Raw genomic sequence first — 144,179 nt, forward strand, 5'->3', positions numbered from 1 at the left:
TCTTTAAGCACAACATTTCACAGACCTTATCCCTAATATTTTATTTTATTCTGAAAATATACGCTCATACATAATAAGCAACAGTATTTTGAGTTTGTCCAAATTTTTGTAGACAATGACTGGATTCAACTCCCTGGGGAGATGTTAATATTAACATATTACAACAGAGATTAAGAACATTTTAGAGAATTTAGTATAGAACTCTAGGAATTGGCTGGTTTAACATTAACCATTCTTCCCATATTTGAACATCTATATTCCTTCAATTTTTACATCTGTTGATTTTTTTTATTTATTTTTTATTTTCTTTTATTTAGGAAACATACAGTACAGTTACAAAGTTTAATATTTTAAACAATTAGACTTAACTCTAATGGACCAGTGAAGTTTCCATATTATAAAGCAATTATATGTAAGGTTAATTATGAAAGTATAAAAAAGAGAAGGAAAAAAAACATAAATGAAAGTTGTTTAAAAATTCAAATTTAAGTAAAAAAATATATTTTTAAGTTTGTAGTTTGTAGTGAGTATTTACAAATGGAAATAATATTAAAAATGAAGAAAAATTGTAAGAGTAATTAAAAGTTAAGAATTGAAATAAAGAATGAAAAACATGCTCAGATGTAAAAATAAAATAAAATAGTAATAACATTTTTTAAATTGATGTTTGTGAAGTTAAAGAGCTGAAGCCTTTATTTATGCGGGTGAGATTCGTGTGATTGAATTATTTCACTTACGTACTAGGCAACGCCTGAAATATTTCATTTTCATTTTTTTTACTTCTTCATGGACCAGGTGGATTTATCGAAACAAACTTCACAAACATCAACATATGAAAGAATTGAAGGAATATAGATGTTTAAATATAGGCAGAATGGTGAATGTTACACAGTGCGTGAAGTGGCCACTTAAACCAGCCAATTACAGGTCATAAGCCCTGTAGATGCCTAGACATCTATATTACCTTTTCTAAAATGTTCTTCATCTCTGTTGTAATATTTTAATACATAATAAGTATTAAAAACAAAGATTTTCACTCATCAAAAGACCAATTAAGTTTTCATTAATTATCAAAGATGGAAACAGACAAAAAAAAACAAAACCGTAATGAGAAAATAATAATTTTACAATTAACAGATGCGTTTTTCATGGAGGTTATAATTGGTAACAAATTAAAATACCGAGTGCACACTCCGAGCCATCACATATATGAACGCATACATATACACACATGCATACGCACCCTTACATACAAAACATACACAAACGCATATCTACATCATATGCGATACATAGCATAAACCACTCGAAATGTGCATTCAGCAACTATCCCAAATAATCAACTCCATGAAGAAATTGTCTGTATAAATGCAACGCGCAGTTAAAAATATCTACATTAATACCGAGTCCATTACAATTTTTACAGGTACGTCTTATACCCCAAAAAATCTTATCTCGGTGTCTAACATGTTGAGACTTCAATCAGCATTATTTTATAACTATTTACCTAAAAATGTACGTACTAGGTAAATTTTATTGTTTCTTTGAGAAAATTGAAATAAATCGTTTAAGTACCTACCCACCATATTTTTTCCATCTGGAAACAATAACTGCAAAGGGGAAAAACATCAAACGGATGCACATTGTATTGTGAAAGTTTTGAAAACTTTTTTTAATTCTACAATATTTTCTTATAATTAATAATATCTCAGTCAATAATGGATCTTTGATGCAAATTTTATATTTGTAAGCGCGGAAATACAGAAATGAGAATTATTATTTATGAATTTCCTGTCAGTTAAACAGAATCCAGTGCCACCTAGATCAAAAACGTAGATTTAAAGTACGTGACACATAAAGTAGTGGTTTTATTTTCTAGCTACACAACAAATGGCTCTTCGCCAGTTTCACAGCTAAAAGTCGTGGAAACATTGTTTTTGGATAAAAACAACTGCGTTATGTACCATTTTATCATTTATGCAGTATGTTTCCAATTTGTTTTATTGTGTATTCGTTTTCTTGGTTTTTAATCGGGGTGTGCTATCCTATTCCAAGCAGGAAGTTGGAGCAGGCCTCCGCTATGATGATGACGGCCTCCGTCCAGGCTGCAGGCAGGTACTTGCCCGGTGGGGGCGGGGATCAGAAGCCCTCCTTGGCCTCCCGAAATGTTCTGAAACGCCCGCGGTCCTCGACGCACTCCACTTTCACGAGGTTGAAATAAATATTACCCATAACCTATAAAAACAATACGATTAATCAAAAACAGCTATATATAACATTATTATAACAGCATTAGCGCTTGATTGGTAAATATACGTAATTATACTTCCAAATATTTTTTATTAGGTATTTGGAATTGTTAATGATTTTTTGCAGTATCTAACTATCTCGTTGCAAATTTTACTAAAAATTGTAGTTATGAATCGTTCTATTTTTCTGGGCTCCGATTATAATAGGAATTCAACAAAGTTATCTGTAATTATTGTCTTTAAAGCAAAATCGAATTTTTGTACGAAAATGCGTACAAATGTTTGTATGTTATTTACATTATTTTTATCGGTACCTTGCAATGGAACATGTTTTAAAAAAAAGAACACGGAAATATATATTTCATAAAGAAAATTCTAACTAAGTTAACACTTTTCCCAGCTGTCCAATAAAGTGCATTTTATAGACATCTAGTGACTTTTATCAGTACTTTTTCGCTGCTGGTAAACTACGTGAAAACACGGGACCGGGACACAACGCGTGGTTATTATAATCACGTGTTTACACGGCTCCGGGATACAAAGCACAAAAAAAGGAGTGAGACCCTATATATGTGCGAACATTGCGAAGTGGCTCTTCATAAAGGCCAATGTTGGCCAAACTATCATACAAAAATAACTTACTGAGTTGATTCAAATAAATACGAGAAGTTTCAATTGATTTAATCCAGTATTTTTGTAATGACACTTTTAAGAAACCCTTCACAAAGCATGAGAATTCACAAAAATAGGCCGGGCACAGGGTAAATTCTATGTGTATTCGGCCGGTACTCAAAGTGTAAACTAACAGAAATCTTCAATTGTCTTTATGTAGGAAAATGTGTGTATAGTTGTATAAAAATTCAAATATCTAGAAGATGTTCAAAAAATAAAAATTACAATACTCACAAAGCGAAAATTCAAAATTACATTATAGACAATTGAAGCCAACTCTGTCCCTGTGTCCGTGAAGGCACTGGTGCATTTTTATTATTAGCTAAACTTACAACTAAATTTCGTTAAAACGAAGACACGTTTGACATGTCGTTCGATCGTATTTCAAGGGCGTCTGTTCTCCAATTTTCCATTAAAAATATATTCCATATTTAATTATTAGCATTAAGTATGGCGTATGACTACGGTACATTTTTTCAAACTCAAAAGTTGTCATTTCCATAAACCCTTTATTTTTCCATCGGAATGAATTAACTAAACATATATTTTATATCAATAATAACCTGTATTTCACCATCATCATATCCCTGTTTTCATAAGGCACTTCATCGGAACTAGATGCAGCGTATTTCGATCATCTGTTACATGAAGGTAAGGTAATAAATCTTACGCTTCGGTTACCATTCCAGGGACAATGAAATATTGCAGTGTTAAACCACCTTTAAAACAAATATTTCACATCAAACCTCCCAGGAATCGAATCCGGGACCTCAATACTGGTAAGTGAATGCACCAACAACTAAATACGAAGCCAGCCTTTCCCCACTCGATTTCCTTCTTCAGGATTTTACCTGAAAGAAGTAATCTAGTCCAAACCACTCATCCAGGATTTTGGTTCTATTCCACACTCACAAATGTTTATTCATACTTCATCTGCCTGAACACAGATGACATATTTTATTTACTCCTAAATAAATAGTAAATTAGCTGTTGTTTGATAATTCCCACAGAAATTTTGCATCCACGAGGTATAGGTACCTTGCCAACTTTCACCAAGCTCAACTTGTTAAATTTCATTCACACGCAAATAACGTCTATAGCAGTCGTGGGCAACCTTTTCCTAGTCGTGACCAGATTGTCAATTTTCCTCAGTATTGCGAGCCGGAATCTCAAAATAATCTACGCATACAAATAAAAAAAACAGCACAAATACAATCACGTGTATGAAAAAGAATCATAATCCTGAACGAGTGCTTTCGACCCGATGACTGCTCTCAAATAAAAATCCTGAATAACGAAATCGAGTGGAAATAAGTCCGCCTCGTAGTGTGTGGTTGCTGCGTTAGTCTACCATGCTTGAGGCCCCGAGTTCGATTCTTTGGAAGGTCGTCATGAAATATTGATTAAAAGACTTTACTGCAATATTTCATGTTCCCGGACTAGTGCCCGAAGCGTAAGGCTAATCACCTTACCTTCAGGTAACACATGATCGATGTAAGCTGCATCAATTGTACCAATGCAGTGCCTTACGCACCGTTGGGTGCGGACAGGGGGGTTATGAAGATGATGCATTTTGGATTAAAGTAATTTTCTTGATAAATAACATATCTACCGACGCTTTTCATCACAGAAGGCTGTTTCTTATCATAGAAGCCCAATCAAAATATGAAAGAGAAATACTTTAATTTTAATTTCGCTGAACGCGGAGTAATATTTTGCGCTATCTACTGGTTGAATTCGATCATATGACGTCTGAGGTGACGTAATGAAAACACTTATCGACAAGTCGGCAGAGAATACCGAGGTAAATAGAGTAGATACATTATTTCAATATTCTGACTGTGTGTATTTATTTATTTTCTCTTAATTTTCAATTTTCGAAAATCGAACTAGACGCTTTCAAGGTTATTTAGATGGACCTCAACAAAAAAAAACTAAACATAGGAACACGCCAATGGTAGATAGCTAAAAAGCAACAATTCAGGGGAAAATACGGGAGTACGTTTGTAATTATATGTAGAAAAGTCAGACCGCGCATTCTCTTAAAAGCTTAGTGTTGTTACTATTGAATACGATATCGTAATTATAATAAATAAAGAACAATTTACATATTCATTAATTGACGGTATCATAAACAAACTTGGAAATCTCCATTGAAGGAGTTTCTGAGATATTTGCGAAAAACTTTGTGAGATTTCTAATCATGCTTCACTAACTCAAAGAGAATGCCAAGTTTGCGGTGTCAAGTAGTATAATTGATACCTGTTTTGCAAGATTTAGAGACGGTTTAGAATTACGCTATTATTTAGGTAGATAGGTTTTCATGTATAGTTTATTTTGGCATCATTAACTAATTTTCCATTTTTGGTGAAGTTTTCCAAGTTCTAATACCCTCAATTAACGAACCATTCTCATGAAAATAGCTTCTTACTCTAGGACCTTACTAAAGTCCTTAAAATATAGCTTGATTAGAATGACAGTTGTCAGCAAAAGTAACGACATAACTTTGTAGTGACGTCTAAAGAATCATTTATATTGACACACGAAGAGTCTTTTATTTAAGAGTCTTTTATTTAAGAAGAGATTAATTTTTTAAATCCAATTCTTGACATATAAATGAACATTTAAAAAAAAAAAAAGAAATATTAGCGTTCTTATAATTTACCCAAATATTTCAATTTCGTTGGCCATTTTCAACGAGTTGTAAATAACTCACTATTAGAAAATGGAAATCTAGTTGGGCCAAAGTGGGGTTCGAACCTCGGACCTCTGATCCGCGAGTCCGCAACACTAGCCACGGGACCACAACCTGATTCTAAACTAACGTAATTATATAAAATCAGCTTTAAAACTAAAAAAACACTGAAATAAACCTAATTGTTCTTACAAGGTTTCGTCATTTTGTAAAAAATGTTAGAGATGTGACAAATTGATCAATGTAAATCGATCGAATAAAATTAATTTATTTGTTGTTATTTATGAAAAAATGTATTTAATGTCTTATTTTTTAGTAAATAGTTGTCTTAAACACGCTATAATAGGCTTGTTTTTGCGTTTTTATATCAATTTCCGGAAACAGAGTTTCATGTTTGCATGAAAAAATTGATAAAATCGATATGATCGGTATATGATCAGCGACCAGTAATTTCCCATCACTAGTGACATTAGTTTGGCTGCTGTCTTTTAATCAAGCTATATTTTAAGGACTATAAGTTAGATTTCAAGTAGGGTTTATAAAAAAAACAACTTGAATAAATCAACGTTCGGTGATTAGAGTTTATGGACGAATTTTGGTATGATCGGAACTCCGCGTTTTCGCGGACCAGGGGTTGCCCACGCGCGGTCAGCAACAAGTAGTTCGTCGGCTGAACAAAGGCATCAGATCTGGTTCATCACGACTCAAATTTAAGGTCAAGTCTGTATTTAGGCTTTATTGAATGACTTACAAGTTACTGGTGCCACACCGTTATAAACAATACAACTTGCTGGTTAACTTTGTGGTCAAACATTTAACTAAATGATAGTCAATATTTGTATATAACCACTTACCGACTTTTCTGTGTTTACCGGTTTCGAGACGTACCCGTCTCTTTGTCAGGACACCAATTAAATCAACATGCGACCGGTAGACATAGAAAAGTCGGTAAGTGGTTATATACGAATATTTAATAACATTTAGTACTACTACTTGTAATCAGTGAGTAACTGGGCCTCGATTATAATGGGAAGATAAAGACGTCATACCTTCACCTTGACGGTATAGTTGAAGATAATTTGCCTCTAGCGATTATAAAGATATACCACCGACCCCCCACTTTCAAGTTTTGGGTAGGTACATCGATATGAATCAAGGGGAAGCGTGCGTCATGGTTTACATATCTACGCTCTAAAATGACATAGCTTCAGTATGACGTCATAGTTGAAGATAAAAGTCTCCCGACCGACTACAAAGGTATTAAGCATTCTGCGATGCAACTACATCTCAAAAGCCTCCAGCCTATTCATAGTATTCACTTTCATAGTCCAAGTCTCACAGCCGTACAACAATACAGACCACACATAACATTTTACCAATCTTTGCCTTATTTTCAAGTTGAGATTAGCATCGCAGAAGAGGGATTTCATTTTATGAAAAGCAGCTCTTGCTATCTCAATTCTGCATTTAATTCCTATATCTGGGTCAAGCGTCTCTGTTAGAATGCTGCCGAAGTATTTAAATTTGTCCACCTTTTCAATGTCACTACCCTTTAATTTGAGAGAAAATGCGGAGTAATCAAGTCGACCAAATGTTATCCATTTTGTTTTGCAAACATTAATTGTTTAATCCAGTTGTTCGCCAAATGCATCCACTCTATTCAACAGCTCCTGAAGATCGGTAATGGCATCCGCCAGCAAAACAGTGTCGTTTACGTACCTAATATTGTTAATTACAACTCCTATAAAAAAATACAACCTCCTGTAGATTAAGCAAAAAAGATCAACATCCGAACGTTTTGCGAACGCGCTAGCTCTAATTTTAATCGACCAGGCCCTTTTCACACATGCCACGCAAATTCACCCAGCCCGGTAACTTTCCGCGTTCATTCTACAAACGCATACACAACGTGTCACCTTTTGTAGGGTGAAAACCCGGTAAAATTACCGGGCCGGGTGGATTTACGTGGCGTTTGTGAAAAGGGCCCATGGAGTAGGAACAGTACACGTTTACTATACAGACCTGCGAGGCCGAGGTGTTGGTGGCCTTGAGGCAGGCGAACAGCGCGTCGTCGCACAGGCAGTGCGACTTGCTGTACAGCGAGTTGTTGGTGAGGTTGTAGCGGCGCGAGAAGGCGCGCACCTTCACGGGGCACAGGTCGTGCTGGCGGCAGCAGCGGTCCATGCGGCGGTCGCTGCCCAGGTCGTGGTACGAGGCGGCGATGTCGCCCGTGCCGCACCACTTCGTCCCTGCGGTGAAGGAAACAGGAAAACACCATCAATTGCGAGTCGCATCGCGCATCATACATCCGCGACATGGTTGAAATTTTGACTAATTTAAAATTGTGTTTTATAATAAAACTTGCATCTGATCTTCTTGTTATAAAAAAAAAACATCATACGCTCCGGTTGGTGAACCGAAGCAGTCCCTTATGTACCACTTTGAAGTCTGGTGTCCTGGGCCCCGATTACAATGGGAAGTTAACAGAGTTATCTTCGACTGTCTATAAAGAAAAACCGATATTTGTGTACGAAAATGAGTATATTTGCATGAAAATTTAAAGTATCTTCGTCAGTAACCTATAATTGAACATGTTTAGAAGAAAAAATTGTATGCACATTCTGCTTTTCATGTAGAAAACTTAATTTTCCTTTGTAGATAAAATTGAAGATAAAGACGTCATACCTTCCCCTTGACGGTATTGTTGAAGATAAATTCTCTCTAGCGATTACGAAGATACACTACCGACCCCTCGCCATCGAGTTTTGGGTAGGTACATCGATACGAAACAAGGGGAAGCGTACGTCACGGTACACATACATATCTACGCACTAAAATGACATAGCTTCAGTATGACGTCATAGTTGAAGATGACATTCTCGCGACTGATTACGAAGATCTCTTCTTAATTCGTTGGTATTTTTGCTCCTTTCTTTGTGTAAAATTCATTTCTGTCTTCATATTTAAAAATGCGCTTCTGTTCTTTCCGCTTTTATACTTATATGTAAAGATGATAATTTTGATATTTTTCTTTTTCTTCTAAAAATCATTTTTATATTTTTTGCTACTTCTTTGCAAAATACTTGTCTGTCTGTCTTTATTTGTATTTATGTATGTAAAACATGTAAAAGCCTAAAAGGCGTTTAAATAAATAAATAAAAATAAAAAGATACTCTACCGATCCCCACACCATCAAGTTTTGATGTAAATACATTGGTTTATACCAACGGGTCTAGAACCCCTCGATACGTTTATCTACGCATTAAAAGTGACAAAAAATTTGTTTCACCTAGGAATTTTTCTTTTAATTACTATTATTTCAATTTTAAATCGTTCTATGGTTGGCATTTTTTCTTAAAAGCCTATTTAAAATAGGAAAGAGAAAGTCAATGTCGAAGTCGATTGAAATTCTAACATAATTGACAGTTTTGAAAATGAGCGGCTAGATGCAAAAAACAATGTCGCTAGATGTTGCCCTATTAATATATAAGAGACGTTAGAAAGTTGCCACTGTAAAAAAAATATGTTTTTTCCATCTGTTTTACTATCTTTCTGTGTAAGTATCGAGACGTTGAAGGAGCCGGCTTTGTAATCAATCAGAAGATAAATACAGTCGAGCTTTAAGCATATCGTCTTGGTAATTGTCAAAATTCTTATGAAAATTATATTTAAGCGAGCATTTTTTGTATCAATTGGGATTTATTGGAGTTTATAATTGCTTTGAAGTGGGCACTTTTTATCACATAAGCCCATATAAAATATAAATGAGAATTATTTTAAATGTTAATGAAGTAAGGAACGTGGACTTAACCATTAAGGTCATTCATTGGTTGATTTTGATCATATGATGTCGAGATGAGTGGGTAGAACATACCGAGGTAGATACAGATAGTACAGAAGTTTAGTATGCCGTCTCGATATGTACAGATGAAGATAGAGTTCATAAGCGAGGCACTGACGAAAAAACCGATAGACATAGAAAAGACGGTAGATAGTGAAATACAAATATTTAATAACATTTAGACATTTAATTAATTTGAAACTGCTTCGGTTTTAAATAAGTTTATATTAATGTCAAATTCGCGACTTATATATATTAATATATTCATAATGATTCAGTCCTGAAAAAAAAAATTAAATGGTCGGAATTATCATGGGGGATCGAAACCATTTAAATATGCAGGCACATATAAAAAAAGCTGTATAAAACATTTGTTCGTCCCCAGCTAGAGTACTGTACTCCTATTTGGTCACCTTACTATAATGTTAGTATTTATAGACTAGAAAAGATCCAACAAAAATTCTTTAAACATGTCGACTACTGGTTAAACCTTAACTTCTCTAACTATGCTAAAAGTATGCAGTACCTACCATAGAATAAACTCTCTTCAAATTCGAAGAATAATGTAAGACCATTTATTTTTATACATATTAATAAACAATCAAATTGATTCCCCTAATGTACTTAAAGGCTTCCATTCCGTGTCCCATCTAGACCAACAAGACAAAATATTTTGTTTTACACAGACAACGCGTCAACGAACTATTTAAAACAATCAACAATACCCAGAATATGCGACCAATATAACTATAGATTTACAGAGGCTGATATTTTTTATAAATGAATGTAAATTAAGGTCAAAAGTCACAGAAATATTGAAAGAAGCAGATATTTAATTAATTGTATTAAAAAACTAGGTCTAATTATTGGAATAATGAAAAGAACAAATGTCTCTGATAAAAGTACAAAATTAATGACATACAATGCTTTTATACTTCTACATTTTGTATATGGATTAATAATATGGTCGCAATGTAGTAAACAGAAGCAAGAATCAATACAAAGAACAATGAATAAAGCACAGTAACATTTAATTTTAATAAATACACTAGAACCAAAGATTGATATAGAATAACAAAAATGCTCAATCTAGAGGAATTGATCTACACAGAAAAAATAAAAATGATATTTTAGATGAAAAAGAATAAAATAAAGACAAATATTAAATTTAATTTTGACTACAACATGCATAAAATAAATACAAGTGCATCAAATAATTTAACTTGCGGACAACCTAGGACCAACAGAAAAAAAAACAGTTTTTTGTATACAGCAATAAATTTTTATAATGAAATTTCTAATGATACAAAACATATACGTACCTAAAAAACACCTAAATAAAACACTTTTTAACAGCCCGTGTGACGAGTGATATGTGGTGTTTTTTTATCGAATTTTTATTTAAACTATTGTGTTATTATATATAATATCCCTTCATTCCAGCACTTATGCTGATTGGGAATTTTTCGTACAAATAAAATATGTAATATAATGTAACATGTAAGGTTTAAAACCTTGTATTTTGTCATAAATAAATAAAAAGACACCTTTTTCATTTGTTATAATAAACACAATTTAAATTATTGTCTTAAGTTTAAATAATTTTTTGGTGTGCGCATGGGTGTTCTACACTAATATACAAAGAAATTGTGAATATATTTTGTACATACTGTTTGTTTCCCCAGAAAATAAAGATTTTTAATGAATGGTAAATTTGTATGTATTTTTTTCAGTTTTCTGAACTGACATTCGTATAGGACGCAGCGGCCGAATTGACAGCGCCACGAGCTCACAAATAAATATTATCTGTGGTTTTCTAAGCAAGATGTTTACAATCTAGGAGGCATAAAACAATGACAATAAACAGCTGAAACTAGTAAAACTAGCCTTATTTCGTAACCTATAGTGGCTCAAACCGGTCAACTGTGAGTTACCCGTTACTGTTACTGTGTTGCTAATGAATCCAATTTCACGTCAACCAATCGATACAATATGCCGCTTACTGTGCTTACCTGCAAATTATTACCTAACCTGGCAACACACCACACGCCACGTAATTGAAACCTGAATTCTACTTCAATAGAGGGCTTTGCTAGAGAAATAGTAAGCAGCGATCATTTTACAATTGTTTATATATTGCCTGAATCAAATCTTAAAAAAAACAAAAGCTAAATCATCAAGCGCAGAATTAAGTAAAAAATACATTTTGGCCAGCGCGAAAAATTCAACGCCCCCCCGCACTCTCTTACCGCGCTTCGCTCTATCTTAAAATATTTATCCATATACCTACTTCTTGTATTGTAATCTCCCAAGGAAGAAGTACATACACATATACGCATGAAATCTCCCCGGCGCGTCTGCGTCCACCCCACACCCGCGCAGACCCGTGACCTTATCCATCTTTCTTAAAATTCGAAATTTTGAACAGCACAAAGTCGTTAGTCATTTCCGTTATTAAATAATACAAAAAATTATTTCATGAAAAACAAATTAAACTGAAACAGTGTCATAACCAGTCATAAACAGTGTCATAACGGGAAAACTTCACCGTTTTAAAAAAACTGTGAAGGCTCACAACGGTGTAGGTACACCGTTTAAAAACAACTGCGTTTCAAAGAAACCCTGTTTGAATATAACAAGGGTGTTAACGTTTTTGACACATCCATCCAAACTCAATACAATATTATCGGAATTTACATGCAGTAATGAGTCATTCAATATCAACGCATTATTTCTTTAAAATGGTGATCCTGCCGTTCGTATAAAAAGAAAGCAAAGTTTACTGAGTGGCTTAATTTTAGTGAAAGCTCGCATTAACATTGTAAGTAAAAAAGCCCGTCCAAATTACATGTGCATTTTACATTGACAATTTCTTGTATATACCATATTGATAATTTTTCGTGGATAATTTATTATAAATGTTAAATTAATAATTAAGTACATTTAATACGCATATAATCCGAATGAAAACATAATTAAAGGTATAAATGAAACGACATTTTGTGAATTTAAAGGTCTCTATTTGCATTTAATAAAATTTTTAGGTTAAAAAAAATATTAATGTCATTCCATAAAATAAGGTTCCTATAAAAAAAATTAAATAATAAAAAAAAAAAGTTTTGGAAAATTAGTAACTTTTTGTTTCTTAATTATCAAAAATTCAGCAACGGAAAAAAACTTTATATTTTTTATTCATAACATAAAATTTAATGCGATAGGCGAAATGGGAAGAAAAATTGTTTTTTAATTGGTACTTAAATTGAAATTTGGGGAGGGGAGGTAACTGCACTAAACTGTTATTTTTTAAACGTCTAAACGAAACAGCTTAATTTGTGTAACGGTAACTGTTATTGGTATTTTTATTTAAAAAAACGAAATGCTCACCTCTAGTATAGATGACATAATATAAGCATCATAACTTTAATTGAAGCATTTCATGTAATTATAACCACATCTAATTTAATTTCTAACATGTTAGTATCTATCATGTTCGCCTCGTAATCAAATAATGATCAGCACGATTGCCTGACATTTAAGCAGGGTAGCCAAATAGCCAGTATTTTAGTAATATTTTTAATTGAATCGGCATTCACTTCGTAACACTTCGTTATAAATTATTATGAAAATAAAACTTTGTTATTAGTGTTACACAATTTTTATTATTTTACAAGAACACTACTACAGTTTCGGAAGAGAGCACTCCTCCCATCGAGGGGTGATATAAAACGGTTTTATATAGTATTTTAGTAAATTATAAGAACGCTAATATTCATTTTTTAAAGTTATGTTAACACCCAATATACCGATCAGCAATATTTATTCAAAATAAAAATAAATAAACGTTAAAAATACAGTTTTATCCAGTAGCGTAAGTTTTAACATGTCAACAGATATATGAAAACTTAATGTACGTGCATAAAAATATTTTTGATTTAGAAAAAACAGAGATTTCCATAGGTTCAACTATAGAAATTATGATATGCTAGTTGTGCCCACCGCTAGACTGCGAAAAAATCATAATTCTCTTGCCTAAAACTGGATTTGAATCTACAATAAGGTACCTCTAGAAATTCAGGCTTTTTCAACAAAAAAAAGATAAAATAAATAAAACAACTTTGTTTTTAACCACTAATTTTTATTTTTCACCGACCGGTTTCAAAGCAAACAAGCTTCTTTGTCAAGGTTTACGTAACTAATGAATTGATTCCTTTTTATTTTATTTCTATCATGTTCACTAAATACTACACGTGGACCCAATAAATCAAGTGTTTTTTTTTCTTACACGGGTGGTAATCTGATATCATTATTTTCGAAGTAATCCAAGAGCGGACTAAAAGAAATATTGTTTATTTGGTTATTAATTATTGTTTTCTTGTTATGAATCGCTTTTTTAATTTCTAAGATTTCTAAGTTGTCTAATTTTAATATTTTATTTTCAACATGAAGTACTTTTAAGCCAGTGTCTTTATTGAAGTTATGATTATTTTCTATCAGATGATTTGCGAATTAAAAAAAAAAATATTATTTAAGCATCTTAAGTGTTCTTTTACTCTAATATTAAAGTTTCTTTTAGTTTTTCCAATGTAGATTGAATCGCAATAATTACAATTTAATTGGTATATTCCAGATTTATTATATTTATGGACTTTGTCTTTGTGATTTTTGATAGATGGATGTTTTTTTATTTTATTATAATGCATAACCACAAAGTTAGTGCTTCAAATATAAACTTTATATAAAAAAAAAAGAATTTAGTCAAGCACAGCCTGTTTAGAAAGAGCTACTGTAGAGTCGATGAATATTTGCAGGACAAGACAGCTTGGCATTAGATTCGCGAGTTTTTATATTAATTTATTGATTTTAGTTTTTTTATTTAAATTCGTTTGATAGGTTTAATTTACTAATTATTGTTTTATATTTTATAGTTATAATTTATTTATTGACGATTATAAGAGATTTCACGAATCCTATATAAATAATAATAATAACATTAGTATATATTTACTAAACAAGGGTAAATTAAAAAGGATAAAACATAAATAAATTTCTCATCAAGTTAACTAGTCGACCTCGAGGTGTAATGGTCAGCGTGTTTGCCTAACATTCAAGAGGTCTCGGGCTCGATTCCCGACATGATTGATATGAAATATGTACTAAAAGAGTGTCTTCACCCTAAAATATTTCATAGTCCCTGGACTGGTATCTAAAGCGTAAGACTGATAATATTACCTTCATGTAACAAAAATTATCAATACTCGCTGAGATTGGTGTACTAATGCAGTGACTTATGCACCATTAGGTGCGGAATGGGAATAATAAATGAATGAATTACTATTGGAAAATAATCAGACGACGAAAAGTTTTCATTTGCATTTGTGACCAATGTCTCTCCAAATCAATATGACTGGCTCAGGGTGTTGGTTGAAATATTTAAAGAGGAATACCAATTTTGCGGCCTATTTCTTAGTTTGGACTGAACCAAACCAAGGGACGATAAATGTCTCTATAAAATATGTCTCTAAATATGTCTCTAATAAAAGTGTTGTTGCTTCATATTATTCGCCTGCTCCGGTCGAATCACGAAATATAATAATATATATCAGAGGATCGATGCATTCGAGATGTGGTGTTGGAGAAGGCTGCTGCGTGTGCCTTGGGCAGCCAGAAGAACGAATGCATCGATACTGGAAGAGCTCCATATTACAACTCGTCTATCAGTGGTGCGTTTGAGAAGGATACAGTCTTTCTTTGGACATATTGCTAGACGTGAGCCCGACAATGTAGAAAAGGCAATTATGTCTGGCCGAGTTGAAGGTGGAAGAAGCCGGGGTAGAATCCCATATAGGTGGCTACGGGGCTAAAATTTGATGAGTCAGTTCGTCGGGCTGAGGACGGACTGGAGTGGAACAGATTATTAAGAAGTGTTCATGGTAATCACGATCTTCAGCATTGAGGGACCGACTTGGGAGACGAAGAAGAATATCAGTGTTGCATACCCTTAGAACCCTGATATTGACATAGAATTGGAATCACATTAAAAACTTAATATGTCCAGCAAAGTTAATTGCACAATCAAATGTTAATAAAAAACTTTACCTTTATTTTTTACTTTCTGATAACGATCTAGGGTGCTATTCTGAACCACTCTCATGGCACGGAAAACAGTTTTTCTCGTGTATTTTGTATGTGTATACACGAGATAATACGGCCACGAAAGCGTTTGGAATATCAGCCCTGGGGTGCAATTGTGAATCTTCTCTATCTCCCAGAGAGTGGTTCATTTGAGGATATTTATTTTTTCCATGCAGCTAATTTTTGCTTAATATATGGCCACTCTGATGATTAAACGTCAAAAAATATGAGCACGGGAAATCAAACATGGTGATTTGCATTTAGAACATTATCCAAACATTACCCAAAACGCTTAATTTGGTTTTACTGACCGAACCAAACTCTCAAAAAGGGGGTAGAGAGTGGTTTATTTGACGTTTAATCATCAGTGTGGCCATATATGAACAAAAAATTAAAATCCCCAAATTGACCTCTCTTTAGCGAGTAGGGACAATTTAGAATAGCACTTCTGGATATTTGACAATACGGATGACTAGAGTTCGGATAAACGAAGTTCTACTAATAATAATATATTATCAAAAAGTATTGTTTAGTTACTTATAGAGTTTCGTATTAGTAATATTTCGTAAAGTTAATTTATTTATCATATTTTTGGCACGTAAATTGTCTAGGACAAACACAACAATTGACACTTGATCTTGCAAAATTTGTTGACCAAAAACTTTTTTTTTAAATTGCCATCAATTTGTGTTCATAATATCCTTACGTATAATAAGTTAATTTTAGTATTTCCTTAAATTAATTTTAATAATACCTTCATATACTTCATAACACTTTTATTAATAATACCTTGCACAAATTTCGAGCATATTTACAAGAATATAAAAAATTAAAACGTATTTGTTATATTATTCTTTTATATATTTCATTTGGTAAATTAATATTACTTACAATAATTATTGAAATAACTGTTTACTAATTTATACCTGTACATTATTACAATAAACGTAATATATTATTAATATTCAAAGCATTAACTTTGTGGTCCAACATTTTAATATTATGTTAAGAAAATTTGAAGAGACGGGTTACGTCTCGAAACCGGTAGACAGATAAGTCGGTGAGTGGTTTTATACAAATTTTATTAACATAATATTAAACGTAATATAATTTAAATCTTACATTATTTCAAGGTTTCTTGATCAATTTATGCTACGGCCTTTGCCGACTGAAAACTTCCAATAAATTAAATTTTCAGACAGTTTTGGTGTATTTTCAAAATGCATCAGGTTTCCAAGGTATGAACACCTGGGGTCGGTAACTTTGTCAGGGGCAAAGGATTAACGAGGAGATCAACACAGCAAAGTAAAGGTATGTATCACTACCTTAATACGTGTTGCAATATAAAAGAATCTGACTTACAACATATGAAAAAAATTAGGTATTGTATGAACGTGTTTAGGCAGATCGGTGAATGTTATTCGGTATTATTTAATGTGATCCCGTAAGCCTTATCCCCAGCCAATGACAACATATTCAAACTAAACAAATTACAACAGGGATGGAAAATACCTTAAATACGGGAATATGGAAGTCTAGGCGTTTACAGGGCTTATGACCTGTCATTGGCTGGTTTAAGTGGCCACTTTAAACACTGTGTAACATTCACCATTTTGCCTATGTTTGAACATCCATATTTCTTCAATTCTTCCATTTGTTGATTTTAGTGAAGTTAAAGAGCTGAAACCTTTATTGTTGTGAAGAGATTCATCTGACAGAATTATTTCACATACTAGGCAACGCCTGAAAACAATTTTTAAATTTTTAAACTTCTTGGACCAGTTGGTTTCATTACAATATTTGAGTTTGTCCAAATGTTCGTAGACAAAAGACTGGATTTCACCCCCTCGGGAGTCATTAAGATCAACAAATTACAACAGGGATGGAGAATACCTTAAATAAGGGCATATGGAAGTCTAGGCATTTACAGGGCTTATGACCTGTTATTGGCTGGTTTAAGTGGCCACTTTACACACTGTGTAACATTCACCATTTGCCTATGTTTTTTATTCATCAACGGTTCAAAGAACCTTTTACGAAAAATGTTTTACAGAAATAATCACAAATGTCAGCAATATATTTATTTATTTATGCATATTTTTCTCTTACAAACTATAATTAATTATAAAAATAATGTGACCTCACTGGGGTTACCCGTGCCGAGGACACTAAACAATACACTTTTTTTAAATGTTTTTACATTTGAGAATAAACAAAGAAGATTTACTTAATAAACAGAGATAATTAACAAAATATTCACAGTTTTAAAAACTAGGTTTATCTATATTGTTTATATTACAGAACGCACAATGAAAATAACAAAAACCTACCATAATCTATACACTTGTAAAGAAGTTGATTCAATTCAGTTGGGCGAATGAGACAATCCATTTTACTTCTACCTAGCTCCACTACCCATTTTTTTATAGCCTTTTAAAACATTTTCTCGTTACTAATTGTTTTAATAAATAGTGGAAGTAGGTTATAGATTTTAATTGAATAATACTCAAAATCCCTTTGTCCGAAAGTGGTATTAGTTTGTATTTGTTTAAGTTGTCTTTGTGCTGAGGATCTAGTGATTATATTATACAATGTAAAACCTAATACGAAATGTAACAGAATAATCAAAACTAAACGATTTATTGAAAATAAAATATTAAAAAACAACGACAAAAAAGTAATAAAGAAACATAACATCTCTTTAAATAAAATAAAAAAACAGTTAGTAAAATTCTATATTTGAAGCACTAACTTTGTGGTTATCTTTATGTATATAACTTTTCTGTGTCACTAAACTCCCCTAAACGACTTAGCCGGTTTACGTGTGGTTTTTTGCATAATAATGAGCTTTGCGCAGCGCATGTTTGTTGATCTTAAAATCTTCAATCTAATCTGTAAAAAAAACGTTGGAAACAAAAACGTTTTATTCATCGACCTTTTAGAGTTGCATTCGATGAGAATGCATCTACAAAAAAATTGGGAAAATGTTATTTTTTTGCATATAAATAAAGTTTGTATTTGAATGTTTACAATCAGCATTCGTTTTTTGTTGATCTCAGTCAGTTTATTTCCTTAAATTATTTTTAATGTTTAACCATTTATTTATTTTTACTGGATTTTTGGTAATACTAAAATAATATTAACTGACTTTAAATATATTTTTTGAAAATTGCAATCGTAAATAATGTGCACTCCTGTTGTTAGAAGAGCAGAGTTTGACATTTAAAAAAAATTTTCTGTATTTAAAATATAATTTTATGTTTTGGGATTCAACCATAAAATAGTACCTAGTGCCTATTTCAATTTATGTTGAAATTTTTATTGGTTTGGATATGTGTTTATTATTACAATTAATATTTTGATGTTATTCTTGTACTTATATTTTTCTTGTCTTTTGTTTGTATCTATATTGTTGATTCCTGTCTGTTTATGTTTTTCTTATGCTTATAAATGTAACTTGTTTTTGGCCGATGTTATCAAGTTTTGGTAGTAGGCCCTAATAAAGAAAAAAAAAAGGTACCTACTTAAATTCGATATTTAAATATTATTAATTCATCACACGAACAGAAGAATTATATATATGTATTTAGTTATTGATTAATTACATTATACATACATTTGTTAAGGACAGAGACACAGGCCGATGATATTGCACTTATTTTTTTTATTTTGCTTTGGGCAACAGCAAATCACACAATGACGAAACGAAAAGATTGAGATGTCTCTCTCAATATCAAATGTCACTTAGTATAAAATTCATCGAAAATTCGAATATCAAAAAAACGTTTGGTGAACCAGCTAATAGCAGGCAAGTCAACGTTTGGGTAAGACAACGTCTGTCAGGTCCTCTAGTTCATTACAAAATCACAAAGATAAAGTTCTAAAAGTCATGTGTTTTTTGTAATTAAAATAAAAATTCTGTCGACTCCTAATAAATAAAAAACATCGAATTTTACAATTATTTGTTTTATATTTTATTATTTTATTTATTTCGACGGCTTGCTCCTTCGACAAAGTATAAAATAATATTGAAAAACAATTATGATAAAACAAAACACCTGTACACAAGTATAGAAAATATAGACATTGGTAAAAAGCAATATAATGTAATTGCTCCAAAAATATTTAATGACTTATTGCCAAATATAAAAGACTCAAAATGTAAAACAAATTCTAAAATAAAAATAACTGCACAAATAAATAGTGTAGCAAGAGATTTTTTTGAAAAATATATGTAAATCAAAAAACGTAGTACTTTATATAATTGGTACACATATTATTTATATTTTTTTCATTGCTTTATATTTGTTTTTTATTACATATTATACTATATTATTTATGTTTAAGTAACATGTATTCTTGGCACATATATATACTTTATATGTGTATAATATTGATTTATAATTTCTTACATTTGATTAGCTAGGCATTTATAATTAAGTAGTTTTAGTTTTTTTCATGTTATTGTTTTATTAGTATAGGACTACTTATGCTCTAAAAGATATAAAATCTTCATCTTAGAACAGGCTGAGCCATGTTAGATGGAGAATATCAGAGTTAGTGCTTCAAATATAAACTTTATATATAGAGAACACTGCGTTTTCATTTTATATCAATAAGTTTTATATATATTCCTGTTATTAAATATGTATACTAATTTTATGCAATAAATTTGTAATATAAATAAAATAATAGATACACGGAATAAAATCAGCGGAAAATAAAGAAAAAATAAAGGAAAATTGAATAAGAAATTATAACATACTTATGCAGCAAATTAACGATAAATAAAGAGTTAAAAAGTATTGAAGTAACAGAGGCGATGTATTATAGTATAAACAGTAAAACAAGTAGGTATAACACTTAGTACATTTTTATAATTTAAAAAAGAAGTGATTAAAAAGTAATGATTTCAATTTGTATAAAGATAAATTAAATAAATCTAATTTTCCATGTTTTTTCGCTAACATGTGGAGCCGTGGAATGGGTGAGTATTTAGCATAGTTTGATATATGCTAATCAAAAGCAAAATAATTATTTTGTCTCGTCCCACGCTATCTCACATAAAAATTCACACAATTTAAAAGTTCGGGACTGTCAAGAACATTATTTAATAACTTAAAAAGCAGCGCTAAATCTGATACTTCCCATTCTTTTGATCTGTACTGTATATTTAAAACAATTATAATTATAATTTCAACGTAAACTTCGTTTGTGGGACAAATACCATATGCCATATACTCGTATCTAATCTAAGTTGGTAGTATAATGCTTCTTCCGAACCGGTTTGAAGATGCGAATCGCGAAATCTCGCCTTTGTGGCGTGAACCAGAAACCTATTGGTTTACAAACGCATTCTACCACTTGACAGTTGACTGTGTGCAAGTAGTGAGGAGGTACATCTGTAATCCGTACCTGTATATCTGTATTCAGTATTTTGTATGTGAATGCGATGCTTTAAATATCTTAAGATGCTTTGCATCACAAGAGACGCCGCATCCTCGGGGGACCACTGCACTGATTAAACCCGAGGATGTGAAAGCGCTCTCAATAATACGCCCGACGCCCGACGCTTTAAGGACTTGAAGGCAAAGAATGTGGAAGTTCAGTGTTTTTTTCGTATTTCGTTTGTTAATAGCATATTAAACTAAGCCAAAAACGTTTTTTGAACTTTTATATATCGTATTATCAGCACTATGATGTTTAAAGTTTTGTATTGAATGTGTGGTAAAACGGTGTATGATAAGTGCACAGATGTCGAGGTCCGTGAACTGTGTAAGGCTGAGACATGCATTATCAACAGAATCAAGAAAGGGGTGCTGCGTTGGTTTGGACATGTCGAGCGAATGGACAGAGAAAGAACGGCTAAAAGGATATACGATACGAATGTTGATGGATGCAGAAATCATGGCATGGCACGACCAAGTCTATCAAATACTTGACGCACAATTTTATACTCTAATTTTACCGCGCATAAGAAATCATTTTTCGTATCTAATTTCCCGTAGGGCTGAAATTCTTCATAAGCAATATGAGAACGCACGCAATTCACGTATTTTCTCCCACGACGATGGCACTATCATGCGTGGATATCACGCGCGGTCCGTCCATGGACTGGATGGAACCAATGCGCGTTTTTAAAAACCAGTACCTAATTTTTTATATATAATAAAATAAGCTATAAGTTAACAACTAACCATTTTAGTAACTACAAAAAATATTTTTTGATTAGTTTATTAATCATAACGATCTGAGATGGGTTAAATGTTCATTCATTAATAACTTCTAAAAAAATTCGACAAGCCCACAAACAACCTTTTGGCTCCGCAGTTATGCGCTAACTGAAGTCAAATTCATCGCGCTCTATCTAATCCTGGAATAAGGAACTCCATAAGTCTGTTGGTTCCAAAGAGGCGGTCGTTCAGAACTGAGTTCTCAAGTCCGCGCACGCGCAAATTGAGATCTTACAAGCTCTGTGGAAGCAGTTCTAACAAACCCATCCATGTTTATTTATCATATATTGTGACTCTTTTATGACAAATTTAGCACTTTAATCGGTTGACACGGTGCGATGGTATTATAATATGAAATATCACTCTTTAATATTGAAATTATAGCATAAAATTGCTTTTTAGTTTATTTCAAAGCATTAAACTCAAATTACTGTGTTGGTAGTAGGTACATATTTTACAGATGTACCTAGTAACAAGTGACCGCTTTCCTAATAAAAAACATAACCGCACGCCCCTGATAGATATTTACCATTGGCGCGTCGACCATCCAAAATCCAAAAAAGTGCCCGGTTGAAAACTGTGTAAAACGAGGTTCCAGTGTGTACCTATATTTGTTTCGATTATTATCCTCAATGCCTTATTCTATAGAATTTTATTTAGGAGTTAGTGCTTTTTTTTGGAACAGTAATTTGTGAGTTACGGACGTAATAGCAATATTTAAGTAGGGACCTAGCAATTACAATAACAGTATGCAATTTTGTTTTTCTGAAGCATGAACCACAAAACTAATAAGACTCACTTAACCACTTTCTTTCTTTGGGTACCCGCGCCCGCCGTGAGCGATATGGCGACCCCCTCGCTTCTACAAACGTGTTTTGGTAAAGTTGTGACATTGAACTTGCGTCTGTACCTCGATGTACCTCACGTGACCACCTTGAAGGAAGGTTCATTCCAGTATATCTGGACTTGGAACCAAAGTAGGTGGTACATTAATTTATGTACCAATAAAGGGACACTGAAAGATGCCCTGAATTGAGGTTACAGCTGGTTCAAGGAAAATGCAGAAATGAGTTTTATCCGCCAATCTTAAACGCAAATTAAAATCAATGGACGGCGTATTGTTTTTATGTTTTATTCAATGTTTTTACAGCAAAAAATACGATGAATTAGAATAAGATTTCTATAATATCTAAGGTAATGAATATGATTTTAATATAAATACGTCACTTGAAAAAAAAAATTTTTACTTAACTTCTAAATGGGGTTTTTTGCGGGGATTTCTCTCATTAAATGTTAAGTAACACAAATAGTAGAACAACATAATAAATGTAAAAATTAATTAAAATGCCGTCTTTTTGTGAAATCATATTAAAAAAAAAAAATAACACTAAGGCTGTGGTCCGGTAAAACGCACGAAAACTGAGGAAATCATACGATTTTGCCATTAATGATTTCAGAATGTTTTTTTAAAAATCCCGCAAGAATAAAAAATATAAAGCAATAATTTTTATCAAAAAATATAAAGCAATAATTTTTATCAAAAAATATACTTAAAACTTTTAAATAACTAAAATATAATTACTTTTTGACCGAAAGATTACGCCATTTCAAATTTAGACTAAACTTTGGGGCCTTGATTCTCATATTCTATATACTAGTATTGAACAATTTTTTTTTCAAATGACTTTAATTTTGTAAATTAAAAATGAAGAAAACGGAAGCAAAATATTAATTCTATGTTTTGGAAAAGAAATACAAGCATTTTCAATCACACAAATTTTTGTGACATTTTTCTTTATTTCTACGTAAAATTATGCCTTCGGTAATACTTTAAAAAAATTCATTGAAATATTTTAGTTGAAACCTTTTTTTATAAAAATGTATTCTTTTTTTTGTTTAGAAGATAGTTCTGGTTGTAATATTCCATTTCTAACAATATCTTATTCGGGTTTACTTTCATACCGGTACTGGTAACTTGAAAAAAAAAATTAAACCCTTACCAGTACTGGTAAGTGCCGGTATGAAGGTAATAATAAAGAGTTTCAAATGACTTTTTCTTTCTTTTAATAAGTGTAAATTTTTGTACATAGGCTGGATTTCCTCCATAGGGAGTTTTTTAGATCTAAATTTGTTGCAACAGAGAGTGAAAACATTTTGAGAAGGGAATATGGAAGTCTAGAATTTTAAAGAGGAATTTTTATTTATTTCATTTTTTCACACATTTCCTTTATCGGGCAGTTTATGCCCGATAAAGGAAATGTGTGAGGGGATACACACTCAAGTCCTGTCTCCATACGTAGGTATTTAACACCCCGTTTTCAGTAAAAAATTCCTTTAGTTTTTGGTGCGTTCTACACCAGTCGGCCTGTTGCGCCATAACAAGTCAAGTTAAAAAACATTTATATAACTATTGCGTTTATGTCAAAATACATTTTTTAAAGGAAATAAGAAATATTTGCGTTTTTATGATATACCCAAATATTTCATTTTGAGGGCCACTATTAGAAAATAGGAATCGATTTCGGGTAGAGTGGGATTCGATCACAGACCCTTTTTTATGTATTTATTTATTCATACATAAATAATAATGACGTATCCCAAACTCTATGAGGCCAAGAGCCCTGTGTTGAGTTGGGATACAACATAATGGAAAGTCAAAGCATGCACATTATTAAATAATAGCAAAAAATATTACATAAACACACATTACAACAAACATCTGAACAACACACTTAATAGTATATAAATCTATGCAATAGCAGCAGTCTCTCTTCCCTTAGACAAAATCCAAACCTGTACACTCTTTCTGAAAACGGATTTCGTTTTGGAGAACTGAATATGTTCATCTAGGACATTGAACACTCTCGGAGCCACGAAAGAGAAATTCCTCTGAGCAAAAGTCGTTGAGCCATGAGTCCGAGACACTAGCCACGGGACCACAACCCAATTCATTGTTTCAATTGATAACACGTACAGCTTACCCACCACATACCGCACACCGCATCTGAGGACATAAGTCTCCTTGGCGGTGCCCACATACACGGAAAATTTGCTCGTTGTCAAACGAGAAAATCTGGTAGCCTTAGCATCTTTGTGCTGAAAGAAAGTAATCCAGAAGTACATAATATCTACTTCATTGGATTGAGAAGAGAGGGAAGTGAATTCTTTGGGATTAAATTGATTGGACATGATCAATTCGCCGAAATGATTACAAAACTTTTTAAAAGCCTTGAAATTCTTTTTAGAAGCCACCAGATCTGTATATCCGACAGGACCTATAACAGGGCCACGGATAGTAGCGAGAAGCTCCATTCGGTAATCATAGAGAAGGGGAAAGGGACAAGACCACAGGATGTGTTCAGAAGATTGGTTAGGATATCCGCAGCAGCACGAAGGGGAGTCAACAATATTAAAACAAATAATTTTTGATTAAATTTACCATGACCTGATAAAAACTGCGTAGTCCAGTGATCGGGGATAACCCAAGAAGATTCTAAGCGCTGACGGATTGAAGGAAAACACGTACAAAAGAAGGAAATGGTGCAGTGGTATTAAAGCAATCCTCCAAATCCATTTGCGGAGCTATTTGCCGCTGAATGGTCTGTTATTAAAACCATTATCGTCGGAAAAGGAGTACTTTAAAGGTAATAGTTTGCAATAATAGAGGATGTTCTAATGTCAGTGGACACTAAGTGTTATTGTACCCGTATGTGTTTGTATCCGTGTGTGGTATAAATTAAATGATATTGCATTGCCGTTTGCATATAACAGAATTAAGAACATAGTTTTTTCGTCTGTATCCGAATTGTTTTACAACAGGTAGAGTGGAATTTATAAATAAATTTATTCTGGATCTTTTATTGTATATTACTTACGTCTCATCAATGTGAAAATTTTTTAAGTATGCTTTGGCATAATGTTTGCATTATGTTTACGCCGATGACACGGCACTTGTAATTTCTCAAGAAATTCATCTATTGCGGAAAGTCAATGAGGAACTTCAGCCCTACGGGAAATTGGATACAAAAAATGTTTTCTTACGCAGGGTGAAAATGTACATAAAAAATAATAAAAAATATTTTGATAAAAACGCACTACTTTAAATGACGTCACTGGTTCATGTGAATCAACCTATGATCTGAGAGCTATGGAAGATTTCCGGCCTGCTTGTCGCTTCTGGACCAATGGGAAGAACTGAATAAGAATAAGCGGAAATGAACCTCTGACGTTAAACGCGGAGTTATTTCAGAAATACAAAACTTTGAAAAATCGTAGCGCCGATAATACGATATATAAAAATTAAATTTAAAAAAAAATTGACTTAGTTTAACAGTCTATTAACATTTTTTTTTTTTAAAAACCACTGAACTTCCTCATTACAAGAAGACTACAATTCCTTGCTTTAAATGGTCGCATGATATGGGTCTTAAAATAAATGCAAAAAATACTAAAATTATGCATGTCAAATCCCCTCATGTACCAGCATAAATCAAATGAATATAGTATCTCATAGTTTCTACTGTCTTCATAATGGTATTGTCATATTATAAAACTGTGAAAAATTTGGTGTAGTTAACGAATATGTGTATTTGGGCATTACTATTTTTTTTTTAAATGGGATAAACACATTACCAAATTATGTAATATATTAAGGACAGTTATAAGCGTGTACCAGCACCAAAACAAATGAATATAGTTTTTTTCTTTTTTTTTCTTTTTTATTTTCTTTTATTTAGGAAACATACAGTACAGTTACAAAGTTTAATATTTTACACAATTAGACTTAATTCTAATGGACCAGTGAAGTTTCCATATTATAAAGCAATTATATGTTAGGTTAATTATAAAAGTATAAAAAAGAGAAGAAAAAAGAAAAACATAAATGAAAGTTGTTTAAAAATTAAAATTTAAGTGAAAAAAAGATATTTTAAAGTTTGTAGTTTGTAGTGAGTATTTACAAATGGAAATAATATTAAAGACGGAGAAAATTTGAAAGAGTTACGTAAAAATTAAGAATTGAAATAAAGAATGAAAAACATGCTCAGATGTAAAAATAAAATAAAATAGTAATAACATTTTTTAAAAAAAAGGAAAAACATAAATATACACATATTTATTTTATTACGTATGTATCTCGTATGTATCTCGTAGTTTCAACAGTCTTCATAATTTTAATTTTAATTTAATAATGGTATTGCCATATTATGATAAAGATTAAGGACAGTTATAGGCAGTATGTTTCGAATAAAAAAATTTGTACCAATAAAAACATTAAGACTTATTTATCAATCATAAGCGGAATAAACTATTAGGTATGGTATTACCAGTTGGGGCCTTTCTTGTAAAACCAACATGAAAAAAAAAACAATCTTTACAAAACTCGGCTCTTAAATGATTTAAATATCAGCTAGAATTGATAAGGAAGAGGTACCCGAACTTTTTAAAAAGCAAGATTTGATAGTAACTACCAGAAAAGGTATAAACATACACATAATACAAGGCGAAGGCTTGTCAGTACGGAGGTTTATAAACAAGTATGGCCAAAGAACACTTTATTATATAATTACTCAAATTTTCAATCAGATTCCTAAACAGATCTTAAAAGAAAATGTTGAAGAAACTTTTAAGAAAATAATTAAATGGCTAATATGTAACAAGGCTTTATATTGATTATTATTTTATGTTAACAGTCATCTATTTAATTTTTTTATCTCATCTATTTAATTAGTTCTTAATAATGTTTATATTGCTTTTTAAATGTATATAATTTCTCTAACGGTTTTATTATTTTTCCTTTTAAATATATTTTTTTTCTGTTCATGTTTACCTTCTTAAATAAAATTACTAAAAATCTTTCGTTCGGGTAATTTTTCTGCACATCAATTTTATGGATTTTGCCGTTTTAAAACATTTTAAAATAGAAAGGGAAAAAATCTCAGTTAAAACAGAAGTAATCTAATTTTTAATGATATTCCCTCCAAACCTTGGTACAATAGCGCGTGTAATCTCAATAGGTCTAGGATTGTAACTTTTTGCCGTATCAGATCTGGCCACTGTTGCACTCCGTCCCATCTTTTTAAAATTAAAATTTTAGACTCCAATGCCTGTGAATGTGGAGGCATTGGAGATCTTAATCACATTTTTTTTACATGTCCTTTAATGACTAGGAGGAAAAAAATATTTGATATTTTACTTATGTTTTTTATAACCTTTCCAATTCATTTATCTCAATTTTTTTCTTGTACAAATTGTTTATTGATCAATTCTGTTTATATTTTTTTAAGTTCAAACTGTTCCCTATAATGATTTGTAATAATTGTGTCATTGAAATAATTATGTTTAAATTAATTCTTTATTTTTTTACAATAAATTTATCTTACATTTTTAGGTTTATGTAAAATATTTTGTGATTATTACTTCCAACGTTTAATTTTTAATTTTAATAGTTATAATTTATCATTAATATAAGATTAAGTTAGTTAATATTTTGATTATTTTGTTGTAATTTTTCTAGTTATTAAGTTCTATCTTCCTTCTAATTTTACTGTAAGTTTCTATTTTCTGTTAAATAGGCACTATCAGGTTTTGGTGGGTTTTTCTGTTAGTGCCAATTTCAATTTATGTTGAAATTTTTATTGGTTTGGATATGTGTTTATTATTACAATTAATATTTTGATGTTATTCCTGTACTTATATTTTTCTTGTCTTTTGTTTGTATGTATATTGTTATTCCTGTCTGTCTATGTTTTTCTTATGCTTATAAATGTAACTTGTTTTTGGCCGATGTTATCAAGTTTTGGTAGTAGGCCCTAATAAAGAAAAAAAAAGGCAATTGCTTTGCCGCATTTCAATTACTGTTCTAGTGTTCTCTTTCTGAGCACTAAAAACGCTCGGCATTCATGTTTGAATGACGAGTAGGTATTTTTGTTGTAGTTTAACTTAAAATTTACAACACTGGTCAATGTTATGATAATTACGTATCAAAAAATGTGCAACAAATATAACTGTACTTATTTTTAATCCATTATCAAATGAAATTTCACTAGAAACATGACTTCAATATTATTTTATCGCTTGTCAACGTCAAAATACGCATTTAAGATATATATTATACAATATGTTTTTAAAATCCATGAAATAAATATGAAATATTTCTTAGAACATGTAGATTTGTGTTATGGCCTTTGCAAATAATAATTATCAATGTTGCAGTGTCTCAGTAAAACATTTTCTTTTATTTTTTTATAATATTTCACACACAAAATATTCAACGGAAGAAGTCTGACAAGAAACAATAAAAGTTTACGTGTGGCAGGAGAGCTATAGATAAATACGGATTTGTTAGTGTTGCCACTTTCTCATTCGTCTTTGTAATAAAATTATCGGAGGGTTTTCAAGAATTGCATTATGGCAAAACAATCGAGATGCCCAATCGACTATTGTCGAGTGGGTGACAAAATGTACTTCTTTCCAGCATAAGGCTCCTGGTCTCCGAGTCTCGTCATAGTCTCGAGACTCAAATTTGTGTCGAGACTGGAGGTCCCAATTTGTAACTCTTAGAGGAAAAACTTTCTTTACATCTTACGTATGTATAATTACATTTATTTGTTAGATGATTTCTTAATCATAGTGAAGATAACAAAAACTGACCTGGGAGAATTCCACTGAGGAGTGTGAGGGGACTATTCTCAAGTATCCCTCTTCCTTTTTCTTCTTCCGCTGCTTTCCGTTTTCCCTCGCGTCTTCCGGAAGCATCGATTTGTCGGGAAGAGAAAATCATCTTCTCCACGCCTTCCACCTACAAATTCAGAACTGACATTAATAACATTTTAACTCATAATTCTAACAAAAATATTGATTATTTGATCTAAAGACGTTGGCGTTGTTGCATTTGCTTATAAAATAAATGCAAAGTTTATTGGTCAACCGAAAACTCTATAATATCTACAATGAGAGCAACATGCGATTTATTAAAATGTGGAGGCGATGGTGCCCAAACAAATACTTCACACAAAGCCCTCAGGTAGATTATGTTTTGGTAGATCTAAACTCCGATGGCTGGATGCGGTGCAGCGGGGCGTGGATGCTATCGGCATCAGGGTCTGGAGAAGTACGTGCCAGGATAGAGAGAGATGGTGTCAAACGTTGAAAGAAGCCAAGACTCACAACGGATTGTAAAGCCATTGATCGTGACTTCTCATCGGTTTTAAATCAAATATGAATTGAAGTTATTACGAATTAACCAGAGCTAATTTTATCAAACAAATTGAATTTCCGACAGTTTAGTTCACACATTTTTCGGCAGTTCAAGCATAATCATTATTATAAAATTGCTGAAATTATTTAAATATTTTCACGTCTGTTTCAGAAAAATTATCACACAGATAAATTAATTGTAAAATTATGGGTCTTTGTTTTATAATTTCTTCTTCTCCTTTATTCAAATCCACTTCCGGGTGGCGAATGTGAACATAACCGGACGCCTTCAAGAGACTCTATTGTCAGCCAGCACTTTTGCTTCCTCCAACTTCAATCCCGCGTCCCTTAGTTACGCTGAATAAAGCCGAAAAATCGTCATCGACTGCCTTCTAGGACGGAGAAAGATGCAGTTGTAAAGAAACGCATGTCTCCAAACCAAATCCACCGCCGCATCCTCAAAACGTTCGTTATAGGAGGCTGCTGCGTCCGTTCTCGGTTCTATGAAATCGAACCACCTTAAACCTTTTATTCTCCTCAAACACTTACTCTCAAAACTCAGAAGTTTGGTGTTTTAAGTTTTGGCAAGGTGCCAAGATTTGCACTTAAATAGGAGTGCTGGCATTATACAAGAGTTGAATAATCGGTATTTCGTTTCGATCGAGTATGGACTAGAGCTCCAGATATTTATTCGTCCAATAACGTCGTCGTTTCTTAATCCGTTATTTATTGGCAAGGTGATAAGTCTTACCCCTCAGGTATCAAGACAAACGACAGTAAAATTCTCGTCGACCCTATCAGAAATCGAACCCGGAAACTCTTGCATAGCTAGAAGGTTATTTGGCAAATGCAAACCAGCCACTACGTGGGCGACTTATCCTCACTAGAAATCCCTTTTCAGGATTTTTACCAAGAGTAGCTGTCGCCTAATATATTATACCATTATTTACTTTGTGGTCAAACGTTTTGACAAATAATTCAAGGAGTTAATACTTAGTATTTTCTCTTAATTTTGAATTTTTCCACACCAATAACTAAACATTTTTACATTGATTTCCCCATTTTCCCCTCAAATCGTTTGCTACGAGCTACATTTAAAATTGACCTTGCATTTAAAATTGACAACACGATTAAACAACATAAATATAGGTAATTTATTTTTCTGTCTGACCGTCATGGGTCAACTGTAACTGATCAGATCAGAGCAGGGCCCCGATTACAATGGGAAGTTAACAGAGTTATCTTCGACTGTCTACAAAGAAAAGCCCATATTTGTTTACGAAAATGAGTATATTTGCATGAACATTTAAAATATCTTCATCGGTATGTTTAAAAAAAAAGTACGCATATTTTGCTTTTCATTCAGAAAACTTAATTATACTTTGTAGATAAAATTAAATGTTAACATCTCATTGTAATCGAGGCCCTGATACGAGATTACTACAGACTGATAAAATAGTTTTAGTACAAATTATTAGTATTTATTTAACACCAAAAATGTTCCCGAAACTTTATAAACACGTTAAACGGGCAGCAAGATTGAGTGATAAATACTAAAGTGCTATATTTGACTTTATACTCATGCTTATATATTGCAATATCTATTACCTAGGACCCATTATAAATTTTTATTTTTGAAATGGGACCCATGCGTCGTGTATTTGGACCGATTTTTATTATTTATAGCATGTCCTAAAACAAAATTATTTACAAAGTAATTTAAACAAATACTCTAATCATAAAATTTATATTTGAAGCACTTACTTCGTGATTATTTTTAACATGTACTGAAATTGTACAATAAACCACCAGACAAAACTAAACAAAAGCCTTAAACAACCTTTACAAAAGATGTTTAAAATATTATAACTAACACTATCCTATAATATGAATTTTAAAAAAAAAAATTTTTGTTAAATGAGAGTGATTTTTGACTCATTTGATTGACACTGAAGTAATCTTTGTTTGACTGTAATTGAAAAACATATTTTGATTTTTTTCAATATGGAATTTTCCTGAATTATTATCTCTCATCAACTTCAGGGTGCCTGGAAAAATGTTGTAGCAACAATTCGCGGATAGTGTATACTTGTACTGGCGTATTAAACAGACTTCATGAACTCGGCAATAGTTATTCCCACGTATCTGATATATTTAGTGCCGGGTTGTGTATTGTTCCTATAGAACAAACATTTTGAACTTTTTCAAAGATGGTGAATGGTAATTATATTTATTTATTTATGCATTTCATAAGTATACAATTTTTTGTTTACTTTGCCCAGCTGTATGAAACAGAACTTATGATTTTCTTGTTATATTACTTTAAAATATTTTATTATTTAATTTGTTTTTTACATTTATTCTTGAATTGTTTAAACTATCAACTAAATATGTTTTATAATTTTTAGGTCAATTTTTAAAAATAAATTCTATATGATTTTTAAGTTTTTTTTTTTTATAAATCTTGGGTTGAAGGAAATTTATGTTTTAAAAAAAAATTAAGCCAAATATGTTAGTATTATGATTTTTTGTAAAATGCAGATTTGCTGTTTATGTTAATAAAAAAATAATAATAGCTGTTTGATTTACTTGTTTGTAAAAAAGTTTTTATTCTTATTTGATGAGAACTATAACATCCAATAGAATTTGGCGGACTAAATTATTTAGGTTTATTTTACAACCACTGAGTTGCCTTCTGTTAGAATAGGGTATTATCACTCGGAAGAAATATCGGATTTAACCTACTCTACAAAAAAAAAGATTTTTTAAAGATTCTCCTAAAGTTTATATAAACCCTTATAATGAATAATTTATTCATTATTTTCGTTTCGAAAATGAGGTCTTTCGAAAATGATCGTTTCTCAAGTTGGTATTAAAGTTTGTCACAGAAGTTCACGAGTAATGCATTCATTTTAATGTTGGTGATGCCATAGACCACAGAAAGAAATATTAGGAGAGTTGTCTATGCATATTATCTTAAGCCCCCCCTTATCCACTCCACACTCCAGTTCCAGGCACTGACAGATGAAAGTGAAAACGGATTACATCTTACACCTCGAATTTCTTTTATTATTTTATGGTTTTCAACCTCTTCTAAATATTAATTTATTATGGTAATGATAAATTGAATTGAATCATCAATTTATCGTGACAATTATAAATCACAACTGGTAGCGTTTGATAAGTGCCAGGACACCAAAAATGTAAACAAACGACACATAGAAAAAGGAAGCTATCTACAATACTCTATAAAATCCATTGACATTGATGAAAACAATCTGATGACGTCAAAAAACATCCGAAGACGTCATATTTGATGACGTCACGAATTGTTTGTTTTTGGCACCATTCAAATTACAAGAATTTAATCCTTTATATCTCCCTTATTTCTTAACAGATTTTAATAAGAATAGTACCAATAGGCTTGTGATTATTTATTTTTTTTGGGTAAAAAAAAATACATGATAATTGCCTATTATCTGAAATGGATTAATGTAATCAAACTGTAAAATACCTGCAGGCATTGTGACATTAGTTTCATCATCTTCTTCAGTGAAATCTGCAGAGGTTTGTTCATAGAAGATAACTGCTCCAAAAGGTTGGAACGGTCCACATCATCACTGCAAAAATTAAAATACGGGGTTTTTAAACTAATTAAAATGTTTAACATATTAATACAAAAATTAAGAACATTTCAGAGAAGAAAATATGGAAGTCTCGGCATTTACAAGGTTTATGACCTGTCATTGGCTGGCTCAAGTGGCCACTTTACACACTGTAACATTCACAATTTTGTCATGAGCATCCACATTTCTTTAATCTTTCCACCAGTATTTTTTTGTGAAGTTAAAAAGCTGAAAGCTTTCTTTGAGGTTCATCTGATTGAATTATATCACCTACAAGGCCACTCCTAAATATATTTCACATTTTTTATACCTTCTTCTAGGACCAGTTGGTTTAATCAACAATATTTATTATTATTTTATTTTAATTGTAAAAATAGAACGTTGTTTTTGCATTTTCAATAAAACATAGTTAAATCGAATTATTTTCCTATTAAATCACTTCATTACATTGTATTAAACGAGTTGATTGAATAATCCGCGTATCTTTACGCAAACGCAAACAATAAATAATTCAACACCTTGTTTTAAAAACCTCAAATGTCTCAAACCAATATTTTTTTAGGAGAGTGTTTAAACTGAATACCACGGTTTAACGATTGTTTTCGTGTCTTTAATTAAGTTGTAGAAATACTTGAAGTGCACTCTATAGAAAATGTTTTTTTTTTAATATTTAAAATATTTAAATATGAAATAAAACATTAGTGGGAAATTTGCTGTTTTTAGACAATATTTGGACCTTTGTGGCTTTTAGTGCAAAATAAACAAAAATTTGTACGAGTAGCTGGAATTAAAATAGTGGCTTTTCAAAAACAAAAAAAAACAGTGAATTTGTGGTACCAGCGATTTTATTAGAAATTAATATTTTGTAAAAACGATTGTATGGACAGAGAATAATAAAATCCAATAATGCCGTTTTGGAAATTTTTGGACATTTGGCGTTTTAAGAACGAGGTCTTCAATTTAATATACTCAACGGTGTTGTGAGTAAACGCAATCAATGAACACGCAAAGCAAAAAGTACTAATATACAAGTATTAATTAATTAATTATTTTTTTATTGATTGAATTTTTGAAGATCCTCATTACTTTGTACTCGGTTTTTACTATGTTTTTTTAAGTATGTTTTTTAATATGTATATTAAAAAAAAAACACTTTTTACTTAGTTTTTTTACTTCATATTTTACTATGTTTTTTTTAATACTTTTTTACTATGTCTTTTACTTTATTTTTTACAATGTATTTTGTTGTTACTGCGTATTTTTCTGGGTTTTTAAATGTGTTTTTTACTACGTTTTTCACTATGTCCACTACCTTAATTTTTGTTTTCCGTGTATTGAATAATGTTTTTTTTTTTTTTTTTGATGGGCTTAAAACGGGGTTACAACCCTAGTTAGATACTCAAAGCAACTTTATATAAATGTTTAATTTGGTGTATATAATATGATAATAAATATATAAATAAAATTCATATTTGTATCACATACGTCCGAAGACGGCAGATAAAAATGGGAACTTTTATGGGTTTTTGGATGGTGTGAGCTCCCATAAGAAACAATGAATCGAAAATCATAACCATGGGGACACGCACACGAATATCGCCCGCAACTACACTGGCTCAGTATCAGGCATAGAAGAAACATTCACATTCTATCACTTCTTCACAATATTTCAAATTTTTATCTGAGAGAGCTCTTCCAACCTCTATCACAGCACGTGCTATCTCTTCGTTCAGTAACGAGAGAACCTTTTCAATACCCGTTCACCGCCCTAATTGTTTTGCCTCCTCTTTCACAGTAGTAGCTACTCGATTATAGAATAACTCACCCACTAATGTCAGAGACGCTCCGCCCTTTCTTCATTTACATTCAAATTACGTATGAAATGTCACTTCCTGAATATTTGAGTTTTTAATTTCTTCTCCCTCTTTCCTTCCCTCTTTTCCCGCTCTTCTTTTCAAAGTATAATGTAGACATTTAGTAAATTTTTATTTCTTAAAAATATATTTATACATCAATGTTTTGTTTTATAATAAAAATATTATAATGTACCCACGGACAAAAAATAACGTAGAAAAAAAAAATCTAATGTATGAAGCCTATGTAAAAACTAAAATATGTTATACGCAACTATTATGGGGAGCAGGATATCAAAATGACATAAGCAGACTACAAAGAAAACAAAATAAAATATTAAAGTTAGTATATGACCTTCCCTATTTAACTGCAACTGGAGAACTTTTTAAACAATCTAAGCAATTAAATATAACTGAACTCTTTCAACTAGAATCATTAAAATTTATCCATAAATTAGCCACTAATGTAATTGTATACGAAGAACTAAAACTAGTAAAAAATTGTAGTCAACGTGGACATAATACGAGAATATCAGACAAATACCATATACAACTTTCTAAAACAAGACAAGGACAATCAAGACTAATGAACCAGGGACTGAAATTATACAATAAACTACCAGACAAAACTAAACAAAAGACTCAGACAAACTTTTCAAAAGATGTAAAAAATATTATTTTGAACAACAGAGTATAAATGAAAAATGTATATATTATTTTATGTAAAATGAATGTAATAATCCGTAAGGGTTTATAAATAAATTTTCAAATAAAAAAAATAAAAAAATAAAAATATGTTCATATACCACTGATTTTCTCAAATTGAACGGTTTGGGTAGGTAGGAAGAAATTGCCTCAAGGCAATATGCCCGCCCTTATGCATATGTATGGAAACTGTATAAGTATATTAAGTGTTTAAAAAAATAAATATGTCGCCATCACCGCGCGCGTCACGTCGTCGTGAATCTACTTTCGCAGCGTTCCGCGTTCGAACTACTGTCGAATTGTTGTATTTTTCCACTGTGCCGTCTATTGTATCGTCTTCATGTGAACCCTGCTATAAAATTGCCCTCTTTGTCCGCATCCTCCTCTCCGTTGTTCTCTATCCCTGAGCAAATATAAGTTTTATAGTGAGACGATCTTCTAATATAATTATGTATCCCCGTACTGCGGGCCAACTGTTTGTGACACCTGATTTTTATAATACGAATCATTTCTATTCAACTTATATGTTATTCTTATTTATATATTATGTAGGTGCATATTTTTTTTTTTTATTATATTGAAAACATATTATACATAATTATATACAATATTCCCAAGGAGTTTTTTTAAAAAAAAACTTATTTAGGGACATACAGATAACATTTTTTTTAAAGACGTTTTTAAATTTTATACTATAATATTATTTACAAAAGCAGAAATATTAAAATTATGATATACTACAAATTAAAAAGGGTATGAAAAATACTTGAAAAGAACAAAATAAACAGAATACTAGGCATGGAAATAAATTCAAAATAATGTTTACACTATGCAATCTGGGAAAGAAAATTGAAAAAGTTTAAAAATTACATGTATGTATATATACATACTGAACTAGTACAAAATAAAATCATTTTTTTTAATTAACAAAATATGCGCACACCCAATACAGGTTAATTTTTTTTTATCAAAAACGTATTGAAATTATGTATACAAGCCAAAAAAAGTATATAAAAAAAAAAACACAAATAACATTTAAATAGTATTAAAAATTACATATACAAGCAAAAATATAATATGCATTTGTGTGTTCGTTTTGAATCAACGTTCGCGTATTGTCAAACCTTATTTTATTGTTGTCATTATTTCGTATTTACTGCATTTTGTGGTTACCTTCCGTATTGTATAGGACTCGTCGCACATTATTCATTCGATGTGTAGCAGTTAAATTTTAAAATTTTTTTTTTTTTTTTCAGAATACGATTTTGAAATTTAACATACTTTAAAAAAAAAATACAATTTATATCATTTCGTCATTTGAATTTTAACAAAAAGATTTCTAACTTTTTACTGAGCTCTTTATTGTACCATTTTTAATACAATTTACAAGTTTTAAACAATTATTTTTTTCATACTTACGCACCCACACACACGCACCCTCTCCCTCATTCATTCCCACGCGCACATGTATCCTCTCCCTCATTCATTCACGCATACTCACATTTACACACACATGAATACAAACGTCACACAAATACAATTACTAAACTTCTTTTCTTATATATTATGTGTCATTATATTTACAGTGGATTTTTTTAATTGACTTTAGTATTGTTAAGATTTTTCTAATTATTTTGTTTACGTAATAGCTGTAAAAATCCCAAATAAAAAAAAATAAAAAAATAAATAAATAAAAAATATATGTTGTTTTATAAGTTTTCCATTATAATAATCATAATTGGTTTATTTTCTATAAACTAACGGAGCCCAGGAGTAAGCGCGTCTAACAGTGAAGCTGTGAACATTAGGACAGTACCTAAAACTCAAGATGTTTTTAAATTATGGTCAAATTATGCTACTTATAACATTATGCAATACGTTATTAGAGTATTTCATTCTTTGCATTTCACGGGTTGGATGCTCTCCTCACTTCTCCCCTGCAGAAGTAAGCAACCATTTGTTTTTTTAAATATTTTATTTTTAAAAAAATTCTTTGTTCTAAGTATTTTTTTAAACATGCTATTATGTCTTCTTTCCCATACTGATCATCGTGGTTTCGGATGTGACAGGGTTTAAAGAACACCCTGTATTTCTATATAAATAATATATTTATGTAAAAATAAACAAATAAAAAAATAAATATATATACTTACTTACTCTAAGTCTATATATATATATATATATATATATATTTATATATATTATTTGTATATACTATATTAAATATACATGAAATACAAAGAGCAATAAAATTATTTTATACCTCCAATAAAATAGTAAAAATAATAACAATTAAAAACATTTCAAAATTAAGTATATACGTTAACATGGTACTCAATAAAATAGTACCCATACAAAAGTTAATATTGAAAGCACGTTAAATAATATAAATTGATCAGATCAAACAATTTTCTCCTATCACTCAGCTTCAATAAATTTAGTAAACAAAACAATTGATTATAATGCAAATGATCCCTCGATGAATTTATTTTGAATTTAAATGACTTCAAAAATTCATTTTTGGTATTGCAATAAACAATAATAATAACTTTTTGTTTCAATGAATTTGTAATAACGATACTCAAACCAATTTAATTTAAAAGTTCAATGTGCTGTGATGCCATGATTCATCGTTTGAAAACATTTTGTAATGGTGGACAGATTGAGATCACTGGCTGTTGAAGTGACGTTTTGTCAACTAAGATTTCCCTTTTCTTGTCTATTTGGAGGCCATGTTTATGAGAACCTTAATTGCACTATAATTATTTGGATCCATGGCAGTTCGGACAATAATAGTTATAGTATTTACCTGTATAGAGTAATTGTTATTGCGTTATAATGTATGTTGCATTATATTATACATTTGTCAGAAGCCATTTGGAATACGCATCTCAGATATGGAATCCCCAGTATGCCATATATATAACTAGAATAGAAAATATTCAAAACAAATTTATAAAGTACCTTAAATACAAAACCGGTATTTCTTATGTATCAACTCTCACTGCCTCCACCTTCCATGGAATCATTTCTCTACAATACCGCAGAGTGTGTGCGGACCAACTACTGCTTTACAAAATTATGACAGGAATAGTTGACTGTACAGAACTACTTAGTTTAATAACAATACATGTGCCAGCCAGGATTTGTAGACGGTACCACCTGTTTCATGTACCAATAAGTATATAACATCGTATGTTTAAAATGCTTTTTTTCGTAGGACTTTTTCAGTGCACAATACAAAATTTAAAAATATGGATTACACAAACATCACTCTGTCAGATTTAACATTTACACTAAAAATGCATTATGTAACTAGTAGATATTATAATAATAAATATGTACATCTCCCTTCCCCTCCTTATCCTCTCTTCAAGCATTCTTGTCCTAATCCCGCACAATTTACAGTAACTTAATGTTCTTAAAATAAATATTAAAAAATTCTTTGATTATTGAAAAATATTTACGAGTACATGAAAATAACATTTTTATATGTATAAATTATATGTATTTATTTGATTTGTAATATATTTTCTTTACTAACTTTGTAAACTATGTGGAAATCTGTTATTAGTTCTGAGTTTATACACTATATCTGTTGGTTTACTATAAATATGTATGTAGAACTGTTGATTTACCAAATAAAATAAATAAATAAATATCTCTGCGTAGGGTTGCCAGATGCCATATTTGGCTGTGGTCTCGTCGGGACATTCGGGTTGGAGAAACGTAGCAACAAAAATGGCACTTTCATAATGATTTATGGATAATGAAGAACATGAAAAAATAGTAATGTGGAGATCATTTATAGAGGTGTCATCGGCTTATTTAACTGGCAACTTTTATCGAAAACGGTTATCAATACAAAGAAAAAATAAATAAAGGTAGTAGATCTATCTAATGATATTAAAACCTCTCGAACCTGCTCAAAAATCAATAATTAAAATAATTTTAAAAAAGCCCTTTTGGTACCCCAGCGTCAAGTTATTTGAGGAATTTGAGACCTTAGATATAAGGCAATTATATATTTTTCGAATAATAATATTCGTGAAAGTAAATTATTCTATCAAATCCCAAAAGGAACACTCCCACACTACCAGAAGTCAAACTAGAGGATGGGTCATGGGGTCTATCACAAACTCTGAGCAAAGAAATTTTAGGTTTCTGGGCCCCAAAATATTCAATATGTTACCCAAAGATTGAAAACCATGACCCGGATTCAATTTAATAAATTCGTAAAAAATTGGTTACTGGGTTTAAATAATAAATGGTATAAATTAATATTGTATAACTGTATAATAAATTAACAAGTGGGTAGTAATGTTATTGATTATTTTTTGCATAAAAATGTCTGCCTTAAAACAGGTTGTACCTTTAGTTAGACAGACTAGACATGATCCAGAGAGATCTATTACCTAAGTGTGCATGTAGTAGATAAAGTAATTGTTATTTTTGTTAATAAACTATGATTATTATTAAAACTTATAATTAGAAATCAAACGCTGATTTGAGTCTACTGAACACTTTATTTTATTTTTACAAATATAAACATAAAAACTTCGTGACAATTGTTATTATTTGATATTTTGTTATATATAATTATTATATTATTGATATTTTTTCGACTACAATAAAATTTACAAAACTAAAATAAATTTACAAAACTATAAAGCTTCATTAATTATCTCACAATACATACTTGTATGTCAATAAATACTTACTTTGTTATATTTTCCCCGAAATTCAAATATAAATACCTAATTCCCCATTACCTATTAAACACTTAGCCTCACCCTTAACCATTGGTTTTTCCCTCAATTATGATTAATGTACATGCTATAGTTCATAAGATTAATTTTATTTTCTACTTAAGTACCTTGAATTATATAACTATATAAGGACATTCAATCCAAATAATCTTCACATTCGTTTGAAAATGCCCTAATAAGGCGAAACAATTGTCACGAAGTTTTTATTTTTATATGTTTATATTTGTAAAAATAAAATAAAGTGTTCAGTAGACTCAAATCAGTGTTTGATTTCTAATTATAAGTTTAAATATGGAGTTCTACAAAATAAACACCAAATCAATCAATGATTATTATTATTATTAATGAAAATATATTAAAAAACAAAGTAAAGACCACAGTAAATAATAATTTAGTAAACTCAAGTTATTTTTTAATCCTAAGTACTAATATTGTATTAATTGATTTTTATTTTTATTATTATTACTTTGTTATTCCCAACTTTACTTTTAAATATTTATATTTAGAACATAAGATTTTCTCATGGTTATCTTAAAATTAATCTTAATGTCCCCTTTCGCGGGACAAGTAATAAGTATTTATTCCATTTGCCAGTGTGTAGCACTAACTATGCACAACACTCTTTTCTCTATCGTTATTGCTCTAACTGTAACGCTTTTTTTTCATCTATTGACATATTTAACACGCTCCTTAATTTATTAAAAAATAAATTAAGACTCAAACATTCTGGCTGCGATACGATCCCACTTGCTATTTAATGATGCTTACACTTATACACACCTGAACGCTTACTTCCACACAAATACACACACCTCTACATTTACTCTCATACCCTTTTGTTTTTTTTATTTTTTTTATATATATTTGGACCTCTGTATTAGCCTTACGTGTCATGTACAAGGCTAAGGTACTCGGAAAAAATCGTTTTTGTTTGTCTTGGAAATGGGATGTTCGATCACTGTTTTTGGTTTATTACCTTTATGAGTCCAATCACCATTGTTGCAAAGTTCAAGAACAATGGCGCGTGATAACTACTTTTAACTACAGTGTGGATATCTGTTGAGGATATTCCATCTTTCCTGCATTCTGCTTCAAGATTATGGCGTTGCAAACTGAAAAATGGGCACTGAAATAACAGATGTTCGATACTCTGTAAAGAAATATCATCTCATGGACAATAGTCATCATTCCTTAATTTAAACCTATATAGATAACTTCTCATAGCTCCGTGTCCGGTAAAAATTTGGGTCGTTTCGAAAGCACTTTGGTGATGATGACGGAAGTTTGCTGCATCAGCCAGCGTTGGGAAAAACATTTTAGTGATTTTACCTGCAGAAGAAGCGCGGTAATGATCCTCCCAACGCTGCTGCGTATTTTGTTTTATACAGCGTTTAGCAAAGCTAAGGGGAAATTCTGAGAAGAAAGGTGCCGTTCTTTTACAAGTTGCGGCTCTTGCTCGTTCATCCGCTCTCTCATTTCCCTTTTGTTGTACCACAATTATTATTTTTTTATTTATTTAACTTTTTGTACATAATGTTATTTGTACATTGGCGGGCTTATTGCCAAATGGCAATTTCTTCCAACCAACCAATAAAATAAACGTTTTATTTTTATAATTCAAGTTACAGAACATATTCAATAAAAGAAAAAAAAAGATTAAAAAGTGAAAAATATATAAAAATAGAAATAAACGTATTTGTTTATAAATTACCTTAAATCAAAACTATTACTCAATGGGAAAAAGGAAAAAAGCGGAAAGAGGAATAAGGAAAGGATGAGAGATTAAGGAAGAGAAAGGAGATGTTTCTTCAGACGTGATAATGTAAACAGAGATAATGTAGTAACATCTTTGATGGTGGATGGGAGATGATTCCACAGTCGAGCCGCATGGACACTATATGAGTTAGAGAAGAAAGAGGAATTGTGTATGGGTATTAAGAGAGTGCCTTGAGAATGAGAACGAAGAGGTAAACCATGAACTGATAAGCGTCGAAATTTTTCACACAGGTATATAGGAGCGTTAGGACTATGAAGTACATTGAACAGAAGTAAGAGGGAGTGATAGTCTCTCCGCTGTCTACTTTTGAGCCATTTCAGTTGCCTACGATAATCAGAAATGTAGTCATATTTCCTTAGACCAAAAATGTACCTTATGCATGTATTCTGAAGTCGTTTAAGTTTATCGAGTTGCTTACAGCTTAAATCAGTCATGGAAACATCAGCGTAATCTAGAATGGGTAGTAGTATTGATGATTTTTATTTAGAAACTTCACTGGTCTGTCTTTAAACCGTATCTTGTTTATGTTACGCGCTGAACCCGGCAATGCTTTGCTATTGCTAGATTTGAGTTCATACTCGCATATAGATTAAATGAACAAAATCGAATGCTGTCGAAATACGATATCTCATGCAAATGTGTCGTAAAAATATATACGATAGATGCGTAAATGTTGAGATCCGTACATTACATAAGGCTGAGATAAGCATTAACAACAAAATCAAGAAAGGAGCTCTGCGTTGGTTTGGAGATGTTGAGCGAATGGACAGCAAAAGAACGGCTAAAACTATTTACAGTGTTAATATTGATGGATGCAGAAATAGAGGAAGACCGAGAAAGACATGGCATGACCAAATTCAACAAATACTCAAAGATAGATATGGCAAAAGTCGGAATAATCGGCGCGCGTGCATGAGAAGATCTATGAATGAGGAGGAAGCGAGATCTGAATGCAAAGATATAGTGATGTGGTGTTCTATTCTCTCTCGTGATAGTTTATTGTTTTGTTGTTATTTAAAAAAAAACATTTCTCTTGTGCCATAATTCAGAGAGAAAATACGTGAATACGTTTGTCTGAAGAAAAGTCGGACCGCGTTTCCTCTTAAGATTAAACATAATTAAGTATACCTTAAAAACTTTAGTAAAAACCGTTCGGATAAACGTATACAAGATGTTGTAACTTTTGATTGGTAAGTAGGTACCTACCGTGGGATTTGTTTATGATTGAATTCCAAATCTAAAAATAATATTCAAATAATATTTAATTTAAGTAGGTACCTAAGTACTTGTTTGTGTTTGAATTCCAAAACATAAAATAATTCATTATTTTCAAATAAAGAATTCGTTTAGCAAATATCAAACTCTGCTCAGGGATGCACTTTAGTCAGGAATTCGATTTTTAAAAATGTATCGAATGTAAGTCGATATTATTTTAGTATTACTAAAAATTCAGTAATAAGAAATAAATGGGTAGAAATTATAAGGAATTCAACAAAATAATTTGATTGGGATACATAAAAAAATAATGTTTTTTATTAACATTCAAAAACCAGCTTTTTCTTACACAATAAATAACCTTCATCCTATTTTTTTATCCGCATTCTCGCGAATGCAACCCTGGTGATGGATACAAAAAACATTTACGCTCCTAACTTTTTTTGTGCTTAATAAATTGAAGATTTTATGAGCTATAAACCTTCTCGCGGCAAAGATGTACATTTATCTGAAAACCGCACGTAAATCGGTCCGGTAGTTATCGAGTCCATCGAGGACAACCATTCGAACATTGCCTTTTATATATATAGATTATATCATTGTCGACTGTTTGTTTCTGTAAAATAAATACATTTAGAGATGTTATGTTTCTATTTTACTTCTTTGTTTTTTTAATATTTTATGTTTACTTAATTATTTAGTTTTAGTTATTCTATTATATTTCATATTATGTACTACATAATTATTGTGCACGGCTGTGATTATTTCTGTAAAACATTTTTTTGTAAAAGGCTCTTTGTACCGTTGATGTATTAATAAATAAATAAAAAAGGTTATTTTGCAAACAAGATTCTTAGGTACTTACATCATTGTACATTTAACATATAGTTAAGTGACATTTACTAATGTATCTTTAATTATTCTTACCTTGGCCAATATACGTCCACATGCATATAATATATTATCCTACCCGAACATTAATATCCCCTACCTGCCAATTATTGTCCATGAGATTGTGTTTGGTGTATTTTTATAGCAGAAATATAGGAATTTTGCTACCAATAAATTCAATTAAATTATTTTCACACAAAAGACAATCGAAAACGAATAACTCCCAATAATTAACTTTACAAAATATTCAGAAATGTGCGTCCCATTATCATTAAAATCTTTGGGATGTTAGAAATCGTAACATCACTTATTTTTATTACAATCGGTTGATTGCAAATAGTAGTATATATTTATAAATCAAATCACATGATCTATTTTATTTTAGTTAAATTTGTTTTATTTATTTATTAGACAAAAATAGTAGTTTTAGAATAAATCACCGTCTTACATTTAACAATTTTATTTTAATTATTAGATAATTTTTTAACTCGTCCTTGTCCCCGTCCTTGTTCAACTTATTATAATTAATTGTTTAATATCACAATTTAAGTGAACTTTTATCATCCAGTGCCCAAAATAGAAGAACATCTTCATAGCATCAAAGGTAGGTCCATTTCCGTGCTCCATTCCTTACTTCAAATATTTCCAACCAAAACTGAATAAAATTAGTTATTTAAAAAACAGTCCGCGTTTCGTTAACAGGCACATCACATGTGCAGTGTGTTGGTGTATTATATTATAGTAAAGTTAGAAACCGGTCCGGAGAAAGTGTCAGCTGCGTCATTCATAGTATCTTCACTGCTTCTGCTTCACTCTTCCCAGTGCGCACTAGGTCATGAAAGGCACTTAGACGGCGCGGCGTGGCTCGTATCCATTTGGTGTCCGCGCAGCTACCCAGATACTGAAGTCGTCTGTATCATCATCACATGTCTACCGATGAACGATGAATTTCAAATAATTATACTTTCATTCAAACAAATTCATGTATTCACGGGGACCCGTTACAATAGATCTTCACAGGTCGCAGTGACGTCAGGAGCTTGCATAGCACTGACCCCCACCACTAAGACTAAGAATAATAACGTAAAAGCAAAACACAGTATCTTGTAGAACGGAAATTTTTCTTTCTAATGACGTTTAACCATTACCATTTTATTTTAATTTAATTAATTTGGAAAAAAACAGACACAACTTATGTTGACACATGATATTTGATTTTAAAAATTGATTTTCTTGCATAAACTGTTGCATAAATAACAATGTAAAGACAAACCTTCCCGCCTTTAACGCGGATCCCCTTATTTTCTTCAGTTGCCATTTTCTTTTCCCGCCTTTCTCCATTCCTTTTCCCGCCCAATCTCCACTTTTCCGCTGCTCTCCACTTCCCCTCCTTAAGCTACCAATTTTCCTTACAAATACCGCACTTTTACCCTGCAAATGCTTCACCGATTAACAGGACGTTAACACGAAATGTGTCTTTAGTTAAATGGCACAAACCTTAACCTTGAAACTTTGAAAACATTCGTAATATTATTCAATCCACACGTAACGAATAAATGTTTTACGGAGGCTCGCTAAAGCGCTCCTCCGAGATTTGTTTGTCGAGCTATTTGGCTCGCAGCCACAATAAATTCCTATTCCAGCATAACAAATTGTTTTCATAAGGCTTCAGCGAACAAGATTATTTACTTGTATAAGTAAACTGTACAATATTTTCGTCACGTTTTGCTAAAAAAATCGTTACGTTCCACTATTACGCCATCTTAATAGCCATCCTAAATCACGAAAGATGTCCCGTATCGGATTTTAAAGACAATATTCATGTTTGTTCCTTTCTCTTATTGAACGTTATACTTTTTTTATTTATTCTAACTAGCAGACTTGACAGACGTTGTCTTGCCCGAACGTTGGCTTGCCTGCTATTAGCTTAGAAAAAGACTTTTCATTGATAAGTAGGTACCTAGGTACTTGTTTGTGATTAAATTCCAGAACTAAAAACGGTTAGTTTTCAAATATTGAATTTAAGTAAGGACCTAGGTTCTTTCTTTATGGTTGAATTCCTGAAAATACATTGATTCAAACAATAAAAAATATAAATAAAACATATTAATGATATTATCAATGTTTTTCAAAATATAAAGTTCTGGCTTTTTGCCGATGACAAAAAAATACTTAAACTTATCAAATCTCACAATGATTGTTTCATTTTTCAACAGGATATTCATTGTTTTAATGAATGATGCATAACATTGACAAATGTAAAACAATATATTTCTCGCGACGAATAAAACCTATACAGTTTAACTACAAACTAAATAATTTTTCCTTTTCAATGATTTCGTCAAAAAGGATCTTGGCATTACTTTGTATAGTAAACTCTCCTGCGTGAACACATTGATAATAATGTAAACAAATCGCCCAAACTTCTCGGTTTTATAAATAGAATGACGACAGACTTAACTAATATTAATACCATCAAAACACTAGTTCGACCCCATCTAGAATACGCTTCCCATATTTGGTCTCCATTCTACAGGACTCATATTGACCATATCGAGTCTGTCCAACACCGTTTTCTAAGAAAAGTGGCATGGTTGCTCGGATTACAGAGGGGTAATTATTCCTATTTTGAAATAGAGCAATCTCTTCATTGGAGAAACGTAGAACTGAGATGGACCTTATATATATAGGCATACAAAATGACTGGATTTATCATGCGGCTGTGTAAATCTTTTAAAAATTTAGGTTCATTTATATTGCTTTACATAACATACGTACGCCCCCATCTTGAATATTGCACTGCTATCTGGTCTCCTGTTTATAAATTAAATATTAATAGAATCGAGAATGTTCAAAAAAATTCCTGAAAAAACTAGAATACAAATTTCATTTGCATTTTCCAAATTATTTAGCTTCATTAAAATTTTATAACCTTGTTTCATTAGCACACAGAAGAGATATGTTTGATCAGATCCTGCTTTATAAAATTGTCAATAATAAATTCGATTCCCCGGAACTCATTAATCTACTTGCTTACCGTGTCCCCTCCAGGCCAACTAGACTCTCTGATATTTTCTATATTCGTAAATTTAAAACTAATCATCGGAAACATTCTACAATCCCTCGTATATGTGAAACATTTAACAAAAAAATTAATAGTCTTGATATATTTAACACTCCATACAATATGTACAGAAGAGAATTAATAGGCTTGATTCATGCTCTTCATTCATAATTCGTTTAATCAATAAATCAAATGCAATTTTCCACTCTCACTTTCCTTCAATCATCCTTTACCACTCCTTATCAATTTCCTTCTTTTCCTTTCCACTATCTCCTTGTTTTGTCCATATTTATCTTATTTTAATATATAGTATATTTATTATTTATATAGTTTAAACTTCAAGCCGTCGTCGCTTTATTACAGTATTATTTAGTGAATACATATAATTGGATGGCAGGCCCTACTATGTTTACATTTTATATCTATATATTTTTTTTAAATATTCATTTAACCTATACATCTGTTTGTATTCGAAATAAATAAAATAAAATAAAATATGCATTTTCAAAATATTTAATGCTATAAGTGATGTCCCATCTCTGTTGCAATCAATTTATTTTCATGTTCCCAACCATGTCACCAAGTCAAAATTTGCTATCTTCTAAGATGAACTTTTGTTTTTATGCCCCAATGTCTAGAATGTGTAGATTAGTCAATTCGTCACATAACTTGGAATTTTTTGGGATAGATCTTCCGGCTTTTTGTAGATCTCTTCGCCACTTAAGCAGTGTGGGATGAAGATGGATTGGTATGGTTTAGCTCGAAGTATTATATGTCTTTCGTTTTTATGAATATATTGAACATCAATAAATATTACTAAATATTTGTATATAACCACTTACCGACTTTTCTATGTCTACCGGTTTCGAGACGTACCCGTCTCTTCGCCAGGACACTAATTAAACCAACATGCAAATCTATTCGACCGGATCGATTTTTATAATTTTTTTTTTATTTGTGGAAGGTTTTTTTGGTTATTCTTTTTTGTACCTTATTTTATTTGAATTGTGCTTTTACGCATAAAAAAAATCAGCTTCATAACAAGAAACCTACAAATGTTTTGACCTAAAATTGAGAATTTACGTTCGAGCGAGTCAAGACTTGAATTTTTAACTTTAAATTGAAAATCTAAAAAGACGATTTCTTTGGTAACTTAAAAAGTGCTCTAGACTCTCAGCTTTCAATGCCGTTATTTTGAAAACCTTTTGTAAATAAATTTATTTTTATTACAATCAACTGTGTTTTATTAATAAATTTAAAAAAAAAAGTAAAATGAAATAATAACATAAAAAAGGTATTTTCTCGCAAAGCTATTAAGTTATTTTTTGTTAGTTTACACACACAATCATCTTACCTTACCCTCAGCCTTACCCTTTCTATCATAATTAGCCTTAGGAATGATTAAAAATGTTTTTTTTTTATCAAATAACTATTTTAGGAATTTTCCGCCTCAGTATTTTTGAAGGCTGATTCCAGCGAAAAAAAATGTATTATCATGAAATCTAAGAGTCTAGAGCAGTTTTTAAAAATATAAAAAAATTAAGAAATCGCCTTTTTAGATTTTTAATATAGAGTTGAAAAAAGTCTGACTCGCTCGAACGTAAATTCTCAATTTTAGGTCAAAACTTGTAGGTTTCATTAATGAATTATGCGTAAAAGCACAATTCAAATGAAATAAGATACAAAAAAAAATTCAATAAAACCTTCCACAAATTAAAAAAAAAAATCGATCCTGTTTCAAAAACTAATTAAAAAATCATAACTCGAAAACCGTGCAATATCGCGGAACATACATGTGGTGATTCGAATAGCCCTCAACATAAGGCACCTACATTTTTCCTTTGGACGTCACTTCTCCGGCCACTGTGTATAACAATTTTTTTTTTTTTTTTTTTAAGAAATATTTGCGATTTTTATCCATTTTCAACGAATGGTAAATAACAACTCTTTATTCAATATTATTATCGAGTTGCGGTAGAGTGGGATTCGAAGCTCGGACCACAACCCGTTACATTACACAGTAGGAGGAACAAAATTTCCTATATATATTAGTGAACATCTTTCTCCTTCAAACAAAACCCTCCACGCAGCTACGAGGATTAAAGCAAGGGAGAAAAAAATCAAATATGTGTGGACACGAAACGGTCGTATTTTTGTTCGACGGAATGATACATCTCCAGCTATTTTAATTAAGAGTTTAGATTGTCTAAATACTATTAGTTAATTTATAGGTGATTTCTCTTCTTATTTCTTATGCAACAAATGTACATGAAATTGAACAAATAAAATTCTTTTCACTTCGTTAAATATATATTATCAAAATACAAGAGGCATGAAGACCAAAACCGAAAATTTTCATCAAGAGGTTTTAAATAATAACTATGACATAATCTGCTTGACGGAAACTTGGCTTAACTCAACAATATTTAGTGAAGAAATATTTGACCGGCGATATGCTGTCTTCAGAAGAGATCGCGAAACATCAAGTTCTACTTCAAGGCAAGGTGGAGGAGTTTTGATAGCAGTCTCGAAAAAACTAGTGTCCAATAGAAATAAAACATTTGAAAGTGAAAATGAAGACATTTGGGTGGAAATCAAATCGAATATTACTTCAAACTTTAGTATTTATCTTTGTGTAGCATATATTCCTCCAAATTTAAATATCTCTAACTATAATAGCTGCTTTCAAAAGCTTCAGTACAGATGTCTTCAACGTAAATCAAATTCACAATGCATCATTCTGGGCGATTTTAACATACCTGAAATCAAATGGGTATCAGATGCTTCAGGTAATAATAATTTTCTCTGTCCTACAAATTATACTAGCCCAAAATAATTAATTTTGGTTGACTTTGCATGTATCTGTAACGTTTATCAATTTAATTATCAATGCAATCATAATGGTCGAATATTGGATCTAGTTTTCTCTGATAAAAATAATTTAAAAGTTTTTCCAGTCGACGGTCTTGTAGCAATTGATCAGCATCATCCAGCAATCGAAATTTCATTTGAAATTGAGAATACTCAATTATTGAATGAAAATTGCGAAACTTTCAAATACAACTTTAAAAAATGTAATTACGAACTCTGCCGTCAAGACATATCATCTGAAGACTGGAAGATGAAGTTTGGAGAACATAATACAAATGATATGGTCTTGATTTTCTACAACATTTTATGGGAAATAATAAATAGACATGCCCCATTTAAAAATAGTAAATCAAATTGTAACTATCCACAATGGTTTAGTAAACCATTAATTAAGGTTTTAAAAGAAAAACATAAAATGCGGACGAGGGCGAAAAAATACAATAATCCACTGGATTATGAGGCATTCTCCATCCTAAGAAAAAGATCCAAAGCTTTGCAAAAGAAATGCTATAGAACTTATATTAAATCTGTTGAGGAAGGCTTAGTAGACAATATGAAGGTATTCTGGTCATTTTCTAAAACACAGCGTGCTACTAACTGTATTCCAAAAGTTATGATATATGAAAATGAACGCGCCAGTAATGGAATTGCCATAGCTGAAATGTTCTCGAATTATTTTGCCTCTGTTTTCAGTAAATCAAACATTGTTCAGAATGTATCAAATACATCCAAAGTATCAAATGATAGATACTACCAATTTAACCTATCTGATTTAAAAATTAACGAAGATGTAATCAAAATTTCTCTAAAAAATTTGGATATTAATAAGGGTCCAGGGCCTGACCAGATACCAAGTATGTTTTTAAAAAACTGCAGTAATGAATTAAGCAAACCATTGTACATGATATTTAATAAATCTTTTAATGAATGTATTTTTCCTGATCTGTGGAAGATTGCTAATGTGACCCCCATCCATAAATCTGGGGATAAATCGTCTGTCACGAATTACAGACCTATTTGTATTCTTTCATGTTTTGCCAAAGTTTTTGAATCGTTAATCTATAAAGTTGTTCTGGAATATGTTAAGCCATTAATTTGTCCCAAACAACACGGTTTTCTTCCTAAAAGATCTATTAATTCTAACCTTCTGAATTATTGTGACTATATTTGTTCATCATTTAATAAAAAAATGTCAGGTGGATGCTGTGTATACAGATTTCCAGAAGGCCTTTGATAAAGTTAACCACCATATATTGATACAAAAGTTGGAAGCAATCGGTATACATGGCGATCTTCTAAATTGGATGATATCTTATTTGAAAAACAGAACCCAAATTGTATGCATAAATAAATTTGAATCATCACCTTTAACTGTAACATCTGGTGTGCCGCAGGGCTCTAATCTTGGACCATTATTATTTTTAATTTTTATAAACGATCTTGGCTCCCTGTTAGAGTGTAATTATATTTTCTATGCTGATGACTTGAAAATATTTCGTAAAATTGAATCAACAGATGATCACGCAATGCTTCAAAAAGATCTTGATTCCTTAAGTGAATGGTGTAAACTGAATGATATGCACCTTAATGTTAAAAAATGCTATCAAATAACGTTTACAAGAAAAAGAACTCAAAACTGTTTTACTTATAGCATTAATAATATTGACCTCAACTCAGTAAGCACAATCCGAGATCTTGGAATCACATTTGACTCACGTTTAACTTTTTCCAATCATTTCAATATTGTTAAAGAGAAATCTTTACAAATGCTGGGCTTCATACACAGAATATCCAAGCCATTTAGAAATGCAGCATCAATAATTTGTTTGTATAATTCTCTTGTACGTAGTAAGTTGGAATTTGGAAGTATTGTTTGGTCACCTCATTATGTGATTTATAAAAATATAATTGAAACTGTACAGAAAAAATTTCTTCGTTCTTTGTCGTTTAAGTGTAACATGGGCAGAATACTTCAATGTTATGAAGAGCGCTTGGAGTATTTTAAAATTGAAAAGTTAGAAACTAGGAGACAAATTATAAATATGATGTACTTGTATAATATAATTCACAATAATGTTGATTCAGTGTTTTGTGTTCAAAGTGTGTCATTGTACGTTCCCCGTAGGCGCCTTAGATCACCTAATACATTTTACCTTCCAATTTTTACAAACAATATGGCACATTTTAACCCTCTTGCAAGTATGTTAAGACTCTATAACAAAATGGAAAAAAAAGTTAACATTGACATTTATCATGATAGAGCAAATGGTTATAAAAAAAACATTTCTATGTATCTTAGATCAAATGCCTAATCCTTAGTTTTGTGTATGTAAATTAATTTTAGTCTTTTTTATTATATCTTATATGTTTTTAATTTCTCTTTTCTTTTCTTTAAAAAAAAAAAAAAAATCTTTCTTTATTTTTACCTTTCACTAAACTTAATCTTTACCATTACTTAAATTGAATTTACACTCTTATTTTATATAATTTATGAAAGATGTTGAAGTTCTATAATTGAGAATATATGTAAAGAACGTTAGTTATGCTCACTTAAAAAATGTATGTATTGTATATATTCTTGTTGAACATCCAAATAAATTAAAAAAAAAAAAAAAAAGTAGTCCCATTTAACCGATTTTGATGGAAACGACGCGGCTTCGATTAAACGGAAGTTCGGTTAAGCCGGAAAATATTTACATGGCGAAAATGTGCGGCATAGAATAAATAAATTTATGAAATTTCTAAAAATACGTAAAAACATTCTTGCATAATCGGATACATAACTGAATCGAGGAAATAAAAAAATTAGATATTTTCTTATGCTTCGTATGAGAAGAACGTTTCTTTGCAACTAAAGGTATTTCAGTGATTCCTGTTGTGCATCTAACAAATTCATCAAAATATTAGGTTCTTTAGGTAATATTATTCATATTGTATGACAATAAAAAATGTAATAAAATAATAATAAAATCCCCTTAATCTGTAGAGTGTCAGGATATTCATGGACGCGCCGTTTCTACTGATTTATTGCCAGATAATATAAGAGTAAAAGTTTATTGGTTTTACATGTTATCATTTTCCACTTCCTGCCTTTTGATTTCCTGTAATAAATAATATTCTGGTTTGTGTAGAAAGCTGGTCAGATAAAATATAAAATAATGATGTATAAAACTAGATGTTTAGGCGGTCAGTAACAGTAACTAGTACAACTGACCCCGTATCGATAGTCTATAAAAATCGCCATTAATCTAGCTTTCTATTGCTATCAAATAACCATCGTTAACATTATCGTACATCGAATTGCGTCGGTTTGATACGAATCAGCGTTTTAATATAATGAGTAACATTTATTGCATACATAATAAAATCATTTTTTTGTCACAGAGATGGAGTAAATTTTAGACAAGGATTGTTCAGAGCAGGCACTGTTTAACAATGACATAATTTCGGTTTAGTAAAAATGGTCTCATTCTCCTGTAGCTCAATCACAAATAACTATCGACGTGTTAATAAGCTACGTGATAACAATTTCTCACCATGGTTGTTTATCGTATTCGCGATCATAATGGAACATCCTGAACACCTAATATTAAATATCAAAATATTTACGTTTCGCGACGTATAATCCTGCTGCGCAATCAAATATTTAAATTTCACCGGTGTAAATATGGAATATATTCAATAACTGCTATTTTTATTTGTTTATTATTTATCATGCTATTTATTGAATTTAGCCGGCGATCGGCAAGCCAAATGTCAATAAAAGCAGTCGCCATAGTAATTGTAATTTTATTTTAACTTTTTTGCTATAGATACTCCTTACTTTTTTGCAAATGCAATATATTGTATTATTTTTTATAGTAAACGCCGATTTTTCGCCAATGAACTGTATTTATTTACGAGGAAAACCAAAAAAGAAACCGACCCGAGCATTGACTTAGAGATTTCACACGCGTTGACTTATGACTGCGATAACTTAAATGCTTAGCATGTTTTTAGCACGTCGATAGTTATTTGTGATTGAGCTTCTGAAGTAGAGTCGACAATTAGCCGATCGCTAATGACTGGATCCTTACTACAATTGGTGACCACCACAACTAGCCCTACACAGTGTATTCTAAGATAAATAACACTCAAAATTCATTTTAAAGAATGAAATCAGTAAGAAACTTTAAATAATTCCCCTGCACAATCAGCAAATAGTGACATAGATTTCTTTACCTAAATGCCAAGGAATTTTACCCCTATTTTAAGTATTATTTTACAATTTATAAACCATTGTGAAATAAATGCCGATTTTGTCAATAAAATGAACAGTTTTTTCACGTGTTGGTATTGTCTCCAGTTACGGAGTGTTAACTTTATTCAAAACGGAAAAAACATATTTTTTGTTGGCACCATCAGATCATTACACAATTTACCGGCCAGCAAGCTCGAATACCTCTCATCAGTTCAGAGATGACCTTGGCTTGTCAGGGGGATTTTGAAAACATTCTGAGATTGATTGATGACTGTGGTAAGGCGAACTGAAAGGCCTGAAATTAATTCGGGATTCCTGTCTTACGGGAAATCGTTAGAATAATGGTGTTCTTATCTCGCCAAGTCTTTGTTCAATTTTAGGCTATAGTCTGATTAAAAATAGTTTAATTAAGATAAATCATCAAAAGCGATAAACATTTCATTGCTTTAAGAAATTTCCTTTATTATTTTAACACATAAGTTGAAGGGGATGATCAGTACTACGAGAAATCGGATTTATATATATTTTTACACGTGGTAAAAATTAAAACATCTGTAGCTTAATCACAAATTACTGTCGACGTGCTAATAAGCGACATGATAACAATTTCTCACGATGGTTGTTTGTCGTATTCGTGAACACAATGGAACATTTCCTTTTTCCTCTTTCCTCTTTCCTCTTTCCTCTTTCCTCTTTCCTCTTTCCTCTTTCCTCTTTCCTCTTTCCTCTTTTTTTCCTTTTTCCCATTGAGTAATAGATTTGATTTAAGGTTATTTATAAACAAATACGTTTATTTCTATTTTTATATATCTTTAGCTTTTTAATATTTTTTCCTAATGAATATGTTCTGTAACTTGAATTATAAAAATAAAACTTTTATTTTACGGGTTGGTTGGAGGAAATTGCCATTTGGCAATAAGCCCGTCAATGTACAAATAACATTATGTACAAAAAGTTAAATAAATAAATAAATATAAATAAATAAACATCCACATCAGGATTATTATATTTTTTTGATATTGTCACACTTCAACCTGATGCTTGGCAACACCTAATATTAAATGTCAAAGTATTTACGTTTCGCGACGCATAATCCTGAATTTTGAATTTCACCGGTGTAAATATGGAAAATATTCCAGAACTGTACTGAAATCCACGGTAATAATTAATATAGAAATTACAGACGACGATATTACCAAATTTGTAGATTTATTTATCATTTAACATATCAAATTGTGTTTATGTAAAACAAATTGTGTTTATGTAAATTATTGACAGAATTAAGAAAGGGGTGCTGCGTTGGTTTGGACATGTAGAGCGAATGGACAGCGAAAGAACGACTAAAAGGATCTACGATGCAAATGTTGATGGATGCAGAAAACGAGGAAGACCGAGAAAGACATGGCACGATCAAGTCCATCAAATACTTGAAGATGGACATGTCAAAAGTAGGAATAATCGGCGTGCGTGCATAAGAAGATGTATGAATGTAGAGGAAGCGAGGTCTGTATGCCAAGATAGAGTGTTATGGCGTTCTATCCTCTCTGCCTACCCCTACGGGGAAACGGCGTGATGGTTTGTTGTTGAAATAAATATGTATTGATTGATTTGGTGATTATTTTGTAGAACCCCATATTAAAACATTAGAAAATATTAGAAATCAAACACTGATTTGAGTCTACTGAACACTTGATTTTATTTTTACAAATATAAAAACAAAAATTTCGTGACAATTGTTTCGCCTTGTTAGGGCATTTTTGAGGCAACAAGGCGAAATAATTGTCACGATTTTTTTTTATTTAAATTATTTATTGACAATTCTTGATGGAATTCCATTGTAATGATGTAATAACTTATATGTACATATAAGTTATTAATTTAAAAAATACTTGGTACACTTCCACTTATTTATTTTGACCAATTAGCGCTTTCACCCTCTAATGGGCATCTTCAGACTGGTGAATATTATTCAGTGTAAGGGTAATTTATGTAAAACTAAATATTGTCTTAAGTGTAGGTACATTTAAAAATAAGTTGAAAAAATACAATACGAAATATTCTGTTCCACATTCTGCAAACATTCTGTTCCATTGAAATATTTCGTATTGTATTTTTTCAACTTATTTTTAAATGTACCTACACTTAAGATAAAATTTAGTTTTATATAAATTATCCATACACTGTATAATATTTACCAGTCTGAAGATGCCCATTAGAGGGTGAAAGCGCTAATTGGTCAAAATAAATAAGTGGAAGCGTACCAAGTATTTTTTAAATTAATAGCTTATATGTAAATATAAGTTATTATATCATTCAATTGTCACGAAATTTTTGTTTTTTATATTTGTAAAAATAAAATTTGATAGACTCAAATCAGTTTTTGATTTCTAATATTATATATTTAAAATAAATATGTATTCATCCGTATTATTATTATTTAATAATTTGTTAAATTAGCGTGTATGTTTTCATTAAAATTCACATAATATTATTCAATTGCACAATGCAAAACGTTCCTAGAACAACTTTGTACGCAATATTTGCACGCGTTTGATCCGTAGGAATTTCTACACAACAACGAATCTATGCTTATGCGTTGTTGATAGAAAGCGTATATTATTATCTTCACATCAATAGCTCGCTATTCAATCACTTTACGTTATTTAAATTATAAAACAAAGCATAGTAGATAGCATAGATAGACAGCAGATAGATACCATAGTCTTACTAGTATATCTATGGCTCAAACAAACAAAAAATTGTCTCTGAACATCAAATTTTATGAATCCAATGTCTCTGGGTACGGACTGAACTTATATTTTCGTACTTTCCTATCAAAAGGAAGAATTGTGTCCTAAAAGAAAATCATTTTAATGGACTAATTATTTGTAAACCAATATGCAAACTGACTTTTAATGAATATTAAAATTTACTATGTGAAGCTCAAAAGGTAATCAGTCGGGAATAAAGTCAACGACCTCGTGCAATTATTATAGAGTGATACAATCATATTGGTACTTAATGACATATTGGTAAGTCGTTAATATTCTTTCTCCATTAATAATTTGTTTTAATTATCGATCATTATTGATAACTCAGAGATTTCGTAATATCGTTTATGTAATTTACTTCACATAGCGTAGGTTCATATAAGACTAGTAAATGGGGTCTAGAATTTCAACCGTCCATGCGCTCAGTAGCTGCAAGACTTGTTGTTATCTAACTTCCAACTTTATAAATTTGATTTTTATTTCGTTTTTAAAATATCACTTAAACTCTAAACTTCATTGTCAAATAAAAAAATTATAAATAAAAATGTAAATAGGGGCTAGATTTCTTATTGTCCATGCGCTCTGGAGCTGCAAGACGTTCTGTTATCTAGCTCATATATATCATAATTGGAGACGAGGAACTAGAATCCCAACCGTCCATGCGCTCTGTAGCTGCAAGACGTGTTGGGATATTTATTTATTGTACAGCGCCCTTGAGGTGATTTTCACAGAAATGGCGCTGTATAAATTATCCATACATTATTATTAGTTACCACATATATATTTATTTATATCTCCCTGTTTGCAGGAATATGAGCAATATTATATTAATGTATTTAATTAACTATTTCATATCAGGCATTTACATATAATAATAAAATATACGATATTTTAAGATTACATTTCTCCATATCTTCCGAAATTAAAAAGCGGCGCGTTCATTATTTAATTACTGGTATTACTCTATATTCGTCTTTTTGGTTAAGTTGTTTTTAGTTTTACAGCTGGCTTGTTTATTTTGGAGCGAATCATCATTCATTATATCGTTCTTCATGTCGTCCTTCTAAAATATATTTGACCCAAGTTTTGAAAATATTGTATTATATTGATGAAATTATTTTTTGTTAGTAAAGATATAACTTAATCACATTACAAATTCGAACACGTTTTAAAACTACCGAAATGCTAAAAGTTTACACTCCGCGGAACTGATTCCGTTGAGCCTAGCTAATATTGACGAAAACAATGGCTATTTAAAACAATGCTACCCATTTATTACAAAACAAAGTGCAACTCATGCCCTTAGATGCTTATTTAATAAAGTTTAATGTACAATATAAAATTTAATTGGACTGATTTTCTTACTTAAATACGAAATGACAGCCGGTTTAGCGCAAAAAATCGACTTTTTCGAAAACTTCAAGCTCTGTTTGAGGGCCAAAAGTAGTGACAAATATTTTTTGCATTCCGAGTAATCCAAAAGGCAAATTTTAAGACCCCTTTTATTTAAAAATTCGGAAAAAAAAATATTGGCCCGCCTTAATGTATATATATATTAACAAATTACAACGGGGATAGAGAATACCTTAAATAAGGGAATATGGAAGTCAAGGCGTTTACAGGGCTTATGACCTGTCATTGGCTGGTTTAAGTGGCCAATTTACACACTGTGTAACATTCACCATTTTGCCTATGTTTGAACATCCATATTTCTTCAATTCTTCCGTCTGTTGATTTTAGTGAAGTTAAAGAGCTGAAACCTTTATTGTTGTGAAGAGATTCATCTGACTGAATTATTTCACATACTAGGCAACGCCTGAAAACAATTTTCCAATTTTTAATATTTTTAGCATATATATATTTATATATCAGCACGCACACATTTAAAAATGTACCATAATTTAATATGTATGATTTTTATTTAGGAACTTCGCTGGTCAGTCTGTTAACCTTATATTTATTATGTAATTTAATCATTGTTGACTGTACGTTTCTGTAAAATAAATCGATCAATCAATCAAACATTAAATAAGTTAATTCGCCCAATGAAAATGCCTGAAAACGCGCGGCTATTTGGCACTAATTTATTAAGTGAAAAATATGGACGCAAGTAAAAATTTTTGGGTGAAGAAAGCCGAGGTTTTATTTGATGACATTATTAGCAAAGTAAATATTAAATAAGCCATATTTACATACGTAATACTGTCACGAACAAAAATCAATAAAACTATAACAAAGGCCTTGCCTTGTTGAAGCCTATTCAGCTCGTTTCCGCTTAAGGAAATTGTCTTAAGTCATAACAAAATACATTTAATTTCGTTTCTACCCGATCACGAAATAAGTTTATGTTATTTGCATTTTATATGTTACTGAACGTTACAAAAACGATTTAGGACTAGCAGATTGACAGTTGACTATCGCCGACTCTTACACGCTAGATAATTCGGCTTATTAAAACGAATTTAAATGTATTAAAAACCAAAGCTTTTATATTATATCTTGAAAATTTTGATGTTATTTTTTAGTTAAGATATCGAATTCTCTTTTAATATAAGAAAACTACCTTCGTGACAATTATTGAAACAAGCGTCCTTGTCACTGAAACACGTTTCCCATTAAATTTGACGCATCTCTTAAAAATGCCGACACGTTTAAATGCTGGGCGTCGCGACGCTGACTCTTCGTTTAACGTCGGACGGCGTCTTTTTTTAAAGCTTATCAACAGGCTCATTTGGAAACATTTGAATAAACTTAAAATATTGTTAATTAAATAATCATTAAGATTTGACTCGGCGGGGAATGTTGATAAAATGATTATATTATTTAAACTTTGAAGTGTTTTACTTCATATAAGTCAACAAATGGAAGAGTTGAGGAAATGCGGATGTTTGAACATAGGCCGAATGCTGAATGTCTCGCAGTGAATAATAAGGACACTTAAACCAGCGAATGATAGGTCAAATGCCTAGACTTCCAAATTCCCTTCTCAAAAAGGTTTTGCCTTTCTTTTGCAACACATTTAGATCTAAATAACTCCCTAGGGAAAAAAATCCAGCCTGTCTGCAAACATCTAGACATATTTAAAACATTGTAGAAAGAGAGATTGACTCACCGCACATAACATTTTTTTTATTTTTTTTAAACTGTAATTCAATGGTGTACCGCTTGAACGAAAATATTATTTTATTAATAGTGCCTAATACTATTTTTATAGGTTTTAAATAAAATTCTACTAAGCAAATAAATTAAGTGGTTTGTATCCGGAATACCTAGTTTATTCATTATTCAATAAATGTAATTTTAATTCCTAGGTACAATGATATATTTTTAATTAAATTATTAGCAGATTCCAATTACAGTAAAGTTTACATTTTAGGGAATGAAAGTTCGCAGGGTTTGAGGCCTTTCAGATTTTTGTGATGTTTATCTGGGTTATTGTGTCGTGTATTAAAACTCCAGAGTTGACAGAGCCAATACTCTACAACCATCAAATAGACTCCAAGACCTTGAAAAAGTGCAAGATTTTGTTTATTTAGGCTCATCCATCTCTGCGGGCGGTGCATGCACATTAGAAATTAAAAGACGCATCCTTATCACAAAAAATGCCATGACTCGACTGACGAATTTTTGCAAGATCGGGGCATCTAGAAGGAAACTAAACTGTTCATAATGCGTACGCTTGTGTTTCTAATATTCTTAAATGACGCGGAAACGTGTACAATTAAAACACGCGAGGAGGAGAGAATAGATGCCTTCAAGATGTGGTGTTGGTGTTGAATGCTGAGAATACCATGGACTGCCAGAAGAACAAATATCGATATACTGGAGGAACTCAACGTAAAAGTTCGCCTATCGGCCGTATGCTGCAGTTCTTCGGACACTTAGCTAGACGTGACCCAGAAAATCTGGAGAAAATAATAATCACGGGCAGTGTACCAGGACGAAGAAGCAGAGGCAGAACTGCGGCTCGATGGATCGACCAGGTGAAAACAACGTCACAGGCAACCATATATAGAGCTGTGGAGAGGGCGTAGAGCCGTGAAGAGTAGAGACGCTTTGTCAATGTAATGGCTGGTGAGAGTACCAATGATTTTTTTGTTTAACTTTTTGTATGTAATGTAATTTGTACATTGGCGGGCGTATTGGCAAATGGCAATTTCTTCCAACCAACCAATAAAATAAAAGTTTTATTTTTATAATTCAAGTTACAGAACATATTCAATAGAAAAAAAAAGATTGAAAAGCTAAAGATATTTAAAAATAGAAATAAACGTATTTGTTTATAAATTAACTTAAATCAAAACTATTACTCAATGGGAAAAAGGAAAAAAGAGGGAAAGGAAAGGAGGAGAGATTAAGGAAGAAAAAGGAGATGTTTCTTCAGACGTGATTTAAATAGAGATAATGTAGTAACATCTTTGATGGTGGATGGGAGATGATTCCACAGTTGAGCCGCATGGACACTATATGAGTTAGAGAAGAACGAGGAATTGTGGATGGGCATTAAGAGAGTGCCTTAAGAATTAGAACGAAGAGGTTAACCATGAACTGATAAGCGTTGAAATTTTTCACGCAGGTTTATAGGAGCGTTAGGACTATGAAGTACATTGAACAGAAGTGAGAGGGAGTGATAGTCTCTCCGCTGTCTAATTTTGAGCCATTTCAGTTGCCTACGATAATCATTCACGACCCTCAGAACTGAAGAACGACAGAGAAGAATTAAAACTCCTTCCTGTCGACGTTTCGACATCGTTACAGCTTCCATCATCCGGGCTGACGTAGTTTTAGTGACTTAAGCTAGGGTTTCCTAGAACAGCGGTGCCCGTATTTTAACGGCCGTAGTGAACGGTGATGCAGTGGACAGCCGTCGTAAAGGTGATTAGAGAGTGGTTTCCTAGGAAAACGGTGTTAAATGGTGTTGATAACACCGTTTTCCTAGAAAACCACACTCTAGTCATCTTTACGACGGCTGTCCCAGCTGATGCAGTCATCACCGTTCACTACGGCCGTTAAAATACGGGCACCGCTGTCCTAGGAAACCCTAGATTTAGTAAGTGTACTGCAGTCGTATGAGTTACGGCACAAATTCCTCGTACAACAATGTGTGTAATTTTCTTAATGCAGTGAATGACCTTACATGCATTATTTATAATTGGAGAAACAATAATTCGTCTAGTAATTACAGAATACAATGGAAACTAGTCTACGTAATTTAATTGTAGATTGAGTAGGTATAACTTCTATATTTAGAATGCCTTGATATAATTACAATTAATTTAAAAACGAATTAATCGTATGCAAACGAAAATTTAAATTTGGAGATCTTTATATGTTCGGGTAATAAGGGCAAAAATAACATCATTGTCAACCCCCTTATCAGAGAGACATTTTATATACATTGCAACAATCCCAACAAATCAATGATTTATGATTTTTGCTATTTCGAATATACCGCGTTATCTTTATTTTTATTATTTTTCTACCTAATTATGTTAAGTATTAAAATCCCAAAGTAATTATATAGAACTTTGTATAAAACAACTGTGTAATACGAGTATTAGGGTGTCCCAGAAAAATTAAAGTTTTATTTTTTCAATGCATACCCTCGTTATGCTTTAATATATTCAATAGAAAATAAAATTTCACGTAAATTGAATCACGGCATGTGATAAAGGTTTCAGCTCTTTGACTTCACAAAAGTCAACAGATGGAAGAGTTGAGGAAATGTGGATGTTCAAACATGGGCAAAATGGTGAATGTTACACAGTATGTAAAGTAGCCACATAAACCAGCTAATGACAGGTCATAAGCCCTGTAAATGCCTAGGCTTCCATATTCCCTTCTCAAAAATGTTTTTCCTCTCTGTTGAAATAAATTTAAATATAAATTGGACATCCTTAAAATCAGTAGATTAAATGCCAATGAGTGAAAAAGCGTGAAATGCGACGAGCATTGTAGTTACTAATTTCGAAATCATTAGCACATGTGCATTGTAAAGAATTCTTGTCTATGTGTGTGTGTGACACGAATAATCGTATGTGTGTGTGCCGAGTGCAAGATGTTGGATAGATGGATGGTGTTACGCAAAAACGTGTCAAGCCAACCTCTTCTTCCTCCTGACTGTATGTCCCATTTACTTGGGGTCAGCCCTCCTAGTCCTAAGTCTTCTGGTCGACTTCTGGTTAACTAGAGCTGGGGCGTTCGTAAAACTTACACAAACACATTTAAAATCTACAGGATGTTGATTTTAAAAATACTACTTTTATTAAATTTTAACAAATGTGCTATCTTTAAAAAATCTGTGTTGGAATAGAGGGTTGTGCATATGATAAAAAAAATGGGTTAATAAAATGTAATCTCGCACCGAGACTGTTTAATATTTTGGAAAAAGGTATTAAGCTCTCGAGGACAAAAATTATTTTCAAGAAAGGAGTTAAAGACTGGATTTTCGTTAGTGGGAGGAATTTGAGTAGGAAACTCATTGATGATTTTCCGAATGTTTCAGTGAACTGTTTACCATATTGATGTGCCATATATATGTTTTTTTAAATATTTTTTGGTGTTTCTGATTTTATATTTGTGGTGATATACTCATGTGCCTGTGTCATATAATTGCTCGTCCCATCTCAACACAGGACTTTTAGTCCCATGGAGTTGGGACTTATTGTCTCAAATAATGTACACTAAACTTATGCATGTAAATTAATAAATAAATAAATAATGTATTAATTTATTTAAAATTAGTATTTTAAAAAATTTTAATAATAGTTTTTGTTCATCATTAAAAAAAATATATTTTATTAATAATACATAATACAAAAAGGACATATTATACTCCCAGGAGTTATTAAAGAAATTCATTAGGGACCGTAGATAAAAAAAAAATATTTTTTGACATTATATAATATCATACATAGCAAATAATAATATATAAATTTATTTTTTAAATACAAGAAAATATATGTAAAATTAAAATATTTACACCTAAGCTACTATTCACATATAAACTCTTGATCGAGTACTAAATATTTGAGAGTTCTATTTCCATACTTATTACATACTTTTGGTACTACCAAGCCATCATTAGACGTGAAGCGTGTATTATGGTTATGTTTGAGAGGAAACTTGAATGTATTACTATTAAATTGTTCCAAAATGATGCAAAGCCACAGTAGTCCTCGAACAGGCAGAGTTTTGATTGTTTTGTACAGGAGATCATTATTACTTCTTTGTTCGTAAATCTCTGCAGGTACAATTTGCTTAACTATAGAGTACTGTAGACCCTGGATCATTTTAATATTAGTTTTAGTCGAATGTCCCCACGACTTTATACCATATCTTATTATTGATTCTACTAAAGAAAAATAAATAATTTTAAGAGTGATTTTAGGTAAAATAAAAGATAACTTATAAAAAGTACTCACAAGAGTCCGCAATCGATCACAAAGTTTAAATATATGACGATCCCATTTAAAATTATGGTTAATAAAAATACTCAAATACTTATACTCTTCCTCAAATTATATGAGTTCACAATTACATGTGTTAGAAATACAATCATGCAAGTAATTTGTGCAATGAGCACTAATATTAGGCTATGATATTTTTGATGTTATTCTCGACTTGTGAAAATACCCTTCTATCTCAGTTTGGGGTTGGTACCCACCCAGATATTAGATAGACGATAGACCACAGCTATACAGTTACATAAATTGATGTTTGTATAAGCGTGTAAATAGTTAGGTGAAATCTCTTTATTCTTCTAAATGTGTTCTAAACTTTGCCGCCGACACTTTTCAGAATATATGAACACCGATAAAGATTCATTGGTACCTAAGTCTTTTACAAATTATTTTATTTTATTTTTCTGGTAAAAACAAAACACATTATGGAATTCATACAATGGTTACAATATGTCGGTAGAAATATATCCATTAAATGTGTCTAATTATAATCAGAGAATAATTTTTATTATAACATTATAATATTTACTCTAAGTACTAGTTTTAGTCACAAAAAATTGAGTATATATATTTAGGGTGTGTGAGTGTGTGTGTATATGTGTATGGGTGTGTGAGTATTGTATGTATGCAAGAGTGTGTAGTGAATATAAGTGGACTTATTGAACAACGATTATAAAAAAATTATCTGTTTAAAAAAAAAAAACCTTAATGAGGAAACCTATCAACCACCTTATTGATCGATGTAAAATTGTCAAGATTGTTAAGAACTCTCCGGCCTAAAATCCAAATTTAAAAATATGTAAAAAAAATTAAAAAGAATTAAAAACCAATATGTATCATTATTCACAGGGATCTGTCACAATAGATATTCACATTATGTAACTATAAGGCTGTATTCTGATAAAAAGGAGGGAAATCGCATTAAAAAAATAAAGTTAATATTTTAAAAAAAAATAAAGTTAAAGTTTCCCCGGAAGGGTAAGCATAGAGGAAAGAACGCCACATCACTCTATTTTTGCATACAGATCTCGCTTCCTCTACATTCATACATCTTCTCATGCACGCGCGCCGATTACTCCGACTTTTGACATGGCCGCCTTCAAGTATTTGTTGGATTTGATCATGCTTTATCTTTCTCGGTCTTCCTCGGTCTTCCTCTATTTCTGCATCCATCAACATTCACATGTTAAATATTCTTAGCCGTTCTTTCGCTGTCCATTCATTCTACATGTCCAAACCAGCGCAGAGCTCCTTCCTTGATTTTGTCGACAATGCTCGTCTCAGCCTTACATAATGTACGGATCTCAACATTTGTGCATCTATCGTACATAGTTAAAGCTATATTTAGGAGAATTTTGATTTAAACAACTTTAAACTGCCATCGCATTTCGACAGCATTCGGCCTACTTCCATCCCTGTTTTTCCAAGTCCATACTTTGCTCCCATACATCAGGGTCGGGACCAGGACTCCGTTGTGAACTGCTAATTTTTCCTCTTGCGACATAATGCGATACTTGCGACGATACTTGCGACATATAATAAATATTAAAAAACTTTATTTTTAACCGCTTATTTTTTTTTTCTACCAACCGGTTTCAAAACTTCACAAGCTTCTTTATCAAGGTATAATTAACAAACGAATCTTATCCTATTTTATTTTAACAGTGTTTACTAAATATTAAATTGAGTTATCAGATCGATATGTGTAGATTTGATATTTAGAAACTCTAATTAATGATTTTTCTCAAAAATGGCACTATACAGGGTGGTCATTAAACGCTGTCACATCCGAAACCACGATGATCAGTATGAGCAAGAAGACATATTGGCACATTAAAATAGTTTTTTAGAAATAATAAAATTTATAAAAATAAAATATCAGAAAAAGCAAATGGTTGCTTACTTCTGCAGGGGAAAAGCAAGGAGAGGGGAGGGGGAGTCTGGTGTGCTGACACTGCGCGGCCGCGCTCCTCTAACTTCTCACCTGCAGAAGTAAGCAACCATTTGTTCTTTTAAATAAATTTATTTTTAAAAGTTTTCTTCGTTAAAAATATTTGTTTAAATCTGCTAATATGTCTTCTTGCTCGTACTGATCATCGTGGTTTCGGATGTGACAGGGTTTAAAGAACACCCTGTATAAATCAGCCAATTATTATTATTATTATCTTGAACATTTGTTATACATGTGTGAGCATGTATTTTTGTTCGAGAGTAAATTGTTTGTTTGGTTCGTAGGTAAAGTAGAAAGTCTGCGTTAAACAATAATTATGAAAACATCACGACACCGGCTCTGTCGTGTTCACTACAATAAACAATACTCGTTATACAATATTATTTTTGGTATGTGTATATATATTTACATATTTATACACACACAATTCTGGCAGTTCTGGCAGTCTTCTATGACAGGTCATAAGCCCTGTAAACGCTCGAATATCCATAATCTTGAAACAAAAATTCTACCCATCTCTGTAGTGATATAAATAATAATACTCGTTATATTTACACTCGGTATTGTAGGTACCTGTTCTGCATGTTTTGTGTCTATTGCTCACGGCTCATCCCGTCCAGTCCATCTCTAATCTCCACTGAGTTATACTAACCTCAATAGACAAAGAAACACGTTTTCACTCAACAATTATGTAGGAAAATACAATAATCGGTTGCACGTATCGAATACTGAAGAAAATATAATAAATCACAATATTTTATATACACCGGAACCTATTTTGCCGCGGGGATACTTTCCACGCAGTAGCGTGCAAAAAAATATACTGAAAACAAAACAATGCAATTTTTTTATTTGAAAAAACATTATTTTACTGCATATTGTCCCCTTATCTTAACACTTTGAGCACCGGCCGAATACACATAGAATATACATTCTGCCCGTCCCGTTTTTGTGAAATTTCATGCTTTGTGAAGGGTTTCTTAAAGTGTCATAATTATGAAACTACTCAATTGAAACAATTTAATAAGTAATTTTTGTATGATAGTTTGACAACATTGGCCTTTATGGAGAGCCACATTGCAATTTTCGCACATATACAGGGTCTCACTCCTTTTTTGTGATTTGTATCCCGGAGCCGTGTAAACACGTGATTATAATAACCACGCATTGTGTCCCGGTCCCGTGTTTTCACGTGGTATACTAGCAGAAAAAAAATACGAATAAAAGTCACTAGAAGTCAATAAAATGCACTTTTTTAGACAGCTAGAGACGCAACGCGTGGTTATATAATCACGTGTTTACACGGCTCCGGGATACAAAGTGTTAATAACCTAATTGGTTGAGAATTATGTGGGTATGCATTGTTAAAATATTGTCACACTTCAAAATCGTCCATTAGTATCCTTTGATCATCCGCCACAATAAGACCTAGGGTAATGAATCGCGCGTTTATTTTATTGAAAGAATGCCACGTCATAGACTTTATTTACCAACCACCTGTGTCCTGTCTTCAGTTCCAGATCGGGGGCCTGTCCGAGTGTTGGTGCCGCTCGCAATTGACCAGTCGGACCACCGCAATTCCATCAAGAACGAACCAGGTTAGTAGCATCCATTCCTAATCCATCTCATTCGTTGGGGTTGTGACCGATTGACACTGCATACCGCATATCGAGGATATTCACTTATTTCATAATCGTAGAAGCCCTAGGGCTTCGCCCCCCGCAATTTCTCGCCCGCATCCGCGTGGGAATTTGTTTTCCCGTCACCCGAACGGAAAAAAACATTTTATAATTATTAACCACGAAGTTAGCTACACATTATTTATTTACATACATTAGTTTATTGTACATTATTTGAGACATAAGACAACTCCAGAGGACTAAAAGTCCTGTGTTGAGATGGGACGAGCAATTAGTTGAGACAGATACATGAGTATATCACCACAAATATAGGATCAGAAACACCAAAAATTATTTAAAAAAACATATTTATGACACATCGATATGGTTAACAGTAAACTCAAACATTCGGAAAATCATCAAGGAGTTTCGCACTCAAATCCCTCCCACTAAGGATAATCCAGGCCAATTACAGCAATACTTAACGCTATAAGTGATGTCCCATCTCTGTTGCAATATTTTTTTTTCACGTCCCAACCATGACAACAGAAGTCAAAATCTACTATTTATCAAATCTTCTAAGAGCAACTTTTGTTTTTATGCCCCAATGTCCATAATGTGTAGATTAGTCAATTCGTCGCATAACTTGGAACTCTTTGGGATAGATTTTCCGGCTTTTCTTGGATCTCTTTGTTACTTAAACAGTGTGGGATGAAGATGTATTGTCATAGTTTAACTCTAAGTCCCATAATATATGTTTATCGTATTTATGAATATATTTTATAGCATTATTTTATTTCCCTTGTTCGTCTTTGCTACATAGTTTTATGTTATTTTTGTTCAGTTTCTTGTCTATTTGTTTCTTTATGTAACGGACGTTCATGAGACGTCCTCCCAAGATGGCGGGAACCCTCAGGTGTAAACAAGAGGCAAGTTGTGTTTAGGTTTTCCTGAGGCATGCGCAGCACGCAACACATGGCGGGTCCTCCGCCGAATCCTCAAAACGCTCGTTATAGGAAGCTGGTGCGCCCTGAACCTGTGATGTTTTAAAATAGTTCATTTTTATTTAAACGTATTTTTATAAATATTTTCATACATTTTCGAGAGACTTCGCTCTCAATAAAACGTTCTTATTTTTACCGGGTATAAGAAAACGTTTTTCATATATTTAATATAAAACCTGTCAATCTAAACAGGTACCTACTCAATATAAACCGTATTATATGGAACTCGTTGCATATTTTATTTATTCAATATGTACGAATTAAATTTTAAATTAAAATGCTTTATACCGAATAAAGTTTTAAAACTTACTATACTTTTTAAAATACAATAAAAACATCATAACTATTTTCATTTTATTTTTTTTATAGTCAAACTTCTTACCAAGTTATCTCCTATACCCGTTTTTTAAATAAAAATACTCGTTTTAAATTACATTTCATACATTCATTCACACACATTCACATACACACACATAAATACAAACGTCGCACACATACGATTTTGTGAACTCTTTTCTTGTGTATTATTAGATTAAGAGTGGAATTTTTATTTTTTTTTAAAATATTTTTCTACTATTTTTTTATGTAATAGCTGTAAAAATTCCGAATAAATAAAAAAAATATACCAAAATAATTATTAATTAAAATCACATTTAGGAAAACACCTTAAAACTATTACAAAATATCCCCTTCTTCACACATATACCTAAATTTCACAGCCTATAATACTTATACATCAAAACTCCAATTATCCGGATTAATGAGTGCCAGATTTTATGGCTTTTAAAATAATACAGCGAATTCGAATCACGTTAAAAACTTACTTAAACATATCCAGCAAAGTTAATTGCACAATTAAATTGAAATTAAAAACTTCTCCGTTATTTCTTTATTTCCTGATAACGATTAGGAAATTTATCAATCCAGATGATTGGAGTTCGGATAAACGGAGTTCTACACTTTTTTACATTTTAAATTAATGCTATTTTAATTTAAAAGTAGTAAAACAAAAAATAATATTTTTATCTTTATTAATGGAAGTTTGACGCCCAAAGAACATGACATGTTCTTCCAAAATTTCCGTACTATTGTGTAATTGGGGGTAATTTCATAATTAATCACACCATAGCCTTTTAGGTCAGTCCTTTATCAAAGGATTAAGATTGCGGAAGTGGATACACTTCCGCAATGCGGGAGTTTCGCTATTTAGTCCCCAGTTTGAAAAGAACATTCCGATACACCTAATATTAATATCACCCGCAAGCTCGAGATAAATCTTAGTAGTTTTACAATACGATGCTTATGCCATTGTGATAACTTGATTACGATCGCCCTTCAAACCTTTCCAGTCAAAATATACTAGGGGTTTTCTTCTAACTGTGGAAAAGGTTAAGAACAATCCCGGGACTGTCTTACAATGGGAAATTAACAAAGTTATTGGAGTAAATTGGATGTAAAAAATTGTTTTCTCACGCGCGGTAAAATTTACACCATTTAAGTTTCTTGAAAATTTAATATAGAAAAAAATAATAAAAACGAACTACAATGAACGACGCCACTAGTTCTTCCGAACCAACCAATGAAAGGGTGTTTTGCAGTTCCGGTTTACGGGAGACAAACTTACCAATCAGCAAAACTGACCGAAGAGAACTTGAGACGTCACCCACGGAGTAATTTCAAAAGTACAAACTTTAAATTAATCATGGCTGATAACGCGATACATTATAATATTTTGACATAGTTTGATAGTCTATTAACAAATATATATTTACATATTTTATTTTTTTAAAAAAGAACTGAACTTTATCATTGTCTATACAGGGTGTTCTTTAAGCCCTGTCACATCCGAAACCACGATGATCAGTATGGGCAAGAAGACATATTGGCATATTTTAAAAAATATTTAGAACGAAGAAAATTTGTAAAAATTAAATATTAAAAGGAACAAATGGTTGCTTACTTCTGCAGGGGAGAAGCGAGGGGGGCGCGGAGGCGCGGTTAACGGTGTATCAGACTCCCCCTCCCCTCTTTTCGTTTCTCCCCTGCAGAAGTAAGCAACCATTTGTTTTTTTAATATTTTATTTTTTGTAAATTTTATTCGTTCTAAAAATTTATTTTAATGTGCCAATATGTCTTCTTGCTCATACTGATCTTCGTGGTTTCGGATGTGACAAGGTTTAAAGAACACCCTGTTTAGTAAAATCAAATTCTCTGTACAAAAAAGTGTACATTTGTATGAAAATTTAAAGAATTTTCGTTGGTAACCTCAAATTGAACATGATTTATTTTAAATCATACAAATATACACATTTTCGTACAAAAAATTCGATTTTACTTTATAGACAGTTAAAAATAAATCTGTTAACTTTTCTTTTGTAATCGGGTGGGCCCGTATTTACACGGATGTATCTATACACTTCATTTTAAATTTCCGCCGAGAATATTATTTACGTTCAGTAAAAAATATCACTTATACTTAGAGTGTTGCTTTGATATCCCCTCACTTTCCCAACTTAAACATCGTTTCAATTTATGAAAATACTGAATACTAGACAATTTTTTTTAAAAAGAATCATTGACATGTTTCTGGCCATGCAGTTACAAAAGGAGATCCCAGCAGAATTCTCGTACGAGGTTTTACTGTAATTTGAATTGTTTAATAGCAAAAACACGTACGACTTTTGCTCAGAGAAATATCTCTTTTGTGGCCCCAAGAGTGTTCAATGTCCCGGATATTAAGTTCTCCAAAACGAAATCCATTTTCAGGAGAAGTGTACGAGTTTGGATTTTATCTAAGGGAAGAGACCATTGCAGGAGACTGCTGCTAGATATTGCATAGATTTATGTACTATTACGCGTGTTGTCCAGATGTTCATTGAAATATGCGTTTATATATTTATTTTTAATTTTTGCTATTGTTTAATAATATGCCGATAGGTGGGCTAATATTTTGTTTTCCCGAATTCTTAAATGAAAGGGGTCTAAAAAGTTTCCTTTTTGGATTATTACGAGAGTAAAAAAATATTCTCACAATTCACAACATCTTCGACATTTGCACTGGTTAAAAAGCCCAGAGAGAATAAAATACAAGCTTTGCTGGACAGTATTCAAATCCCTTCATGAAATGGCTCCAAAATACCTATCGGACCTTTGCATTAGGGAAAATACACGTCAAATAAAGTCTACTCTTAGGTCAGCATTTGATTCAGGAAGAGGAAAACTTGTCGAAATCCGGCGCTCCCTAAACACTAGATTTGGAGATCGTGCTTTTGCCGCCGCCGGCCCCTATGCCTGGAACCAATTGCCTTCAAACTTACGATTCATCGACAGTCCCAGTCAGTTCAGATCCCCACTAAAATCCCACTTCTTTAAACTATCATACCCTCAATTTCAATCTGTAAATATAATATATCACTTTAGTTTAGTTAGAATGTAAGTTTAGGTATACAATTGTAAAGCGCCCTTGAGGTGATTTTTTACAAAAATGGCGCTATATAAATCAGCCAAATATTATTATTATTATTACTCGGAATGCAAAAGATATCCAAAAAAAAAATCGAAACTACTTTTGACCCTCAACCAGAGCTTGAAGTTTTTTCAAAAGAAAAAGAAAATAGTCCATTTTTTGCGCTAAACCGGCTGTCATTTCGTATTTAAGTAAGAAAATCAGTCTAATTATATTTTTTAATTTACATTAAACCTTATTTAATAAGCATCTAACGGCGTGAGTTGCATTTTGTTTTACAATAAATGGGTAGCATTGTTTTTGTCAATATTAGCCAGGCGCTCAACAGAATCAGTTCCGCGGAGTGTGAACTTTTTGCATTTTGGTAGTTTTAAAACGTGTTCGATTTTGTATTGTGATTAAGTTATATCTTTACTAACAAAAAAATAATTTTATCAATATAGATAATTAACAAAATGTTCAGACAGTGATAAACTTTAAACCTCGGTTGAGGGCCAAAAGTAGTATGGAATAATTTTTCAAATAACTTTTACGTTCAAGGTGATCCGTTTAGGATACGTTACGTTAATTAGGGATACGTTTTTATTTTGTAATATATGTATTTGTGAGAATAAATAAATAAAAATAAAGAAAATATAAAAAAACATTCTGCAAACAAAATATGTTTTGTAATATCAAAAAAACGCGGTTTATTTCAATATTTGCGTCATATGTATCTACCTATTTACGAGTAATAATATAATGGTTGATTAAATCGATAGCAATTTCTGACATGACATACTCGTACATAGGGGTTTAAACCCACGTCAGCGTAGACATCATTGGGTGGTATTTATGGCTCGGAACTTCCCCGCTATGGATACGCTAAAACTATTAGAACAGACGTCAAAATAGGAGACCATCAATAGTAAAACACGATTCAGTCGACCTTGGCTACAGTCGGAGAACTTGGGAAGTTAACTTATGAATAACTTATCGTGAGAAACTGACAGACAACAGCCAATCAGACCTTCCGGAGACTCAATCAATAATTGATAGATTATCATTTATTACAAGAGTATCTATGGTTTTTAATTTCATTCGTCAAAGGGTAGGTTTATTTGAAAAATTATTTTATTTTATTTATTTAAATTTTTATTCCAGTAAAATGGCTATAAAGTGCAGAGCCAATTCTACCATATAAACATATAAACATGAACATAAATATAAATATAAACAAAAATATAACAATAAACATAAATATAACAATAAACATAAATATAAACATAAAATAAAATTTTATATTGCAGCACTTATGGTGGTCTTAACATATCGCGCCATCGCTTGAACAACGGTGATTGGATCCACTCTGCAGTGGCTTGGAGAATTTCGTTATTAGACTTTTTTAGGCGTTCCCATAGGCTCCAGGCTCTTTGGCGAAGCAGGGCAGCGAAGGTGTTTATTCGTCCAGCTGTAAACATTTCAGAGGCACTGCAGTACCTAGGCAATCCGAATAATTGCCGGTATGAGTTGTTATACGTGATCCTTAATTTAAATTAAACAATCCAATTTTACAGATCAGACCCCAATACCGGCTGTACCTGATATGGGGTCATACTTTGCATCCTCCATATACTCTCTTTTGTTTTAAGTTACTATAAGTTTCATGTTGGTACAACTATATTTTATTTTATTTTATTATGAATTTTACAGCTATTACATAAAAAAGGAGTAGAAATATATAAACAATACTAGAGCCAATTGAAAAAATCCACTGTAAATCTAATAGTACACAAAATATAAGAAAATAATTTACGTAATTTTATGTGTGTGACGTTTGTATTCATGTGTGTGTATGTGTGAATGAATGAGGGTGAGAGTGCAAGTGCTGTGTGAATAATTGAGGGAGAGGGTGCGTGTGTGTGAGTGTGAGTGCGTAAGTATATAAAAAATGTAATTATATTGAAAAGGGTACAGGAAAGAGCTTGGTAGGAAGTTTGATTTAAAAAAAATAAAAAAAAATTATACCTACTTACTTTCGAAACCTTTTTGTAAATGTTTAACTCAAGAAATGTTATAAATTGTAGTTTTTAAAAGTATGGTAAATTTCGATAGTAAATTTCGTAAAGTAAATTTCGAAACGTTATTCTGAAAAAAAAAAGTATTTTATTTTAAAATTTAATTGATACACATTTAATGAATAATGTGCAACGAGTCCCATACAATACGAGTACGGTAGGTAACCACAAAATGCAGTGAATACAATGTAATGTCAACAATAAAACAAGGTAGGTATGACAATACGTGTACGTTGGTTCAAAATGAACATACAAATACATATTGTATGAACCTACCTATTATTGCTTAAAATATCATAAAATTGCTTATGAATCATGTGTAGAACGAGAGCGCTATGAAAAAAGAAAGAGAAATAGTACCGAAATACAACTAATTCGAGTTCTTTTATTATTTCATAATACCATAACAAATAAAATAAAATATTTAAGGTGTAAAATTGAGACGACATATCAGACTAGGACCCTTGAGCGATGGTTCGACATTATTAATGTATATTACTCTCTCCAATAGTAAGAGTATTTGCCTCTTAAACATATTTTCTCGTCTCGAAAGACGTCGATCTCCAAAGTGATCATGTTCAGCTCCCTGAAAAATAAGTCTAGAATTTGAACTTTAATGCGGAGATAGAAGTATTAAATCGCCTCTATTGTATTACAAGGTATTACGCAGTGTAGGCAGACGACTATCTCCTGGCTTAAAAACTTAAGGGAGTGGTTCCGCTATAGCCTTAAATCTTTATTTATAGTGGTTGCGGACAAAATAAAAATTATCATGATGATGGCCAACCTTCACCGCCACCGTAGTGGCTCATTTAGAAGAAAAATAACTGTTTGAGTCTGTGAATAAATAAAGAACTTTTATCTATAAAATAACATTTGCAAGCAAGTATTCTTTTTCGCTTCAGTCATGTTTGAGACGATCTTTTGCACGAAAATGGTTTAATTTCTATATTGTTCGACATTTGGATTCGACAGCGAACATATCTGCCAACCAACAATGTATTGCTTGTACAAATAATTTAATTTCAATTTCAAAAAATCATTGAATGTGGTATTATAAGAAAATGAGTTATTGAAGCCAAAATTAACCACACGTAAAAACCTACCCGCGTAATTCAAAACCGTCTCTAAATCTTGTAAAAACAGATTTCAACTGTAACTCCTTCAATAAAGATTTCTAGGTTTGCTTTTAATACCCTCAAATATACAAATAATCTCTATTTTTCGAATGAATATTATTATTATCAAATTAGGAGCAGGCAGCTATCAGCTGATATGCCCCTATATTGTCTTTCTGGTAAGCTAATTTCTCTTCCAACAGATAATGCCGTAACTATTTCTTAAAACAGACTGGGATATGATTGTTATTTTTTGCATTCAATGATTTTTTTAGTTGTGGATTTGTAAGGTCCTTTGTCCATAATCGATGACACACACGTGTTAAAAGTAGACTGATGACCGACGATGCAATGTCATCATTTTCTATCGAATCTAATACATTTGTATAATGCAACTCTTATAGTATTGCACGTTAAACCGGGAGCATTGTTCTGCAGTACATTCACATCGTCCCTACCATGAAGAAATTAGTTCATGTAGTTACAAAGGAACGTCGTCTATAAAGAGACTACAGTCAGCCCGTTCAGTTGGTCAGGTCAACAAGTTCAGTTCACGTCAGACCAGCTGGACGACGTCACTCATTTCCAGCATGTAGTTTAAGTGCAGTCTCTTCAACCCATCATCGACGTAACTCGTCCGACATAATTCCTTATTTATTCGCCATGTAATAAATAAACATCAAACAGCAAGTTCGTGTCTTTTCTGTCAATCTCTAACTGGGGTAGGAGCTCCGACCAACACTCGACAACTTATTCCTACAGGTTTAACTTTCTCCTTGTGGAACTCCGCAATAACCGGCCTCTCATATTCCGAATCTACATTTAAGACAAATTAAAGGCCAATATTATTATTTAGACAAATGTTTTTTTATCCATTTTCACTTACTCTCTACCTCTAAATAAAGTTTTAATGAGTTAAATTTAGGTCGTGTTATCATGAAATCAATTGCCCAAGTGTTAGGAATGTATATTTTTACCCTTGCGCAAGATTAATTCGGCGTAATCTTAAGTAATAAATAACGATCCGTCAAGTTCGCTTAGAAAATACTAGCTTTGTTAGTAATTAGAATTTCACAATATTGAATTGACACAATTTGGTTTTTTGACCTTTCGCAAAAGAGCGATGTGGATTCATCGGGTATTGAGAAATTATGTATTATATTGGTTAGTTTTGGACTCTTCGTATTAAATGAGCAAATGATACATGGACTTTGGGGACGGATATCACGTTTCATACTGTCATTACATAAAAGCGAGAGCTTTTATCCGGTGGACAATAAACAGGAAATATGATCATTTTTACAAAAACACCCAGTTTGGTTTGCTGTCATGTTTAGCTGGCAATATTAGACCTATATTTTGACAAAAAAACAAAGTCATTTCGATATAAATTTATCATTTTAGAGCTGTAAACTAAAGCATCCTAAAATGAATATTGATTTTACACAAACTAAATACATTGGACAGGTAAAGCGAATGGACGACGAAGAACCGCTAAAAAGTTTTCGATGCAAATGTTAACAAATGCAGAAAACGAGGAAGAACGAAAAAGACCTTCAAATCCAACAAATACCTACTTTAAGGTAGACATGTCAAAAGTCTGAATGATCGGTGTACGTGCATGAGGAGATTATTTATTTATGTATACATCAACGGTTCAAAGAACCTTTTACAAAAAATGATAATTTTGTTTTATTTTATTCAATTAAATTTTATTTTTATTTTATTTTATTTTATTTTATTTTATTTTATTTTATTTTTTTTTATTTTTTTTTATTTTTTTTATTTTATTTTATTTTATTTTATTTTATTTTATTTTATTTTATTTTATTTTATTTTATTTTATTTTATTTTATTTTATTTTATTTTTATTTTTTTTATTTTTTTTATTTTATTTTATTTTATTTTATTTTATTTTATTTTATTTTATTTTATTTTATTTTATTTTATTTTATTTTATTTTATTTTATTTTATTTTATTTTATTTTATTTTATTTTATTTTATTTTATTTTATTTTATTTTATTTTATTTTATTTTATTTTATTTTATTTTATGCGAACGTTTGTATTAATGTGTGTGTATATGAATGTGTGTATGCGCGAATGAATGAGGGAGAAGGTACATGTGTGTGTGGAAATGAATGAAGGAGAGGGTGCGTGTGTGTGGTAGCGTAAGTAGAAAAAAATATAAATAATTTAAAACTTGTTATTATATCGAAAAGGGTACAGGAAAGAGCTTGGTAAGAAGTTTGGTTATTTAAAAAAAAAATAGTTTGTACTACTTTCGAAACCTTTTTGTTAAAATTTAAGTCATTTATAGAAATAATCACTGTAGATGCTTTTGCTGTAGTGATCGCTAATTTCGGGCGGACCCGATCAGGCACCGCAAAAGAAATGTGTCAATATGTAACAATTAGACTATGTCTATTGTCCATTAATAAACAAATTCATTTAAGTTTGAAATGATTTTTGTATATACTACGTAGGTATTATAAACAATAACTATATGGCTTAATGACTTAAGATTTCAATATGACAAAAAAAACACAAAGCTATTTGTTATACCTACACACTATCAAATTCAATTATGAATAAAGCTTAGAGTATATACATCTAATACGGAATAAAGTCATTAAACAATTAGGTACCTTATCTCAAATGTTCTCCTCCTTGCAACATTATTGTCGAGCAATATAATTTGAATATAGAGCCAAGTGTTGCCACATAAGGCGTTAAATTAATTTCATTTTGGTGCCTAAAATAACCGGCAAACTGGGATTATTTCAAATGTAGGCTTTCCCGCCAGAGCGCAGTAGTTACAAGTCGCAATGCGGCGGCGGCGTCCCAGATCCCGCCGTGACGTCACGCCCCCAGGGCTCAAAACGGACGCTAAACATTGAGCACTTTACTAAAAGCGACAATCACTTAACACCGAGCTCGTTTCATACTCGAGCGAACGAACGTGACATTTTGACGGCTAAATTGCAGATCGTTAACCGGGAAAATATTTACGGGGAGAAACGTCATTTTCTGAATCGGTTGATTTGTATTGGATTATTTTGGAACTAAACGATAACAAACAAACCTATTTAATTAATCATTTTCATATCGTTGTTAGTTATGGTTCGTAATGGAAAGACGTAAAATTATGCATTGCAGCATAAAATCAATTAGATATACATTTTAGTATTTTACGTATGCAATATCTTAAACGTAAATCAACTAAAATATGAAATATGGAAACTGTAAGTTAATGTGTTTTTTTGAAAAGGCCATTAAAATAGGTCGATTTATTTTATTTTATTTTTATCTATCGTATTATCGTCGCTATGATTTTTTAAAGTTCTGTAATTTTACATTTACTCCTCCCGTAACGTCACTATTTGTCGTCGGAGAGTTGTCCTGACTGGTTGGCTCCCCGGAAACCGAAAATCTATCACTACACATAACAACGCTCTAGTTGATTGGTTGGTTCGGAAGAACTTGTGACGTAGTTCAAACAAGTTCACTTTTTTCATACACTTTCAAAAAATATCGCCGAACATTTTTTCAGTTCAGTTCAGTGCTGGAATACGGCGTTTATTGGGAAAAAAATACTTGCTTGCAATACAAAAATGAAATAAATTAAAAATAAGTGCTTGAGATGTAAAATTGCAAGAAAATATTCCTAGCGGCTTCACTAGATACAAAATGCCTCTTCTAAATTAAATGCTATTTATTTACCGGATGTAAATATTTTTTTGTATCCAATTTTCCTTATCACTGAAATTCGTCAATGCTTTTTTTGAAAAAATAATTTAAAAAGTACGTTCAACAGTATTTTGATCTAATAAGCTCTCCTGAGGCGGGTAAAGAATTGTTTTAAGTTTTTATGTGAAATAGAGCCTGACCCCTTCACGAGTGTTTTTGACTCGACAGCTGCTCTCGGGTAAAAATCCTGAAAAGGAGAATCGAAAGGCATAGTGGTTAGCGCCTTCCCCTTCATGCTTGAGGTCCCGGGTTCGATTCCTGGGAAGGTCGACATGAAAAATAGATTTGAAGGGTGGTTTAACTCTACAATTTTCCATAATTTCGTGCGATTGTAATACAGTCATGGAAAAATGACAATATTCGACATAAATATGTATTACGTTAGTGTTTCCAATTATTTATATTATTTATTCATTCATACAAAAAAATCAATAATAACGTATCCCAAACTCTATGAGGCCAAGGGCCCTGAGTTGAGTTCGGATACAACATAATGGAAAGTCAAATAAAGATAAATAGATTATGGAATAGTTCTTCCCATTTTTCCTAGATCTCTCCGCCTTTATCACAGTGTGGGATGAAGATGGATTGGCATGGGTCAGCTCGAAGTATTACATGTTGATCGTGTTTTTGAATATATTATATGCCATTATTTTATTTCCCTTGTCTTTGCTACGTAGTTTTATGTTCTTTTTGTTCAGTTTTTTGTACATATATTTCATATGACGGTTGCAATTGGCTTTGGCCGTATGGGTATATAATAAATAAAATATATGCAAGCTTTATCTGCCCACTAAAATACAACTGTAATTTTTTAAATATCAAGTACACATTTTCACAAATTTTTCTTTTGACCATTCTGTTTTTTGGTTGGCTGGAAGATATTGCTTTTAGCGATAAGCCCGTCAAAGTGCTAATAAATTATTTTGTACTTAACGTTTTAATCGGGTTATGTCACGGACTCACGGTTCAAAGGTCAGCGGTTCAAATCCCATTCTACCCCAACTAAGTTCCAATTTTCTAATAGTGAGTTATTTACAACTCATTAAAAATGGCCCTTAAAATTAAATATTTGGGTAAAACATAGAACGCAAATATTTATTTTCCTTAAAAAAAAAAACAATGAATAAAAAACAAATGAGCCGATTAAGATAATGAAAGCGTTGAATTCAACTAAAGTCGCGGTCGGACTTTTCTTCATAGTATTTCCGTATTTTCTCCCTGGATTATGGCACTAGAGCGGTTTATTATTGGCTACTATGGATATTTACGCTATTGTTTTGCTTTTTTGATAAATTGTTTCTTATGTGTGCTAGGACCATCCGAAATCCCATAAAAGCTCGCAGTTTTATCTGCATCTTCGGACATACGATTTACAAATATAATAACTATATTTAAAAACGCAAAAGGTACCGAGAAAACTTCATTCTAATACTCTTTCTAAAAAAAATATCAGCTAAATCAATTCAGTTTAGGGGTGCGGAAAGCGGGACAACGAATCGTTAATTTTGCCGATTTTATCCAGGCATAATTAGTGCGACGCGCAGTTGTCTTGTTCGCACGGAATCGTGGAGGCATTTGCGAGATAGTAGATAGAAAAACAGTATTCAAATATCTTTTCATCAAAATTGGCTGGCACCGCGTATCCTCTGAAATTGAAATTTTAAAAAGTTTGAACGACCCGATAAGAAGACCCTTGGTCTTTAAAACGCTTTTCTAATATGTGGAAGGAGCATAAGACAAAGACTTGAAATATTTCATAGTAATGTTATTGAAAGTTTAAATTAGTTCTTAAGATGCTATGAACTATATTATTTATTGATTCAGCATTTACTTTGTGGAAAAACATTTTTAATTTATTTAAAATAAAACACTTTGTAAATTTTTACCACATACGAGTTTTATATAATAGCACCACGTATTTCAAGTATTCTGAATTACCCATCATCAGGGGTGCTATTCCGAACCACTTTCGCGGCACGAAAAAACAGTTTTTCTCGTGTATTTTGTATGTAAATACACGAAATAATACGAGAGCGTTTGGAATTCCAGCCCAATTTATTTAAAATTAAACACCATATACGAGTTTAATATAATAACACTATTATTTTCAGGTATTCTGAATTTCCCATCATCAGGTGTAAATATAAACCCATATTTATATAATAAAAGTAGCAGTTTTGGAATGTTTCCATATTTACACCGGCGAAATTCAAATGTGTGATTGCGCAGCAGGATTACACGTCGCGAAACGTAAATATTTTGAAATTTAATATGAGGTGTGAAATACGGATGTTGCATAGTGACCGCGAATACGATAAAAAAACCATAGTGAGAATTTTTTATCTCGTCGCTTGCTAACGTGACGTGTGCTAATACACGTTAGTTATTTGTGATTGAGCTACTGGTGTCGGCCGAACCGGGGAATCCCACGCCGGCACCAACCGGCGTAATTGTAAATCGTCGTGAATCAAACCGGCGCAAAACGACGTTTACCTGTATTTGTATTATATATTGGATTAAATAAATCTATATTTTTATCGGAATTCGTTGCATGTAATATTTCCTGTTGTGTTGTTTATCCGTCCGTCCGAAGAAGCAAAAATATTATTTTTTTCAGCGGCGAAACTTTTCCGGTTTTATGAAGGGACTCGATTCGGTCGCGGTACGGCGTTGTTTGTGTCTATTTTGTATGAAGCTCATTTTGTAGCTTTAACAAAACTTCCCGTTGAAACTTGCACAACACTGGCTTTGCCGGAGATTATTTTTTATCCGCAACTAGTTTCTTTAGACTTAAGACTAAAGAATATCAAAATAAACTCACGTGAAACAGCTAGAAAAGTTACATGTTATTTTTGTAATACACGTGGATTAATAAGAAAGTTTAGTGCTACGGAAATTTAATGTAAAAATGTTTTCTTTCGCGCGGTAAAAAAAAGATCATTAAATTATATGGCAAAGTCTCTTGGAAATGTATAAAATTATTTTTTTACAAAAACAAACTACTTTGAACGACGTCACCAGTTCATATGAATCAAACAATTATAAGAGAGTCGCGGAAGATTTCCGGCTTACTAACCGTCAACGGGCCAATCGGCAGAACTGACCGAGAAGAAGCGGGAGAGAACTTGAGACGTCACACGCGGAGGAATTTCAGAAATACAAAAGTTAAAAAATCATAGCGCTGATAATACGATACATAAAAATAATTTTAAAAAACTGTTTTGGCTAAGTTTAATTGTCTATTAAAAAATATGTTTTTAAAAAAAAAACCTCGGAACCTCCTCATTGTACGTCGAAGTATTTCGAAAATTCATGTAAAAATTTATCAAAATTATTTAAACGAAAATGAACTATTTTGAATTACGTCACAAGTTCTTTCGAATCAACCAATAATAGAGTGATGTGATGGATTTCCAGTTACCAGGAAGCTAACTCACCGAGAGAAGATTATTCGTTTCTTTCGCGATTTTTTTGTATAAAATTACGTAGACTTTTCTTTCACTACTAAATAACAAGAACTTGTTACACCAAAACTCTTGACACTACTATTGCTTATATCGATATAGAGGTTTTTTTCCCTTATTCCGGTTATTTATTGCTTTGCTTATGCATACAAGAAGCACTTACGAACTTCTGGTCAAACGATAAGGCGAGGTCTCAGCAGAATGTCCGTTCAAGGTTTTCCCAGAGCATGAATTATGTCATACCCAAACCCGTACGACTTTTGCTCAGAGACATCTCTCATTTATCGCACCGAGAGTGTTCAATATTTTGGAAGAACATATTAAGCTCTCAAAGACAAAAATTGTTTTCAAGAAAGGAATTAAGGACTGGATTTCCCTTAGTGGGAGGGATTGGAGTGGGAAACTCCTTGATGATTTTCGAAATGCTTGAGTTTGCTGTTAACCATATTGATGTGCCATATATGTGTTTTTTTTTAAAAAAAAAAAAAAATATTTTTTATGTTTCTAATCCTATATTTGTGGTGATATACTCATGTGTCTGTGTCATATAATTGCTCGTCCCATCTCAACACAGGACTTTTAGTCCCATGGAGTTGGAACTTATTGTCTCAAATAATATACAATAAACTAATGTATGTAAATAAATAAAAAAAGCTTTTTTTCCTTGTATGTATATATTGTACAATAGTTATTTTTCACGGATCTGGGTTTTCATTAATTATTTTCATTTTTATAACTGAGGACTTTAGAAAGTCGATGTATCTTTCCGCGGTGGCTTCATTTTTTATTAATTCCTCTGGGTTTTCAAAAATTTGGCCGTATTGTGCGCACATTTGTATGCAGTTTAACCTCTCGGCGTCAAACATAGGACAATCGCGTAATATATGGAGGACGTCCTGAGAGATGAGTCCATCGCAAGGACAGCAATCATTATCTCTTTTTTTTAATCTATGAAGACATTTTCGGAAAGCACCATGACCTGAAAGCATTTATGTTAGCTCGTAAGTCCGCCTAAAAGTATCCAATATCTCGGCACCATTTAAAGTTTTGAAAAATAATTTCCTTATTTTGCCTGTATCGCTTGATACATATCTTTTGTTCCAAGTATTATATGATTTTTCTTGCACTATTTTTTAATGTATGACATGGGAATAGTTATTTAACTTTTTGTACAAAATATTATTTGTACATTGGCGGGCTTATAATCGTTTTATTTTTATAATTTAAGTTACAAAATATATTCAATAGAAAATAAAGATTAAAAAGCTAAAGATTTATAAAAATAGAAATAAACGTATTTGTTTATAAATGACCTTAAACTCATACTATTACTCAATGGGAAAAAGGAAGAAGAAGGCAAGAAGAAAGGAGAGATTAATCTCTCCTCCTTTCTTCTCCCCGAAGAGAAATGAGATGTTTCTTCAGACGTGATGATTTAAATTGAGATAATGTAGAAACATCTTTGATGGTGGATGGGCGATGATTCCACAGTCGAGCCGCATAGGCACTATATGAGTTAGAGAAGAAAGAGGAGTTGTCTGATGGGTATTAAGAGAGTGCCTTGAGAATTAGAACGAAGACGTAAACTATGAACTGATAAGCGTTGAAATTTTTCACGCAGGTATTAAAAGCGTTGGGACTATGAAGTACATTGAACAGAAGTGAGAGGGAGTGATAGTCTACTAAATGGGTAAGAATTTTTGCAACCTTCTAAGTGAGCGTAGACTGAAAAATATTTTGCGGCTTAATTCATTAGGATAAGCTCACCAGCATAAATGTTCGTCCATTAGTACTCCTATATTTTTACGGATTTCCTGAATTGAATATGGTCATAGGTAGGGAGAGTTTTCATTTTGGAAGCTTTTTTCGCTAATTCATCCACTCGCTCATTTTCCACGTTACCATCGTGTGCTGTAATCCATGTCATTGCAATTTCGTTTTTTACATGTTCGGTATTTTTTCAGCAGCTCTTTAATTTAGACCTGTAGACTTTGGAAGTCCGAATTCAACATAGAGGTTTCTTTCTATAAAATAACAACAACAACTAAATTTCACGCCGTTTCCCCATAAGCGTAGGCATAGAGGATTTGACGCCATATCGCGCTTCCTCCGCATTCATACATCTTCTCATACACGCGCGCCGATTATTCCGACTTTTGACATGCCCATCTTCAAGATTTTAAATTTTTTTATCATGCTATGTCTTTGTCAGTCTTCCCCGATTTCTGCATCCATTAACATGCGCATCGTAAATCTTTTTATCCGTCCTTTCGCTGCCCATTCGCTCTGCATGCTCAAACCAACGCAGAACCCATTTCTTAATGTTGTCGATAATGCTTATCTCAGCATTGCATTAAGTAATTCCACCAGTTTTAAAGTGTGTTTTCATTTTCATAAAATTGCAGTTGCATCATGAAACGTCAGTAGAGAAACTCAATAAGTGCATCAATCTTGTCCTTGCTTCCCAAGTTTATCGAAAAAAAATCCTTAAATATGTATGTTTTCGATCTCAAATACGGCTGGTCTTATTACCAGTATGTGGGGGCAGGCAAATGACATAATTTATGGTAAATGGAAGATTCTCTACGTTCTAGTACGAGTTGTTACGGAACTCTGAAATTGGAAAATTATATCCAACCGTTTGCCAAATATTACCAGGGCCCCGATTACAGTGAGAAGTTATCAGAGTTATCTTCAATTGTATACAAAGTAAAATTTAATTTTCTGTTTCAAATATTTAATAATCAAATAACCGACGAAGATTGTTGAAATTCAGTCAAAAATATACATATTTTCGTACAGAAAATTCGATTTTACTTTATGGACAATGAGGAATCCCAGCCCAACGCGGAAATAAATTTTAAAAATGTTTTCGTGTACACGTGAATATTTAAAAATTTTGGAGTAGGATAAAATATTTCAAAAACGCACGCAATAAATAAAAAATGTTAAAAATAAAAAATGTTAAAAATAGTATTCATTTTAAAATCGTAAATAATGACGTCACTCCTTATATCTACGTGTAGTATTTCCGGTTTCCGCTTAAAGCCCCCGCACCTTGTAAGGGACGTTTTGACCATAGAAAAAAAAGAGTATAATTTGACATTTCAACCAGAGATTATGTCAACTTTCTAGGTTTTTCTAAATCGAAGCGTTCGTAAAAACAACCATAACATAGAAACGAGCAAATTACGATCAACTAAATGAATTAATCAAAGCAATATTCCATAGATTCTTGTCAGGTCAGTGAAAGTAAGAACGCCAACCGTTTCATGACGTCACTACTGAATAGTGACACACTGATTACAGTCATTTGGCGCGGTATTTGATAAATGTAACTTTAAAAAATATATATCTTTGTAAATAACGAACAAAAAAAAAATATTTTTGCCTAGTTAAATAGTACGCTAATAGAAAAAAAAATAGAAAACAGTGGAATTCCTCATTGAAGATAACTCTGTTAACTTCCTTTTGTAATCGGAGCCCAGGGTCCTGATTACAATACTAAATTAACCTAATTATCTTCAACTGTCTATTTACTTTATAGAGTATTGAAGACAACTCCCATTGTAATATTGTAACCCAAGCGAGAATTCAAATAATATTTTCAATCACAATGGTTTATGAAAACAGAAATAATACGTAATAAGGTCGATAAAAAAGTGTTCTGTTACAATCACGATTTAAACCATTGATAATAATAAAAAATGTTTCGTTTTATAGTTTTTGCGTGTTGTTTCACTAAAAGTTTAAAAGTATTAATATATAAGTGAAGTGAAAAGAACAATTTTTATGTACGCATTTTCGTGCGGAAAATTTGATTTTATCGACAGTTGGAGATATTTTTCCTAACTTCTCATTGACCCTGGGTAAGTATTCTGATAGGAAGTTAAAATTAATCTTCAATTTTATAGTTAAATTAAGTTTTCTGTATGAAAAATAGAATATGTTTACATTTTTTTTTTCTAAACATGTTTAATACTGGTTACAGGCGAAGATACTTTGAATTTTCATATGTAAATATATATATGAAGGAATAACCCGCCAAGCCACTTCTGTAGAGGCTTGTCAGCATTTGGAAAATAGGATATGAAAGGAAGTTATGAAAAATATACCACAACACCCAGACCAATTGAGAAAAAATCTTTCTTGGATTTTTTTCTTGCAACTGGCGGGAATCAAACCCGCGACGCTAGTTTCATAGTTAGCTGTCTTACCAACTGCGCCACGGCGCCTGTCATACGGGTATTAGTTTAAACCGTCTGTTCATACGTGTATTAGTTTATACCGTCTCAGTATATACCGATGAAGATAGCCGTTCATAATCGCGGCCCTGGAAACGAATAAGGGGAAGGAATTGGATCGAATTTAGTTAAATGATTTACCATGGAAATCGCAAAGTTGGCGCTTCAAATATTAAATTGAAATATGAGATGGTTTACTTACTACACTTCTATGATCTCGCAGTTGAGCAGCAGCTTGTTGGGTCCGAGTTCCACCACCGCCACCGCCTGGTCGTAGTAATATATCATGACCAGGGAGTCGTTGGAGAGGCGCAGCCCCGAGTAGGGCTTCGCGCCGGGCGCCGCCTTCCGCGGCGCCGGAGGCCCGGGCAGGCCCGGCAGGCTGGCCAGGCTCGGCAGGCTGAAGCCGAAGGTCGGGGACGGCGACGCCAGCGGCCACGTGGCGCTGCACGCCGCCAGCAGCGCGCACCACGCGAGGTGTCGGGACATCGCGAGCTGGCTGATGTTCTGAGCAAACACGTACTGATTGTAAACGAACTTCACGCAAAATATCAAGAGTCAGTTGCCAATAAGGTGTTTTTAAAAGCCTTTGTCTTTTTATTTATTTATGAGAAACAATTTTTTTTAATGTTATCGAAAAATTATTGGTGTTTTGTAGTATCTTCTGCGTAAAAAATCAGTGAAAATACCTACGATGCCTGTGTGTTGTATGTGAAGGCGTGTGTTTTTTTATATGTTTTGTATGCGATTGTTTGTGAATGTGAATGTATATTTGTGATATTATATTACAAATTAGAGTACATTTTTTAACATAAATATATTATCGTGATCGTAGAACAACGACGGATATGTTGAAAATTAGGCATTGTCTTTCTTTTATTATTATTTATTATGTGACGAAGAGATCTATCCCAAAGTATTCCAAGTTGTGTGACGAATTGACTAATCTACACATTCTGGACATCGGGGCATAAAAACAAAAGTTGCTCTTAGAAAATTTGACATATAGCAAATTTTGACTTCTGGTGACCCGGTTGGGAACATGAAAATAAATTTATTGCAACGGAGAAGGGAATTGACTACTAATTAAGAACTACGAACTGTAAAAACCCTTCGATACTTTTTATATCTCAAATTTGTATTATCTAAAATTTTATCATTTTAATTTACATTAGTTTCTTTAACTCAATCTTTTTTCTTATCTTTCACTAAACTTAATCTTTATTATTCCTTAAATTGATTTTACACACTTATTTTATATAATTTATGAAAGATGGTGGAGTTCTATAATTGAGAATAAATATCAAGAACGTTAGTAATGTTTATTTAAAAAATGTATTTTATGTATTCTTGTTGAACTTCCAAATAAATAAAAAAATAAAATTAGTACAATTTTATAAAAATAAAAATGAATGTAAACGAACTTCCTCTCTAAACGCAAGTTGTCACTCTATTAGAGAGGTAGAAGCGTCATCATTAATTATTACAAAACATTTGTAATTTTTTTTTAAATAAAAAGAGAAATACTTGAGTTCTTATTATTTACTTAAAAATTAAAATTTTCAGACCATTTCCTAAAAGTCGTAATTAACTTGTGCTGGAAAAATGGAAATCGAATTGTGGTAGAGTGGGATTTGAACCTCGGACCATTGGCCCGTGAGTCCACAATACTACACGGGACCACAACCCGGTAAAACTTAAGCTAAGCTAAGTTACACAATTGTTTTCAATAAGATTTTTTTTACATCAAGTACTGCACAAAATCGCTATGCTTTTACAAACAAACAAATATAATTAACGCTCTCCCAAAAAAAAAAATATTTAACTGAAAATTTTGAAAGCAAATTTATTCCGATTTCAAATAATAATGTCAGATGAAATTAATATGTAAATTTTTACTAAAGCCATGTTTGACAATGTAAAAAATAAAAATGTAATATAGGAAATGAATAAACGTAAAACGAACGGGAGTTCTAGAGAGGAATCTCAAAACACGAGCAGACTGCTCATTTAGAGAAGTTTAAAAGTATTAAAAAATATGTGAACTTATTTTAATTATTGTTTGTGTTTATTTTGTATTTTATGTCTATTCAAATATATTAAAAAAATGTGTTTTGAATGTCAAGTATTTAAAAATGTTTATTCTTTAAATTCACTTAAATAAATATCTACAAGCTAACAATTATTAGTATTATTTTGGCGAATGAGACGTCGAATAAAATCGATCGGATTAAAAAGTCAATAAATATAATCATTATTCAATGCATGCAATTCACACTTACTGGGTCAGATATAAATCTTCTAACTTTCTTTCGTTAATTTTAACACTTATAACTTATTCAAACACGATTTCATTTAATTGACATCGAAACTATATTATCACGTCGTCGAACTTCGCTCATATTAAAAGGACTAATTGTAAATTTTAACTTTATTTTTTATACAGAGACTCGAAAAAATATGTTTTTAAGTGTAAAAAAAAGTGTTACAATGAGACGAAAACGTTGTCACGTCAATGGTTAATTATTTTCAGTTGAATTTTCCATTCTGTCGCGTTGTTTTTCATTGTAATCAATCGATTTACGGTGGTTGTATAATTTGCTCGGATCACATGTCGGTCGATGTATTCGGCGCGGTTCGGCGAGCGCGTTCACACGTCGACCACTCGTCACGGCTCGTTCTCGACTGAGGAGCGAGGAGCTGACTGGGGCCGGTCAGGCTAGCGGCGGAAGTGGGTAAAGTACAGTGCAGTGTGGAGATTGTTAGTACTAGAGCCTTATGGAGTAAGGCTGTATCTCGCGCCTCGCGCCCCGCAGTGTCGGGAGTTCTCCGCGCTAGGGGTCGGTAGTTGACGTATGGAAATGGACTCTCGCGCACCATACTGCGCAGGGGTAGTAAACTCACAATCATTATTATTAACTGCCGATTTCATTTGCAACGATGCAGACTTTTCTTAATGTACAATCATCCAATAACAGATATTTCAAAGTTTGAATAAACATTTTACTATCTTTCCCCGCTGAGTCAAATCTTAATGATTATTTAATTAACAATATTTTAAGTTGGTCCAAATGTTTTTAGACAACGACTGTTTTTTCACCCCCTGGGGAGTTATTACGACTAACATGTTACAACAGAGATTGAGAACATTTTAAAGAAAAAATATATGAAAGTCGGGCGTTGCCTAGTAGCCGTAATAATTCAGTTAGATAAATCTCATCCACATCAACAAACGTTTCAGCTTTTTGACTTCGCAAAAATCAACAGATGGAAGAATTCAAGAAATACGGACGCTTAAACATAGGCAAAATGTGAATGTTACAGTTTGCAAAGCGGCCACTTAAACCAGCCAATGACAGGTCATAAACCATGTAAATGCCTAGACTTCAATATTTCCTTCTCTCAAGTGTCCTCCATCTCTGTAGTAATATGTTTTTTTTTTTTTTTTACGACATATTTTAAAAATACTTTTTTTCTATTTCATCAACATCATCCCTAACCGGTGCATAGGGCACAGCATTAGCCTCGCCAAATGCAGCGTACTTCAATCATATATTACATCAGTGTAAGGCGACCAGTGTTACGCTTACGTCACCAGTTTAGAGATGGTGAACTATTGCAGTGAAAAACACCTCAGAGGTTAATATTTTATATATTTGTTATTTAATAAAGAAACCTTGCGGCTTAGATTTTTTTTTTTTTATTCTTAGATGTGGGGGTCAGTGCTATGCAGGCACCTGACGTCACTGCGACTTGTCAAGATCTATTGTGACGGGTCCCCGTGAACAGTTCTCGCCCCCCAGCCCAGGTCTATAAAGAGCCTGTAGCTCAATCACAAATAATATCGACGTGCTTAAAAACATGCTAAATGAGCGATCACAACGAACAATAATGAACATGCTTAAGTTATCGCAGTCATAAGTCAACGCGTGTGTAATCTCTAAGTCAACGCTCGTGTCGGTTTGTTTTTTGTTTTCCTCGTAAATGAATACAGTTCACTGGCGAAAAATAGGCGTTTACTATAAAAAAAATTACAATATATTGCATTCGCAAAATAGTAAGGAGTATCTAATACAAAAAAGTGAAAATTAAATTACAATTACTATGGCGACGCTTTTTTTGACATTTGGCTTACCAACTGCCGCCGCCGGCTAAATGCAATAAATGGCATGATAAATAATAAATAAATAAATGAAAAAGCAGTTATGAAATATTTTCGATATTTACACCGGAGAAATTCAAATATGTGATTGCGCAGCAGGATTATACGTCGCGAAACGTAAATATTTTGACATTTAATATTAGGTGTTCACGGATGTTGTATTGTGATCGCGAATTCGATAAACAACCATGTTGAGAAATTGTTATCACGTCGCTTATTAGCACGTCGATAGTTATTTGTGATTGAGCTACTGGCTACTGAGTGGAAGGCGAGAGTTTACTTACATTTTGCTAAATCTCCCCCTCCAAGCCCAGATCCGTAAAGTATCGGGCTATTAGGTAGGGGGAGAATTAAACCAGTGGTCCCCCGAGGATGAGGCTCCTTTCATTTTATACATCTTCGGGAAAGTTTTGTTGGTTTTAATAATATTTTTTAGTTCATTTTTTAATTCTATATTGTCACTGTTTTAATATTGTGAGGTAAATCATCGTGTATTTTTAGTCCATTGTTTATAAGTCATTTATAAGTAATAATTGTTTATAAGTAATAATTGTTTATAAGTAATAATTGTAAGATTCCAAATGTCCATGTATTTATAATTTTCTTAAACTTAACGGTTTGGGTAGATAGGAAGAAATTGACTTAAGGCAATATGCCCGCCCTTATACGTATATTTATTGTATATGTATATAAAGTGTCAAATAAATAAATATAATTCGGGTTTGGCCTATTCTTATTTGACTATTTGTATGTGGTAGTGTTGTGGTCTTCTCGTGTTGTGATTGTGTATTTCAGTTACTCATGTCAGCGAGATGTCATCGTCGTGGGTATGTCCGTGTGTGCGAATGTTACACAGTGTGTAAATTGGCCACTTAAACCAGCCTATGACAGGTCATAAGACCTGTAGATGCCTAGACTTCTATATTGACAGCCCTGAAATTATGCGGAGCATTAGCTTTTATGGTCCGGTCGCTGACGCTGTCTAAGGTCCTATCGTCCTATGCTGCATAGGCTGTTTCACATTCTAATATACAGAACCAACCTGCCAATGGCTATGCCTGTTGGAAGGACTATCTCTATGTTGAACAATATTACTTTGGACACTGACATTTTTCACGTCTCTGAAGGAGTTTTTCGTTACAAGATTTTCTTACTTTTTAAACATATTATTCTCTGGATATTACGTATAATTATGTGTTATTTATATATATACCTAATTTTATTTTTATTATTTCCATATGTATGAATTAAGATATTCCATTTTGTAATGTACACATGTATAAATAAATCAAATTGAAATTGAAAAACTGAAATTACCTTCTCTAAAATGTTCTTCATCTCTGTTGTAATATGTTAATATGAAATATTGTTACGAAACGTTGTACCAATAAAAATACAAAGTTATGTCTTGAAAATAAAACATACGTAGTTCCGTATATTTAACTAAATTTACTCTAGTAGTTTACTATGAGTTAGATGCCATTTAATTGCAAGAACAATCGTAAATTAACTTTAGTATTCCCGCGAAGTAAATGAATGGCGCAATTAGCCGTGGGAGTCTCCGGTCCCGGTCTCATCAGATCTCAGAATACCGCTACTGCTCGTATGGGGCATGGGCAGGCTTGATGCCATGATGCCATACAATGCAGATAGCCAATATTGCGCTAACAAAGCAGAGCGGAACTAACCGTGGTCTTATCTTATTCTGATTCATATCAACCAATTACTTCAGAAAATCGTTTTAACTGCTTTTATTGACAATAAAGCCGTTTCTTTCCAACTGTTTTATTCTTTTTGTACAAATAACATATTAGCGTTCTTATAATTTACCCAAATATTTTAATTTTGGTGACCATTTCCATTGGGGTTCAAACCGTCAGTAGGGTCGCAGTGAGTCGCAGTGAGTCGCATCTCGCTGGAGGGTGTGATTCTATTAAATGCTGCGAACGCCCAGTTGCATTCCACCTAACCCAACCTATTTTTAAACTTTGGATAAAAGAGCGGCATGCTTCTGCTATCAGCGCGGCGGTTGACATTAATTTGTCGATTTTTCAACACCGAATCACATCCGCGCTAGACCTTTTCATCAGACGCAGACGATACATATTAAGCTAGGCTTTGGCCACGACTGTTTACAACTGTTTCTGAAGCCTTTTATCTGTCAATTCGATTTCCCATTTATTTTATTCAAGGCACGTAACGTATCGCGCAAATATTGTAACTTTTACAGAATTTGCGTAGCGCCGCCGTCGCTGTTAGCAAAAAAAAAATTTTTTACGCCTTGGTAACGAAACAACGCCGCTCTTACGACCAATGTTTTTATGTGATAAATAAAAAAGGTATTTTTAAAAATTAAAACATCCTACTTCAAATTATTCTAGCTACTTTAATTTAAAAGTTATAACGGTTTTAAGTATATAATATACCACCGAACAACCTGTATAATGAAATATCTCAAGACACAAGCGGGGGAGGGGCGGGGAGTTTGAGTAGGTATTAATTAAGTACCACATCTAGAATACATGTGCAAAAAATCAGCTGGTTATAAAACATTTGATGTTTAAAACCTAAAATTCCTGGGCTATAAGCGAAGGTAACGGGAAACCACTCTGGTCATCTTTTCCCGGGAATCACTATGGCGAGTACATCTAACAAGCGCAAGCGGTTGTCTTGGCCTCGGAGTAGCGCAGGACCAAAATGTTTCGCTGTATGAGATCGCCAGCGTCGGGAGGACCTGATGAGGCACCGCAAGAAGAAGAAGACCATTTCCAATGAGTTGTAAATAACTCACTAGTAGAAAATGGAAATCGAGTTGGGGTAGAGTGAGGTTCGAACCTCGGACCTCTGATCCGTGATTTCGCAACACTAGCCACGGGACTGCAACCCGACTCATTGTGTATTTCTAATTTTTAGATCTCTGAAAAAAATACTTTAACAATTTTCAAATATGCCGCCATGTTTGCCAGAGATAATACGTATTTTTTGGGCACTGTCATGTCGTTGCTTAAGTTCAAAGGGGCCACAAATTGAATTTGACTTTTTCAATAAAGCCAATCACAATTTTTACTTTTTTTATAGTCTTACTTTTTATATTTATGTTTTTAATACCATTATAGCGTTTTTCAAAGCGGTATCTATCTAATTATGGAGTTTAGTGCTAACTATCATTCAGAAACATAAAACATTACATAAAAAGATGGCCGTATTTCGATAAAAATATTTCAAAAAGGCCACGTATCATAATAATTTCAAAAATTTTAATTTATCTTTTGGGAAGTTTCCTTCGGGATTTTCCGTATATTTAAGGAATATTCCTACTGGATTCTAAGTATATTAAAGAACGGTTCCGCATATTTCAGGAAGGTTTTTTTAGTATCATTTAGGTAGGTAATTTCAGGATATTAAGGCCATATTTTAGGTCTTTTTCAGGATAAGTATATTTCCGAAACGTTCCATCAGAATTTTCAATGTATTTGTTTTAGAAAAACAAATCATCTTAGAAAGATTTTTTTGAACTCAAGTAAAGTTTGAAAGTAACTATTTCGAGAATTGCCTGCGTTTACTGGCGAGCGTGATTGACATCCTTTGTATTTTAATTATTTCCTTACACAATCTTCCGGAGTGTTTAGAACCTTCGTAAGAAAATGAACCATCCTAAAACACGATGAAAATTCTAAGAAAACCTTCCATAAATACTGAAAGCAGCTTCCTAAAATAAAATTGAAATCACGCTTTTCCTATTATTTTTATCAAGAGAAAATTTTCCTTAAATACTGAAAGGATAATCCTAAACCTAAGGTGCTCATTCAGGATTTTCCTTTCGGTATTCAAGGAAAGTTATCTCAGGATTTTAATTATATTTAAGGAAGTTCCTTTTGGTTTAAAGAAAGTTCTCTCAGTATTTTTATTATATTTTGGAAGGTTCATTCAGTAATTTTTAGTATCTTTGAGGAAAATTATTTTAACATCTCTGTATTCTATATACTACATAGGCAGTAATATATAGATATAACAGTAAATCCACGTTTTTGCGTTTTTCAATTTGTTTCCCGCTTTTACACAGAAGTATTCCGGTCCCAGTTTTTAAAATTTTTCATCAACCCGCTTTTACGTTTAATTTTTTTCCAAAAATAATTTAAGTGTTTCCTTTAGGGTTGGTTTTATTTTTTATAAAAAACGCCATATTAACACATTACAAATCGCGACACGCATTTGACAAACGTTTAGAAACAATAAAGTCTTAATGTCAATAAATTGCGATGAAAAAAGTTTTGAAATGTAGCAACAGAAACATTAAAAGTTATAAACATAATGTAAAAATAAGATGGTTTAAAGGTTATAAAATTACGAGTTTTCCGCGATCTAAAAGACAGTTAAAAGCTGAAATTCCAGCGATTTTACTTTTTTTATGACTTTTTCACAAAGAGAAAGAAAAATGAGTTAGTAAAAAAAGTGATACCGTAGAAATAAAAAAAAACACCTTTAGGGTATAACCATTATTATATGCAAATTCGAATTTATATTTTTGTGTTAAAATTTAAGTATTTTAAAAAAAAAAATTAATTATACTTTTTTCCATACATTTTTCTTTTCCTCACTTTAGATTTTCTTCAGTAAACTGATGTTGACATGTGTTAAAACACTTTTTTGTTCCTCCCTTTCTAGGAAAAAAATAAATGTAAAAATCGGGGTGTGGTTCCGTGGCTTGTGTTGCGGACTCGCGGATCAGAGGTTCGGGGTTGAACCCCACTCTCCCCCGGCTTGATTCCCATTTTCTAATAGTGAGTTATTTACAACTCATTGAAAATGGATCCAAAATCAAAATATTTCTTTAAAAGAAGAAGAAAAAAAGGGTTTTATCGTATATTTTTATTCTTTTCATATCTTCATTACGTATTATTCTTTCTCTTCATATCTCATCTTTTATTCCTTTCGTATTATTGTTTCATATCTCTATTGTCTATTATTATTTATTTATTTATTATTTCAACGACTTATACCTTTGACGAAATTTTATTATGACCTTTGACTTCATTTCTCCATTACCTATTATTCTTATCATATCTCCATTACCTAATATTCTTTTCATATCGCCATTATCTATTATTATTTATTTATTTAATTACTATTTCAACAGTAAGCTTAAGAGCTTTAAACAATTTTACTATTTACTAAAACCTCGTTTTTACGTTCCTCGATTTTACGTTTTCCCGCTCTTTACACCCGAAATATTCCCATTTTTTTCCATACATTCTTATTCAATATTCCCCCCAATTAACGTTTTTTACGCTTTTCATAACCCCGGTTTTACATCGTATTTTTTCCATAACTCATTCGATATGTCAAAAGACGAGACGCGCGCCGCCGCGTGTAGTTCTACATTATCTCTGGCCGCGTGAATGGAGTATAAAATCGAGGTAATTAAAAAAATGTGTAAATTATTGTCTCAAACTAAATTCAAAGTAGGTGCAGTGTAATTACCATTTAAGTGTCTAATTTTGTCATTTTACTAAATGGTGACATGCAGTTGACGCATGTTTAGGAAGATTAGTCTTTACATCAATAAATTACGATGCAGAATGTTTAAAAAATTGGCAATATAAATATTATTTGGTGTTATCCACATATAATGTTAAAAAGAGATAGTTTAAACAGTTATCATAAAAGTGTGAGATGTAAATGACCGTTGTAATTTTGTGGTGCCATACTAAAAAAAGTGATACCATATAAATAAATTTTCCCAATATTTAGGGAAAAATTCGTTGTATGCATTTTATGCAAACTCAAATATTTATTTTCGTTTTTTTTAGCCTTTAGGTTAAGTACCCAGGTAAAATTATTTAAACATGTTTTTTTTTAATTCAATAAAAAATAGTATTGCTTGAAAAAACTTTTTTTTAAATTATATCATTGGTAAATATGAATAGTCCCCAATCATGACAGTTCTTACAATTTTTCTGCAGTATATTTAAAATTAATTAATTAATTATGGATAACTTATATAGCGCCATTTTCGTAATAAAATACCTCAAGGGCGCTTTACATGGTGATTCTATTGTTAAGTTAATTTAATTGAAGCTTTTAAATTTGTAATTTAATTAAAATAATTTATTTTGTTGTCACGTGCTACAGGTTTATTCAAATGATTTAGAGAACAAGTGGGTTTTATCCCATTCCATGCCATAGGGCCTGCGACCGCAAATGCGCGTTCACCAAATTTAGTGCGCTGTTTGCGTAGAGGTATAATAATTAGTATAATCTTATACAAAAATTACATTTTAATGAAATTTATTTCTTTCCATACATTTTTCATTTCCTCACTTTAAAGTTTTCCTCAGTTTTACACTTGTTGCTCTCTTGAAAAACGTAAAACAGGGGTTTTACTGTATTATACTTTCCATGTCTCCTATTATCTATTATTATTACTATTATTATTTTTATATTTCCTTTACCTTTTTATTTTTGTAAGAGCTGAGCATCGGTGAGATTCTACTACGAGATGTGTTCAGAAAATAACAGGAATTTTTAAATTTCGCGGAATTGGAGAGTCCGATTATCATTTTTTCTTTTATTATGTTGGTATCCACGCCCCTGAAGTATGCTACAATTTTCAGCTGTATTCATTGTTTACTTTGTGGGTGGCAGCCGCTAAGTTTAGACGTGTTCGGCGTGCTCAGCAATTTTCGTCTTGGCGATACAGAATGCCTCCGCTGGGACGATTGAGCATTAGTTTCGACGTCATATCCATAAACCCATGTTTCGTCACCTGTTTTAGTAATTCTGCATCGTCGTCGACTTTATTTAGTGACACCTGAGAAACTTCCATTCGCCGCTGTTTTTATTCAAAATTCAACAATTTTGGAACAAATTTTGCTGCCACACATTTCATACCCAAACAAAACATTTGAAAAAATTTAATGGCATGAGCCAATCGATAAGTCAACATCATCAGCAACTTCTCTGATTGTTATTCGGCAATCGCTCATAACCATTTCATTAACTTTTTCCACGTTTTCATCGGTTGTTAATGTGGTGGGGCGTCCGGACCATTCGTCATCTTTAACGTCTTCACGGCCATCCACGGCTGCCACCGACATAGTAAACAATGAATACTGCTGAAAATTTTAGCATACTTCAGGGGCATGTATACCAACATCATGAAAAAAATAATTGACAATCGGACTCCAAACCTGCAAAATTGAAAAATTCCTGTTATTTTCTGAACACACCTCGTAAATTATTTCACCTATAGTACATAGTACAGGAAATGACCAAAAATACTTTTCCATTTTTAGGCAAGTCAGTTTTATCGAAAATTTGAAATCCGGTAAGTACTTACCATATCGTGCCATAGTATAACCGACCAAATAAAATAATCCATGAAATCCATACGGAACAAAATGAGAAGACTTGTAGTTTGACTAAAATATTTATTTCTCAAATTGCAAGCATTACATTAGGCAGATACATCTACTTTGAAACATCGAAAGCTGCATTTGATTAAGTACACATTTTTACAATTACTAGAGTCTATGTGTGATGAAACCATACTACAGATTATATAAAATTGTGGAGATAAAAAGTAACGTCGGGATGTCGATGCCTCTATATAATTTCAATTGATGTTTGCTAAAATAATGCTTGCCACGATCATGATAATATAATATGCTTATTTAATAGTTAATAAATCTTACTGCGAATCTGTTAATCCCTAAACAAAATGAGGACGACAATAATTTACTAATAAGTATTAATTTTAAGTCAATATTTAATATAAGTAAAATTACAGAACACAAAATTAAAAAACTTCAGTCTTATACGTGAAAAAATTAGTTACATAATTTCAGTGCAACACATTCTCAGGAGATACTTCCAACTGAATATATGAGCAGAGTCCGGATTCTGTTCTCTCAGTACTGCGGGACGCGTATCCGGAAATACGGACGCGTTATCCGCACGGGATGTTTTGGGATCCACCCGAAGTGGCTTCGTCAATGGCAGACGTGTCGGATAGAGATACCCGCCCCAGTTTTAATCGAAACAAAGCAAATTCTTTTTAACAGACATTTATGGCATAGCCGAGATTCTGCAATGAAAACGAGAATGTTTATGTCGAGTGGCGTTGGCAGGCGCTACTCAGAGGTGATTCTGTGGCATTATGAAATTGAACAGTGTTGATTAACGAGCCTCCGAGTGATTCCGAAACATCCCGAATGGGATACGTATTTACGAGCGATACTGAAGCATCCCAATGGATAACACGTCAGGTATTTACGAACATGCCTGCGGGATGCACATCTCATATATTTCTAGGATGCTAAAGTGGCGCCAATATGCACACATGTGTTTACGCCGACTAAGATAGCTCGAGTTAACTCAGTCTCCACTAAGAGATATAAACATTTACTGGGATATTAAGGAAGTGATGTTAACAATGATTTCATTAAAATTCTTGAGAAGTGATAAATTATCATTATAAAGTTTTTTGGTTTAAAAATTAACCATCGTCTTGATGGTGAAAAAACCCGAGTAAAATAAATCTATTCTGTTGCAAACTTTTCAGTCTGTCTGATTAATAATATTGCCTGGAAGTTTAATTAACCTAGCTGAATTAATTATGATACTAAGATGTCGTCAACAACCAGTCAATTTTAAAGTCATTTTTCTCAAAATTATTACTATTGAAAGTTTTTTCATCATCGAGATGACGAAACTCACCAGGAGACAAAATTTAATAGTTACATTAGCTTAAAAGACGGAAATTTTAATATAAATTTTACTAAATATAACAATAGTTTGTAAAAAAACACTAAAAAAGTTTGAAAGTAATATTTTATTTGATTTGTTAAGAACATCTATTCTTTTATTGAATTAAATATAGCTAGAGATAGTATCTTGTTTCTAATAAAGAAATCGTAGCTTCCTTCCAAACATATCGACTGATATAATTTAGAAAACACTTACATTTAAAAAGACTCGCCGTTTATCGCTTCTCGCACAGAGATACAGAGAAGATACTAATATCGCAGACAGTTGATTTTTTGTCAAACATTTTCTCTGTCTGCCTCTTTAGAGAAAAGACACAATTGTGTGGGATGAATTATAATGAAAAATATACAATTTATTGGAACAAATCTGTAATTATACACATTTTTAAATGATGTCTTCTGGTGAAAACAGATGGAAGTATTTGGAGGAATGACTGATCTGTTTCGTCAATAATACAAAATTTTCAAAAATTTACATTATTCGTCAAGTCAAGTAAATGAACCAAATTCGGTTTAAAATCACAGACATTATTCATAAATAAAAGCCAATATACAAATAACGAGGGAGGCGCAAAACGTAATTACAAGTTTATATACAAAACAAAATGTGTCAGATATTGGATTGGGATAGCTAAGGGAAGATATGTACCGCTGAATATTTCCTCCGGCAATCGTTTCACTATAGATACTTAACTAACGCATACACTTGTCACTGGGAATATGTTTTGTTATTTACACTAGTCTTTGAGCTGTGGACGCACACTGGTCGGGGGCAGCGTCGCACCCCGCACCCCGCACCGGCTGTCGGCGGTGGACCGGCCCTCCCGCGTCACAATACTCGGCCGTACTCCGTCTGTCCGTTGAAAATTCTGTAACAAGATTTCATTTTTTAAAGACAAATGGAAAATGGACATCTAGGACATACTGGGCTGATAAAGTAATATTATACACACTGTAAGAATTATTAATCTGCCTATATTTTTAAACCTCCACGTCCCTACATTATTTAGATGTGTGTATTTACACTTAAACCTCAACTTGCTAATACTTTTCTAACACCAGAGTATTAGAATGCCGTCTTTTGGTATGAATTTTAGGTTTTTTTTATTTATTCCCGTCTGACTTTGTTACCTTCGAGAGTTGAATAGCGTCGCCGAGTAGATCCTCAATCCTCGTCCTCCTGCCTGAAGAAGTCCAACTTGAGTTGAGGAATGGGTACGGCCACTTCGGCTCCGAAGGCCGGCTGCTGCAGCTCCAGGGGCTGCTCTCGGAGCGCTGAACAAACACACATTATTAAATAAAGATGTTGACAGATAATAACAAAATGTTTTATGTCCTGGCATTCTTTTGATTCTATCATTCCTGACACACGGATGACATAAAATTTAAATGTATGTTATAGTATAATATCATGTACATTATACAAGAAACAGAAGAGATATTTTTGTAAAATTAAAAGGGCTCTTCATTACAAAATTTGAAGTTAAACCAGCCAATGACAGGTCATAAATAACAGCCCTGAAAATGCATATATTTCATATTTCCTTCTCTAAAATGTTCTACATGGCTGTTGTAATACATTGGTTAGACTTCATAACTCCCTAGGAGGTGAAATCCAGTCCTTGTCTACAAAAATTTGGTTGATTTCTATAACGATTTAAGCAAATGCATTATCCTGATTTTAAAGATTAAGAAAATAAAACATAAACCACCCAACAAAGAATGTACAGTAAACTTACTTCTCCAACGAATCAGTACTTGTGTGTAGAACTCCGCTCGGTCAGGTTTCTTGAGTTCATTATTGACGTGAACCAGGCCTAAATAGTCGTACTCTAGACCGGAATATCTCTCACCAAACAGTTTCAGGCCTGCAACGTAAAACCAAAAAAAGGTTAAATGTTTAATTTCATTAAAGTGAAATTGCACCATAAAAAGTATAAATTAATACAGCTTAGTTAGAGTGTGATTTTCCCATGGAGTATGTAATGCACAAAAAAATAGAATAGGAAACATTAAAACGTACTTTTTTTTTTATTCTTTCATATCAGGTGTATTAATGAATTTTCCAATAGTTTATGGCTCTTTCATAATATCAAATGTAGTAATGAATTTTCTAATATTTTTTGCAAAATTTAATTTTTATTTGGTGAAAAACTATTCTTCATTTATTTAAAATATTAGCCACTGTTATCCATGATTTACCGCCATCTATCAGGGGTGGTATTATGAATCTTCTATACCCCCTAAAGAGTGGTTAATTTGGGGATTTTTATTTTTTGAATGCGACGACAATTAAATGTCTAATAATGTATAAAGCTGTAAAAAAAACGGAAAAAAAACTAATACGGTTTTGTCAATTCAACCTAATTATGTGTTTGTGTAAGGTCGCAATAATGTTCTAAATAAAAATGTTATTATTCAGTTTCACATGTTCGTATTTGTTTGACATTTAATCATCAGTGTAGCCGTTGATGAAACAAAGTTTAGGCGCTTGTATAAAACATAAATCCCCAAATTAACCACTCTCTAGGGAATAGAGAAGATTCAGAACACCACCACAGGTGTGGTATTCTAAACTCAATTGCTCTTTTAGCATACTAAATATGCGCTAAAAAAGTATTGTCTGCGATAGCATTCAGAATACCAGCCCAGGGAACATATGAATTCTGTGTGGAAAAAAGAAAGATGGCAGTTTTAACGCGATAATTTTTGTATCTCTTTAATTGTTCGGAAGTGTGTATATGTGTGTGAGGGCAAGGTCTGGGCTACAGGCCGGATGCTTCCCAACTTCCAACACACGGATGTGTGGCAGGCCAGGGTTTTATCGTGGAGCAATTTGACAGACCGTCTTCTGCGGTCCGTAAATACGAGTGACGAGATATACAGAAATAAATATAAACTAATTAAATATGTATTTCTCTTTCACACACAAATGTTGGACACACAGACACTACCACCTTCACATCCAACCCCAGGAAGAACTTTCTGGCAAACCGAATTGTGGAGCATTTGAATATCCTTCCCGAGAAAATGATCATTGCATCCTCGGTTAATGAGTTCGAAAACTGCCTGGTCGGACACATAAATTTATAATGTTTTCTTTTCATATTTTATATTTTTAAAGCACATTACATTAATGTAACAATAATAATAATCATGTCTATCGTCAGTGTCTTAGGCCAGGTGAAAAAATAAAGGAAGAAAAATGAAAGGACCCGAGGTTATATTATTGTCAAAAATGTTTAAAGTTGAGCTTACTTATGGCGATAGATCTGAAGTAAAGTTTCTCAGCGTCGGCGTACATGTTCATGTGGTAGTTGTAGAGAGAGGCCAGGTGACCCACGGACAGGCCCACCTCGTAGTCGTCCGTCCCCAGCAGCTGCTCCTTGATGGAGATGGCTCGTAACTGCATCTCCTCCGCCTCCTGTACACAAATACTTTATTTATTTCACATAAAACTTCATATTTTTTATTTTCTATATGAACACCTCACTGGGCACAACCCGTGTCGAGGCATTATTTAAATTATTTTTATATTATGTTCTTGTACATAATTGATTTATTTATTTATTAATGAAATCATACAGTCTTTATATAAAACAAGGTACAAAAGAACAATTTTAAAAAGTAAGACCAATTACAGATTTCACACTAATGAATGCAGGAGGAGAGGGGAAAAATAATTTAATTCTAAAAAAGTAAAAATAAAAATATTACATAAAAAGTTCATAAAAAGGAGAAGACATTGTAAAGCTACTCTACTTTCCTCCCTCTCTCTCTGCTTCCATGAACATTTCAATTTAATTGTAAAAAAAAACACAACTAACAATAAATTATTCGATGCAGGTAGTAGATGTAGGTAAGTATAAATTAAGAGTTGAAATCAAATGATTAAAATTAAAAGTAAAAGTTAAAATTAAAATGAAAAGTTTAAATTAAAATTAAGTTAAAAGTTTAAATTAAAAGTTAAAATTAAGAATTAAAATTAAAAAGTTAAAATTGAAAGACAAAATTAAGAATCAAATTAATAAATAAATATAATATAATAAATAACACTGTATGGATTTAACACAAAATATTCCGAGTTACAAATAGACTACTGTTTTGGTGGGGTGACAATCTCAAGGCAGTTCTCGGAACCCAAATCCAGAAGCCATTTTTTAACAAATAATTTTAATTTCTGTTTATTTGTATTAAATTAAAAATCAAGAGGTAGAGTGTTGTAAATTTTGGTAGCAAGGTACGTTTGACTCCTCTCACCAAACAATGTTGTTATTTTAGGTGGCACATCTATATGTGTTTAATCTTGTTCCAAAGATTGTATTATATTTACTCCCACCATTTTTATGTGTGTGAACGAGAAGTGCCCTAGCGTACAGTTGCCTGACGTCCAGAACACCTACTCGTTCAAACACCTCCGTTGTGGGTGTTCTGATAGGGACCCCGAGCAGAGCCTCGAGTACGTACTTTTGTGCTATTTCCAAGGTATGCATAGCACTTTTGCTGGCTCCACTCCATGCACTTATTCCGAAATCTATAATGTCTATAATACAGCATCATTCACCAAGCTTGACATAGTTCCATTTAGCGGAGCATCCCAGAGTTATCAGTGTGTATATGTGGAAACAAGCGGCAGCATTCTGAGAATGTAAATTTATTTAACTTATCTAATCTCGTGTGAATCTGTCTCTTCTTATTTTCTTTTCTATCTTACTATCTTTGTTAAGTAAATATATTTATAACATTTATATTTGAAGCACCAACTTTGTGGTTATTCATTATGTAATTAAAATAAAAATAATAACACTTTGTTTTTAACCACTTCTAATTTATTTAATTACCGACCAATTATGGAGCTACACAAGCATAATTTAGAAAACCTTCTAAATTGTAAGGAAGCAAGCTCCCTGCGCTCTGAAAGTGGTCGGTAATTAAATAGATTATAAGTGGTTAAAAACAAAGTATTTTTATTTTTATCGTATTGTATTTTTGTAAAATTTTATTTGTATATTTGCGAGCATTTGCCAAATGGTAACTACTTACAACCAATACGGGCAATATGTATTGAAACTAAAACAAAACAATGAATAAATGGCGTCACTTTATTTTAATTTCAATATGTATGTGAAAATATATATACATAATTAGCTATATGTGTTGTGACGAATAAATCTAGATAGGTATTTTACAAATTTTCATTTATCATTATGATATTTTTGTCTCAATCGGGGTCTATATTTTATGAAGATTAGAATGAACAAATGTTGAATTCCAAAAATGTATTTTTATCCGGGGATTCGTGGGATGACGGAGATTTGCTTTGGTAAAAGGTTTTAATGGTCTCACGTTTTACTCGGCTCATCTGGTCGGTGGATGAGAAAGTTCAGGTGGGTGCTTCACCCCCCGGAATTTCTTCATCATACTCGTAGTGTTCGAGTATATAAATAAATTAATTAGATACTAGTCGTAAAGAAGGAAAAGGGAAATAAAAGGAGAAGAAAAGAGAAGTGCTTAAGGAAGAAACAGAAAATGTTTCTTCGGACATGATTTAACATGTTTGCGGACACAACTCTCTTATTTTTTTGGAATATTTTACCGCCGATTGGACTATAGTTGATGTTTTGAAGTAAATCTTATTTAACTTACACACTGGGACATTTTCGTTGCTGGCTGCTTTTATAGAGACGTCTTTTCACTACCGATGTCTTTTGGACTGACGGCTATAGGCGTCATTTCCCAAATGAGAGACACGATTTCGACAGTATAGCCAGCATAAACGCGAACATGTCAAACAGTGTTGCTCTAAAAACATCTCTGATAGTAGAAGGGAGATGATTCTTCACACTCTATAACTATAGAACTCGTCATTTAAACCTAACCAAAATTAACCGTGTTTAGAAACTCAGTTACCGATTTTATCCCTATTACGCACCGTTGAAATGATTACTCACGAAAACGGCAATATAAAAATGGAGAAAATGTATTACTACTACAGCCTTTTTTTAAGTCAAGTAGTAAAAATATATTTACCTTATATTTCTGCATACTTTGGTAGAGGCGACCGAGGTTTCCGTAATGTTTGGCAGTCTGTACGTTCATCTCTCCGAAGGCCATGAGTGACAGCGCCAGCGCCGCCCGGTGGAGAGTTTCCGACTCCGTCAGCAGTTCGGCAGCTGGAAACGAACAAGACCGTTTAATATTTAGGGATGCTGCGATGGCTTGAAAATGTCGAGCGAATGGACAGTGAAAGAACTGCCAAAAAGATTTATGATGCTAATTTTGATGGACGCAGATAGCGAGGAAAAGATCGAGAATGGTTGCGCCGCATTGGCTCTGATTAAAATGTAGCAACCTCACCTTTTTTCTACGGGAATCTGGTACTGATCGACTCTGCGCGTGCATGTGATTGAGTATCACAGCGCGACTGCTGTGTTATTTGAAGTTATTTGAGTGAGCGCCATTGTAAATTTTGGATCCTTGCTCCATGTCTTAAGTTTCAATCCATCGTTTCGTCACTCACGACCATTCAAATTCAAATGGTATGCATATTATTATATTTTTCACACAGAAAACTTAATTTTGCTTGTAAGCAAAATTTAAGATAAGTGCTAACTTCCCGTTGTAATACTGGCCCTGGTCAACCCGGCATCCCGCAGAGCCTGCCCGCGAGTAGTTCCAACAATAAGGTTTGGACCCCCAGCATAAGGTGAGTGATTGTTGTATTTTGTATTGGAGTTCAGGGCATTGTTAATAATGCTATTTGCAACATTACAAACCCGAGAACCGGCGACCTGTCAATCGTGCGCCTATCCATCTTCCGATAGGCGGCGCGATCAGAGACAGATAGACATATGCAAATGAAGACGGCCAGGTCAGGTTGGAATAGTCAGATTGAGTGCATGCAAAGATGTACGAACGTAGAGGAAATCTATACTAACCTCCTGAGTCCCGTCCCGGGGGAGTGTCCAGGGCGATCTCCTCAAGGATGAGAGCCTTTACCCTCTTGGCTGTGGCCAGCATCAGATGGGTGGGAGGAAGCATCGCCTATCAACACAAAATTCATCATAAAAGTTTCAACTTTTGCATCATGCAACTTGTATTTTTTTTTATCTGATAACCTTTCCTAACTTTGCGAGAAAAGTCATTGATTTTGATTGTGGATTTTGCCTTTCAGTCATCAGTCTCATCAGTCTCGCCAGTCAGAGCTTACCAGCTATGGGCACTGGCAACACCAAGTACCAGGCCCGCCAATATACCAACCTAACAAGCCACCAACTGTGGCGAAACGGAAACGTAAATCAGATTCTCTCCGGTCGACCGACACACATAAATTCAATTCGCATTCATTTAACATGGCTGGACTTCATTCAGCATTGTCTAAATCTGGTTCCTTATATTTGAATCTTTGTTACAGTAACTAAGTCATAAAACATAATATGATGAATCGGGTTGTGGTCCCATGGCTAGTGTCTCGGACTCACGGCTCAAAGGTCCGTAGTTCGAATCCCACTCTACCCCAACTTGATTCCCATTTTCTAATAGTGAGTTATTTACAACTCGTTGAAAATGACCCTCAAAATGAAATATTAGGGTATTTCATAAGAACACAAATATTTAGTATAATTTTTTTTTTAAAAATAAATGGAGGTGATTTTTTTTATTTTGATACACGCAACCTTGTAACAGAACTTCTGGTAAGTCCAGTCACAAGGCTGAGAGCGTAATATGAGTATTTTCGTAAGTGGCTTGGAATACCTCCATGATCTTGATGGCTCTGTCGGCGTGCTCCCGCGCCTTGAAGAAGCGACCCGAAGAGTACTCGTGCACATACAGCGCGTAGGACAGATCCTCGTGAGCCACGGCTAGCACCAGGTTCTTCTCTTGGAACATGGACATGAGGGTGGCCAGCGCTTCCTGCACAAACATACAAACTTCATGAAACAGCGATGAAGAATTTTTGGCAAAATTAATTGAAAAATAAAAATATCTGACAAAGACGAGGTATTTTTTCAAAGCCGATTATTTGTCAAAATCTTTTTACATTTTACGCATTCAAATTGAGGGGATCTAAAAGCCCAGCTGCCCTGGGGGACTCTGTCAGCTACGCATAGAAGAAAGTTAACTTCATTATTCCAAAGGAATACAAACTCTACGTTGACTAATGAGGAGGGAGGATGTATGGACAGAGGTCAACACGTCGTCCCACCCCTAGGATCCCCTCAATGCCTGTTTTTTTTATCATATTATAGTTTTATGTTTTTTTTGTTCAGTTTCTTGAACATATCATCGGAATTGTAGAACAGCGACGGATGTGGGAAAATGCAACATTGACTTATTTTTATATTTGATTTTGAAAAAGTTACACTATGGATTTTTTTTTCTAGGTTTAAAATATATATATATAGCTAACCCGAGTATCAAATGATATACTATCAAGTTGAAACAGTGTCAAAACAAAAAAATTTAAAGCCCTCTCGTGTAAAGAAAATCACATGTGTTGTTGTTCTACGATCATTTATTTATTTATTTATTAAGGAAATCATACAGTATTTACATAAATACAAGGTACAAAAGAACAACAACAGATTTCACATTAATTTATTATGAATGTAGGAGGAGAGGGGAAAAAATAATTAAATTCTAAAAAAATATATACATATAAAAATATAAATATTAATAAAAAGTACATAAAAGGGAGAAGACATTGTAAGGCTCCAACTCTACATTCCTCCCCTCTCTCTCTGCTTCCATGAACATTTATATTTCTTAGTAAAAATTCACAACCAACAATAATTAATTAGATGCAGGTAGCAGATGTACATATGAATAAGTTAAAATTAAGAGTTAAAATTAAAACTAAAATGAAAAATTAAAATTAAAAGTTTAAATTAAAAATTAAAAGTTAGGCAGGAGATAAATTTGACTGCATGTTTCTTCAAATAACTGTTGTAATATTGGCTAAACCCGTATCTATAATAAATAAATATACAAAATTTACTAAAAACAGATTAAACAAAAACAAATACATACATAATATACACGAATAAACAATAAAAAAATGTTGAAAAATGAAATGAGTACGTAAAAACAAAATTAAAATAATAATACATTTACTAGATGTAAAAAAGTAGATTTGTATTAGAATAAAAAAAACATTAAGACAAAACCAGAGAACGCTTTTGCAGTATTAGATTGTTTACCTCATAAACGGTAACGCTGTCGAGAATGGAGTCCACGTTGAGGAGATAGAAGCCGTAGTCCAGCAGTGTGAGAGAGTAGCGCAGGTCTCCAGGCCCGAGGTACTGGCGCGCCAAGGCCACCGCCTCCCGCATCAGCAGCCCGGCTCTCCGGAACTCCCTCATCATCACGCACGCCTTGCCGCATATGCGGAGCACGTCCACTGTGATTCTGTAAAGAAAGGACGCGGATAAGTTGACGGAAAATAAATATTTGATTTATCCAAATACGTATTTAATTTTGGGGCAATTTTTTTCGCGGTCAGCTCTTTTACTTCACAAAAGTCAACAGATGGAAGAGTTGAGGAAATGTGGATATTTAAATATAGGCAGAATGGTTAATGTTACACAGTGTGTAAAGTGGTCACTTAAACCAGCCAATGACAGGTCATCCCAACTAGAAACCTCAGACAAAAATTACTCTTTCATACCGATAACCCTACGGTTAGGTTAGTTAGTTCTATAACTAACTATGGTTTTCATTCCCCTATGCCTAGAATTCTTAGGTCTGCCAACAAACATATCAGTCTTGATTTCTTTGATAACAAGTCTTCATTCAAACGATCACTGAATCAAATTAAATTATAAACACCTCTCTTCCGCTTCCACTCCCACCGAGTCTACTATATATCATTGTGTCTTTCTACTTTCCTTTACAATAAATTTCTATGTATAAATATGTCCTTAAAAATGCCCATTGGGCGTATATATAAATGCTTAGACTTCCATATTCTCTTCTCAAAAATGTTTTCCCTCTCTGTTGCAACGAATTTAAATATGTGTACTAATTATATAAAGCCATATGCTTATTAAACTACATATATTTTGCAAAAAATCTTTCGCTACCTATTTATAAGTGCAGTTATTTTTATTTTAAAATTTGTTTTACATTTTAGTCATATATTTATCATTTTGAATAATTTATAAAGTGCCTTGAGATTCTAGTTCCCTGTTTTCATGGAAAATTTTTGATAACCGATATAATCTAGATTGCAAGAATAGAAAGCGACGGGGCCTCACTTGACGGGCGTGTCGGGGCGCAGCAGCTTGAGCGCGCGCGACGCCCAGCAGTAGGTCTGGCGGTAGTCCGAGTGCAGGAAGTGCAGCAGGGCGAACTCGCAGTACAGGCGCAGCATGAGGTCGCCCAGCGCGGGGCACGCGGGCGCGGCGGGCGCCGGCGCCGTGTCCACCAGGCGGCAGTACGCGCGCTTCTCCGGCTCGCCCCAGCCCGAGAGGACGTAGCTGCAACACCGCACACTGTACAGGACATTGGCCAAATTACGGGTCTTTGGATCTCCGTTTCCCAATCGAAGTGCATCTCGATCATTTGATACATCGAGGCAAGATGATCAGTCTCACACTTCGGAAACAATGAAATATAACAGTGAAAATCACCTTGAAACACTGTGCTTTTAACTTTTAAACAGCAGTAGGCAAATGCAACAGTTGTGGTTATATTTCACACAGTACTGATATTTTGGTTCAGACACTGGAACACTTTATCTAACATTATTTTGCTTGGGGTAAAATTTATATTAAACATTGTTAAATAAACACCTTGATGAAGGAACAATTGTATTCTGAACCAAGTCAGCATAATTAATAAAATAATTGTACTTAACTGATTTGAAACCAAAAACGTGTATGTAAATTGGGAAATTTTATCTATGATATAAACAAAATTTCCCAATATTAAGGAAAAAATCAGTGTATGCATTTTATGAAAATATTTTTTTTTATTTTTGTGTTTTTAAGGTTAAGTACCTACATAAAATTATTTAAACATGTTTTTTGTGGTATCACTTTCTTTAGTATGGCACCACAGAATTTCAACTGTTATTTACATCGTGGCAAAACTGTTTCACACTTTTATGATAACTGTTTAAACAATCTTCTTTCAAAATTATGTTTATAACTTCAAATAGTATTTCTATTGCCAAATTTTTAAACTTTCTGCGTCGTAATTTATTAATGTAAAAATTGTTTTCTTCCTAAACATGCGTCAACCGCATGTCACAGTTTAGTAAAATGTCAAAATTAGACACTTAAACAAAATAGTTAATTACACTAAACCTACTTTGAATTTAGTTTGAGACAACAATTTACACATTTTTTTATTTACCTTGATTTTATTCACCATTTTGGACAAACGTGGCGGCGCGCGGCTCGGCGTCTTTTGACAGATTGAATGAGTTTCGAAAAATTTTCAACGTAAAACCGGGATTATGAAAAACTAAAAAATGTTAATTGGGGGATATTTGAATAAAAATGTATGGAAAAAAATGGGACCTAAACATTTCGGCGTAAAAAGCGGGAAAACGTAAAATTGAGGAACGTAAAAACGAGGTTTTACTATGATAATAAATGAAGCAATGGATAAATTATTGAAATTTCAAGTAATATATTAACAGAGCGCTTTTTAGGATCCCCTGTCGAAAAGTTCAATCGATAGTTACACGATAGTTCATGAGACATTGAGGCTTGAAATTTACATAGAACTAATATTATAAATCATTACAAACCAGCAACTATTTTAAATGTAGTTCAGTATCTGGTCATATGAATGTCCAAAGCATTCTGGTAGCAAAATAATTAGACATTTAAACAAATAAAATTAAGAAGCCAATTTACACGATGCCATAATATAAAAAAATAACCTTTTAAATAATTATAAAATTTTGGCAAGGTCGGAAAAATTCAGTTACATATTTAGATTAATAAAAATCATAATATCGATTTTATAAAATATACCTTTCTATGCAGGCGGGGGAGGTGTCTTTTTGGTCGGGGCTCAGCGCTCCCGTGAGCTCCTCCCGACATGTTTCCTCCAGGAGCGAGATGGCCAGCGCCAGGGTCTGCGAGGCCTCGCTGAAGGAGCAGTAGCAAGCTTGTGCGTGCAGTAATCTGGAACAATTCAAACAGAGGTATTGTACACGCACGTCGCACATACATTGCTATGGTTTCGTAAGAAAGCGGTGCCGTTATCTACGGGCCACGATTTTGCATGGTGCAATAGGCGTAACAAGACCGGGGATGTCAGCTTAAAGAGAGCGGTGCTGTTATCTAGCGGCCATGATCACTGTGTACATTTCAAGGTTTAGTACAAATTTTAAAATTTTCGTGATTTTCATACAAATAATTCAAATTTGGTCATTTTTGATATTCTAAATCACGTTTGAACTCATGATCACACACAAAACCGTTTACTGCTACACAAGGAAAACCATTCCCAAAGTTTTCATCCTGCGGACGACGCCCGTCCTTTAAATGATAGCTCTAGTAAACCTGCGCTATCTGGTTTGTACAGACATTTTAATGACGTCATCCACCGCTAGATGACGACATCACTCTCTAAGGAAACCATAGCTTAAGAGCCAGTTGCAACGACTAAACTTACATTTTTATTTAAATTGCTTTAGCTTACTTTTTACTTAGAACCAATTTTGACAAAAACATAACTATTCAATGGGACAGTTCAATCTCACCTTGATTCTATAAAAATTATACCCGCACTTATTTCGGCTACATTGCGGACTAAAACTATTATTGACTCTTGTGCTATAGGCTGTGCAAGCAGTGTAATTACCAGAAGGGCCTCCCAAGCCAGTTCAACGCTGAGAATTTAGACAAAATAAGTTCTAAAAGTGGCCTATGCATGAGTGTAAAAGCCGATCTGACCTCGGGCTTCGAGACAGTCGCTCGCAGATATCAGGTCTAAGGATCGCAAGGTTTCTCCCTTAAATAATATCCTGATTATGTATGTGATTATTGTTGCCCATGAAATTCTTTGATTATACCATGAAGACGAATGCTGTCACAACTGGTGACCCCTCAGGATGTATCGAGGCTAAAAAATTACTCGAGTAATTAAATATAGAATAAACTCATCATTATTCCTATCAACTGACAATCTAAAATTAGATTTATCGAATCAATTGATAAATAAATGACTGATTGTTTATTTATAGATTCTCTTTGTTACTTAGTATGTGCTGATTTCATCTGGGGTCAATTGTTTTACATCACATCAGTCGGAAGGAATAATTGGGTGTTAAAACATTCATTAAATTGCTAACAATTTCTCTCTGTTAATTATAATAGGTGCCGATACTCGATACGAGCTCCATTTATTTCTGGTCGGCAATATTGAACCTGTCAATTTATCGACATCTATCAAAGAGAACTAAAGAAGCATTATTAATTTATATTAAAGTTGAACTTTACTTGACCTTAGAAATGTTATTTCTGTGGATGTTAAAATTTAAATGGTATTAATACTAGAAACTATATAATACTTTTGGAGTATTTTTTCACAAAAATAAATATATGTCAATAGATGAAGCAAGAAATGGATTATTCCGTCTATGTTAGTAAATCTAGGGTCAACTTTGCATTGGTCAGTATGTACATACTACCAACATAGCAGTTTTCCTAGTAAAGCCTCATAAACTCCTTAAGATTAGTAGAAGCCAAGTTAAATAGATTACAAATTAAAGCCGCCGCAGCACTGTTTGAAAGTAAATAAGAATACTATTATAAAATCCCACATTTAATCTTCCAGGAGAGTTATTAGTACATTTCAAGACAGGGAGAAAGTAGAGAAGACATGGAAAGCTAGTTTCCTGTGATAGACAAAAAAAAGGCTGATAACCCGAAACACTTAATCTTCGTCTCCCTCAACTGACTGCGAAGACTGCTTCATTCAGTCAGAAAAACTCTTACTCTGCAAAGTAGAGTTATTTTCAATAGAAAAAGTATATATACTATAAAATGAGGTTAGGTTACGAGTGGTTCCTGTCCTGCTGTTCTCGTTCTTTACTTATCAGTGTCTAGAATTACCTGTGACAGCACTCCAGCGTCATGCGGACGTAGTAGGTGCTGCGCGGGGCGCTCTGGCAGAGGTTGCGACACGCCACGAGGACGTCCTGCGCATTAGTGTACCACCCGACTTCATTGAGAAATGTGCCTGAAAATAAACATTAGTATTGAAAAACAATTAAGGGGATGTAAAGAGTAAATAATGCTTTATTAAATAGCGTATTTGAAGTTAAGTAACTAAGATAGGGAGACATTACTTTAAAATAATTGGTATGTGCTTGTTATAAACCACATTAAAGCGACGGCTTACTAAATATGATAAATTTGCTAAGCCTTCCTATCTGTGTCCACTCTACGTGGATTTGTCGACTATAATTCAACATCACCCTGATGCTGCAAAAGCAATCGAAAATTAACACAACTTTCGGTCCAAGAGGATTGGTCTACTTCTCAATTGAAGTGTACAACCTACTTCCATTGTTCATGATGAGAACAGTAAGTAAATACTATTTTCTTTCTATCAGGGTATACTTTACTCATTAATTATATCCTATTTTATTATATCAGTATTATGCTACACATATGGAACTAATAAATCAAATATTTTTGTCTTTTAAGGATGGGAAGGAGTGGACTAGGGGAAACATAGTTTATTTGGTTATTTATTATTTTTTTCTTATTATGAATCACTTTTTTAATTTCTAAGATTTCCAAGTTGTCTAATTTTAATATTTTATTTTCAACATGAAGAACTTTTAATCCAGTGTCTTTACTTTAATTATAATTATTTTCTATCAGATGGTTTGAAAATTCAGTGAAAAATAAGTGGTTAAAAACAAAGTTGTTTTATTTATTTTATTATAATGACAGGCGCCGTGGCGCAGTTGATTAGACGGTCAACTGCGAAACTGGCGTCATGGGTTCGATTCCCGTCAGTTGCAAGAAGAAATCCAAGAAAGATTTTTTCTGGGATTTGTCTGGGTATTATTCATAACTTTCTTCCAGCCCCTAAAATTGAGGCTTAGCGGGTTATTCCTTTTAAAAAGCAATAAAAAACACAAAGTTAGTGGTTCAATATAGGTGCGAAGGTTTTTACGGTCGCTGTTATCAATATGTTTCTTTTTCGGGTGATACCGTGTGTGTAGGATTGCAATAGCGGAATACTTTATAGACACCGGACATTTTTTCGCCTTCGAACTGAAAATTTTACATAAAACCCAGTAATTACAGTGCACGAATGATAAAAGAGGCAATTGAAATACACAGACACCCAAATAACATAAACAAAGACGACGGGCTTAAATTAAACTCAACATGGTTCCCAGCACTACATACTATAAAAATGAATAGAAATGTGCCTACTGTCGACTGCGACACGGTACAAATTACTAGTACTTAACACTTTGAATTTACCCTGTGCCTGGCCCATTTTTGTGAAATTTCATGCTTTGTGAAGGGTTTCTTAAAAGTGTCATAATTATGAAAACACAAGGTTAAATCAATTGAAACTTCAAATATTTATTCTAAACCATTTAATAAGTCATTTTTGTATGATAATTTTGCCAACATTAGCCTTTATAGAGCCACATTGCAATGCTCGCACATATACAGGGTCTCACTCCTTTATTGTGCTTTTGTATCTTGGGGCCGTGTAAACACGTGATTACAATAACCACACGTTGTGTCCCGGTCACGTGTTTTCACGTGGTTTACCAGCAGCAAAAAAGTACTAATAAAAGTCACCAGATGTCAATAAAATGCACTTTTTAAGACAGCTGGTAAACCAAGTGAAAACACGAGACCGGGACACAACGCGTGGTTATATAATCACGTGTTTACACGGCTCCGGGATACAAAGTGTTAAACACATACTTTTTTTACAAAACACTCAGTTTACCCTGAAGACGGCTCCGGCAATGGTAGCCGAAACGTCGGAACAAATCCAACACACACGGTATCACCCAAGAAAGAAACATATTGTTAGTGGTCCAAGTACAAAAAATCTAAATTACAATGCTCCTGAGTTTACACGGACACTTATCATAATAATCATAATAAATACACATCTAACTGTGAAAAACGGAGCGGTTAATGGATCTGTTACTTAAATACATAAACGAATAATGTTGTCTTTTTCAATATGCAATAACAAATTAGAATAAGCAAATAATACTGCCGTAGAGGTGGTATTTAATTACAATCATCAACTAATGTCAGCGCCGAACAAACAAGACGCACAAGTGCTAAAATATATGACAAATATATTACTAACATTCATCAATCACTTAGTCCAACGTGAAGCGAATCATCATATACATACAACATCCATACTCCATACATGCATACCGATAATCCCACGCCTTCTAAATCAACAAGACAAATATTGCAAAGATCGCGAGATCGTGAGCTTGGATGGTGGGAAAACAGACAAAAAAATTCACATCCTTTATCTTGGCATAACTAAAAATATTTTTTAACACATTTGATGGTTAAAAAGGATCTAAGTTCCAAATATTTTTTTTCTTTTAATCAAAGTTTATCAAGTTTATCTTAATGCAGCTAAAAAGGAAAAATATAGTAAATCAGTTTTAACCCTTCGATGCCCAATTTTTCTAATTCTAACTAAAAACATTATTATTTTGTATGTTTTTGATGCCAAATACTGGGAAAAATAATGAAAAAAAATTTTTTTTTTTCAGTTTTAATTTCATATTTTAGTTTATGTGGACGATATGCAACATCGAGCATTAAAAGGTTAAAAAATACAAACATGTAAAGAAAACAAAAAATAACGATTCTTATGAACATATTTTTATATAATAATGAAAGTTGCGGAAACAATAGGAAAATTATCACTTTTTTAAACATTTTTAAAGTAATAAATGTATATGAAATACTGTTGAGTAAAAAAAAAATTTTTAATTTTGAATTCCCGCAAAAACGGTCATTCCATTGGTCACGCCACTAATACGTCACGATTCATGTTTATTTGTTCCTGACCATTCAAATTTATTTAGAACATTGTCACGAATCTTGACGTCACAACTATCAAGGCCAAACATGTCGCGTTTTTCTAGTGATGTATTTTTAAAAAAAATATATAAATGAAAATATTTCTGAACAATATCCATATTGATTTTGAAAAAACAATTAATTATTGTAAATCGATTTCATATATTTTTATCGGTATTCGTAGTATGTGATATTTCCCTATTATAACATCAAATCTTAAAAAAAAAAAAAAAACAAAGAAATCACCCTTTGAACTTTAGCTAAATTACAATTTAAACAGAATACGAATATTTTTGTCGTAAATTTTGTCGAAAAATTTTAACCCGGTCGCGACTTTTTAAAATAAATTGTAATGGCTAGTATGTATACAATACAATAAACTAGTCGCCGAGCGATAAACATGTTTGAAATCACTTTTATACTAAGATTATCGGTATGTAGCCGATCGTCTACATTCTACATTGGGCATTGTAGGCTTAAGCGAATGCTGTTTTAGTTGTTGAGAAAAAATGCGATTACATCGTCGCCATTCAGGCAGAGATCACTAACTCAAAAAATATAATTTTGAGAAATCGCAATTTGAAAGTTTGGAGACCGAGGGAATGTCAGATTTTTGTGTTTGTCACAACATAATTCATTCACGTCTTTTGAATAAATTCCATTGGTAACTTTTTCCTTCTGATACATAAAAAAAATCTGGGAGGTTTTTAATGCGGCGAGGTGGCTAAAATTCGGTTAAGCGACTTTTGCTTGTTTATAATCTGGGCAATGCAAGCTTTAAGAGCTAGCGAAAATAAGGAAATATTAGAAACAATTATTGTAATGTTGCGCTTCAAAATATATTTTAACATGTTTTTTCGTTTTAATATAAAGTCACAAGTAAAAAACACAGATTTGCGCAACTTTTTTCTAACTCAGTTACCTTGGTGACGTTTGCCTCTTAAAGAACGTAATTTAACGCTTCGAATGGCATATTCAACTCAAAACTGTCATTTTTAGGGCTAGTGACTATTGCTTGTAAAATACGTAGCAGCTTTGGGAGGATCATTACCGCGCTTGTTCTACAGGTAAAAATCACTAAAATATTTTTCCCAACGCTAGCTGATGCAGCAAACTTCCGTCGTCTTTACCAGAGTACTTTCGAAACGACCCAAATCTTAACCTGACACGGAGCTATGAGAAGCTACCTACCTATATATAGGTTTAAATGAAGGAATGATGACTATTGTCCGTGCGATTATACTTCTGCACAGAGTATCGAACTCATTTTCCAGTTTACAACGCCATAATCTTGAAGCAGAGTGCAGGAAAAATGGAATATTCTTAGCAGATATTCACACTGGCGTTAAAAGTAATCATCACGCGCAATTGTTTTTAGACTCTGCAACAATGGTGACCGGACTCATAAAGGTAATAAACCAAAATCAGTGATCAAACATCCCATTTCCAAGATTATTTAAAAAGCAAATGTCTAAATAGCTTGGAATTAATTTTGCCAAAATCTGTTTAAATGTCGTTTGAGTTCCTCTGGCTCTTCGTGCCTCATATTAATCTTAGGAAATACGACCATACATCTGATTATCGTAGGCAACTGAAATTACTAGAAAAATAGACAGCGCACAGACTATCACACCCACACTCCACTATGCCTTTGTGGAAAATTTCAACTCTTATCAGATCATGGCTCGCACCTTCATTCACATTCTCAAAAGATACTCTTTCTTTTCAAGCTCATACTCTTTCTTTTCAAGCTCATACTCTCTCCATGCGGCTCGACTGTGGAATCACCTCCCATCCACTGTAAAAAAAACAACAGCAACTTTGTTTAAATCCCGTCTGAAAAAACATTTCATTTAATTTCCATAATATTTTCTCTTCCTTTATTCCCCTTTTCGCATCGAAGACATACATCAATATATAAACGCTAAAATTGAAGTCCGATATCCGTCGGGTCGTCTCATATGACGCAGCTTAAAATTCTGAGAAAAGTTTTATACACGCTGAATTTTGGCTTTAGTGGCGCAACAGTCAGCATTTTTACCTGGCCAATATTTATGTTTGTAATAAAATAACTTCGTTTTTAAACACATTTTTTTTTTCACCGACCGGTTTCAAAACAAACAAGCTTCTTCGTCAAGGTTTACGTAACTAATGAATTCTTTCCTTTTTTATTTTTTTCATGTTTACTAAATACTACACGTGGAGCCAATAAATCAAGTCTTTTTTTTCTAAAAGGGTGGTAATTTGAGATGAATATTTTCGAAGCTAGACAGGAGTGGACCGAAAGAAATATTGTTTATTTGGTTATTAATTGATTTTTTCTTTTTATGAATCGCTTTTTCAATGTCTAAGTTCTCTAATTTTAATATTTTATTTTCAAAATGAAGTACTCTTAATCCAGCGTCTTTATTGAAATTATGATTATTTTCTATCACGTGGTTTTCGAATTCAGAAAAATTATTATTATTTAGGCACCTAAGTGTTCTTTTACTCTAATATTAAGTTTCTTTAGATTTTCCAATGTAGATTGAATCGCAATCATTACAATTTAATTGGTATATCCCAGATTTATTATATTTAGGGATTTTTTAACAACGTTCCTATATTATTAGTTGTGTAGAATGCAGGTTTAATGTCTGATGGTAGGGAATAAGATAATTGTTTGGAAACAATGTCATTTATAAAAATAATCCGCCTCCTTTGTTATGTGGGTTTCTTTTATTTACTGTGGCAGTAGAATATACATATTTATTTATAAGTTTTTGTTTTTGATTTAATATTTTATCAATTAAGTTCTCAGTTAGTGCTTCAAATATAAAATGTATATTTATTTTTTGTTTTATATTTTAAAAATAAATACATATTTGCAGATTTTACACAAAAAATACATAGTCGGAGCATCAAATGTTATTATTTTGACCCAAAATTATGTTTTACAACCATAATGATTAGTCAAATGTAGGATTGACTCACCTAATCTAAGTCCTAAGTCTATGAGGGAGTCTCTGGAGTGGAAGGTGGGGGCGGAGCAGGAGCCGGCGAAGCGGCCGCACTTGGCGCGGTAGTCCTCCGACAGGATGCTCGCCATCTGCACGTTGAGGTCCACCGCTGTCTGGAAACCAAAACTACCATTATCACAATTCTATTTTTTTTCTGGGATTAAAGGTGTTAACTCTTGTGTGGTTGTGATGTAACAAAAGTCTACATAGGATACAAGACTCGATACATCTTTTCTTTTTTTTTTTTTTAATGGCGTAGTTATATTTTTTGTAATCTTCAAATGGACATTTTCACACAGGATTTGGAAAGTAAAATGTGTATAAATATGCAGGATTTTGACACAAAAAAGATGTATCCTTGCTATGCGAAGATATCAAATTTCCAGAAGGCATTTGATAAAGTTAACCACCACATACAAAAGGGATACAAAAGTTGGAAGCAATCGGTATACATGCATACATGGCGATCTTCTAAATTGGATGATATCTTATTTGAAAAACAGAACCCAAATTGTATGCATAAATAAATTTAAATCATCACCATTAACTGTAACATCTGGTGTGCCGCAGGGCTCTAATCTTGGACCATTATTATTTTTAATTTTTATAAACGATCTTGGCTCCCTGTTAGAGTGTAATGAGGAAGTTCAGTGTTTTTTTTCAAATGTTTTATTCGTTAAAAGACTGTTAAACTAAGTAAATTTTTTTTTTTTTAATTTTTACATATCGTATTATCGGCGCTACGATTTTTCAAAGTTTTGTATTTCTGAAATAACTCCGCGTGTGACGTCAGAGGTTCATTTCCGCTTATTCCCATTCAGTTCTTCCTATTGGTCCAGAAGCGACAAGCAGACCGGAAATCTTCCATAGCTCTCAGATCATAGGTTGATTCACATGAACCAGTGACGTCATTTAAAGTAGTGCGTTTTTATCAAAATATTTTTTATTATTTTTTCTGTACATTTTCAAGAAACTTTGCACTACAAATTAATGCTTTAATTTTTACCCCGCGTAAGAAAACATTTTTTATATCCAATTTCCCGTAGGGCTGAAGTTCCTAATTATCTTTTCTATGCTGATGACTTGAAAATATTTCGTAAAACTGAATCAACAGATGATCACGCAATGCTTCAAAAAGATCTTGATTTCTTAAGTGAATAGTGTGAACCGAATTATATGCACCTAAATGTTCAAAAATGCTATAAAATAACGTTTACAAGAAAAATAACTCAAAACTGTTTTACTTATGGCATTAATAATATTGACATCAACTCAGTAAGCACAATCCGAGATCTTGGAATCACATTTGACTCACGTTTAACCTTTTCCAATTATTTCAATATTGTTAAAGAGAAATCTTTACAAATGCTGGGCTTCATACACAGAATATCCAAGCCATTTAAAAATGCAGCATCAATAATGTGTTTGTATAATTCTCTTGTACGTAGCAAGTTGGAATTTGGAAGTATTGTTTGGTCACCTCATTATGTGATTAATAAAAATATAATTGAAACTGTACAGAAACAAATTCTTCGTTCTTTGTCATTTAAGTGTAACATGGACAAAATACTTCAATGTTATGAAGAGCGCTTGGAGTATTTTAAAATTGAAAAGTTAGAAACTAGAAGACAAATTATAGATATGATGTACTTGTATAATATAATTCACAATAATGTTGATTCAGTGTTTTGTGTTGAAAATAGGTCATTGTACGTTCCCCGTAGGCGTCTGAGATCACCTGATACATTTTACCTTCCAATTTTTACAAACAATATGGCACATTTTAACCCTCTTGCAAGTATGTTAAGACTCAAAATAGAATAAAAGTTTACATTGACATTTATTATGATAGAGCTAATGATTATTTAAAAAAAAATACTATGTGTCTTAAATCAAATGCCTAATCCTTATCTTTGTGGATGTAAATCAATTTTAGTCTATTTTATTACATCTTATATGTTGTTATAATCTTTTTTCTTTTCTTAAAAAAGAAAAAAAAAGTAGTTTATTATGTTTAACTCAATTTTATTTCTTTAACTCCTTCTTTATTCTTATCTTTCACTAAACTTAATCTTTATTATTACTTAAATTGATTTTACACATTTATTTTATATAATTTATGAAAGGTGGTGGAGTTCTATAATTGAGGATATATATAAAGAACGTTAGTAGTGCTTACTTAAAAAAGTGTATGTATTTTATGTATCCTTGTTGAACTTCCAAATAAACAAAAAAAAAGACGTTGTTTCGTGACCGGTGTTTGTGTGAAGGAGATAACAGCATCCAAATAGCACGATATATACGTATACCATGCATAAGACAAGGGAAACATCGCTCGTGTGTATTTTTCTCGTGTTATTGGCAGAGATGTGCGTTTATTGGCAGAAAGCGGGAGTGCACGCCAGTTAAATGACCGGCGTTTTATTATGGAAAGGGAATTATTCAACTCTTATGTTTTTTTTTTTCCAAATGTTTGAATATTCCATCTTTTTTATGTAACACGGTGTTACAGCACTGCGCCCAAAGGATTTTTTGGCACAGCCTTTTAAGAGTTAAGACGATCGGGTTTTTTAAATAGGATTTAAAGGGAATTTTGGAAAGGTTTGATAGAAGTCATGTTAGGATCTGCGTTAGGGTTTTGCCAGTATTGTCTTGATAATTCAATGTACTTATATCGCACCCCCGCTACAAAAGTGTCGCAACTAAAAAATGGTGACCATATTTAAATACATTGTAGCTAGATCTAGAATCGCCACTTCTCTACTCGGTCTACTCCCCGCCCGCCACATGACCGAAGTGCCTCTATAACGGTAGTTTTTATCTAATAACTTTTTTGTTAATCATCGAATGATTTCATTTTTTGCCTAATCCTACTCCATCTTAGAACAGGCTGAGCCATGTTAGACGGAGACTATCCTAACCAGAGGACGCTACGTATTCATTTTCTAATCCACTAATTTTATATAGATTCCCTAGTATTAAATATGTATACTTATTTGTGCAATAAATTTATAAAATAAATAAATGTTTATTAAAATATTTTTCAGTAGGATTCTTTCAATAATGATTCTCATTTGTCTTTGCTTTCCCCGTGCAAACAATAAAAATTACAACTCATTCGCTCTACAGTTTAATAATTTTCGATACGTTGGCGTTGGTGAGTTGAGATTTTACATGCATTCCCCCTTCCAGCTCCCTGCTGGCGCTGCGCCTCCAAGCTAACGGGTTGCGTGACTTTAGATCGGTGTCATTCAACGTGTAGCAGCGAGAGGAGCGCCATGTTATATAACATCCTTTCGCAACATAATTTTATAAAGAAAAAATAAAAGGATTTCGCAGAAAACAGTTTTATAATTACCATGACACAATCATAAAGATATATCATGTATAAAGTCGTAAATATAAAATTTTAACAGGGGTTTTTCTGGTACCCTCCTGCGGAATTTGGGGATTTTTTTCACGCTTAGGCTCAGAAAGCTTAATAAACATTTAACTAGAATTTTAAAAGTCTACATAGATTAAACGCTCCATATAATAGTTACAAGAGATAACTAAAAAGCTGGATTCAAAACAACAAAATAGACGTTTTGTCTTTTTTTGCTCTTTATTTGTTGTTATCAAATCAAATGCAATTTTCCACTCCTACTTTACTTCATTCATCCTCCACCACCCCTCATCAATTCCTCTCCACTATCTCCTTGTTTTGTCTTAATTTCTTTAATTTCAATTTATCTGAATAAAATTGTTTCGATTACTCATCATTTTATTTTTTACATAGATTAAACCATCGTCGCTTTGTTTTATTACAATAGGGAAATATCACTTTTTTACATTTTTAAAGTAATAAAGGTCTACGGAAAACTGTTCAGTAAAAAAATATATTTTGTTACTTTTTGTTTTTTTTCAGTATCAGAGCTGCAAAACAACGTTTATTTGATATTTTAAAATACAATACATTACAAATTGTTACCCACTTAGTCTGAAGACTTTTCGGTGGGACACTTTTTTTTATGACAGGTTTATTTTTTTTAGTAATAAATTTCATAAATGGCACATGTATTTTTTTTATTCTATACAAGTCTACTTTTATGCATATAGTAAATAATATTTTGAGTTTGTCCAAATTTTTGTAGACAAGGACTGGATTCAACTCCCTGGGGAGCTGTTTATATTAACATATTACAACAGAGATGAAGAACATTTAAGATAAGGTAATATAGAAGTCCAGGCATCTACAGGGCTTATGACCTGTCAATGGCTGGTTTAAGTGGCCACTTTACACACTGTGTAACATTCACCATTCTGCCTAGTATGTAGGTGAAATAATTCAATTAGATGAATCTCACCCGCATAAATAAAGGTTTCAGCTCTTTAACTTCACAAACATCAACAGATGAAAGAACTGAAGGAATATAGATGTTCAAATATAGGCAGAATGGTGAATGTTACACAGTGTGTAAAGTGGCCACTCAAACCAGCCATTGACAGGTCATAAGCCCTGTAGATGCCTGGACTTCTATATTACCTTCTCTTAAATGTTCTTCATATAGTAAATGTTTTAACTATAACTATCCAGAAAAAGAGACTAAGCTTGGACTTACACTATAATAGTTGTTTATTTATTAGAATTTATATAATTTTTAATATACTAATACATGAAAAAAAAAAGCTTATGGGATATATAAAGAAAAACAGAAAATAATAATACATTCATACTAATTAAAATTCAATGCAGTTTTTACAATTGTACAAAAAAATTCTTTAGATTTACTTTAATTTTTTTTATTGATATATTAATTTAAATAATAGATTTAGTTCATTGGGGAGATTATTGTAATTATTGACACCTTTAAAGAGAAAACTATTTTGACCATGACTTGTGTGGAATTTAAGAATTTTAATATTATTTTGGTATCTGAGTGACAATTTTAATATTATTTTGGTATCTGAGTGACTTATTCATCTCAAATTCTTTAATTTTTTTCTTCTCTATAAATTTGTAAAATGGAATTTATTTTAGAAATAGTGTCTACTGTATGAACTTTAAATAATTTAAATAGACTTTCCGTATTGAATGTTGAGGGTTTCTTTAAAATTACTTTAATAATAAATCTTTATACTATTTTAAGAGGGTTTAATATATTGGCATGTGCACCACCGTTTTACATTATTTTATTTATATTATCTAAATTAATTTATTAACAGACACTGTATTTAGAATATATTTTTTCGGTCCTTTTATTTCATTTGAAGATCTTTCAAGTTAATGATGGTTTGTGGAAGATCATTGAACCACCTTAGAATAACGCAATTTAATGTTCGTTATCCAAAATAACTTGTAATTCGGGGAAGGCCCAGAGAGCCCTCAGTTTTTAATCTAGTGTTGTTGAGTGTGTACTTATTTGTAGCATAAAAAATATGTTTAAATTTATAATTTTAAATTCCCGCAAAAACGGCCATTCCATTGGCCACGCCCCTAATACTTTTATTTTCTTTTATTCAGGAAACATACAGTACGGTTACATAGTTTTATATTTTACACAGTTAGACTTAACTTTAATGGACCAGTGAAGTTTCCATATTATTTAATAATTATATTACGTAAGGTTGTCAATGAAAGTACAAAAAGGAGAAGGAAAAAAGGAATTTGTTAAAAATTAAAATTAATGTATGAAAAGTTATTTAAAAGTTTTTAGTTAGTATTTACAAATGGAAATTATATTAAAAATGAAGAAATTTTTTTTGGAAAAGTAATTTAAAGGTAAGAAATGAAGAGTGAAAAACGTGCTCAGATATTTAAAAAAAAAACATCTTAAAAAAGGAAAAACATAAATATACACTTACATATTTTATGGGATTCAAAGAAACGATGAGAAGAATCTTTAAACGAAATATAAGACAATAAATTTAAGTCAATTTAAAAAAAAAACTTCAAAATTAATGACACATTATAGCACGAGCAGCAATATATAGATTTTACATACATATACAATATAAATAATTTAAAGTAATTTTAAAGTATAAAAACATAAATGCAGCAGAGAAAGAGGAAAGAATAACAGGTATAGCAAGTAATCTTTAAAATTTGAAAAGGCAATATAAGGAGAAGATTTTAAACCTATGGTAGTTGGTAAAATTTCATTAAAGCGATTTTAGCAGTAATACAAATTTCAGTAGAGAAATTTGATTGAAAATAACAATATTAATGTATGTAATTTGAAGTGATGTAAGAGAAAAAGGGATCAACGGGAGTTTTATTCAAAAGTTTTCAATACACTATTTTTAAATAATTGTAATCCTGTATGATAGATATCTATATGGTTAAAACAGCTGTTAAAAGTGAAACACGATACGTCACGATACATGTTTATTTGTTCCTCGCCATTCAAATTTGTTTAAAATATTGTCACGAATCTTGGCGTCACAACTATCAAGGCCAAACATGTCGCGTTTTTCTAGAGACGAAATTTAAAAAAATATATTTGTGATGTTTCTCTATAAAGTGAATCCATGTTATTGGATGGAAGGTCCTACTATTTTTACATAAATATTTTTATAGCAACAACAACAAACCATCACGCCGTTTCCCCGTAGGGGTAGGCAGAGAGGATAGAACGCTATAACACTCCATCTTGGCATACAGACCTCACTTCCTCTACATTCGTACATCTTCTCATGCACGCACGCCGATTATTCCTACTTTTGACATGTCCATCTTCTAGAATTTGATGGACTCGATCGTGCCATGTCTTTCTCGGTCTTCCTCGTTTTCTGCATCCATCAACATTTGCATCGTAGATCCTTTTAGCCGTTCTTTCGCTGTCCATTCGCTCTACATGTCCAAACCAACGCAGCACCCCTTTCTTGATTCTGTCAATAATACATGTCTCACCCTACTTACTTCACGGATCTCGACATTTGTGCACCTATCATACAACGTTTTACCTCACATTCGCCTGAGGGATCGCATTTCGACAGCATTCAACCCACTTTCATAATTATTTTTCCAATTCCATACTTCGCTCTCATACATTAGAGTTGGAACTAGAACTCCGTTGTGAACTGCTAGTTAAGCCTCCTGCGATAAACATTTGTTTGCCAAAGTAGATTTTAGTGCACCGTTCACCCTGTTCCCGGCACTCACCCTCCTTTCAATATCTTTCTCGGCCTTTCCGTCCCTAGTAAACATACTTCCCAGGTACACAAATTCTTCTACCTGATTCAGAATATCTCCGTTCACGCTGATCTCACATTTAGTTATATTTTCGTCCCTTTCAAAAACCATCACTTTCGATTTATCAACATTTATAAGTAAATCGCTTTTCTTGCATACATCGTAGACTTTTGTTACCAAGAATTGAAGGTCTTCTTTGCTGCTAGCAAGAAGCACGGCATCATCCGCATACATAAGACAGTTAACAGTTATACCACTCATTTTTGCTCCCATTCATAAATCTTTCAGTTTTTTCATACAGTTATCGATGTATATGTTGAACAACCATGGTGACGTTACACATCCCTGTTTGACTCCTTTCGGAATATTAAACCACGATGTGAATGACCCATTCCCCTCCACACATGCTGTGCTGTCCTTATACAGTGACGCAATAGCCCTTGTCAGGTTACCATTTACTCTATACTCCGATAAAATCTTTCACAATTTCTCTCTGTCAACTCTATCAAATGCCTTTTGCAGATCGACAAATGCGCAGTGTACAGTTTCTACTTAAAATCATTTAACCTGTTCGTCTGTTTGTATTCAAAATATATCAAATTAACATATATATATATTACATTACTCCGCTTTTGCTAGATTTGCTTTCAAATCAATTAATCAATCAGAAGTTCATAATTTTACTAAATCCTTTTCTCAGAAGATATTGCCGCCTATTACTCCATTGGAGAGGTCAACATTAGGGTAAAGTCGAGATGGAAGTTATCTTTCCAGTAGTTCGATCACAAATTACTATCGATGTGCTTAAAAACATGCTAAGCATTTGAGCGATCACAATGAACAATAATGAACATGCTTAAGTTATCGCAGTCATAAGTCAACGCGTGTGTAATCTCTAAGTCAACGCTCGTGTCGGTTTGTTTTTTGTTTTCTTCGTAAATAAATACAGTTCATTGGCAAAAAAATCGGCGTTTACTATACAATATAATACAATATATTGTATTTGCAAAATGGTAAGGAGTATTTAATACAAAAAAGGTCAAATTAAATTACAATTACTATGGCGACTGTTTTTCTTGACATTTGGCTTGCCAACCGCCGGCTCAATGCAATAAATAGCATGATAAATAATAAATAAATAAATAAAAATAGCATTTTTTTTATATTTTCCATATTTACACCGGTGAAATTTAAATATGTGATTGCGCAGTGGGATTATACGTCGCGAAACGTAAATATTTTGACATTTAATATTAGGTGTTCACGGATTTTTTTTATTTATTTATTTATTTATTTTGTTCATTAACGCCCAAAAGGCATTTACAAAAAATAAAAATGAATTACATGCTAACATACTAAATAATAAACAGAATATACAGAAAAAATATGTGAAATTAGTTAGAAAGAATATGATAAAAAGTTTTACAAAGTAAAAAAAACAATAATAACAAAGGTATGCAAGAAAAAACAGTAAGCATATAAACAAAAAATGCAAAGATATAAGCTTATGAAATAAATTCTGTAAGGCAAACAATAAATAAAGTGTTACGGTAAGCAAGAAAGACATTTTTAAGTTAAATTAATAAACAAGCAAGCATATATTATTACGAAAAAATAAGAAATAAAAATATGTATCTATGAAATACGTATTTGCCAATACTACAGTGCAATTTGATATAATGGTAAAAAATAAAAAAACAAGTATAAGGTAATAAAAATAAACAAGTAAGTATTTTTTTTAAATTATGAAATTGAATTGTCAATAATGGTTTGACGAGCAGCTACAAATAAACTTGATATTTTGGACTTATAAGATGGTAAAGAATTGGACAGAATGTCTGCAGCCGTTCCATAAGTGTTACCTAACCTATGCAGTCTCGGTATCAATGAATTGTTTTGTTGGTTGGAAGAAGTACTGGAGCAATGAAACAATAAAGTACTCCTAGTGTTGACAGCCGGTACTCTAAAATTAATCAATTCAAGTATTTTTGGTGCGTCAAAAAGAGAGTTTACAATTTTATACAGTACAATGAGATCATTAATAGTTCTTCTTTCAGAAAGTGTTGTTAGGTTAAGCAGTGTTAATAAATAGTCATAATTCACATTTTGAATTGGAATGTTTAGTTTGTAGTTTATATATCGTAGAAATTTATGTTGAATGTTTTCTATATTATAAACATGAACATTATAGCAGGGTGACCATATTGATGAATTAAAATCTAAATTACTTCTTACAAGAGAACAGTATAATATTTTCAATGATCGGATGGACTTGAAGTTTTTTGTATTTCTCAAAATAAAGCCCAACATTTTTAATGCCTTGCTTGAAATTTCATTGACATGATAAACAAAAGACAATTTTTCATCAAAAAATACCCCGAGATCCTTTATCATTGATACGGTAGAAAGATTGACACCGCCAATACTGTAACAAAAAATGAGCGGTTTTTTTATTCGATGAAAACGAATGATCTGACATTTTTTAGTGTTTAAGTACATTTTATTTTCTTTACACCACTCATCTAGAGAATTGAGGTTCTGTTGAACGGACAGACAATCTTCAAAGGTCTTTATCACCCTATAAATTTTAAGGTCATCCGCAAAAAGTAAAAACATGACGTCATTAAAATTTTTTGTAATATCGTTGATAAAAAGTAAAAAAAGCACCGGACCCAAATGAGAACCTTGAGGTACACCACTGGTAGCCTTAAAAGAATAAGAGGAAAAAGACCTTACTTTTACAATTAATTGTCTATCGTTCAAGTAACTAGTTAACCAGTTTAGAAATTTACCTCCAAAACCCATTTTACATAATTTAGCTAATAGTAATTTATGACAGACCTTGTCAAAAGCTTTACAAAAGTCAGTGTATATGGAATCAATTTGTAATTTCTTACCTAGTGATTCACTAATATAATTTTCATAAATAAGGAGGTTAGTAAGAGTGGATCTATTAGATGTAAAACCATGTTGCTGAGGTACAATAATACTCTTAATTTGCACCGATATTTTATCAAGAACAATACTTTCAAATAACTTCGGTATTGTAGACAGGATACAGATTGGTCTGTAGTTTGTAATGTCATTCTTATCGCCTTTTTTGAATATTGGGATAAGATAGCTAGATTTCCATTTATACGGAAAACAGCCTGAGGTTAAAGAAGTGATGAAAATATTTTTTATTGGTTCAGCTATTATAGGTAAAGAAGATTTTAAAAACAGTGGTGGGATATTATCGGGACCAGCAGATTTACTAACGTCTAGGGCTTTTATTTTATTTATGACATCTTGAAGAGTAATTTGGCAACTAGAAATATCCAAGACGCTATCTAAGGCCATATAAGGAATGTCGTTATCGGTTATTACATCGTCAAAAACACTTTTAAAATAATCTGCAAATAAGTCAGCAACTTTACGTGGGTCATCTGCTCTAATGTCGTTCAAAAACATTGAACTGGGGATACTGGATTCACCTTCTTAAGAGAATTAGTAAAATTCCAGAATGTTTTAGGATTGCTAGTGACAGAAAGTTCTATTTTATTAATATAAGATTCATAACTTGCCCTAGATAACTTTTTACAATCGGCACGTGACTTTTTGAATTCCAAGTAATGTGAAAGAGAGTTTGTTTCTTTAAAGCGTTTGTGGATACTTTTTTTATTATGTACAGCAACAATGGCATCTTTACTAAACCATATTGGAAAAGTAGAAGTTTTGGCAGTGCATAATGGGACATACTTATTACTTCACGGATGTTCCATTGTGATTGCGAATACGATAAACAACCATGGTGAGAAATTGTTATCACATCGCTTATTAGCACGTCGATAGTTATTTGTGATTTAGATACAGAAACGGAATCATACCGAAACTATTTCAGCTATGAAATAACTAGAAGCGGCCGTGAAAAATTGCCTCATAGAAGACAAGATAAGAAATTTTGTAACAGAAAAAGTCTTATCAGTAAAAATGTAGACAGTACAAAAATGCTGAATGACCAAGATATCTCATGAGAAATGCCTAAATGTAGAATTTTTTTAATCTGGGATGCATAACAAATATAAAGGTTTATTAAAAGCGTCTTAATTCTTATGTACGTGGAAAAAATAAGAAAACCTGCTTAAATATATTTCCATGTTTTTTTTTTTTTTTAATATTTGCATTCTTATGATTTAACCAATTACTTTAATCGGAAATCAAGTTGGAGTTAAGCGGAGTTCGAACCTCGGATCTCGGATCCATGAATCCGCGACCTAGGCCACGGGACCACAACCCGATTCAACATTACTGCAAAAATATATTACGCTTACAACAACAACAAAACAACATCATGCCATTTTTTTTTAGGGGTAGGCGGAGAGGATAGAATGTCATATAAATCATACGCTTACACAAAAATAACTTAAAATATCAGGTGTCAATAAAAGCCGTTTGTTTTTTTTTTCCAAATTTTAAAATGGGTACCAAAAGTTTTAAAAAATTCTAAAGGTTGAACATTATTCGAAAGAAAATTTTCTGCTCTAAAAGATATTGCGTTTGCTTTTACGTTACATTTATTTTTATATTTGATTACAAGCCTCCAAAACGGAATGTCAAGTAGACGAAAGTGAGGATTTTCGACATCTCCTTTTGTTCGCGTTCAATCGAGGGAATAAAGCTGCCAAAGCTGCACACGATATTTGATACGGTGAAGATGCCACGAATCGTTGACTAATTTGTTGTAAAATAATGAAGGAGACTACATTTATTGTAAAATAATGATTGACTAAGTTGTTGTAAAATAATGAAAGATAATACATTATTGACTAATTTGTTGTAAAATAATGAAGGAGAATACATTATTGACTAACTTGTTGTAAAATAAAGAAGGAGATTACATTATTTACTAATTTGTTGTAAAATAATGATTGACTAATTTGTTGTAAAATAATGAAGGAGATTACATTATTTACTAATTTGTTTTAATTTTTTTTTCTGTCCTCTTGTTCTCTTCGTTTAGAAAAAAATAGACGCAACTTACACTGAAAAAAGTAAGAAATAATTTCGCCTAATAAGTAAATATTTCATGTTGACCCAATTGGAGACCAAACCCAGAACCTTATGCATAGTACCACAACGTGCTCTACTAACTAGTAAACGACGAAGTAATTTCTTAATTTACGTTGAACACTATATATATCTAAATAGGAATAGGAAGTTAACCGTGATAAGAATTGCGCAAAGTCCGTATTGTGTATGCCGGAACAATCATACGTAGTTATGCAAAAAGCGGCCAGTCTACAATTCTGAAAAAATGAGACATTGGTTTATTATATAAATAAAACACGAGTGATACTTTAATCCACAAATTTGAAATATCCAGTGACCGGTTTCATCGCTTTCGCGACATCTTCGAGACTGGTATCTTTTTTAAAGAGTTAAATGTATTTATACAGAACAGAGGTAAGGATAGATAATTCAAAGTTATTTGTAAGTAAATTAAATAAAGTTATTTTTATCTTAAGGATCATTATCAACAAATTTTCTTTGGGTTTACTAATGAATTGAAATAATGCTATTTTAATGAGTTTAAGTATTTTATTTTATTTTTGGTATCCCATCCTTCGTGAGTGTGGTTTTGTAAATAATGATTTCTGAAAAACAAAGGGTAAAAAGTCATAAGTATGTGCATTCTCCATTACTTTACCCATTGTAATTTAATTTTACTAAATTAAATACTCACACTTATTTGAAAAAAGCATTCAATTTCAGTTGCTTTGATTGTTGCTTCCTTACTGGCAGAATCATAGAATAAGCTACAAATATTAGAATATTCTTTTAATTTTAATGATAATAAAATAAAAATATATGATCATACCTTTTTATTTTTCTAAAAACAAAATGATAACTAGCTCGGAAACAATTTCACACACACAATAGGCTGATTGCGGACACAGTAATATAATAAAACAACGTGTAAAAGTGTGTCTGCTAATAGAATCGCGGCGGCTACTGTCGTTTGGAGTCGGCCGAACCGGGGAATCCCACGCCGGCACCAACCGGCATAATAAATGTAAATCGGCATAAATCGAACCGGCGCAAAACGACGTTTACCTGTATTTTAATTTTATAAATGCTTTGATTTTAAAATACCTGATGAACAAAATCAAATGAATGATTTTTTTATTCGATCAATTTACATTGATCGATTTGTCCCATCTCTAACGTTTTTGCAAAATGATGTAACCTTGTAAGAACGTCGTTAATAATTAGGTTTATTTTAGTTTTCTTTTAGTTTTAAAGCTGATTTTATATATTAATGTTGATTTATGTTTCAAGCATTGTATTAAAAAAATAAATTATCACGCCAGATACAAATGATTTTTCTTGTGTCAATATAAATAACTCCTTTGGCGTTACTACAAAGTTATGTCGTCACTTTTTCTGACAACTGTCATTCTAATCATGTTACATTTTAAGGACTATAGGGTGTCTGTTTTCTGCAAAATTCACATGATGTATGCATTATTTATCATTTGTCAAAGTAAAAAAACATTCTGGCTGTTGTGTAGATTTAATTATTCACTCTTTTCACAAAAGTGCTATTATCTCAGTTCCACTTTTCTATTACTGGCTGCTTTCTGCATTACTACGTCCAATTTCACAAGGCGGCAGGCAGCAGACGGCAGACGGCACGCCCGCCGCTGTCGGTGCGCCGGGAGATGGTCCGAGTGCCGAGTGGGACAAATGTCAGAGGTTAGTAGTTAGTATGACGGCGCGCCGGGGCAGTATCGCCCCACCCCGGCTGATGGAGGAGCGAGCGGGAGTCATCGACACTGACATTCGCATCCCAATACGGGTAGATAAGGCGCCCATTGGCGACCCGGCCGCATATTATAAGATAAACTCGCCCATTAAGTACCCGACCGTAGCGAGGCGCAAATCAGAGGCGAATCGTACATATAAGCTATTACGCGCAGCTCACCTATCACTATATATAATAATGTTTTATAGCAATTCAAATAGATCAAGTCAAAGAAGGAATCGTGTGCTAGAAATACCACATTGTAAAACGAGGCTAGCACGGACGTGCATATTTTATTTCTCAAAATTTTTTTTTATTCTTTTTTACTGATAATATTTTATTGATCCCAAACTTTCAAATTTTTTCTTCTTTTAAAAAACACGCACTATCCTGGATTTAAACTAAAAATATTAACTCTTTTTTTCTATGATATATTTTGTCGCCCTTTAATAATAAGGAATATTGTTTTTTTTTATTTATTTATTTCCTTTTTTAATTACTATAAAACAAAAAAGTATGTTTTCTTTCCTCTTTCTTATATTACGGAAAAATATTATACCTGTCTTTTTATTATAGGAGCAAAAATACATAAGCATTTCTTGTATACCCACGAACAGGCCATGCCTTCGTGGGTTTTTTTGTTTAGTAGTTTTACTGGTAATATGTATTTCATTGCTATGTAATTAGCCGTTATTTTTTTAATACTCTGTTTTACCTATAATGTATTTGTAAAAAAAAATGTATATTAATAAATAAAAAAAATAGTAGTTTTAATTATGGGAAAATAAGGTCACCGTTTATATCGTCCTAAAAAAATAAACATAAACCTCTATAAGTGCACCCAGCGCCCGGCCCATTTCCAGTGGGCAAAACAAACTGCCCGATTACTTCAGCTTATTTCTAAATACAAAATGTATAAGTACTTTATTTATACATCTCAAAAGCCAGTCGGTGTCTTTTCCTACTGAAGTAAGATCGCAGATTACAGATATTATTTGAAGCTTCTCTATTTGGAGAATAACATTTCGAACATTACTTCCTAAGGACCATTTTCCTTTTATAGTATACTTATTTATTTATTTATTTATTGTGGATAACTTATATAGCGCCATTTTCGTAATAAAATACCTCAAGGGCGCTTTACATGGTGATTCTATTGTTAAGTTAATTTAATTGAAGCTTTAAATTTGTAATTTAATTAAAATAATTTATTTTGTTGTCACGTGCTACGGATTTATTCAAATGATTTAGAGAACAAGTGGGTTTTAAGTTTTTTCCGAAACATCACTTCACTTTCACAGCCTCGCACCTCTGCTGGGAGAGCATTCCATGCCATAGGGCCTGCGACCGCAAATGCGCGCTCACCAAATTTAGTGCGCTGTTTGCGTAGAGGTATAATAACTTTTCCTCTCGCCGTAGACGTAGCTGATCTAAGCGTGAGACGCCTGTCAGCTAGTTCATCTGGAATGCATAGTTCCCTTAGATATTCCGGAGCCGAGTTGTGCAGTGACTTATACATAAGCCAACAGAGTTTGTATTCGACCCTCTGTGGAAAACGTAGCCAGTGTAGTTCCCGAAGATATGACACCAGTTCTTTCGTCCGCCCGTCTTTATGTGACGTTAGTGGCGCTCCGCTCGGTGCATGTGTCAATTTTTGGCATTATTCATTTTTAGAAGGATCGGAAAGGACGGTGGCAGTCACGTGGCGGAGCTCAGGGTCAACATTTTTGTTGCAATATTATTTGGTAATATATCTAATAAACGTCATTGATTTATTTTTTTAACTTTTGCATATGTGAAAATAATGAAAAACATACCTACATTTATCGCAAAGTTATTAATTGTTGTTTATATTAACATATTACAACAGAGTTGAAGAACATTTAAGAGAAGGTAATATGGAAGTCTAGACATCCACAGGGCTTATGACCTGTCAATGGCTGGTTTAAGTGGCCACTTTACACACTGTGTAACATTCACCATTCTGCCCATATTTGAACATCTATATTTCTTCAATTCTTTCATCTGTTGATGTTTGTGAAATTACAGCTGAAACCTTTATTTATGCGGGAGAGATTTATCTAATTGAATTATTTCACCTACATACTAGGCAACGTCAAAAATCTTATTTTTCAATTTCTATACTTCTTCATGGACCAGGTGGATTCATCAACAATATTTAGAGTTTGTCCAAATTTTTGTAGACCAGGACTGGATTCAACTCCCTGGGGAGCTGTTTATATTAACATATTACAACAGAGGTGAAGAACATTTATCTACAAAAATTTGGACAAACTCAAAATATTGTTAATTGTTGTTTAAGTTTAATCGTTGGATTATTGGAAATAAATATTTTAATTAAAAATAAGTAAGTATTCCGTCTTCTGTTGTCAGCAACTTAAGCGGAGAGATGATGTTGTATTCACACAAAACCACAGAAAAGGAAGCTGGGTATATACTTTATACCTATGTATGTACGTGCAGGTACAAATGAGGAACTTCAGCCCTACGGGAAATTGTATACATAAATGTTTTCTTACGCGGGGTAAAAATTAGAGCATTAAATTGTACGGCAAAGTTTCCTGAAAATGTACAGAAAAAATAATAACAAATATTTTGATAAAAACGCACTACTTTAAATGACGTCACTGGTTCATGTGAATCAACCTATGATCTGAGAGCTATGGAAGATTTCCGGTCTGCTTGTCGCTTCTGGACCAATAGGAAGAACTGAATGAGAATAAGCGGAAATGAACCTCTGACGTCACACGCGGAGTTATTTCAGAAATACAAGACTTAAAAAAATCGTAGCGCCGATAATACGATACCTATGTAAAAATTTAAAAAAAAATAATTGACTTAGTTTAACAGTCTATTAACAAATAAAAAAATTGAAAAAAACCACTGAACTTCCTCATTATGAAAACAAAACCCTTCCCGGTGATGCGTAGCGAGTACACATTGCATCAATAACTTTAATATCTCCATAAATATAATTAATTATGGGTTGAGATTTTCGGTATATCTCCGTTATACATTTACGTATCAGTCATTTTTTAAAAAAATATTTATTTATTTATTTGATGGACTTCAGTCCATTCTAACGATGGAAAATACAATTTCTTATAATAAATACAGGCACTAATAAAATAAAATACAACTAAATAAAATTAAAGCTAGGACAAAAAAAATAAAAATTACTACCTCAAGACAAGATCTGGTCTATCTCATTAATAATTAAATAATTAATGCTGATTGGGAACAGAAAAAGCATTTCATCAAAGATCGGAGATAAATCACCCATACAATGGAAAGTTTACCAATGTGTCGAATGTTGCGTACGTGGTAAAATAGTAATCCTAATATTTAGTTGTCTCACACACTCTTTATGTCTCACTCTCGATAATACAGGTATATTCGGGAGCGAAAGAGACGATTTCAGGTGTCACACGCGCGAACATCAAAGTTTCTAGTACCCCTAAGACGCCCGTTAGTAGCTCCCCGACTTTCGTCAAGTAAGGTTCTTTCGCGCGCGCTGAGATCATGAGCTAATGATTTTTTAATGTTTTTAGCAATTAGATTTTTTTTTAATAATCACGTTTGACTCTAACTACAAATAATTGAAGCAATCGCCTATGAATATTACATTTTTACGATTTAAAATCTCAATTTTTTACATGTGTAATGACTACACAGCACCGTAACACGCGGAGGATTTTGGGACAGTGACGGAAAGGTTTTTAAAAAAGTCACCGTTCGCCACTGGCGCAAATGAGAATAAAATGGCGCAGAGATGAATTATTATAACTACCCGCTGACGTTTTTTGTACAAGTAAATTGAGTATGGACTATTTAAGTTAATATTAACATATTACAACAGTGATGGAAAACATTTAAGAGAAGGGAATATAGAAGTCTAGGCAACTACAGGGCTTACGACCTGTCATTGGCTGATTTAAGTGGCCTTCTCTAAAATGTTCTCCATCTCTGTTGTAATATGCTAATATTACAGCTTCCCGGGAGGTCGAATCCGGTTCTTGTCTACAAAAATTTGGACAAACTAACAACTTCGTACATATTTAGGTTAATCTTATGCATCATAATTGAGGGCCGTTTTAACAAAGCGAAATATCTACAAAATGTCATTTTTTCAGGGGAAGGTTTTCTCACGTTAAAAATAAAACTATTACGATTTTAAATAAAATAAAAATTACATTTTATAGATATATAAAATCCTTACATATACTAAAAATCAATAATGAAGAATCAGTAGAATTACTTATAAAACTGTTCTAAATTTACGAATTTTCACAAAAAAGAAATATCTACATATTTTTGTGATAGGAATGTATGGAAAATTGACTTATGTTGGGAATTAAATTAGTTTACTTTTGCGTGAAATCATTTTAAACTGATTTTTTGGAAAATTATATGTCTACTGACATATATAAGTACCTATGTAAATATACACATTTAGATATTTACCTCCTATATTTTTTTATATACATAATAGCACAAATAAAATGATAACAAAATATATTTAAATTATATTATTTTATTATTATTATACAGTAGGCCAGAAGTTTCTTCAAATCTTTTTTCTCGGTCGAAATAATGTTTTGTTTGTGATTTTTTTTCGATTTTAAAAAACTTAACACCCCAAAAAAATATTTTAAAGTGTAGATATTTCGTTTTGTTAAAATTCGCGATACTTGAACCGCTACAACTTCGCACGTATATCGTTCGAAAAAATTTACTTTGTGAAAACGGTCCTCAATTACAAGTCCATTATGTCTATATAAGGGTTTATAACCTTCTCATTGGCTAAAAAAATATATATTTTATTTACGAACTTTAATAAGTTAGAACTAAAAACAATTTATCCCTTATTGCAACCAATAAAATAACGGGTTTTTTAAATTTAATTTCCCTTTTCCTCATAAATTATGCTTACAGTGTACGCCAAAAGAGATTTTATATTTTTCATAACGGGTATCCTATTATCAGCGCTATGGTTTTTTAATGTTTTGTATTTTTTAAATCATTTCGCGTGTGACGTCTCAAGTTCGCTTCCCCATCTTCTCGATGATTTCTGCTGATTGGTGAGTTTACTTACCGTAAACCGGATATCTATCTCTACTCTCTTATCATAGGTTTATTTAGAAGAACTAGTGACGTCATGCAAAGTAATTCTTTTTAATTAAAAAAAAAAATTAAATACATTTTTATAAGAAACTTTACCGTACAATTCAATGCTCTAATTTTTACTACATATAAGATTACTTTTTTATTTCCAATTTCCCGTAGAGTTGAACTTCCTCATTCACATTCTTGGTTTCAACTTTATTTATTACATCTAAAATATTTTTTTATATAAAAAAAAAACAGTTACTATTAAAACACGTCAACAAATCTTTTATCAAAAAAAAATAGTAAACAAATAGTCATGATCGTAGAAAAAAGACGCGTGTGATTTTCTTCAACTTAACGTGAGGGTTGTTTCAATAATTTTTTCACAACCTGATAAGCACAAAAGTACATCATTTGATACTTGGATTAGTTAAAAAAAATATTTTCAAACCTGGAAAAAAAAGATTTTATATCACTTTTTCAATATCAAATATAAACGAAAGTCAATGTCGTATTTTTCGCACATCTGTCGTTGTTTTACGATCTTGACGAAAATTTTCTATTTATGATGACTACACTTACTAGACGAGACATAACATGACTTGACCTTATAATATTTTTTATATAACCCTAACGGGTTTTAAAAAAAAAAATGTTTGGTTGAATTTTTCTCAGGAAAACGATATAATTTCTTCTTCTCTTAGTGCCCTGTCAGGTATCCCCAACGTTGGCGATCACTCTGGCAAAAGTCTCTCTGCCCTGTGCTGCCCGGAAATCTGCTCCACAGTCCTGAAGCCAGTCCGGTCTCGTATATTTCGCAGCCGGGACATCTGTCTTCTTCCAGCCCCTCTGTGACCCTCAATCTTGCCATTTAAAATTAAATGAAGCAAGTGGTACTTTTCTCCACGCATAATTGCCCCAGATACGAAATTTTACGAACTTTTATGGTGGATAAGAGTTCTCTGTTCATTCTAGCTCGACATAAGACTTCTGAGTTCGTTATCGGGTCTGTTCAAGATATATTAAGCATTCTACGATGCAACCACATCTCAAAAGCCTCCAGCCTGTTCATGGTGTTCACCTTCAGAGCCAAAGTCTCACAGCCATACAACAATAAAGACCATGCATAACATTTTACCAATCCTTGCCTTATTTTCATGTTTAGATTAGCATTGCAGAAGAGGGATTTAATTTTATTAAAAGCAGCTCTTGCTGCCTCAATTCTGCATTTAATTTCTATATCTCAAGGAGGGTCTCTGTTAGAATGCTGCCGAGGTACTTAAGCTAGTCCACCTTTTCAATGTCACTACCCTTTAATTTGAGAGAAAATGCGGAGTAATCAAGTCGGCCAAATGTTATCCATTTTGTTTTACCAAGTCGTAAATTTAAGGTAAATGATATATTAAACATATTTTTATGAATATTTTAATTCACAGCGCGTTTTTTAAAAAATGGATACTTAACTATTGCACTTGGATTTTAGCTTAAAATTTAATAACAGTATAAATTATAGTATCGCCGGTGATACTGCAACACCGCACGCATGGCTTGTTTATTTTTACGAAAAAGTTTATTTATTTATTTATTATCATTATATTACATACACAAAATTATAATTTATGCAAAGTTGCTTTGACTGCCTAACTAGGGTTATTAACTCGGCGTAAGTATAGCCTGTGAGCTCGCCAATACATGACAGATGACAGTAAACATAACCATAGAAAAACATAGCAGTTGAGCTCTCAGAAGTAAAGCAACGTGAATGCAGCAATGCTTGAACTACGTGTCAATAATATTCTAATAATAAATAATATTATTTGGCCATACGGAACTTTAAAGCACACCTTGGTTTAATTACTAATAGTATTTTATCGGTTAGGTAGGTGTATTTAAAAAAAAAATGTTGCGTACCCGAAAAAAGCACAAATAATTATGTTTTTGTAAATGATGTCAGTAGCGACACTCAGAGAGTGGCTTTGTGACGTTTTGACATTTTTTATAAGAAATTCATGGCGAAGCCGAAATACTGTTATAAAAACGAGGATGTTTTTGTTGATTGACGTTAGCAGGCGCTACCCAGGGGCGACTTTGTGACGTGAGAAATTATTTAAAAAAAGAGATTCATGGCGTAGCCGAAATATTGTAATTAAAACGAGGATGTTTTTGTTGATTGACGTTAGCAGGCGCTACCCAGGGGCGACTTCATGACGTGATGAAATTATTAATTTAAATATTTTTTTTCATTTTACATAGCGTAGCCGAGATAAGAAATTGCGTGGTGTTTCGAAATTTAACCGTGTAGGTAGCCGCCTAGTTACAATATTATTTTTGTATTTGTATAACTCCTGTTTTATAATGTTTATGTATTTATCGCTATAAGAATTAAACTAAAGATAGTTTTTACTTTTAATCGCTATCCGTTTTTTAAATTATGTTTGTAACACTCAATAATATTTATTTTTCAAGTATTTGTTATTTTTGCATTTTAATTAATATTGTTAATATAAAGCGTATTTTTATTTATTCGAATTTACTAGACTGTTTTTATTACAAAAAATAAAAATGCATATTTCTCTATGTATTTTTCTGTTATAAACAATCTATTAAAATAATACACATCAAATTTCCATTGTCTGTTTATTTGATTTGCAATCTTCTTTTTTTTCGATGGTTAAAACTCTAGGAAATTCAAAGACAATATTTTTTTTACTGTCATATATTGGCGAGCTCACACGCTATACATAGCCCATTAACTCCGTTCTGAGACAGTAAAAAAAAAATAAAAAACAGTAATCAATATATAGAATCAGTTATAAAGATACAGGACAAAGTGAAAAACAAAGTAAAAAATGGAGTAAACATATGGTAAAAAATGGAGTAAACATATGGTAAAAAATGTAGTAAATACATAGTAAAAATGTCGTAAAAATATAGTAAAATTGTAGTAAAAACATAGTAAAAATGAAGTAAAAAAACGAAGCAAAAACATAATAAAAACAAAGTAATAAATGTAGTGAAAACATAGTAAAAACCATTAAAATATATAAATATGTCTATAAAAATATTTTGAAACTGAGTAAAATGCGAAATAAAAACAGAATACATAGTAAGAAACATATTTATATACGAAAATGTTGTACTGCAGTACAATATTTATTCCAATAAATTTAGCAGTTAGTTTAAAATAAATACTATTTTTACTCTAAATAATAATCATTTTTCTGATATTTCAGTATTTTCGGTTGATTAAAAGCATAAGTTTAATATATTAACAGAACGCTTTTAAGATTCCGTTAACAAAAAATCTATTGATAGTACGCGGTATTACAGTATCACTGACGATATGCAATAATAATAATAAATGTTATATTCATAAGAATAATTTTACATAATTATATTTTGAGGACAAATAACGTTTATTGAATTTTCGTAAGTTAGTTTGCGTCTATTCTCTCTTGTATTAAAATATGTCACATTATAAATAATTCAGCAAATAAGCCCGACTTCAATTATCTTTTTTATGAAATTTACACTATGGTAAAACACTAATTTTAGTGTTATCTTCTGCCTGTTCTGGGTCGCCATTCGAGGACTTTTTTAGTCCATCTAGAGAGTATCTAGACTAGAGTCTAGAGTATGTGGTTCCGGTTATGTGACCAGCCCAGCTCCATTTCTGGTGGCACTTTTGATCTCGCTCTAATCCGTGTGTCGGTTCTTCTGTCTCTCAACGAAATACCCAGCAGTCTCCTTTCCATAGATCTTTGTGTCACTGATAATTATTGGTGTATTTTTTTTTCGTGAACACAAAAGTTTCATAGCCATAATCGTCCGACTAACTTGCAAAACTCCAATCTCCAAAAATATTTTTTTTACAGGAGAGTGAAAAAACAGTAGAGTTTGTTGAAATTATACTATATTTTCACCCTCCTGTAAATTCTTTTTTTTTTGGAGATTGGAGTTTTGCAAATTAGTCAGACGTTTTGTAAGTACAGGGAGAACCGAAACATCAACCAGTTTCTTCTTAAAGTAATGTGGGTACTTCTTCGGAGACTTCCCCTCGCCTTCGTTCTATTCTCACCTCTCGACTATCTTTGTCTGTCTTCATTGGAGAAACGTAGTACTGAGATGGACCTTTAGTGCATTTAAAAAATACTTAA

General features: G+C 32.4%; 2 protein-coding genes across 6 annotated transcripts in view; both read right to left on the minus strand.

Annotated features, from left to right (window-relative positions):
* Positions 1-2,014: 2,014 nt before the first annotated feature.
* On the minus strand, positions 2,015-90,691 carry LOC148272329 (uncharacterized). 5 transcript variants are annotated; one of them, XM_088240187.1, is made up of 6 exons: positions 90,524-90,691; positions 88,142-88,603; positions 33,533-33,638; positions 29,473-29,620; positions 7,639-7,865; positions 2,015-2,235 (listed from the first exon to the last, which is right to left on the minus strand). In XM_088240187.1, the coding sequence occupies exons 2-6, from the start codon at positions 88,426-88,428 to the stop codon at positions 2,140-2,142; spliced, it is 864 nt and encodes a 287-aa protein (XP_088096313.1). In that variant the 5' UTR covers positions 88,429-88,603; positions 90,524-90,691; the 3' UTR covers positions 2,015-2,139. The 5 variants fall into 5 exon arrangements, with proteins under 5 accessions (XP_088096313.1, XP_088096311.1, XP_088096315.1 ...); XM_088240185.1 differs by having other exon boundaries at positions 88,142-88,446; positions 90,222-90,676; XM_088240189.1 differs by having other exon boundaries at positions 88,142-88,600; positions 90,524-90,626.
* Positions 90,692-99,517: 8,826 nt separating this feature from the next.
* Pat1 (Protein interacting with APP tail-1) overlaps positions 99,518-144,179 on the minus strand; it is a 48,875-nt gene continuing 4,213 nt past the window's right edge. The window contains exons 2-13 of the mRNA XM_088240191.1: positions 120,909-121,047; positions 114,945-115,071; positions 112,857-113,009; positions 111,126-111,347; positions 110,070-110,277; positions 108,625-108,783; positions 107,808-107,913; positions 106,900-107,042; positions 104,128-104,293; positions 102,609-102,737; positions 102,001-102,144; positions 99,518-101,738 (exon numbers count right to left, since the gene is read on the minus strand). Of these exons, the coding sequence (XP_088096317.1) occupies positions 102,035-102,144; positions 102,609-102,737; positions 104,128-104,293; positions 106,900-107,042; positions 107,808-107,913; positions 108,625-108,783; positions 110,070-110,277; positions 111,126-111,347; positions 112,857-113,009; positions 114,945-115,071; positions 120,909-121,047 (1,662 nt within the window). The 3' untranslated portion in view covers positions 99,518-101,738; positions 102,001-102,034. The remainder of the gene's footprint in view (positions 101,739-102,000; positions 102,145-102,608; positions 102,738-104,127; positions 104,294-106,899; positions 107,043-107,807; positions 107,914-108,624; positions 108,784-110,069; positions 110,278-111,125; positions 111,348-112,856; positions 113,010-114,944; positions 115,072-120,908; positions 121,048-144,179) is intronic.

Source organism: Micrasema longulum, unplaced genomic scaffold (assembly GCF_059751315.1).
Source record: "Micrasema longulum isolate JH-2025_06_02 unplaced genomic scaffold, ASM5975131v1 h1tg002375l, whole genome shotgun sequence".
NCBI lineage: Eukaryota > Metazoa > Arthropoda > Insecta > Trichoptera > Brachycentridae > Micrasema > Micrasema longulum.

Coding starts and splice junctions, on each gene's coding strand:
- LOC148272329 (XM_088240187.1), bottom strand. CDS start 88,428: ATGTCCCGACACCTCGCGTGGTGCGCGCTGCTGGCGGCGTGCAGCGCC. Junction 33,639..88,141: donor TGCGAGATCATAGAAGTGTA/GTAAGTAAACCA, acceptor TAATTTTTGCAG/TGATGATGTGGACCGTTCCA. Junction 7,866..29,472: donor CCTCAGTGGAATTCTCCCAG/GTCAGTTTTTGT, acceptor CCTTCACCGCAG/GGACGAAGTGGTGCGGCACG.